This window comes from Phalacrocorax aristotelis, chromosome 4, assembly GCF_949628215.1.
Source record: "Phalacrocorax aristotelis chromosome 4, bGulAri2.1, whole genome shotgun sequence".
NCBI classification, from domain to species: Eukaryota; Metazoa; Chordata; class Aves; order Suliformes; family Phalacrocoracidae; genus Phalacrocorax; species Phalacrocorax aristotelis.
The window spans coordinates 75,962,603-76,106,781 of NC_134279.1; the positions used below are offsets into that span (position 1 = coordinate 75,962,603).

At 42.1% G+C, this 144,179-nt stretch overlaps 1 protein-coding gene across 7 annotated transcripts; it reads left to right on the plus strand.

Moving 5' to 3' along the window:
* The first annotated feature begins 2,359 nt into the window (after positions 1 to 2,359).
* On the plus strand, positions 2,360 to 73,268 carry FAM53A (family with sequence similarity 53 member A). 7 transcript variants are annotated; one of them, XM_075092083.1, is made up of 5 exons: positions 2,360 to 2,565; positions 26,190 to 26,436; positions 32,823 to 32,877; positions 35,113 to 35,915; positions 72,399 to 73,268. In XM_075092083.1, the coding sequence occupies exons 2-5, from the start codon at positions 26,359 to 26,361 to the stop codon at positions 72,720 to 72,722; spliced, it is 1,260 nt and encodes a 419-aa protein (XP_074948184.1). In that variant the 5' UTR covers positions 2,360 to 2,565; positions 26,190 to 26,358; the 3' UTR covers positions 72,723 to 73,268. The 7 variants fall into 7 exon arrangements, with proteins under 7 accessions (XP_074948184.1, XP_074948180.1, XP_074948185.1 ...); XM_075092079.1 differs by lacking the exon at positions 2,360 to 2,565 and adding an exon at positions 3,327 to 3,413; XM_075092084.1 differs by lacking the exon at positions 2,360 to 2,565 and adding an exon at positions 3,334 to 3,413 and having other exon boundaries at positions 35,116 to 35,915.
* Positions 73,269 to 144,179: the final 70,911 nt, after the last annotated feature.

Consider the following 144,179-nt stretch of genomic DNA (forward strand, 5'->3'; position numbering starts at 1 on the left):
AGGGTATCGCAGAGCAATCGTACCATGCATCCATTCCCCTAGGTGAAAACTTTCTCCTGAGGTTCATTCTGATTGCACCTATTTCAGCCTGTGCTTTATTGCAAAGACAGCTTTGTGTCTGTCTCTCTCTAGTGGGTTCTTCCTCTCTCTTTTTTTTTAAATTTAGAAACCTGTCTACATTCATGTCTCACTGTTTTGTTGGAAACAGATGGCCCTTCCCGGAGACACACAGTTGAGTGAACAGACACCGACCCCTTTAACATGTGGTAGCATGTTTGTAATTAGATATTTAAAGTGCTAGACAATTACTATCGAACCTTGTCGTGAGGGAAGTTTAGGTCTGTGTTTACCAAGATCTGAGTTATAAACTGGACTCCTGCCAGAGCTTTACTCTTGGGTATAAAATAAAAGATGACTACGGCTGAGTACTGAGTGACATTGATTAAAGGTACCACCTGCCCTGTCTCAGATATGATTGCTCACTCCTACTTCCCACCCCAGTCCCATAGCTTTTGTTGACCATTGTATGCGATTTGCCCATGCCATGAATTTTGGGATGCAACCAGCAGATCACAGGAGGTACCACCTCTGTAACATCACTAGACTGTGATTCAGCTTCCCACCTGCTTTTGGACTACAGACAGTTGAAGACAGCTCCACCCCAACAGGAGAGAGTATCAGCCACTGTCACAATGGCAAAAAAGCTGACAAGGTTGGAGAAAAGAATGGAAAGTGATAAAAGAAATCAGAAATCACAGGGAGCACTATAGAAGAAGATAAAGAAGATTTAAGAGTTATATAATCCAGAAGATAATTTAATTACTGCAAAGGTTTTACCCTAGTTGGAAATATCCAGCCTGTGGAAGCTGAGAGCGGAAGCACTGACGGCTAGGGGAGTGCGGCTGTAACTCTTTTCACATGCCTCCCCCATCGCTGCAGCCATAGCTGGAAGTAAACAGTTGTAGTCGAGAGGCAGTTCAGTTTCAGAAACACCAAGTTCCCTCTGGCTTTACCTTACTTGCAGCAGAAATAGTACAGGAGGCTGGAGGAAAGTATTGTGGTTTAACTGAGAAAAACATTAATGTTTCACAGCTATGAAATTGTTTGAATTTGTAGGTGAGGGAGAAACAATTTTACATCAAAATCTCACACCTGAGCTGCTAAACTCCAGTGGAATACTTAGATATAATGGTTGTGAAAGATAAAATTACATTATTATTTCATTTAAAAAAAAAACCAACCTGAATTGCGAATTCTAAGTTTGGATAAGGATTTAGCAATGAAATGCTTCAGGGATAACTTGTTTTCAGTGGGGAATTCTGTGTACAAAACTGATTACAGACAGAGCCAAATCCCTGCCAAAGATATGGGCAGGATCATGAAAGCAGATGAACTACAATTTCCCATGCACTAGAATTCACAATAAGGCCGGGAGCAAAATGAGCACAACCAGAAAGCATTTCAAGAGCCAGGACTGAAGTATGGGAGAAAGCTGTGTACTCTTTTGTGTGTAATCACTCACAAGATCTTTCTAAAGAGAAATCTTACGCAGAACTAGTACACTAATTTAAATATTAATTGTATAATTTGGGAAAGGTATCTTGGAAAATTATTTGAAAATATTTCAGCCTAAGGTTTATCAAAACAAAATAAACATGCAAAATCTTCAAGAAACTGAGTACTGCAGGGGCGGTACAGGGTGTAAAAGATGAGGGGACAGTGATGAAGAATAAGCAGCAAAACCTGATAATGGTGTCTGAAGTAAAATTAGTTTTAAGTTACTGGTGTCTTAAGGTTAAAATTTGAAAGCCTGGAAAATAAGCAAGCTGAAGCAAGGATGTCTCAGGAACAGAGTTTTGGGATGGACTCTGCGTTGCAACGTTAACTCAGGCATCTATTGCACCATGGGCTTGTAATTCAGCAAAATCTTATGAGAGAATAAAGTAAAGGGAGCTGAAAAACTTCTGGGTCAAAGGAAAGGCGCAGCAGTGAAATACAACTCCATGGGCGAACACTGAAGAACAGGTTGCAGAAGGTTGAAATAACAGATGCTTGGTAATGGGATGAGAAGAGCTTGCTAATAGTCACCATTAATAAAAAATACCTGTATCTCAGTAATGTTAGGCCTGTAGGCAACAGTAAATCAGGGTTTGGTTTCTCATGATGTGAAGGATTATGCACCCACATAAAGCAGTCTCTGCCCTGACAAGTGTACAACTTAATTGTTGTCCAAACACATCCCACTTCCTCACTATGGTTGACTCATAACTGCTTTTGAAAAACTCCCATAGGAACATTTCTTGCAGAATAAGAAGCAGGCGTTGGTTTGTTGTTTTTTTTTTTTTCTGGCCTCCATTTTGAGAGATGAGAGAAGATGGCACCAGTTCGGGTCCATGCAGGACCCCTGTGGGAAATGAAGCCAAGGTATTTTCAGCAGGTTGGTCTGGAAACTGCCGGCTGAGGGAAGCACGGAGCAGGCAAGCAGAGGGCAGTGTAACCACACCGTTACACGGCGCAGAGCAGCACGTCTGCGGGGGAAACTGGGAAAAACCAGCCACGGGGAAGGTAACTTAAGCAGCGGGAGCGGGTTAGGGCAAGCCATGGCAACGGCTTCTGGGGGAATCCCTGGGTGCCCTTCCTGCTCCCCCCGGGACTGCCGCAGGCCCGGGTGCCCGCACCTCGGCCATTCTGTGGAGAGGCGCTGCCAGGCTGGGCGCAACCGGCAACCCACCGACCAGGCCAGGCCTTGGTGGAGATCGCCCGCAGACTGACAAGGCCCGAACCCAGCAGGGCAGCCTTGAGCGGCCACTCGGGCCCCGCTCCGAGCGAGAGATAACCCCCGCACCCTCCTCACCCAGCCATGCCCCAGGCCCGCCGCCCTGAAGAGCACCGCCGCCGCCATTCCCGCCCGCTTGAGGTATCCCCCTTCTGCGCCAGTGCGCATGCGGGTGGGGGCGCCGCGCGCTTTGCGCATGCGCAGTCTGGCCGGCCGGGCGCCACCGCACCCCGCTCGCTCGCTGCGCCACACGCGCACCCGCGTCCTCCTTGCGGCTCCATCCGGGGACGCGGTGACGTAACCGCCTTCCACACGCTACCTTGGATAGCCAATGAGAGGAGGGCGCGGCGGCGCCGCAATGCCTGCTGGGAGGTGTAGTCCGGCGCCTCCTCCCACCCGGCACCACAGCTGTGCGGCCCTTCCAGTAACGGACCCGCCCCCCGCTTCTTGTGGGCCGGGCCAGCTCCCACGCCGCCCTATGGCAGAGCGGGTCAAAGTTCGACGGGCGGGCGGCCCAGCCAATGGGAGTAGGCGGGTGCCGGGAGGGGGCGGAGTCGGCTGTGTTTTGTTCCCTCGCCGTGGAGGAGCCTGGTCCAGAGGCGGAGGGGAGGCGACCCGGGCGGGAGGGTGTTCGCAGGTACGGCGGCCGCCGCTGCCGTGAGGGGATCGGGGGAGGCCGCGGGCGCAGCGCCTGTGCCTGCTGGCGGAGGGGCGGGCGCAGTCGGCAGGTAACGGCCGTTGGAGGTGGCCGGCGGCGCGGAGTCAGCGCCGGGTGGAGGGGAGGCGGCCGGGCCCGGGCCGCTCCGCAGAGCCCGGGCGGCTGCGGGGACCTCGCAGCTCTGGGCCGGCGCCGCCGCCCTTGGGGGGGGACCCTGCGGGGAGAGGGGTGTCAGCCCCGAGCTGCCCTTCCCCGCGGCGGCAGCCTCCCGCTGCCCTGGCGCTGCAGGCTGCACGTCTCCTTAATTAGATAGACAGGTGTAGGTGTTTTATTTTTCATTATTATTATCGCTGTTTATTATTATTATTTCATTATTATTATTATCGGTATCGAGCCGGGGGCCGCGCTCGTTTATCAGCCCCGGAGGTAACGGCTAGCTCCCTTCGCCATGCCATTAGCTGGAGACTTCGTGTGGAAGCGAACGGCGGCTGCCCGCAGCCCTGGCAGATGGCAAAAGGAGGAAAAAAGCCCCAAGCCCCAACTTATTAGTCTTAACAACAGCCGCTGGGGGTGGCATTAGGCTGGCCGGGTGTCCCGAGGCGCGGCGGGGCAGCTCCCGGTGCGGGCTCCGGCCTGCCGGGCCCGGCGGGAGGGAGGGGGGGTCAGGGGTTCCCGGTCGGTCCCGGGGCTCGGCCGGGACCGGGCGTCGCTTCGTGCCCCCGCCCCGCGGGACAGCACCCCGCGGGTGCCGAGGCGAGTCTCCCCTCCGCTCCCAGGGAGAGGGTTACGTCAGAGCAGGGGCATGTTTTTTTCACAATAGCTGCCTTCCAGAATGGTTCCTGGGTGAAAACGGTGATTATTTCCTTCCTTCCCCTCCCTCAGCAATAAGAAAGTTGATTTCTGATATATGGCTCGTAAGCGTAACACCAATTGGGTCGGAAAGTCCAATATTGATGAGCAAACAGGCTCTTTGTATTATTCCGGTTTTTCTAAGGGCAGTAACGTGGCTTTGTTCTGATCGTTTGGCTTATTAGGTGCCTTCTTGCCCGCACGAGGGTTAGTAGAAATGCGTTCTTGAAATTTTGGGTGCTATTTAAGGAGGTCGCTTTAGGTCTCGTGCGACAGAAAGGCTGGCCGTTGCAGATGAACCTCTGGTTTAGCATTGCGTCAGTTATCTGAACTCTTCTGGTGGAGATCTGAAAGTTAAGGCGTTTTCTCTTCAGGTGGATGATACACCCCTCGTACCCGTGCAGAAAGCGGCCGTTACAGAAATAGCGCTCTGTAGCAGCGCTGCAACTTTTCAGGTTGGAGGTTGAGGCTGGCTTGGTGAGTCAGACCAGATAAAACACTGGCTTTTAACGTGCGTGCCGAGGTCTAGGCCTCGGGACGAGTTGGGCCAGCTGGTGAAATCTGTTTTCTTGTTTGCTGTGCTTACGTTAAAATTAGCTCCTGAGAACAGTTATTACAGCCTTTACTGTTACATTGCCTCCCATTCATATACCTGACTGCTAGGAAATATTTTCATCAGAGCCGTTTTTGGCAAGAAGCAGTAGGTCTGTGTATCTTGTGGTGAATTGAAATGTTTCTGGATGTGTTTTAACGGTGAATAGTCTGTTTGCTTTGAGTTATGCTTATGAAATCTGGAGTACAATGTTTGAATAGCAAAAACTTTCCTAATGAAGCATGTGACTTGATCTGGTTTTATTGGGGATGTGGTGTACATGATCAAGCCCAAAGAGCTTGTATCTTCACTATTATTGTGCTTCTGAAAATGCCTGGAAGAACTGTACTCGGAGGCAGGAGGAGGTCACTATGTGTAGGGAGCTAAAACATACATTCCGAGTAGTTCTGGTCTAACTGCTGGTGGAACTCCTACCTAGAAAATGGGTTTTACTACTCATTTATTTTTAATTTTTGGGAAATAATCTTCATAATTCTGTCTGTTATTTTTAATAATCTGTATTTTTTTGTCAGTACAAGTTTCTGCGCATCATTGTGTGGAAGTACATGCTGCATATGAGATGTAAACTTAAAATTCTGATCTGCAAGATCATCCCCTAATGATATCCTTTCAGGATGTTCCATGCTGTGGTAATCTGGCTGTCCTCTAGTGGCCTTTACCTGCCAGTGTGTAACCTGTAGTTATTGTCTCTAACTTGAGAATTAAAGTTGATTAAATAATTGTAAAGGAGTATTTTAAACTTGGGGTAGTTAAACTTCCCCACTTCCTCTTGAAAAGCTGTTTTTCTGCAGAGTACTATGATTCAGAAGAATGAGGAGACTGAAAGAAGAAATGCTATTTGTATTCACAACCATTGTGCTAAGCTTTGGAAGTTTAGTGTATGGCATGAAACTGTATTTGTGAAAATACGGTGGGCAGATAAACTGAAAGCTTAATGTTACTGAGATAGCAGCAATTTATTGCACAGATTGCTTTATTTTAAAAAGGCATGAAGGATTTATTCTTTCCTATAGGAATTCCTTGAGAGTCTGGTAGCCATTACTGTAGCTCCCTTTTTAGTTCCTTCCCCTTTTCCCTTCCCTGTTCTTTCTCCCTCTTCCTCTGTTGCCTCCCCCCAATCTACATTCCTTTGTGTTAGCAGTGATGATGGCAGTTCTAGTCACCTCCTGTGGTTTGATAGATTATTCCCTTTAGAAACATGGTGTACTTAAAACTTTCCAAACGTGATCCTTTCCTTGCTCATACACTTTTTAATGCTGGTTTTGAGTTTTGCTTTAAGAAATTGTCCTTTCTGTTTCTGCTTTGAGTTAAACAGTAAAAAGAAATCTTGTTAAACCTTTAGTGGAAAAATATTAGTATTTATATTGTGATTTACATGTCTTTTTGTGTATTTTGAAGGCCATAATATAAACAAACTTTTGCTTTTGGCAGAGTGAACTTCCCTCTCCCCTGCAAGCCCACAAGTTTTGTGCTTCTTTTAGCTTGCTTCAAACTTTCGTTTTTATTTCTATAAAATAAACTTGTTGGACTATTTTTAGATTACTACATTCTTGAGATGATATTCATGTAAGAATGATCTTGCAGGTAAATGCTCATAGGACCTTGTCTTTAGTCTTGCACATTCTACATATAAACTTAAATTTCAAAATATATTATGGTAGAACATGTAAGAGATTCCTGTCTGTTACAGAAGTAGCTGTAACTTTTATTTCTGATACAGTAAGTAACAGAAGCTTACTGAGGAGGTGAAGCTACACACAGAAACCTGTGAAGGGCTTTGTGAGCACTCCTGAAGGAAGGGTTAATGAGCAGAAGGTAGCCCTGTTCATTAATTCTAGGGAAGAAATACATGGCTAGGAAAACAGCTACTTGAACTTGCTGTACTGTAGTGGCTGATATTTTCTTAGTGGGTAACTTGTTTTAATCTATTGACTGTGTATACCTGAGAGGTAGCCATTTATGTTGACAACTTGTTTTTTGGTGTGTCATGAAGTTCACTGTCGGCTAAGATCTTGTTAACCACACAAAGTATTGCAATCCAGTGATGAAAGAGTCTGTATAAAAATCTGCACTTAGTTGGTTTCTTGTAACTATAAACACTCTGCTAGGGGGATTGAGGCAGTCGTATTTTCAGAAAATGGTCGTCTTTCAGAATTTTCCCCTTCAAAATGAGGCCTATAAAAAAAAAAAGACATTTTTTAACTCCTTTCTAGGCTGTCTTACAAACTTTTCTGTGATAACCCAACTGGATATTGCAGTATTGAGTATAGAAAAAACTGAAATCAAGGTAACTGTCAACTCTATAATATTGCTATTTCTACATTTTTGTGCTGTTTTGCCTTTTCTGCTCAGCTGGTTTAGAAAATAATGCCATCAACCAGCTGGCAAGAAACCCCTCAGCTAACTTCTAATGTTTTGTAGTGGGCAGAAATGACTTCTGAAGGCCATGTTTCTGCTAATTTTTAGGTTGAGGGGAGGAAGTAGGCAGGGGTGTTACTTAATACATTATCTGGGTTATGACTCTCAGTTTACTGACAGCAGTATTTGTTTAAGCAAGCGGTTGAGTATCATGCTTTAGAAAATATGAGGTGTTTCAGTTGGGAAACTTACTGAGTTAAGGAAACTAATATAACTGGCTTTCCACTCTTTGAACTTGATTATATTTTAGTGAAATGCAGGCCATCGCTTGTGTTTTGTTCGGGTCTTATCAGTAAGATCAAGGGTTCTGATTACCTGATGTTAGCATCATTGCTCTGAATTTAGTATGACAACATTGATTTAAGTTCCTGTGAAAATTAAACTCTAGTATAGTTAAGTAGAGGGAATAATACTGTCAGTGATACCTCAAACTGTAGGCCTGGAGCTTTGGACATACTTGTGGTGCCAGTGATGGCAATTGCTTTTCAGTGTGTTCGAGTCTGTCTGTACAGATAGAGCTAAGAGTGTGAAATCAAACAATAGTTTGCCTAGAGCTGTCATTAGAAGTGTCATTTGCAAAAATGACTCAGTATATCAAGACCTACATGTGACTGTGGGAAAGGCACTTGAGATGGAAGAAAGCTGTTTCTGCATTTGCTGAGCTTTAAAATTGGAACCCAGCTGGTACAGGAAATAGTTGAAGAAATAACTGCAGTAGCACTGTCTATACCTTTACTTTTGTGCTTTAGACTGAGATCTGTGGTGCTGGAAGACAGGAGCTGAATTCTTCTGAAGAGTACTTGTTTGTCCTTAACACCCACCCCCCAACTCCAGCCAGCCTCAGCAGCTGGCTTGTTGTTTATTTGCTAATATACTTAAGTTTTCTGGGTTTATGAAAAATCACGTTTATAATTTGGCAATTTCTACACTGAAGTTAAGGTGGGTTAACTTTAAAAATGAACAAAAGCCTTAACTGTCCTAATAAGACCTGATACAACAAGGCTGTGGCTTCTCTTCTACTGTCGCCTCCCCTTGAGCCATGAATGGGAATAATAGGAACTTCTGTTGGTGTTATATTAACTTCGGGTCTCTAATTTGCATCTCAAATAGCATTGTGAACAGCATTAATGCCTTTGAGGGGTTTGGGAGGTTTTTTAATTTGTAGGGTAAATGTGTTTTTTAACCTAATTGTGCAGTTCAAATTATTATTGCAGCATGTTTAATTTTGCTCTGTGCAGTTTGCGTTGATGTTGATGGCACTAAATCATTCCTTCAGTGCTGTGCACATGTATTAGGTTTCACCTTAATTGTGGCTTTAGATTTTGCTGTAAAGTATTCCTCCATTTCATACAGTGACTACTGGATACTGTGATGTTTGTTCTTTATTCTACCCTCCAAGGCTTGCTGTTAGGGAAGATTTTTGTTTTGAAGGTACTGCTTCCTTTACATCCCCTTGTTTCTGTTGATTTGACTTTTTTGGTTTAGAGGGTTGAAAACTTACCGTATTAAGGGAAGGATGCAAGTGTCGAAACTGTATGTCATTAGGATCTGACAAACCCTGTTGCTTTATCAACTTCCATGGTCAAAAGTAACGTGCAGAACATGAAAACAGTTAAGTTTGGTGCCTCAGGTGTGATGTACGTTATGAATCAACACAGTTCTAGAAATGCGTGTGAGGCTGGACCGGTCTGTATCCGCTGGGTTCTGTCTCTTGCAGCTCAGCATTTCTTAGTCAACATGTATATGGCCGCTGAGGTTGCAGGTGGTTTTTGTATCATGGCACGAACAGCTTTGTTTTCATAACATAGGAAACTTCTGTTCTGTGTACTGTTTGAGGGTGTGATTTTTTTGAAGTGATGGTCTCTATTTAGATACCTTGGATCCATTTGTATGGGTGTATGATGAGCTTAGAATGACAATCCTAGTTTAAAAGAGGAACCTTTATGCTCAATTGTCTTGGTCTAATAGTAGTGGCAAATAATTAACCATTATGTACTGTCTGGAATGGAGTGTAGTGGGGTGTAAGCATGCCTCGAGATTACTGCTGTGCTCCAGAGCATAATCTGACGCAGTATTTAGTGAGGAGGAGAGAGGAGTAATGAAAAGAACATTCAATAACTACTTTAATTGGCTAAAATATACTATATATTTCTTCTGTTGGGAAGGGGAAAGGAGTTGTGTACCTAGGACCTCTTCTTTTAAAGTGATGAAATTGAACACCAGAGTTGAAACTTGGAGAATTTGAGAAGTGTGAGTAACTTGAGGCCAAACTGAAGTGCCTATTGCCTGCTGTAAGGGCTACCAAAGGTTAAGGTACAAGAGCAGAGTTGCTGGTTAGAAGAATATAGTGCTAGCACTGGAACGTATGTGAAGTTTAGCCTGCTCACTTTTCAGTACATGTGGTAGTCCACTTGCACACAGGTAGCCAAGCCCTTGCTTGCCTCAGCTTCTTCCATTAATGCTTCATCCTGACCAGGCCATCTGGTTCAATTTTTGGATAAGGACTTGCTGCTCTTACTTTCATGTTTCTCAAATCAGAAGGATGGCATTTAAATTAAGTGGCAAGTACCTGGATAAATACTTGTAGTACTGAAACTATTGGAAGATGGAAAAAAAAGATAGTTTGTCTCTAACTGTTGTATGCTTTGTAGGTGTCCTATTTGTGTTTCAGTTCTTAGAGTTAGTTCTTTCCCAGTTCAGTGACCTTAGAGTTTTGCAGTTTAAATGTGAACAAGTAACTTATTTTGGGCACAGACTTCCTCTGACTGTAACTAATGCTGTCTGCTTCAACTCCCCACCTGTAAAATCCTGGGTATATTAGGTATTATTTTGGAGCATTTGGTTTGTGTGTAGCATTTTCCATCCTCAGGAAGTCCAAACCACGCCTAAGGCTATAGCTGTAGTAAAATGTGTGTGCATATGTTTGTGTGATGGTGCTTTGACACCACATCAATGAAAGCTATTACATCACTGCTCTAGGCTGTTAGAAGGCTAAGCACGCAGGTGTTTCTGAAGTAATCGGCTTGGGTTTCTGTTGGTCAGAGGAGAAAGGTACAACAGGATACTGCAATATTACTGAAATCTGCATACTGCTATGGGAGATGATTGAAGTTGATTTATTTATTCATGAAGAAAGTATGAGGCAGGTGTGGCTTTTCTTTTGTTGTAAAGTAACCTGAACATGCAAATCCTGAAGCTTTAATTTGAAAAATCAGAAGAGTAACTTCTAGTTCATTCAAACTAAACATACACTGTAAGAAGATAAGCAAAGGTATTACAGTGGCTTGAAATTGAGGTAGTGATTAAAAAAAAATAGGGCTGAAAAAGGTGTAGGCTGGTTGTGAGAGTCCCCTGCCCCACACCAGTATTGCAAATCTAATGTAATTGATAAAAGAAGCTTGAGCAGCTCTACTTTCTCTTCAGTGCAGCTCTTTACTGTCCTCAGCATTAGAACTTGTCCTGAATATGGAACTAGACACTTTCCTTACTACACGTCAAGCTTATTGCCTAATTCCTTGGGCATGAGGGACAGCTGTTCTTTCCCCAGTAGTAAGTAATCTCTTAAATATTTGAACTGTTCTTTGTCATGTTCCTGTTTTCTTGGGTCTTGCCCTCCACCCTGCAGCCTTGTGATGCTTTTGGCCTAAATAAAACTAGTGTATTCTGCTCTTCCCAAGAGGTCATGGCTTTTTAGCTCTAATCGTTCTTCTCCTCTCAAGTTAATTTGCATTGGTCTTTGAGCGTGGTGCTTAAAGCCCGACTTTGTACTTTGGCTGAGGCTTTCCTGTGCTGAGTAGAGTAAAAAGACTATTTCATGTGCCCTGGAGCTGATATTCCTGTTCATGCATCCGGATACATTTGACTTTCTTACAACAGCTTAACATTTGTTTCAAGGTCAGCTTGTTGATCCAACCTAGCCCACAGCTTTCTTCTGCAGACCTTGCCTTCCTGTTTGCTCGGTTAATCCAGCCTGAGAGTACCTTTCAGAAATGGATTGTATCCCATTTCTTTCATAAGTTTTCCAATTTGTCAGTTACACAGAATTTTAATGCTGTCTTGTAGTCCTTCCTCCTTTCTCCTGCTTGTAACAAGCCTCCTCTGCCAGCAGCAGACAATGGGAAACCAAAATTGGTGAACTGAGCTGAGTTCCTGTTTGGTGGGCTCTCAACCACTGGTGGTTGGTTATCCACTAAGTATTGCATTCAGTATACAGCCTTTGCTTGCTTGCCCAACAGCAGAAGTCTTTAAACCTAGGTGTATTCCCTCAGTAGGTTCTCTTGTCCTTAAACCCTGTTACTCTGATATCCTGCTGGGTTCTACTCACCACCTTGTTGACTTTTAGTGCTCACAAAGGGTTCATCCTTCCCCTGGGATTCTACTGGTATGCAGGGAATTGGAGACCAATCACATGAATTTTGACCTTTTTCTGGAAGTAGACATGGAATGAAGGCAGGCCTGGCTCCAGAAACTGATGTCCAAAACTTTTCTTGAAGTGTGGCCTATTCTTGTCTGTACTCCAACGTAGCATATAACAGCCTAAATCTGGTACTTTGCAAATAATTCCAGGTGGTATAGAATGACTGAAGTTTTCTGTAGTTAGGGTTGTCTTAAGCTCTTCATTCTTGATGAAATTTCTCTTGCATCACAAAGAATAAGTCCCACTACTTGGAGCTAACTTTTCTTTAGGGTATTCTTCTTGGGTTTGTATTTGGAAGTATTTGTTGACATCTCTATGGGTGCAACTTCTTCTCTTTGATATCTTAGATCTCATGATATCTCCCCTGCCAAACTTGATTCACATAATGAATCTTGTGCTTCATAGAAATGGGCTTCTCTGAGCCCTGTCTCTGTTGGGATTGTTTGGTGCAGTTCTATAAATACTTTTCACTGTTGCTTCTCCAGCATCTTTCCCTGTAAACTCTAAAACTACTTTGTCTCCACCTTCCAGTGATCTCCGTAGTCTTGCTCTAATCATTACCCTGTTTATAGTCCCTGCATATATAGCAGTTTATTCTCATCACCCAGATATAGTTGAGTGTAGTTACAGCTTTGATGCAGTTGGCTACAAGCTGGAATAATTTGTCTTTAACCATTCCTTCCACTGTATGCTCTAAGGGGACAGGCATCTATCCTTTCAAATTATGCTGCAGTCTTAAATTGAGTAGAGATTTAGAAAGTCTGATAATCCTTCTCTAAGGATGTTGAACATTTGTTAGTTGAGATTACTTCAGTGATCACTTCTAACCCAAAATATGGCAGCATCTCCTGGTCTTGAGAAGTTAATACACATTTTGCCATCCACATTCAGTGTACTGGATGAGTGTATTGGATGTTAATACTTGCTTGTATTTTGATAAACAAGATGAAGTATAGTTGCTTATTCTTAATGTTATGAAAAAGTAAAAGGGCTTTTAAACTTATATTTGCATAATGCCACATCTTAGAATCGCTACACTTCTTCAAACTGTTAAGATCAGTAGCTTCATGCTGCTATCCCAAAACTTCAATTTTTGCTGTGGAATAGTAGGACTGAGAAGTATCCCCCATATTATCCTTGAAGAGGTGGTGGCTGGCATGGACTGGGGTGTGGGTACAGTGAGAATTAATGCTGTGCTTGTTGCATGGAGCATTTGTGTGCTTGCTTGTACAGCAAGGCATATCGCAGTTCCTGCCTTCAGGTTAGATATTCTGGGTGGGATTTACTTGCTTAGCCTCTAACATGTTCAGCTGAATTAACTGTTCCAAGCTCCTTAATACTTAACAGAAACAGGGATTTTGTTAGGATGCTTTTTCAGGCTTGTTTAGTTAGATGTATCCTGCTATTGGTGATGCTGCTAGGCAAGCTTGGCTGTGCAACCTGCAACAGAGGGTGGTACAGGGGAGCTGTGCTCAGAAAGGCTCTTTCAAAGTGGATAATACTTGGTTGTGGGAGTTTTTTTTCTGTGTTGTGATGCTCAAATCTTAGTAATAAATTTGTTGCAGAATACCACGTATCCCTGACACTACACCTTATAGCCCTGTTAAATATATAGTCTTAAACTTTGGAACTGGTTGAGGTGGGGAATGACTTTCCATTCCCCTCCCCCTTTTCTCAGTTGAGCACAAGATTGGACAGGATCAAATAAAACCAAACCTGCTTCTAAATTCTGAACTAGTTATTGAACTAACTGTTAAACTGAGCCAAACTGAAATGAAAATGCTTTTTGCACCTGCAGAAAAAGCTGCAGCTGTCGAAGCCTTGTTTATCACTTCAGTACTTCTTGGGTCCAGGTGCTCAGCCAGTGACTTCCCCCTAACGTGGTGGTTTCAGATCTTCTGCAGAAAAGATGTTACTGCTTTATGCTGACTATGGTATGCTTAACCTTTGCATGAGTGAAGATGCCAGAAACCCAGATGTAATTTCAGAGTCCTATTTTAAAGTGTGTTTAGATAAAACACACTTTTTATCAGTATTGAAAGATCATTTGAAAGATTGAGAGTTTTCAGGTGAAGAGCTGAAAGGACATGCTTGCATCTCTCATACTGTTGACTTTATCAGATAAATCTTTACTGGTTTGCCCTTCAACTTGGTTACCAGAAGCTGATCTTGTCAGAATGCAGCCATCTGTAAAGATAATTGCCCAAGTGGGAGGACGCAGATTTCCCTTCCAAACACTCATGGTCTGTCCCGTCCTCTCTTGCACTGTTGTTGTCTGCAGATGTTATATGCTTGACTTGCTAGCCAAGTGACTTCCCTGCCACCATTTAAAGCTGCTAAATTTGTCCCAATCAGTGAAGATTAAAACTAAAGGCTCTTCTACTTCCTCAATTTTCACTTTTTACCTGGCATTTTGCACTGAAATAAAATTAAGTTATTCTGCCCTATACTAACTAATGTGTGGTCCATACCACTTGCGTACTGATCAGCACCTTATGCCTGTCTGCTTCCCATGCAAAAGCATGGTTTTGTGTTAGGGCTTCATAGCCTGTGCTATGTGAGTAAGCTTCGTGACTTGGAGTCCTAGTGACTCTATGAATCTACTTTGGCTAATGAATCTTTCCAGAGAACTTGCTTGTAGAATTAATGGCTTATTCATTAAACAGCTGATAGTGTTGAGGTACTGCACAGTGAAAGTACTGAGCTTTCTCATCAAGCAGATTGAGCAGAAGGTTGTCTTTCAGTATCTATAAACAAACCTCAACAAACAAAAACTACACTGTAGTTATGGAGTTCACTTTAGACTATTTTTTTCTAACTTGCATTACCACATAAGACAATGTTTTTTGTCTTGTGAGGTTTCTTTTAGTTCATGTGACGACTGCAAAACGCTTTTCCTAAATACCTAGTGCAATTGTGTACCCCTTGGTTTGACCTCTGGCACAGCATTTCCCGAATCCAGCTGCTCAGTGTGCTGTTGAAGGCTGAATGCGTAGACAAAGAAAGTAGTTACCTTGCTTTTGGAACAGTATAGTGAACTAATAAGAGCTGTGTAGCTCAACTGAACTAATTTTTATTGAAGTACCTGAAGTCTGGCAAGAGGGATGTCCCTGGTGACACCTGAAGTGGTATCTGAATTGAATGCTGAAAGCACACACAGTATTGACATGTGCTGCTTTTGTCTTTGTATTTAACTCCATTATATTAATGGACTTTAATTTGCAGTCTCCTTATACTTGGAGCATTTGTGGACTGTTACTGAGGGTTCACATGTAGTAGAGCAGTATATATGTAGTGCAGACCTTTTGAGGAGCAACAGCAGCAAATTCTTCAAACTAGCATTCAGTTTTGGTATTTGTGTAATACCTGACCTCTTTATGTTAAAGAGAATTCTTGCTGCTTGAAAGCTGTGTGCTGTTCAGGCTTTCTTCTGAATTCTAATGGATCATGTAACTGGATGGGTGTTGTAAAAATTGATGTCTTTCAGTGTTCCACCTCTTGGGGTGGTATCTCTTGCCAGATGAATTCAAGTTCCTTGAGTAACAAATTACAGATGGTCAGCTGTGATTGAGAACAAGTTTGGGCTGTGAGAGGGAACTTGGTTGTCTGTTTTGCACCATATCTTGTATCTGTTCAGTGCACTTCTGTGTTCTTTCAAGATAGGTGATAAAGCAGAAAGCTTTAACTACTGTATGCAAGGCTGCATACAACATTATTCTTGCATAGATCTTCCTGTTACTTGCTTTTTCAGATGTTTGGGTTCTATATGAAAATATGTAAATAGTGTATTTATAATTGGCTAAAATAAGGATATGCACATACATGTGCTTATTTGGTACAGTTGCACAGTGATCTTCTGGAGAGTTATAATTTTGAGACAAAGACTGAAACTGCCCTACTAAATTGGGCATAGTACTTCATGTCATGAGGGGGAATTACTACTATTAGTATGAAAAATTAGGACAGTAAGGTTCAGGGAGAAGTGTAATGCATGTTACTGTAAGCACTGAGATGTATGGATATTTACAGAACACTGCTAAGCACTTGTTCTAAATTTAGCAGTATCTGCAGTTCACCGGCTGTACTATTTGCTGCAAAATATTTGGACTACTATAGGCTCCTTGTTTTTAATTTCTGTAGTTGTATGCAAGCTAATGTTAGGGAGATTTCCCTGTCTCCCTATTATATACAGATTATATAGCTCATTAGATCCCTGAAATGCCATGAAGTAGCATCTTAACACAAGTGTTTTTCACCTGGCCTGAGGCCTCCAGCAAGAGCATTTCACACTCGGGATCATAAAAACAAATGTACTTGTTGGGCCTTTTATTTTAAACAAGCCAACCAGATGTCTGAAACTCTTCAGAATGAACCTGAAGGCAAATACGAGGTTTATTAGCTGTGTGTGCTTTGGGAGCAGGATGTATGGGAGAGATTTGTATAATCCCTTAGCTCCAAGCCCATAGGGTTTAGTAATATAACAGTATTTCAGTACTGGTATTATTTCAGTCTATCATGGGGGGTATCATTGTCACTGCCATGCAGGTTAAGGGTCAGTGCTACGTGTTCTTCAGGCCTGAGTGTTTTTAAAGCGTGTCTTTGTGCCTGTTTGACTCTTAAAATTTTTAAGGGCAAACACTAAGAGAAAGTAGGTGGTACTACTGCTTATCTTTATCTGTGCCACGGTCCCCCCTGGCTTTTTTCTGACTGATGGAATGAAGTAAATATCTCAGTAGTAGGGCCAGTTAGTTTTCATTGATGTGTTGGTTTTTTTCCACAAGCCTTACAGTAAAATAAAGTACTCTTGATCTTATATAATCTGGGTCACTTGCTTTAGTGGGAGTGTGGTAGGCTTTAGTTGGTGGTATGGATATTTCTTCAAACACTAATATTCTCTATACAAATTATTTCTAATGAATCTGGATTTTGTGTCTTACTGGAGGCTTTGTATACTAAATAAGTACTTCCCTTGGCTTGAAATAGAATATTTTAGAAACAGTATGTGGAGGTAGAAATAATTCCTGAAGGACCGGAATTCCAAACTTTCAGTCATATCATAGACTGCAAGTTGCAGTAATACTCTTGTGGTGACTGCACACTAGCTTTTTTCTGAGCTACTTGAACAGGCAATAACTCTTAGTTTGAGCTACCGTATTATTGAAATAATGACTGTTAGCACATTTAGTTTGCAATTATGGTAAAAGCAAAGGTCTTGGAGTTCATGGATAAAAGCCTCAGTAAACCAGGCTTCCTGTTCCTCAACACTGTGCAATGTAGTCTTGTGCTTTTGGCAGTAATGCTGAGAAAGGGGAGGAAGGAGTCCAAATTGCACATTGCAGGGAGATGACTGGTCATGGGCCAATGCTGATGGCTAATTCAATTGGAACTCCAAACATAGATGTGAATATCCTTCAGCAAAATTAATGAAATCTTTGCCTGTCATTTAAATAGTGGTAGATTATTTTAGGAAGGAGAACGTAGGTAAAAAAAGCATCTTAGAAAAGCATCTTGGTACAGGATCAGACACAAAGTACAGCTCATCTGTTGTCCTGTCTGCCAAATATACTTTAAAAGATGCAGGATGACTTGTCTGTAATGTGAATGTTACGCTGTCTTCAAGTCTGAAAGACAGGTTTAAACCTGGGAGTCTGAGACTTCTTACTGTTACGAGCTGACAATAATAAATGCTTCAACCTCTGGCTGGGTTGAGTTCTTAGCCCTAGTTTTCTGTGGTGCTATGTTCCCTGCTTTAATTAGGTATGACCTGGAAAAAGGTCTCTTGAGCTTACTTTTCCACTGCTTCTGTTGCTTTGAGAAATACTCTTTATAAACTGTGACAAAGGCTTAACATCCCCCATCTCCACTGTTCCTTTGCCTTTCTAGAAGAAGGTTTTCCTCTTGGCTTAAAAATAAACCCAAACCACCTGATAGTAACTTGAGAAATAGAGGGCAGTATTTATTACAGACAACAGCTCATTATATAAAAGAGTAAAATCTTCTGTTTCTAATTCAAATTTTATTAAACAATTTCAGGTCTTTATTTTGTATGTGTTTCTCAGCCAAGCTGGATGAATTCTGCATCTGAAGACTGAGAAATCTGTGTAGTGAAGTATTACCTTTAACCTCTTTCTAGCACAGCATCTGGCTGTGAATTTTGCAAACTGGAAGCCACCATCTTAAGCCAGGATACTCTCTTTAGCGTACTTCTAGTGTTCGGCTTGCAGGTTTTCTCCATCTCACAAAGGAGGCTTTGAATAAGGTCTGGTTTTTCAGTCAAAATTCAGAGTACTACTTGTTCCTTTTGAGTTAAAGGGATTTGCCAAAATGTGTTGCATTTTAAGTAAAACAGTCCAAAGGCTGTATTTGATGGTTGAGGCTTTGCTTCTTTCTCATAGGAGTTCTTGCATCTGAAGTGTGGGAGATGGAGTAGAAGTGTGTAGGATGCAGCCTTATTTTAGTAACCGTTTATATTTTGTCATAGCTGTCTCAGTGACTAGTTGGTGTTGGAATGATGATACTTTAGGGTCAAAACAGCAAAGGTCTGGGCTCATAGTGATTTTCTGCATTTGAGGCAAGTGGACCTAATATTTATTCTCATCTATCTATGGAGGTGATAACTCAAATCCCAGTTTTTCAACCTTAGAATGGTGAAATAGACTCCTGTCTTGCACACGAAGTGCAGTGTGTTCATCAGTTTTGAGCCCTTGATATTGCTTGTGCTTCCTGAGTCTGGAATATCTGAGAAACTTGACTCCAGTGGCCATCAGTTATGCTAGAAGGCATCTTTTATATTATTTTTCTTGTCTCTTTTTGCAGTTTTATGTTGGAGTTGTGGCAACCTTGATCCAAGCTTGAACACCTCCTAATGTTGAGGCTTCCTTCTAATAACAGCTGGCTTCTGAAACACTGCATGGAGAAATCTAAGATTCTGTAGCTCAAGAAATCTCCTTAGTCTTTAAAAGAAACTCTGAATTGCGAATGTTGGAACTAACTTCTCAGGCCTCTTTTTGAGTTCTAGCATGTGTAGAGAGTGTTTTGAGCCTTACCTTATTTTGTCACATATGAACCTTTCAGGGAAAGGAACTACTACTTAAACAGGATTTGCTAGATGGTTTTGAAACAATTTCTCCAGAATACAAACCAGGGTTATAAACTCTTTGTCTGTTTTGGTCAAAACCTGCTGCTCTAGTAGAAAATTTTTAAACTTATTGTTAGAGAACCTCATTAAACAAAGGGGTGCTAGTTAATTGTGCATTAAGAAAGGATCCCTAAAGTATAACATGCTAGAAATTGAGGTGTCCCTCTCTACCTACCTGCAAAACATTGATGAATAATTTTATAGCTGCAGGAAACTTTCTAATTAAAATTCTATTTTTTTAGACTTGATGTAGAATTTTGGAAGGTTGCAGAATAACCATTCCGCAGATTAGTGCTAAAAAGGATAGAGTCAAAATAATTCTCTTTAAATGCCTGCTATCGAGAGCCTTTCTTGGCTAAAAGTTATTAATAGACTTATGTTACAAGGAATGCTTAGCCTCCCTGTGAACTTCTTAGCACTATGGTAAATAACGTGTAGTTTCAAGAGTAGAATGTTCTCTTTCCATTTGGAAGCTGGAATTTTGCACTGCAAGAAACTAGGCATTATGTAGCTTTCTTCAGATGACAAAGTATTTATTAGTTTAACAGTTTCTAAAAAGCTGGTCTTTCAACTGAGTCTTGCTTCAAGCATAACTAGGATAGGACAGACAATGCTCTGTTAAAACTTGATCAGTTTTTGTGTGATGTTTCAATTTTGAAATGTTTCTTGGATGCTGCAGAAAGTGCCAGGAGGCAAAAAGAATCACATCTTTCATCTAGGGTCTAGTAGCAAAATCATCTAGATCTGGAGTTAGTACTGCTGGGGTGATTAGCTGCTTTGGCTTGCTGAAGCAGAGATAATATTTTAAAGGACCTACTTATCCGAATTGGAATTTTGACTCTAACTAATCCTTTTCTTCTGCTGGGAGCTCGATAAGTATGTCTTTATGGGATTGTTGGTAATAAGGGTTCCATGTAGTGCTCTGAGCAAAGACTAGGAAATAATGTGAAGGAATATAAAAGGGAACGACCCTCTGTGTTCTCACTGAATAATTTTAGTCCCATAGGCAGAAAAAATGGAATTGTGATCATCAAGAAACACCTACATTTGTGTTATGGGGAGACCACCTAAAATCTTGTGATCTTTTCTTCTTTATCCAAGTTGGAACTTCCAGAGACAGAGGAGAAATGGTTAGAAGTGTTTCAAACAAATGTAAATTTTCCCAGTGAGATGAGCTGTTGCTGGAACATTTTGTCCTGCAGAATGTGGAGGAGGAGTGGGTTGGAAATGAGTCTGGCTGCTTTGCTTTCTTAGAGCCAAGAAGAGATTTTTTTGAATTGGCTTTTTGTTCTTCATCAGGACTCTTCATCTCTTTGAAAGTAGGTTGTCAAATTGGATGAGCTGCTGACATCCTTGAGTAGACTGGGGGGCTGGGTAATCCATATTTTTAGTAATCTTCCAAAAAAAGACCCCAGTGACATCACTGAGAAGATACAGAATTCGTGACACGAGCACTTTTCTTCTATCTCCACCCTTAATTTTTGGCAGAGATTTTACAAGTCATTACTATTTGTGGCTAAACTTATTTAAAGAAATAAACCTCTCTTTAGTAGTACTATGGAGGTGGAATAACCTCTACTTTTCTCAGACTTCCAGAATGTGCTATAGAACAGAAGTTCAAACCGGAGATAATGGTGCTACTGATTCCATCACAGCTCATTCTCCAGCTAAGCAATGTTAGCTTTGGCCTATGTTTGGAGATTGATTTTAAAAAAAAAAAAAAAACTCCATTTATTTTATTTTCATTAGTTTGCCTTTCAGCAATAAAAATAGCTACTCTTCCTCCTGCCCCCCACCTCTACTCCCCCAGCTTAAGGAGATCCTAATAGGGTTAAGTCTCTCCCAGGACAGAGACTGACTTACATCTTTTGTTATGCTTGTTTATCTTGCATGGCTCAGTTTTCTCGCTCTTCTACCTACTCAGGCTCCATAAACGATGGTGTGCTAAGGGAAAGATGGCCATAATCTTGTAAGACTTCATCCAACTTGGAGTTTCAAGGCCTATTATTATCTCAAGGCTTGGAGGATCTTAGTGTTTGGACTTGCACGCCTGGCTTAGCTGCTACCTGTAGAGACTTGGTGACAGCAGAGGTGTGTATCTTCAGGGTGTGCTTACAAGTTGTATAGAAAGCAGGGCATGTGTTTACAATGGTAGGCAGAACTTGATTGTGGTAAGATTTATGGTGTCAGGCAGTTGAAGAAATACAAATTCAGCAGGATCCATGTTAGCCCAGCAAGGATGGTCAAATGGTTCCTATTACTGAAAATCCTATTAGTTTGAGGAGGTACCAAGCAGTTTAAGAGGGATTCAGCCTGATAAGCATAAAGGGCATGATAAAGAGACTGAAAGTTAGCTGCCTTTAACCACCTCTGGAAAGACAGCATGGTGGAAAAAGTGTGTAAAATAAACAGCTTACCGTCTCTGTGGGTGCATTAAATATGTACCACAGCAGAATATCTTGAAACAAATAAATGCCCCCCAATGTGAAAATACCATGAGGAGTTCTCTGTAGTGTAAGGAACTTCCTTCTAGGGGGTCTTGAGGGCCAAAAGCTTGTAATGATTGAAAATATATATTGATGAATTTTTAAAATTACAACAGCATAACAAAGCTAGAGTGACTCTTAAGAATCTTCTGCCCCCTAACAGCCACTGCTAACTAGCAAAGATGAGGGAAGCAATTCTTGACTGAGTATAAATAGCTCAACTATAGTGAACCAGGACTTCGGTCACTCTGAGTTAAGCTGTTGAGGCTGCAGGGCTGACTTCAGATCACTTTGGGCTGGAAAGTTTGACTAGTCAAAGGAGTGTGAATTGGAAAAGGAAAATAGGAGCAAAACATGTTCAAACCTTCCTTTGGAAAGGGAGATCTAATTCCTCATTATAGGAGAATCTGCCTGGCTCAGTGTGGGAAATGCTAATGTCAACTGGTGTTCTTGTGGGACTTTTTTCTTCCCTGACGCTGTAGTTGGACAGGCACCTTGATAACAGTGTCGGCATCTCACAGTGCGCCTGCACAACCATTTGTCCAGTTCATGGCAAACCAGACTGGGGAACTGATCCAGCTGGAAAACAACCTTTACCAGGGACAAAAGGAAGTGTTTTGTTTGTATCCAACTATAAAAATTCCTTGATCTAGTTCTCTGTGTAGTAGCAAAAACACTTGTGCTGGCATACTGCTCTGGCCAACAAATAGCCAGGGAAGAAAATGTGTTGGCAGTTGTGATGGCAGCTAAGGTATATCAAACTGGCTTTCATTGGCAGGAATGTGATGTTGGTAACATTCTTCCCATGTAAAATGTTCATTATGTTGTCGTTAGCAAGGCGACTGCCTGGTAGGAACAGGTCTGTAGTGTAAAACAGTACTGGTGTCCGCAGCATATGCCTAGCCTGGTGGCTTGCTTTGGACCAGTGTTAGTCTAGTGCAGCATGCTGAACATCGAATAGTGGCTGCAGTGCACCTTCTGGCTTTGTTTCAGAGTGGATTACTTCTGGGAGAGACTGGTCCATGATGTGGGATAAAGCATGTTAAAGGAGGATGAGGAGGGAATTCACTTCCAAAAGATGCTTGTGACCTCAACTTAAACTTGTACTCCTAGGATTTGTGCTTGGTATTGAAAAATGGAATTCCTGATGGAAGGAAGCAGTAGAAACTAGGAGCTGATATACAAAGGCTGGTCTGGCTAACATTACTTTTTCAGCCCCATCCCATGTAGCCCTTAAACACATACTTAAAAATCTTTCTCTATGCAGTGTCTCATTTAAAGTATTGTTGGTATGAGTTGCTAAAAAGAGAAACTTTTTTTGAATTTCCATTTTGCTTGTGTTTCAGAATTGGTTGGGTTGCATGCTGTCAGAAAGGGCCTGAATGGTTACAAGTCTATTGCTTTCAGTATATGGTAGGGTAACAGTACAATTCAGATAGAAGCATGGCACTTGGAGAATCCATTATTTCATTTGCCTCCCCTTTATCCTCTCATGCAACTGAATGTATTGGTTCATTAACTAAGACTAATATCCTTCTGTGTATTCTTTCCTTACTCTAGCTTGAATATGCTGACTTAATTTCAGTGAAACACTTGAAAATTAGAAGAACCAAGCAAAACAAACTATGTTGTAGTTAACTGATTACAGATCAAAACCTTGTTCCTCCCCTGCCTTTGGTAGTTTTATTGAATTGTTTTTTTCCTTGAGGGGGGAAAAAACATGCATTCTTACATGGCCCTTCCAAACAGAAAATTAATTAAACACCTGCTGAACTCTTCAGCTGGTTCTTAATAGTAGCCTCTTAGTTGTGGAAATCTTAATCCTTAAAATGAATCTGAAGGTCTTTGTGCTAGTTACTAAGCTTCTCAGCTTCAGTATATTTTCAATCTGTATATGGCCAATATCTGACCCCAGTCAGCCTTTCTTTTGGCTCCTGGATTTCTAGATGTAGTTTAAACTTCACCAGGTTTAAAAGGGACATTATAGTATTTGATCATGCTACTCTAAATACTACTCTGTTCACACACTTGCATAGCATTTCATGAACTGCACTTTGCTTTGGCAGATGCTTACATTGAAAATGGTATATGCAACTTCACCAGTGAGTCTATGAACTTGAGTCTTTGACTTAGTGTGATTTCAGAACAAGATGTGGTAAATACTTCAAGTTGTTTGGTGCTTTCCTGAAATATAGGACATATTCAATAAAAACAGACTAGTGGACTCTCCAGATATTTGGGTAACACTATATATAGTTGAGGAGCACTTGTAAGCATTGTATCTTACAGCAAATAAAAGCAGATATAAGAATGAGGTCAAATGATAGGCAGAAATCATGACTGTGGGACAGCCCTGAGGCTAAGGGAGGCCATTATGTAGCAGACTTCTGTGAAGGTGAAAGTGCAAGGTTAGCATATGAAAGTCATACTTGAGGATGTACTCAAAGGCAACAGGCTTAAAAGATAATCTAACACTACCATTAATAGTATTAATATCTTCGTTTTAAATGAGTTTAACTTGGGTCATGGACTCAAGTGGCTTTTTTTCTTGCTACTACTGATTACTTAAACAACTGATAAATAGCAGTGTGGAAAGGAGGCAGTACTTTATGGAATTGTTCATTTATTCATCCCATTCAGCCAAAAGGATGGAATGTCATCCAGAGACACCTGGACAAGCTGGAGAGGTGGGCCTGTGAGAATCTCATGAGGTTCAACAGGGCCAAGTGCAAGGTCCTGCGCCTGGGTCAGGGCAACCCCTGATATCAATACAGGCTGGGGGATGAAGGGATTGAGATCAGCCCTGCGGAAAAGGACTTGGGGGTACTTGTGGACAAAAAGCTGGACATGAACTAGCAATGTGTGCTCACAGCCCAGAAAGCCAACCGTATCCTGGGCTGCATCAAAAGCAGTGTGACCAGCAGGTCAAGGGAGGTGATTCTGCCCCTCTACCCTGCTCTGGTGAGACCCCCCTGCAGCACTGCATCCAGCTCTGGAGCCTGCAGCAAAAGAAGGACATGGACCTGTTGGAGCGGGTCCAGAGGAGGGCACAGAAATGATCTGAGGGCTGGAGCACCTCTCCTATGAGGACAGGCTGAGAGAGTTGGGGTTGTTCAGCCTGGAGAAGAGAAGGCTGTTGGAGACCTTATTGCAGCTGTTCAGTACTTCAATGGGGAGGGGGACTACAGAAAAGATGGGGGCAACCTCATTAGCAAGGCCTCCTGTGACAGGACAAGGGTTAATAGTTTTAAACTAAAGGAGGGTAGATTTAGACTGGATATAAGGAAAATTTTTTACCGTGAGGGTGGTGAAACACTGGCACAGGTTGCCCAGAGGTGGTAGATGCCCCATCCCTGGAAATATTTGTCAGGCTGGACAGGGCTCTGAGCAACCTGATCTAGTTGAAGATGTCCTTGCTCCCTGCAGGGGGGTTGGACTAGGTGACCTCTAAAGGTGCCTTCCATCCCAAACCATCCTGTGATTCTAGGACTTAAAATTATTATTTTCTGCTATTCTTTTTTTACTTCACTTAATAGACTTTAAAACCTACTGAATGGAAATAAACTTCTGGGCCTAGCAGCATCAGTGTTCTTTCCCCAAGGCTCATTGATTCATTTAAATTTTGAAATATTTGTGAGTGGATCTTTTCCCTTTTTTTATTCTATAAGCAGTCACTGAATACACTTGACCAACTTAAATCATAAGAAAGAATGGTTAATGCACATCACTAATGGATTGTCAGCATGAGTTGAGAAACAATGTTTTTGTTATTAAGGCAAAGTTATGGGAAAAGGGGTTCATTGAAGGTAGTGTGAAGAAATTACAATTAATACTGATGTAGACTTGGTTCTGAAAACTGGAGGTGAATGTGAGAACTGTGGTGAGTCTGAAAGACTTGATAGAAGAAAGAAATTAAGAAGCTGAAGTCCTGTGGTTGTGTTCTAGTTTTGAACTGGAAGAATGAGGTGGTGTTGAAGAAAATAGAGGTCTCTTTTTTTTTTTTTTCCTTCCACTTGCTGTGGTAAAAATAGCCAGCTAATACTTTTGGAAGACAGCAAGGAATGATATTGCAGTGGTTAAGGGTTACTGATACTTGGGAGAGAGAGGGGTAGAGAGTATGTAGAGGATGTATAGGCTAGGAAGAGGCAGCCAGTGAACCTAGTGCTTTTGGCTTAGATGGCTGCTTACAGTATAAAGATTCCTAAGCTTTTGTCAGTGATGCTTTTACAGGTATGGTAATCTGTCCTGCTTACAAGTTAAGATCTGGTGTTTGCTGACAGGTAGCAATTATATAACTTAAGAAAAAACACAGGGAATATATTAAAAGCAGCTGAGGGTCTGGATGTAGCATTTGAGCTACCCACTGCTGCACTCTCCTTTTAAGAAGAGTTTAGCCATGTAACAATATAGTACAATGTCTTAAAATGGCTAAACATACAAAATAGTGCAGTAATAGTAAGTATCTGTTTAATATGCTGTTCTAGTACACCTGGCTGAAATTTCAGTAGTAATTTAAATGAGGAAAAGCTTAAGCCTTCTGCCTTGGATAAAAATCCTAGGTAGAATCAGTTTAGTAGTGGAAACAGCCAAATAACATCCTGATCTTTACTATGTGAGTCTCATCTCCCTTCTGAAGCTGTAATAAATGAAATCTCAATAGGAGTATTCTTTAATGAATATAATCTGTAATGTAATTTGAAATGCCAGGCAATAGCGTTGGTTAGAGGGTGTACTTGGACAAATCAATGATCCAAACATGAGTCCTGTTATTACAACACTATGATATACACAAGAATTTTTCTGACTTTTTCCTTTTTCTGCCCCAATTTTACAGAAAATCAGACATGGTACACTGACAGCATTTGGAAATAAACTTTGGCAATAAGATGGAAGCATAAATCTCAAGACTTTAAACCAAAACAGAAATGGCTCATGAGTATTGAAACAAGAGACTGAAGAGCCTCCAACACTTCCGTGTGAGCAGTGGAAAAGGAACAACTACCATGGTAACACTAATAACAGAAAAACTGCAGAACCAGAGCTTGGATGATCTGACGTGTAAAACATACAATATTAATCTGGTAAGGATCTACCAAAATAACATGTAATAAATGTGAAATGCAGATTAAAAGTAACTCAAAACTCCATAACAAATTCAAGAATGTAGATGAGCCAGAATTCAGCTGTGTAAGTTAGGACTGGTTTACAAGGTGGATGAGAGTTGTAAGGGGGCGGGAAAAAGTGAAACTTCAGTGTAGGGTTCTGCTTGAAATGATGCTTTCTTATTTTAATGATCTTTTTAAAACAAAGCTGTTAGGTTAAATAATTAGTATAAAGCCTGTTGTCTTCATAATATAAAGTGTGTTAATGACCGAAAAGAATTATCAAAACTTCTCGGGATTCCTTTTTCCCTAACAAAAAAATGCGAGAACTGATATGTGGTGAAGTCGTCTTTACTTTGTATAGCCAAGTGCTTGATACGACAACAGTATTTTATTACAAAAATCAGTGACCACCATGTAGGTAACTATCAGCACTGGGCAGAGGAATAGGTTATCAAGTTAATACAGCTGAACTGAATGTCAGGTTACTGACTATCAGACTGTTGTTGATGCTAGTAGATCTTTGCTCTATCAGTGTGTCACATGCTTGATGCTCTGAAAAGTTTTGTAATATTTACTGGGTTATTTTTCTGCTGGTTTAATCTGTGGGGCTGTAGTATGGTTCAAACATGCTATTCAGACACTAAGGAATCTCTCTTCACCTCACTTGTGAAATGAGATATTATCTGCCCAGAGTGAGTAATGCAAAATAGACTCCTGCCAATTTTGGGTGCCCCCCGAGACTATATTCTTTATGTAATGTACTATCCTTGTTTCGCTGACTTCAGTTGCAGTGGCACCCTTCTGTAGGTCAAACTTTAGGATACCAGTGGGATATAAAAAAAATTAACTTGGCTAAATGTTGAAGTATTGTTCAACTCTAGTTCTCCTATTTTAAAAAAAATATAATTCTAGAATTGAAACTGAAGCGTATGTAGTTACTTCAACAGTAAGGTTCTGCCTCTGTTGTAACTTGTACTTCAGTAGCTGAACCGCTTCCTTATTTCACAAGCCCAAACCATGTGAAGCATATCCTGAACGTGGTGGAGTTTGTGCACATGCACCTACAATTCTTGTGTGAAATGCTTGAGCCTTTGTCCAATATTTGTCCAATAAGGATGTCTAATAACAGATGTTAACCAAACGGTTTTATTTTTAACACTGACAGCTCCATTTAAAGCTCTTCTGATAAAGTACTTGTTTTTACTATCTTTACCTTAAATATGTTCTATTCCTGAAAGGCAGATATAAGGTCTTGGAATGATGTTGGCTCCCTTAGAAGTGCTTACTCAGCTTGCATTTATTTTGGCTAGCTTGATGAAGCACTTGGGGTATGCAGTTAGTAGGTGAATCTGCTGTATTCTTGAGCTGCTGAGCTCATCACTTGTAAATAAACTCTGGGCCTAGGTGTGAGCCAGTGATGACCTGTAACCAGTGGCAGCACTTGCCTCTAAACTTGTAGTGGTGTCTAGTAATTTCTAGGCTTTGAGGCACTAAAGCTTGCATAAATTTGGAAACCAAGGTGTTCTTTTACTGGTAGTCACTGTACTTTTGGACCAGAGACTTGTAAGAGCAGAGAAGGATGTATTACTGCTTTTACACTGATTTTGAGCAATTCTGAAATGGTCTTGCCTGCACCTTTCACTACTTGTGCTGGCACAAAGTTCTGTGGGACCATGTGGTAAATAATTTTGAGCTGATCGAGGATTAAGACTTTTCTTGCCTGGGTTAATGTTAACCCATATCAGTTTCATGATACCTTTCACAGTGTACCTGCACAAGTGCTTGTCTTGGGACAAGTAGATGAAATAGCTGGGGAAAAGCTAATCTGTAATATAGCTCATAAATGACAGTTATAAAAACAAACATATAGCCCTTTCAAAGCTATTTACCTTTCAGGTAGCTAAGCTGGGTATAAAGTCAACATGTATAGAACATAGTACACTCTTTCACTTGTGTAAGCTGTATGATAACCAAGTACCTTTCTTTACCTATTGCCTGAGTATGTTGTAAAACACTGGCTGTAGCTTCTTTACTGCTCTGTTGAATTACACCAGTTTGGAAGATTAGCATGGTCATTTATTTGGCCAGTACATGCTTGGTTATGTAGTACAGACTTGTGCTGCACCTGCCTTCATTGGGTTTCCTGTTGTAAAAGCAAGACGGTTGTCCTAAGCTCTTTATCTCAAGTGGGCACTGTAGCTCACAAGGTAGAACAGTATTGCTAGTTGGTTGACTCTACCTCACAACTGTGAACATACTATGGCTTTCATGAGTTGATGGCATCATTAAATCAAATAGCTGGTCTCTCTTTCCTTGAACAGAGATCTCTTGAATTTTCATCTTGAGGGTTTTTCTGTATGCTCTGGCTAAGCTTGGTTTTCTTGGTGTTCGTGTAGAAGCCACTATTTGTGAAGTAAGTGTGAGGTGCAAGACTTCAAGGTGTAGTATTAAGAAGTAAATCTGAGCATCTCCAGGCAAGTTTGTGGAAGGAAGAAGGTCTACAATAAGCCCCTTCTGTGCATATGTATTTTCATTATTTTTAATTTTTATTAAGCTGATTTGTGTTGGAAGTACTTAGAGTTGGGCTTACACATTTGGATGGAAATCTACTAGCTGAAAGACTTGAGGGCTGAGTTGAAGATGTGACTTAAATTAATCACTTTCTGAGTAAAGGTCAATGCTTCTTTTCACAACTCCCTATCTAGTCATACTTGGAGGATATTTGGTAGAGAAGTGGAGGTCTGGCATGGCCTATTGAAACAATGAATGTCACGTGTGTGGTGGTGCTTAAATTAGTACTTGAATAATAAATGCTAGCTTTCCTGTGGTTTGGGAAGAATGCTGATAAATTGGAGTAATTCAAATATACTTGGAAACTGGAAAAAATGCCTTGGAGTAAAGAAATCAATTTTAAAATTATGAAGACCAAGAAGTCATTGAGAGTAATGAGGAGGATAGCACAGGCTGAGAAGTTCTTAATGTAGTAGATTGGAGTCTATGTAGAAGAATAGCCAGAACTATTTTTGTTACAGTTGGGTTTTCGCTAGCAAAGACCACTTTTTAAATTAGTGATGTAAATTGCAATTCATTGTCAGTCTCACTTGTGTGCCTTTTCCATTTACTCAGTTCAAGACTAGGTGTCTTTTTAAGTGAATATTTTAATGAAAGAACAGCTGCTAAGACTCAGTAAACCAATTTAAACTTTCAGTGCTCTCCTAAATGTCATACCATACAATTCCTTTCCCTTTGAGCACAGTCTCTCCAAATGCACAGAAGAAGTTCTACTTTTGAACAAGCATTTCAAAACAGACCCCCTTTCTTGCATGAAGCAAACAGTTCCAACCTTAGGTGAAACTTGTAGTTTCATTGTTTTATGTGGCTCCATTTTAAAAATGTGCTTCCCCCTGCCCTGGAAACTTCTCAAGAGGCATCAGATCTTGGTGGGCGTTTTTAACATCTGTTCAAAAAGCAGTAGTTGGAAGATGGACGTGCATGACCTCCTGAGTTTCCTCTTAAGGAAAATGACCTTGTTGAATGATTTGGCCTTATTCTAAGGAAGACTTCCTTAGAATATAGAGGATAGCAGACTTCCTTGACAAGGATCTTAGCAATTGTAGTCTCTTCTCGAGTATAATCGTTAGAAAAGAGCTCTTCATTCAGGAAGCTACAGGTAGATTGTAGCACAAAGGGAGTGAATGGGGGAGGGTAAAGCATAGCCAACCCAGGAGAGCTGATAAACTGGTTCAGTGCTGTGTTACAGTAATATCTAGTGGGACTTATGCCATGTGATGTACAGATAAAAGGATCTTCCCTCCTATAAAAAAATTACAGCCTGATAGTCTACTAAAGTTTGGACTTCCAAACGTCATTAAAATATGCTACCAGAGAGTGATTAAGTATATTTAGTTTCAGTTATAGAAAGCCAAGTATATATCCTAAAGGAGATGCTTTACTTATTCTCCCCTTAGCCACCCTTTATTTCAGTGCCTTGAGCTTTTACTGTCCCTTTCCTGCATATGATGTCATGTGTGATGTTCTTTAGTGAGGGTTTTTGGTCTCAGTCTCCAAAGAATTAGCATTTTTGGTAACTTAGCAGGATTCTGTATAAATGATCGCTTAAGAGAGCAAGCTGTAGTTGTAATGTGTCTACTTTCTCATAGAACTGAGCACAGACTTTCCTAGAAGCTGAAAAGAAATAGCTATGAGGACAGGGTTGCTGTCTGCGTTAGAGAACATTGTGGTCATTCTCTGTAGTACATACAGTCTGTGTGTATGCGATCCCACTTTTTCCATGTCCCCCTTGAAAAATGCTTTCAGTGCTCTGCAGCTGTCAAAGATGTAGTAGTTAGTCGCTACCTGATGGATAAGGCTTTTTAAGGTGCATTAAAGTGTAGGTAACTAACTCAGGTATTTGTGAAGAGTACCTTATTAAAGATGTGTTTGGCTGAATACTGTTTATAAAAACTAAATAACAATCTAACTGCCGTGTGGGATTGTCCTTGAGGTTCTGTTCCTTCTAAGCATCCAAGATCTTAGCCTGTGTGACTAGTCTTTCAGGCATCCCTATTATGTTATGATTAAATCATTCATATTGCACTTTTCCACGTGGTTCAAGATACATTAACTTTAAGACTTCTTGACTTGGAATTTTGTTCCAAAAACATTTTCCTTAGCTATTATCTGACAGTTGAATAGGTCAGTATTGCGTTTCATTTGGGCAAAACTGGAGAGAGAGGAATTTGCTGAAAAAACCTTATCTTTAAGTTTCTTTAATTTGTTTGCTTTTCCTTCAGGAACAGCTGAACTATAACTAGTGTTATCTTAATGTGTTCTTGTGTTCTCTATGATAAACTTAGTAGCTGTTTAAACGATTGATACTAGTTTTTAAAATATGCATACTATAATAACTGGCAACTACAGTTAGGAAAAGCAAACTAGTAAAAGTGACTGCTGCTGTCATGTTGCAAACTTCAGATGGTTTGAATATGGCTAACTGCAAATCTGATGGAGATTCAAACTGGGAGTTCTGCTGTTAACCTCCTTTTAAAGGCTTCTTTAAGTAATAAATGCATCTACAGATGCAAATGTAAAGGAAAAATCAAACGGCTTGTCTCATATATGCAGACATTGATAAAAAATAAGATGAAAAATGATTGCTGTCCTATCCTTTCATCTGTTCCATTATTTCCTGCCTCTAAAACAATAACAGCAAGGGAATATTACCATAGCTTAGTGTTTGTATATTATATGTGGGGCTCAAGGACATAAAGTTGTCACTAGCACTCTATATGTTGCTGTACAGCAAGAAAAAAGGCTTTGTAGCCCAAGGATGTTTGTTTAAAAATTGACTTTGTATCTGGAAAGGAAGTGTATGTACAATGCTGTCTTCTTTGGCTATACACAAAAAACAATGTTCATGTTCACATAGTGTGTTGCTCTCTTTTTAAACCAATCTTCCTCTCCATCCTGAGGTGGTGATGGGGGAATAAATAATGGCCCTAGGGCTCTGATGGAGCCTTCGCTGTTTATTTATAATGCTTTTTAGGAGTCTGGATGGTAAGCTCTATTCCTTGTCTGAGAAATCTAGACCCTTTAAGAATGCCTTTGTAGTAATATTTTCTAGGTAAAATTAGTTAAAAACAGAAAACACTCTGCATACAAGCTTCCAGGCTTAATCATAAACTCTGAAGCCCTTTAAGCATGGTTTCTACATTGAGTAGTGAACCATCACCAATAAACTGATTTCAAGAGCTGTCAGCCTGAAAAAGATGATAGGATGATAGATGATAGATAGGAAATATTTTTGAATGGCTTTTGTAACTTAAGAAATAAGAAAACATTTTGCTACATCTTTTCTTAAGAAACTGTAAAATATGGGTAAATCCTGATTTGGGCAATGTTCATTCTGGGGACCGTTAAGAGTTTGTACATTTAATTTAGACAGGAATCTGTCTTGTAGTTTAAGGTGAAGTGTGTTGCTTTTTACCCTTAAGATTGAAAATGGAAACCCAGTTGTCAGACTAATTTCTTCTCCACTGAAATGAGAATTAGCTCAAAGCTTTTTCATTAAGGGTGAATTATCACTCTTAAGTTTGCAGTTTATTCACATGGGGTATTGTTGCAACTCTTGAAATAGTTTGATACTTAGCAATATATCGGGAAACGTTGCAAGTAGTTAGGTGCCGGAGGTTTTATTTAGAAAGACCAGCTGTTCAGGAATTTTTCTTCAAGATACCCAGCAAAACCCCGTCCTTCTAAAGACATTGTGAAATGCACATATAAGGAAACTGAAAACTGCATGCCGTTTCCTTGAGGTGTATGCTCTTTCACGCAGTTAAAACTTTTTTTCTGATTGATTTCAGTACTCATCTGAGAAGCTGAATAGAAGTGGCAGCTTGTTCCCTTTTGAAATCAACGGTAAGTTCTTCGGAAACCTTAGCTGCGTTTTAGTGAGGTAATTGGTATAGCAAGCAGCCTTTCTTTTGTAAATAAGGTGAGGGGGATGGAGCATACTGTTGTAGAGCCTGCTGGTTTAAGCTGGTCTTTGAACAATACTGGGAATAGCTGGTTGTTAGTTTTGTACTTGTGATCTGCTTTGCATAGTAAAAGCCCTTGTAACACTCTGGTTCAATATCTGCTGTGGTGTACAGAAGCACAGCGATTCTGTTTTTCATGCTAAACATCTCTTCAGGTTCCTCAGCTAGCAGAAAGCTCTCACAGCTTTACACACCTTCTTACATACTTTGCCAGACAGAATATCCAGCATGATGCAAACCGTAAGTTGAAGTCCAGTGCCTTCATGCAAGTGTTACTTGCCTTTTTCCCCCCCTTGGTCCTATTAGAATAAGAGTAAGTTGTACCTAGCAAAAATAAAAATGCCACTTACTGATATGTAAACTTTTTACCGCTTTAAGGGATGAGCTCAAAATTTTGCATGTTCTGTTGTGTCTTTAAACAAGGAGGATTTTTATTTGCTCAGTGGGAGTTGCCATAAAATGTGAATCTTGGTTTGTGTGAGGTTTCAAAGGGCAATGGTATTTTATCTTAAATACCACTATCACGTAAACAATTAAAACATGTGCAACTCTTGACTTTGGTGTTTTACAGTAAACTTTAAACCGATCTCCCAGCCTGGGAGAAAGCTTCTGAAGGATTTTTAAAAATCAGGCCAGTCGTAGCTAGCAAATTGTCCTACAGTAGATGCTAGGAGTTTCAAACACTATCTGGTTCCCATTGTGTTGGCTATTTTACTTCCATTGAATTATGGATGGTCCCTGCCTTGAAGAGCTTACATGCTTAAGGCAAAGCACAGTATGTGGTTGTACCCATCTGAAAGAATGGAGGAGGAAGGACAGAGGAATTCTAATAAAACATGTTGTTTGAATAGGCCAGCTGTCTGCACAGTTAAATGATTTTGAGACAATAGGGTGTTCTTTAAATAAGATCCAAATAAACAGGATAATCCATGACATACTTTGGGCAGGGAACATGAACAACTATTTGGGTTTGCAACTTCTAAAGTTACTCAGCAAATCTTTTATCTGTTGATTACTCTAAAATTTAGTTTAGACAGCCAACTATAAGAATCTACAAGTATTTAATGTTTAGGCTATATCTAGGTCCTTAAAATAAGTGTGGGGGGGAAAACTTGGTATTTTAAATATCCTTTTTTAAAGCTGGGAGAAGTGAAACTTACTTGGCTAATTGGTTTAAATTCGCAAATTTCCTAACCAAGCATGAAGCACTGTTAACTGGCCAACAGTTTTGCTGCTTTTCAATTTGCAAATCCAAAGTCTGCTGTAGTTCTTCTTACACTTCATTGTATAATGTGGAGGAACAGCTGTAAAATGTGCAGAATGTTCTCAAAGAAACGCTTCACAAAAGAGTGAGAGGCTTCAGTGGCAGACTGCTTTTAACCCAGTATTGCCACTTCAGATGAGAAGTTGTGCACTCTGGGTTATGTCTGTATTCACAGTAATACTTGCAGGAGGTTCTTAAGGGATGCTCTATTTTATGCATTGAATTAAGATTTTTTCCTACACTTTGTTTTCTTTTTTTTTTTTGCTCAATCTTTAGTCTGATTTAACTTTTTACTGTTTCTAATTTAAACTAAAGCTTTTCACACCGCAGAATGTGAGCCCTCATCTATTTGAAACTTTTCTTTAGTAAGGTATTTCTAATAGAAAAGTATAAAAGCCAAATGGACAGCAGTCTATGAAGAGATTATGCTGCTCTTCTAAATAAAAAAATCCCTGGTGGGTTCTCACATTACTTGTTAATCCAATTTGGTTGTACTTTAGGTTGTTCACTGCTACAGGTTTTAACTGTGATATATGCTGTGCACTAGGAAGCAGGTAAGGAATGTGTCCCTATTGCTTTCTATGAAACAGTGCTGTAATCTTTCAAGATACAGGAAGAAGCATTAACAAGGTACATGTATACTGGAATGCCTGGATTGGCTCCTGAAATAATTTGATCTTTCTGTTTTTGTAATTTTCTACCTTTTAAAATGGCTATGTAACTATAGTGTGAAATCTTGATTAAGAGCTGGTATCTGTGGCTCATCCTTCTAAGCTTGAGTTTGATTCATGGTTTAAAACAAATTGTCGACTTCCTTTGCATCTTTCACCTGTATCTTTCTTTTGTTTTCAGAAGAGAGTCCTTGGAAAGCTTTAAATGGGGGTTGCCCAATCCAGACTGACACAACAAGGAATTCAGCTTACCCTTTTGCAGTGTGCCCATTCAGCACCGGCACTACCAGTAATGGTAGTCTGCAGTGGCAGCAGGAATCTTCGAGTACATCTATGGTGTCAGGATGGATAAGCGAATTAAACCTTAATGAAAACTCGGGTCAACCCTTAGCACCACCAACGAAACGCCATTGTAGGTCCCTCTCTGAGCCAGATGAGCTGGCTCGCTGTCGGTCACCGTGGAAGCCTGGCAATTCAAAGGTTTGGACTCCTGTGTCAAAGAGACGGTGTAATAGTGGTGGTAGTGCTACCTTGCAACGCTGCAACAGTCATGGAAGTGCAACCTTACAGAGAAGCACAAGTATCAGTCTGCCACAAAACATACTGTCACTAAATAATGTCTTCACTATCACCAGCTTCAACACATCACCTGTACCCAGACCTTCCTCTGCCAGCAGCGGGTTTGTGGACAGTAGCGAGGGCAGCACAAGCTCGAGTACCCGCTGGAATTCTGGAGGCCCTTGTGACTTTAACCCAAGGCGCCGCCTCTCCCTCTCCCAGGAGCACATCACCGAGACAGGAAATCTCTTGCCTTCAGCCAACAGCACTCCCACCTCCACACCTGAGCTCAGCCGGCGTCAGGGCTTGTTGAGATGCCGCTCTCAGCCTTGTGTTCTGAATGAAAAGAAAAGCCGGCTAAAGCGCAGACGGGAGGAGGATGTACGATGGAACAGACCATCGTTAGACTTTTTTAAAATGACACGGGTGAGATTTTCCTTTCCTCAGTGTGTGAAGGGAACTCTTGCAGAAAGGCTATTTCTAGATAAACTGAACTAATTTGTAGTTACAGATTTGCTTGTGTTCTTGTACTGATAAGTATAACCTTCAGCAGTATAGCAGGCTTCTTACACTTACCAGTGCTATACCCTCTAGCAACTAACTTACTTTTTGCTACCAAAGCCCAGTTCTTGAAGTCCAATCTGTGTGATAGAGTACAAAGAGCTATAAAAAGATGCTTGAAGCAGAGGCCAAAGGAAAATGGCTTCATTTTAAAATGCAAGGAAGCCGTGGGGAAGGGTAGCAAAAAGTTATGCCTCTGTGTTCCCAGAGAACAGCATGTAATGATTTAAGTCATCTCGGTGCAGATCTGTTTGGTTAAGCCTCCCTTTAGAGTTTGAGTAATTCCATAAAGCTAAGTAAGAGCAAGCAAACCCCTATATAAATGAATTAACTGAAGAAACTGCTAATAAGCAGTCAGAAACAGAAATAGTGTTCTAATATGGCAACTGCAGGTGCTTGGAGAGATGTTTTACTCCAGTTACTCCAAATTCTACTTCCTTCATGTGAGAGTAAAGGTGCTGATTTAAAAACTGGTAAACTTCAGTTCATGCCTATACTCTGCATGTAACACAAATGCACGTGTACAGCTTGCTTTTTCAAAGCTTCTGTGACCACAGAGGCAACTGCTGCAATCTAAACCTGAAGATGATAACTTAGCTTCTGTAGATGTAAAATTGAGTCTTACATTATGGTTGGAGAACACTTTATGCTTGTGAGAATATAACACTACTGTCTTCAGTAGATACCAGACTTGGGAGGTTTGTGTGAGTAGATCTGAGTAGCGGGGAGGAGGCAGTTTGCAGAAGTAGCAGTAAAACTGTAAGGAAAGGAAATAGTTCTGCACCAGTGTCCCTGCATTTGATGCACTGTGTAAAAGAAAAGCTGAACAGAATGGGATGCTGGCTAAAGTGTCCGGTCTGTGGTACCTTAGTATTAGTAGGCTTTAGAAATGCATGGGAAAAATACTAGTAAGATATTGGAACTGAACTGTCTACTATGGGACGTCCACTGAGTTAACTAGTTTATGTCCACTTTGCTTAGCAAAAAGTCTGTATGATGGCATCTGTCCTTCTCTAATAACTTTGACACAACTTAGTTTAAAAGATTTTCTTTAAAAATATGAATTTTTTTATGAAGCTGTGGGGTAGGTAATTGGTTGGCAAGCCATACAGAATCATGTGTTTTGCTTATCAACAAGGTTGGTAACCAGTTCTGTTCTAGATGTGACTAGACACGGTTCTGAGTTTTGGTTAAGATGCATATTTACTAGTTAGAAAAATAGGTAAGATCTGATTAGCTGTGTTAATCACTGAGATTAGCTTCCTAATCTACTCCAGAAATATTAGTGGATTTACCTTTTAATGGCCCGTGTGGTCTAACACAGGTTTTTCCTATTGAAACTGAATGTAAAATGGAAAACCTTCTTTTTTGACTAGAGTTGCTGTTTGCATTCTTCAGGCTCTAGAGGTGAGATGCAATATTTCAGATTGGCAGAATAGTTTCAGTTGTTCAGATGTTATACCTTCTAAGTATAATCCATATAATAGTGTGTATGGAGGAGACCTAATATAGCCCATGTCTGTAGAAAGTTTCTTGGCTATGTAGATCTGCTGCTGAATTGAAGAGTGCATGAGACTAATATTCAGCCGGTCTTGATCACTTTTTTCCTGCAAGACCTATTTTAAAATTATGTTTTCGTAAGCTGAGTAGTTCATGCAACAAAGTTCATTCTACAGCGTCAAGGCCTGATGGGTTTTTTCCAGCTGTTTCAGTAGAATCTTCCTATAAAGATACTACTGTGTATTTAATCAAAGGTACAAAGTATAGTTTGTAAACACATCAGATTCCAAACATGCTAAACTTCAATGAAAACATCTGTTTAAAAACTAAGCAAGTACTGAAAACATTTGAAGTAAAAAAACCAAGTTTTCAAGACATAGTAGGTTTTTTCAGAATGGCAGCTTGCTTACCCATTACATCGTTAGAAGTCATATTTCTTCATAGCCTACCTTATCCCCATTCCCCAAATCCTGGCAGATGTATATGCTTTAAAACTTACAGCGTGGTCTTAAACTTGTCTCTCTAAACTTAAACAAAATTACTGCTTTGCAAGAATATTATAAGCTAATACTACAGAAGACTTGTTTTGAAGTGTCATACAAGGAGATGTGGATGTGTCCTATATCTGCATATAGCTCAGTGAAGATCAGGACTACGATGAGGGGAAGTTCAGTAAGACCTCTCTTTCATGTATCTTGATGGCTCCTTATTGTTTCCAGAAATACTTTTTCTGTGATTTCAAATTCACTTCTAAGTCAGTTTATGAAAGACCTGTATTGAAAACAAGAGCTTTTAAGGATTTTTGTTCATAGCTCTACTGCAAATATTTTGACGTCCTCAAATCTTAAAGCTTTACTTATCAAATAGTTGCTCAAAACCAGGCCAGTAATTAGATAATTAGTATTGCTTGTGGAGAACTTAACTCATGGATGACCGTGTTATGATAGATCTGAAGGTCCTGGGAAGGGAGAGTTCCTGCTCTGTATTGTGGGTGTATATTGGAGCAACAGCTGCATGAAGATAGGAGTTCTGGGTCTGCAGCCATTTCTGCCAAGGCTCTGGAGTCCTGAGAGGTGGTGTTGAAACACCTGCCAAAGTTGCTCAAGGTCTCTCAGCTAGGAATTCTCTCAAATTAATATTGAAAAATAAATCATTTAGTTTGATAAATCTGAAGCAAGTGCTATTGTATCTCAGTGAAGGTCTTGAATAGCTGTGTTTGGGTGAACTTTAAAGGGAGAAGGGGGCGAACAGTGTTCTTTTGTGGGGTTTGGTTTTTGCATTAGTGACTGTGTTTTGCTAGCTGAGTTCTAGAAAACATGCTTGGTTGCTGCTTCAGTCCCTACTAATTTGCTAAATATAAATGCTAGAAGATCAAAAGTCTGATTCTGAAAGCAGAGTTCCTATTGTCATTGCTTTTTAAGCTTAGTGTAGGGTGAGTAAATTCAGATTATTAATCTGTCTTTATAATCTATCCTTAGTTTCTGTACTTGTTCATGGCTTGTTCCTTCCACCGTTGCCTCTTAATAGTCTAATATGTGTCCTGATTTAAAAAGAAATTGGGCAGCTCTTAACACCATAAGCTGTTTCTTCCAATATGCTTTGATTTTATTTTCTTCCACAGATCTTCATACTGTGCTTCACTGTACTCCCCCTCTTCTATATTTTATGCCCTGTTGGAAAAGAATATGCCATATCTTCAATTCTCATGGAAAACACTACATTAATATTCAGTAAAATTAGTAATTAATGTATGTAGAAATAGAAACAATCAGGCAGACTGCTGTACACCACTGTTTAGCTGTCGTGTAGTGCTAAATTCTGGAAGGATCTTTTTCTGGACTTGAAGCTGAAAGTACAGACTTGTGAAACTTCAGACCTTCTAGAACATGAGGACAGCTGTAAAAACATGTGGAAAAGACTGTAGAAAAACAAAATATGATAGCTGTTTTCAGGCCCTGAGGACTCAAAATTACTTTCTCTTCAGTTATGTATGCAAGAATAACTGTATGAGTTGTAGAAGAGCAGAACACAGTATCTATGACTACTTGGTATTTGTTCACAATCACCCAAATAAGAAGCTGGCTCCAATGAGGAGTGTTGGCCTTCCTTCACTGCAGCAGGAATCTGATCACCCTGGTACTTCAAGATGACTCTGTATGGCAAAGAGCCTCTTCTGCAGCTAATAAGCTCTATCACAGAGGCTGCCACAGAGTAACAGTGGCGTTCAGACTGGTAACTGCAGTAGGAGGTTAGAACTGTTACATTACTAAAGACTTCTTCCACCCCAGAAAAGCGCTGAGCTCTTTCAAATGTTCTGCTTCAGTCCTGAGGTGTGACAAGTAAAGAACAGCCAAGAGGTTGCACATGTTTTTCAGTGTGTAAGCAAGTTTTATTGTGACCGTAATATTTAATTCTGTTTCAGATCAAACAGCACACTGCAGTTTGAAGTCCTTCTGGTGTTTAACATTCTTGTGCTATTCTTCACTCATTGGTGTGGCATGGCAGTGCCCCCCAAAAAATATCTTGGTGTCATGCTTTAAAAAAAAAACAAACAAAACCCCCCAAAAATAACCCAGCAAACTCCTCTAACATGTTATCTGAAGTGGTCTTCGGTCTGTTTAAATAGCTAATACAAAACAGCTGCCTTAATCCAAGTAAGGAGTAGTTGCAACTATTCGGTGCTACGGTATCTCATGTGTTAACTTTGGACTAGATAAGACAACACAAATTCTAAGGGTCTCTAAACATTGAATAACTTAGGGTCTGAAATAGATTTCCTAGTGCAGGGTGCTTCTGCCTTCTTAGAAATGCTTTAAAGTCATCTGGATTTCATATTAGTGGATTTTCTTCATACTGAGAAGGATCCCAAGTGCCACACCAGGTCAGGCCAAACTCTGCGTAGCCTGGCACCCTGCCTGACAGAACGGCTGCTTTGAGGCATGCGGGAACAATGAATGTGCAATGTGATACTTCCTCCAGCATGACGGCCTGGCTTCTGCCAGTGTGCATTTTGGGGCCTTCAAAGTGTGCATCAGTGGTTCAAACTCTGGTAACCACAAATAGATTATCAACAGAAAATAGGTCTGTTTTTTAACCTGTTGTCTTGGACCTCCACAATATTCCACAACAGTTCAATTTTTGTAAACTGTTCATCATCACCTTATCCAAACACCTGAATGCTTGACTGACTTTCTTTCTTGGAGTTAAGGTCTTCAATTAGCAAAACACTTCGGTAGCTTTGATCCTAAAAGTAAATTGAGCTTAAACTGTCTCTGCTTTATGATTATTGACTTTATGCTTCAGGTCACAGTGATGTAGTGGCTTGTAGATCTACGTAGCAAGGAGGACATCTCTCAGGAGATAGCATCTGAGTCAGACTTGTTAACTCTGGCCAAACAGCAAGGCTAATGTCACGTAGGTATGAGGGTAAGCAGAGGGACTAGTTGATAGTGATTTCCACAACAGTTTAAAATGCACTCAAAATAGGGATGAATAGTGGGGGTGGATAAATTTCCCTGAAGGGTGTGATGAGGAGGTGGTATCTTGTGAAGGGCAGAACACGAGTGCTGCAACTGAGCTTCGATCAGATGACTGCTACTTTTCCTGGAGAGACTTTCTTGGTAACTCCTGATTTCACTTGTGGAATCTCTGCATCCACATGAATTTTGCTTTGTGAGGGCCGGTTTGCAGAAGCCAATGTGGATAGATACAAGGGTGAGATATCATAGATAATTAAATAATGACAAAACCAGGGTAACAAACTTGTGATTGCTCTCTGAGAACTATTAAGCGTTCATTTTATTTTGTTGCTCTCTGAAGTCGCTGTAGTGGTCAGTATGTGGACAGGTAGGTGACTTACCCATGCTGTGGCCTCACTAAGTTGAAACAAAATAAGCTCTGAAGCATTCTCCTTGGTTATTTGAATTCTTGCTATCTAGAAAATTCCCAGGTATGCCCTGTTAGGTATAGTTACAGAAGATTTGTTCGCTTTGATTATGCTACAACAAAGTGGATTAGTGTTCCCATGCTGTACACAGTGTCACTGCTATAAGTAGAATTCAAGCATGGACATGGAAAAGACAGTGTTACACATGAGTAGTGTGGTGAAATAGCTGCCTCTGCCTTGTGTTAGGCTTTCTCACAGGCTGCTGTTTCAGCCTGTGTAAGGTAAAAAAGATGATATCGTCCCTTACAATGCTAGCAGGGTAACCTGTGAGCCAAGCCTGGGCTGGCTGAAGTATGTTAAATACTGGCTCATGAAGTTCGTTCAGATTGTGTTCTCTAAATAGTAAGCATGTTGCTTTCAATAGCCTGATGCTTATGTAAAGCTTGTCTCTTACAGCCCTCTGTCAAAATGGGAACAAACAGATTATTTGGGGTAGATGTATTTTTTGCTTGTGGATACTGTTAAGTCAGCAAAGGCTGTTCTCTGCCTAGCACGCTGCACTTCTGTGGTGTGATTCGGGGAGAAATATTTAACACAATTTCAGGTCTTAATCACTTAAGCTCATGTGCTACTCTTGCAGGAAGATGTAGTACAGCATCTCTTGGTAAGAATATAGGTCTGATTTTTTTTTCTACCTGTGGATGACACTTTGCAATTCAGTGATGCATTGATGTGCACTGCTGCTTCTCAGATAAGGTAGATGGCAGATGTATGTATGGGGCTATCTTCTGCTTCAGGGTGCCCTTGATGCCCTTGGATTTTGGAACATGGTTTGTGGAAAGTACAGTAAAGATGAGCTATATGAAGTGAAGGGTTGGGCTGGGGTTGACTGGAATCAATAAAATGGTAGCAAATGTAAATGTGCAACATAATTTATTAGTAGTTTTGCTTTGTATAACATTAAGAAGCAAGAACAGCTGTGAATGAAGCAACTGAGCCAGGGACAGAATTTTGGTTCTTGTTTGAAAATTTAATACCTGTTCCTAGGGGAGCCTTTACTTCACACTTGAAAAATAGAGCTAATCCTGGCCTACCTTTGCTTTGAAAAAACAGTTCTGGGGCCTTTTTTCTTCCCATGGTAGTAATTTCTATAAGTGATCATAAAATAAGAAAGTAAAAGATAAGATTACTTGTATTTCAAAAGACATGAAGTAATTTAAGCTCAGTGGTCAATGGTCTTGTTCAAAGGAATGGAGCTGGGTATCAAAATTGTCCAGCTAAGTAAATCAGTGTTAGATCCACTTTGTGTAATTCTAGGTACAAACTTAACTTGTAGCCAAAGAGAAATAGTCAGCAATGGACCTCAAGGAGAATGTTTCTACTGCTTGCCTATACAATGTACCCCTGTGTTGAAGAGGCCAAAGACTTCAGCACTTCAAGATTCTAAGTGTGTTTTCTTTAAGGCCAAACTTATGACTTGGAGGACAAATGTCTGAAAATGGAAATGGATACAGTAAGATACTTGCAGGTTTTTCTAAACTTCAGAAGAGTAAAAATAGGCTACTGCCTGTAGGATTTTGGAGAATGGAATGCAAGTTGACTTTGATCTGCTAGAGGTTAGTCAAGCTATTTACTCATTGCAAATGAGTTTAGAAGCTGAAAAATTGCTGAGATCAGGAAGAACCTCCCTTGAAAGAGGAATAGGATGTGGAAGGTTGGAACAGTTTCCCCAGATGCCTGCTCTTCTGTGGCATTTATGAAAGGGAGAGACTTTCTGAGTAAACGTCAGTGATGACCGGTGACAGTCCCAGCACCACTGTCATGGGTGAGACAACACAGATATCCTTTAACTCTTTGCACCTGTCTCTGGATAACAGATGTCTGGTAAACTTCCAAGTATTTTTGACTTGGATTGTAGGTTAAATTGGCCTCAAAGTTGAGCAATATGCATCTACTAGTGATTATGCCTCCTATATCCTCAAATTAAATGAAAAATGATGTACAGTAGTTTGAGTTGAAATTTGTGTGGGTGATTATTTGTTTGGCTTACTATCAATCTGTAAAAACCAATTGTGGAAATTATGGGTGAGGAAAGATGTTTTAAATCATCCTGTCTAAATCTCTGCGTGATTACTTCCCACAATATATATATTTCTAGTATTTGGTCCGCTGTAGCCTTTTAAATGCCTTCAGGGATGTGGTTTTCTTAGTAGATAAAGAACCGTTTTGTGGGAAGCAAAGGCTTAAGCTATAAAACACATTTGAACTCACTTAAGATAGTGGCGCATATCTTTGGGTCTCTTTCCTACTGTTGTAACAGATAATACTTTATGGAAATAAAAGTAGTTTTACTACTTAAATGAAGCTTCCTGATCCCTGGGTTAATGAAAACATATGAGCTTTCTTAGACTCCAAATAGTATTTGAAAGCAACCTCTGCAGAAGTGGGAGGAGGGATAGCAGATATTAAGTATGGTGTCTAGAGACTAGGAGTTTGTCCAGTTTTTTCTGGTTTGTGAAAATGATAGGAATTATTGTGCTTTTTGTCTGGCATTTTTCAGGAGAATTAGAGGAATTACACATGAGCAGTTGTTCTTACTGTAAGAAATAAGTCAAGGGCTTATGGCTTCTTGCAGAGCTCTCTGAGAACTCAAGTAGGACCAGCTAAAGTGTTGAGCTAGATCACCTTTTCCAGTCAAACATTTAGACTATTCATTTAACTAATAGCTATGTCTCTTAATAATTTAAAGCTCTTCAGAGTACTCCAGTAAAATAGGTTAATCAAAATGAATATCTTGTAGAAAGTGATGAAGCTTTTCAGTCATCTTAAGTTTTATTTACTCTTCTTTGTGAAGTTACACAGATGCTGCTTCCTACGTTGAAGTTCTTATGTTTAAAAAAAAAAAAAGCAACTGCTGTTTTCAAAACTTAAAAAGGCAAAAAAAAATTATTCCTTAACCTGTATTGCATCAGAACAAAAAGCCTGGCTTCCTGTGGTCTGCAGTGAAGATGTACATAACTAACAAGTGGACTTAAATTCCAAACATATCTTAAAAATCCCAACCAAACCAACTCAACTTTATTCTGTTATATATCCATAGTGGGGAGCCTTATACAGGGGAGTGTTTAGTTCAAATGGTGTTTTCCTTCTCAAACAAGCTGCTTGGGGAATCTTGACATAGAAAAGCAGTGCTGACTTCTGACTTGAGGAAAGCAAGCCATTCCCTCTGCTAGTGCTGTGCCTCCACTCAGGGTGTGATATGTTGGGTCTGTTCAGCTAGGAATTTGTTCCCATATTTGAATTCATGTAGCTTAAATATACCTGTACTTTTGTTAGCGTCTTTCTAAACTTAATCATGTGTAGCATGTAGTGCTTGTCTTTTGCTGTGTCCATTGCTGGAGCAGGACCTGCTTAAATAGCAGTAGTATTTTCAGGGGGTGTTAAACTATTTTTATGGAGTATGCATTTGTGGTGTAAGTAGTGTCTTAAGTCTAAAGACAGCTTTTTAGCCTTGTTAGAAATCTGTATTTTACACTGACAATCAGTTATGAATTTGGTTTTTTGTCATTTCAGACATCATCGTTCTGAACCTAAATAGATGAACTGCACATCTGTTGTGTGAAAATAATGTAGGAAGTCTCTAAATTTTTCTATTTCAGGAGTGACTTTGTTAACATCAGTTAAAAGGCTGATCTATAATTACGTAGTTATTATTAACACTGCAGTGTTTGAAAACTGATGTTTGTTTTCTATAAGCAGGGTTACCGTTATCCCTTCCCAGATGGCTTTTAATATGAACTGTTTGAAAACCTTAATTTACTTTTTTAAATCTGGGTATCATGCTGAACTAACAAAGCAATGCAACAACACTTAAGTTTTAACTTTTAATAAGTTTAGGCACTGTACCAGGTGAAATCAGAATTACTTTTGTACAAAGAGCGGAGTCCTTCACTAAAATGTGTGTGGCAGCATTGCCTAAAGACAACCTTTTTGCCATGATTAAAGGGCAGGTTGGGGAGCAAGTGCTGGGAGCTTTTACTGTTGATGGGGAGGTGCTTAGGCTGAAGCATGGGGTTTAGTTCTTTAATGTGCTGTGATGAATTCTTGTGGAAGTGAGAAAAGAGTCTAGGTTCCTAAAATGAAGTAAGATATTAGATTAGATTATACCATTCTTCTAGGGGGATATAAACGTTATGTAAATCTTTCCAAAACTTAGCTACAAGAAAGGCAGGTCAGGTTACAACTTAACCTGACAATGAATTTCATAAGGCTTAGGATACCAGATGGTGCTCTGGTGCGTAGCTACTGAACTGACTTGTCTGAGCTTTTCGTGTAAAACTTGTGGGCTTTATCCAAGTCCATATAAGTAACATGTAACTCAGTTCAGAATTGGGGGGGGGAAGTGCTGTGGATTTAATTTTAGAGACACTGTCCTGTGGAATTAACTTTCTTTTTGAATGGTCAGTTTGAACTTCTGTGCTTGCAATACGCGCAGTTGATTGTGTAAGCTGTAAGGGTTTCCTGGCAGAACAATGCTAACTTAAGAGCGCAGTTATTACAAAAGCAAGATGTGGGAGACTTTATTTAGCAGCAGACTGGATTGATGATCCTCTTTGCTTGGTATGATACATGTTGAGTCCAACAAATTAAACTGGGAAGGATGCCGGGTTTTTGTTTTCAGCATTTCTGTTTTTTCCTTAAACCAATCTTATGAAGTAAAAACATATCTGATAGCATTTGATGTGTTATGTCAATTTCTTGAACTTTACAGTTCAGTTAGCTATACAGTTCAATACTGCTGAAAAAGTACATGCTTAAATACGAAATAAGATGTTGAAACTGTACTTGTCAACTTCTTCCAAATTATTTTTGAACCTGGCATATAATTGAGAATTAGACTTCGCCCTCCCCCATTCAACAAGTGCTTATTGGGAACTTCAATTAATTTTTTCCAAAAAGTTATCTAGAGAAAAACTGTTAAACCAGTTTTTCCTTCTTCTGAATTACAGGTCCTACTTCATCACTTGCTTTAGTTTTCCTTCTGTTTGTCTTGTTATGTAGATGTGCTAACTTAATCATTTTCACATCCACTCTTGTGTAGCTTTAAGTTTGGGTTCTCCAGACACTTGCATTCTTATGTTTGTTTTAATTATGTTATTAGGCAAATGCCAGTATGCAAGGCATTGGTGATAATGTATTATCTTCTCAAAAGCTATGCTTTCCTGTGATCAACCTGTAGTATGCTAGTGTTGTACAGTCATTTTAACCTACTTTGAAATTATGGGGGGTTTGGTTATAGAAACCACTTCAGTATTTGTTTTTCCCCTTCCTCACTCCCCTTGCCACCCCTGTGGTTTGAGTTTTGTGTGAGGAGAACTCAGAGGAAGGGAAGCTGAATTCCATTTCCTTGTTTTCCTCTTTTGAATACAATGGTGATTACAATGTCTGTATGAAACAGGCAATATTTTAGAAATAATGTTTTGTCTCAAAGCAAGTGAGTCATCTTCTGACTGCCAAGCTTCAGAATAGGACTGTCCTTAAGAACTTTCCATATGAGGAAGTAATGAGACTTGTGGGACAGCTAATGATAACTAGTGTCCTGCTCCTGCTAAGCTTCAGCATCTGACAGGTATTTTGTCTCTTTGTGGGATAATGTGGAGAAACACTTTCTACCCAGTTTATAACTTGATCTAATATATGAAGCCTTAAATGCCAACGCTTTATTTTGTGGTACAAAAGCAATGGGAATTGTTCTCAGGGTTACCTGTTGGGATTCTTTTGTTCACTTAGTTCTTGTGGGTTTATTCTAGGGCACCAGAGATCAGCTCAATCTATTAAAAAAAAAAAATCATTGCTAGAGTTTGGGAGACAAGTGATGTATTTTGCCTGTATTGTTGTGCATGTAATACTAGCTTCATTTTATTTAGGTGAGCAGAAGTATCCTTGATATATTAAAGATTATTTTAAACTTAAAATTAGAATTAGGCTCACCTAATTATTTTTGAGATTATTCACTTTATGTAGCTTTAGCTTAGTTTAAGAGTATTACAAATAATTACTTCAGCAAGTTAGAAGTTTCCAGTTGGCAGTGTTAGGCTTTTGAGTAGCCTGGGGGGTGCTTAACCATCAGAGCTCACACTTTCTATTAAACAGGAGAGTCCAGTAGCACTTCATAGCTCTACTGATCATGAGTGGTCTTCTGAATCCATGCTACGTCAGTGCATCTGCTGCTGTTCACGTATAGCTCTGTGGCTGGTATAAAACTAGTGTAATTCCTTGATAGTCTTATGTTACTGATGAAGATGTTTTGACACCGAAGCTGTTAATTTTCCAAGGAGCAGCCATTTTGAGAAGGAAGGCCTTTCAGAATAGGTGTCTGGGTGTCTTAGAGTAGGAAAGTTTTTCCTAAGGCAGCTCAAGGGCACATGTGAGGCTTGTTGTGTAGGCTCAGACTTAGGGGAGCAGATGTTTCAGGCAGGACCAGCAGATGCTGTTCAGCCTCTACCAGGCTTGAATTTGAACTTGCTCTTATTTTTCCTAATCCTGTTTATTAAAACAGGCCCAGTAAACTGAGACTTGTTTTACTGTGGTGTCAGTACAAATACCTGAGGATGAACCTACAGTTTGACAAGTTGTTGGAGATAATGCTAGTCTTAAATTTGGTGCTTTCACCTCTTCCTGCCACAAGCAAAATTAATTACTTAGATTGAAAAAAAAAAGAGGGGGGGATTGCTGCCTATCTAGGGCTCCATTTCAGATGCGTCAGAGCTTGGATAATCCGGATTGTGTAATTCCCCCCTTCATTATGAGAAAAAGTTCCTTTACCTATAGCTCTAATTGCTAATTAATGAAGTCCTTAATTTAGTTACAAATAGCTTTTTAGGTTGAGCAATATTAGAGGGCAACATTTTTTCCAATCTTACGCCTTAAATGATCTTGCTGACAAGAACAGGCTTTTTCCATACTGAAACATAACTGCTGACTATGTTCCAAAGCAGAGTTGTACAGGTCACAACAAACTTTGAAAAAGTGGCCTTGTGGTTTTTAACTGCTATTTTTCAAAGACAGATTACTGGCTTTCTTAACTTGAATATTTTTTTACAGAATCACAGAATCTGTGATCTGTGCCTGAAGGGGTTTGACATGTGGTTTCAAAAGACTCTAGTCTTTCCCTCTTACTGTTGAATCTGGATGCTATTCTGCCCAACTGTGTTCTGAAAAAAACCAAAACCAACTAATAAGGTAGGTACTTGAACAGCTCCTTCAGGAACAGGCCTTGAGAAAGCAGATGTAAGCCTTTTTCTTCTAGGATGAATCTTACACGGTACAAACCTAAAATATGAAACTGTGCTACCGGGAATCAACAGTTTTGTCAAATGGCAGTTAAGCATCCTTACAAAATACATGTCTGTTTGTATTGGAAACTGGCAAGCCAGCATGATGTCTCCTGACTCATTCCTCATGGTCTAAAGACTTTTTTCTTCCTAAGTGTTGCTGGCTTTTCCCATTATGGATCTGTGTGTGTCTGCATGTGCTTATGTTTTATAAAAAAGTTATGAACTATCATTTGCTGCTGCAAGTTCTCTTTCCTTTGGAGGGGGGATAACAGAAGTGAATGTTGGAAGCAGGAATAATTCTTATTACTGTGTGAGATCAGGGCATGTGCTGAATTAAGTAGTTTACACAGCTTGCCATTCTTCGGGTTCTGCTTCTTGTATATTACTGTTCTGCAAGTCCCTTTTGGCTTTGCTGAGTTATCTTTGTCGCTCTGCCTTGCTTTGCTCCTTTCTGTTTAGGGATTTTTCAAGTTCTTTGGTCTGGTGTCAAAATCCTGTTTAGATTCCCTTATAGAGAATAAACTGTCCAGAAAACCAGCTGTGCCTCCTGGTGCTGAGCATGGCTAAATCCTGCTCCGTTTTCACTGTGGCAGTAAGAAAGATCTTATATCTTCCACCAGAAAGATCCAGTAGAATTGAGTTCTCTTCAGTCATGCCACCACACAGAACAGCAGCAGGCGGTAGTATCCGCAGTTCTTACATTAACACACAGAGCTGACCTTGGGCTACTGTAGAAGCAGCCTTATGCAAGTTACTGAAATGTTCCCAGGCTAGCTAGGCTTGGGATTTAGTGACCCTGACATTTGCCAAGTGACTCAAGTGTAGCCATAACATGTTAGAGGGCTGGGCCTGAGAGTATCAAGCAGCTGTGAAGCCATGTGAACTCCCTCAAGATTCCCACCCGCAATTCCCTCCTGGACACTACTGTTGTAACAAGAGGGTCATCCTTCCAGTGTCCAAACTGCCTTGAATGTGATTGACTTTATTGAAATGTGATCATTATTCACTGAAACAGTACTCATTATGGTTTATACCTGTACTTTTAGAAAACCAATTTCCACAGTGATTGTGGTTCTGAATCTTTAACATTACCATATTAAACTGTAATCCACTAAGCATGGTTCTGGCTTTTTCTGTCTTAGTGCGTATTCTGAAAAACATTAAGATCTCTGGGGAGCCACGGCACAAGTATCACAATTAGGATGTGTGGCACAGCCAGCCACCAGATAATGGTGGCAAAAGAGCTTCCCAAAAGTTCTGTTCCCAAACAGAATTTGGGAATATCTTTTGGTTTTGTTTTTCTTTACCACTGTCAGCAGTTTGACAATCCAGAAGTTAGTGCCTTAAAGCTATGGGTTAAAAAAAGCATAATTCTTTTGCTTCAGGAGGGGTTGCTGGCATTTGAGGGGGGAAGGAAGGAGTCTGCCCTCCACAACCTTTTCAGTTTATGCTCTAAGTCTATAAATAGCTCTCAATGCCTGTCTCTTCCAATTATTATTTCCCCAAGCAGTGCTATTTGTAAAACTGATGTTCTTGATGCCCTTTGGCTTCTAACATCTTAAGCATAAATAGTATTTCTTCAGGTACAAGTCACTGATAAATGCTGGATCTTCTACCTTGAATGTTCCTCGCACACCTGTAAATAACTTTGGTTCAGACTCCTGTTCTCCAGAGTAGTGAAAGAACCAGTTGCCACTCATACAAAGCAAAAATCAACAAACTGCCACGTTCACTCCAACTAATAGTGGCAATTTGAGGTGTTTCTCTGTCCCATGTCAGAGCAGCACAGTAACTTGGGGAAGTAGCAGGAACTGTGACCTAAATAGGAGAGAGATTCAAACTAGCACTACAATATATTGTCTGCAGAGCGTAATGAGTGACAGGTTTGGAACACTTTGAATTGCTCCTCTGTTTATTTAGAAAAAGGACTTTTTTGCTTTGATATCTTATGGGAAATATTGCAAACAGTACTACTTGGTTGCTTTAGCTGCTGTCATATGTTGTATTTTTTCCTCTGTTGTGGTAAAGTCTTTCCCTTCTTATGAAACAGACTTTATATTGTTCCTTCCATGGGGGAACATTTGGTTTATATCCATTCAGAGTGGGGGTCAAGTCCAGTTTTGTGATATGCATTACAGACTATATCAGTAGTTTTACCTTTAAGTTACAGCTGAAGTAACTTGATCCTTGAAGTTCATGCTTGGTAACTGTTAAAACCCAAGATTATAGAGAAGGAAATGACGAGGAATGGCAGGATGTTGAAATGCATTTTTAGTGAACATTCATATTTGTAATAACCTCTAACCTGTAAGAACAAACCTCAATGGAACTGTTAGCACACTGAATGCTGCTGCTAACTCCCTCTGCATTAAAGCTCCTTCCCCTTCTACACATCAATTCCAGATTAGTCATATTTAAATTCTTTCATGTAATTCATACCTGTTTTGATTTTTTCTCCATCTGAAAAGGCTTTGTGTACATAAAGTAAGATATAGGGTGATATTCCTTTCCCTAACAAGTAAGAGGGCTTGAGTATCACTAATTTGTTTTAAAGTGGTGGTTTTCTTTTTTAAAAAAATATCCTGTAGGGTCTGGGTTTTTACTTCTCCAACTTAAAATATAGGTGACAAAAACCTGAAAACCAGTAAGCAAGATATTCTGGACTGTTTCTCAAAGTTAAATATGCATAAATGACTATTAGTGATGCCTTTCTCCACTTATATTTTCTGGTTTTAATATGCATTTTGTTTCCTTTTGGAAGCTTGTTGATCAACTAAAATGCACTGGTTCCTACTTATTTAATTTATTAGTTGTCTCCTCTTGCTGTACTCCATACAGTTAAAGAGAACTTTAGACAGGTTCTTTTGTAAATATTTCTATTTATACTTCTCAAATCTTGCCTGGGAGTTCCTATTCTGTTGCAAAGGCTGTTTAAATGTTGGTTCCTTGTTATTTTACTGTATTTAAGGTATAGCACTCGGAATATTTTATTTTGTACTAGGCTGCTTTCACCCTTCGCTGACCAACTTGCGTTCAAAATATTTTTCGTGATCTACTTAAATATATTCTGAGATTTATAAGCTTGTTCTTGTGTAACTCTCCCCACCCCACTAGTTTCTTTTCCACAGCCTTCTTGGTTGGGCTTAAATACTGTAGAAACATCAAAATCTCCAAAAAGTGGTAGCTGATAGATGTATAGCCAAACTTAAGAAATCTGTTGTTGAACACGGGTTTCTAGGCTTCAATTTACTGCAGAAGGCAAGTGAATGAAGCAGAAGTTGATGTGGTTCTAGTTTTTTCTTTGATTAGCATGTGAACACCAGCTAACATGGGTTTTAACTGAAACTGGATTTTATTGTTGATTCCCAACATGGTTGGCTTCTAATAGAAAACTGGTGAGAAGAATAAGCTTGTAAGAGCGTTCTCAAGAATTTATTCATGGCTGGTATATATCACTTGTCTTTATGTGAGTGTGTCTTCTAGAGCTGGTTCTCTAGCTCTTCCTTTCCAATTGATGCCTCTACTGTATGCACACTTAGAGAACAGTTATTGCTGATTGTCCTTTTTCCCATGCTAAGTAAAATGGGCTCTTCTGAAATAGTTATTCTGTGAACCTTTCTCCTACCTTAGACTCTTTTCCTGAAACACTAATTTTTTCTGCTTTGGGTCTGCTTTGGCTTTGTTCTGACTCCTTTTATGGCTGCATTGTGTTGGTGACTGCAGCCACTTGTTTTTCTTGTCCTGCTCTGACCCTTCCAACTGATGAATTCTTCATGATGCAGTTTGATAGTGTGACCTTGTGCTTTTCTATAAATGTGCCCATGATATCATTTCAATCCAGTTCTCAAATATTCCAACCTTCCCTTATGTGGCTGATGCTGCTCAACTAGTGAACTGTTAGTGTAATGTACTCCTTTGGGCATTCTTCCCCCTCCTCCCCATCTAACCACTCCTCAGATGCATTGTCTATAGATGGCCATCTCCATTCCTCTGCAGTTGTTTTGTATGTTGGTTAGGTCTCACCTCTGTATGAGGTTCTTGATTTTACTGCAATATGTCTGGCAGAACTACTGTATGAGGTTTTAGCTGGCCATTGAAGTAGACTGCGTAAGAGTTGAGGGCAGGTTTGTGTGATGCACTTGAGGTAAACGTGCCAGTGCTGTTAAGTACATAAAACGAGAAGAGCTGTAGTTCTTATAAAATTATCTGATCATGATGACCACTGGATGGATGTTGAGGAGAATATTTAAGAAACAATTATTTTCCTCTGGACTTGCTTTTGTGCATGCTTTAGTAGCTTAAGCTATTGAGGCTCACTGGTTTGTTTTTTGTAGGCAGCTCAAGTTTCTTTCAGGGCTTTTAATACAGACTATATCTTGACTCCTTAAGCCAAGTGCTATGTCATAGTATCGTCTTGAAGAACTAACCCTTCTCCTTTTGGGATAAGGTGTAACTTCCAAGACTAGTTGTGTCATGGAGTTGTTATGGGTCCCCTTAGACTGAAGTCTGGTTGTTCAGTTGCATTGCTTCTTTTGCTATGGAAAAGTGTTCTAATCTGCTTTGATTATGTCAGCAAGGATAAGTAGAATATGTTGAGTTGCAATTAATTGTGCTGAGCGGGGTGTGTGATCTCTTCAGCTCTAATGGGCTAAAGATGTGCCAGGGCTGAGGTTTTTCTCTGGAATCATATTCTGGTTTAGGTCTGTTTCTTCGGACGGCAGAAATGGGCATGTGTGAGAACTGAACTAGTGTTAGTAATGCAGTTAGAGTTCAGAGGCGTTTTAAAACTTTTTCATGTCTCCACCCAAGAAACTTCCTGTGAGACTGGTACACACAGAAAGAAAAGGAGGTCCTAGAATTGCAGTGGATTAGTGCAGAAAATGAATCTTTTGTGGGGTTTTTGGTGTTCAGAAAGACTTTCTGAATTTGGTGTGGTATATAGTGCTAGCGTGCAGTCCATTGGTTAGGACTCTGACTGTTTGTGGAATCCGTGTGGGGATTTCCCAGTGATCAAGTAGTCAGATCAATCAGGTTCTTACTGTGCATTCTGAAGCAAAGGATTAAATGATTTGAGTTAAAAGTTCTTTATGGCAGAAGTCAATGTGGTCATTTCTAGGCAAGCCTATATAAAAGAAAATTAAGAGGACTAAATGAGACTAAAGTTCTTTCAAATATTGCTAGTTGCTTCTTATCTACATGTTGGGAGTTGTCTACCTTTCTGTGCAAGCAGAGACCAAAAAATGAGTTATTTTAACATGCTTTTCTTTAGGTCCTGAAGTCTTTGGTTTTCTTAGTTCTTGAATAATTCTCTTGATTCCTTTTTATGTATGTGCAGCAGAAGGAGCTGTTTTCAGATTTGCCTTTCAGATATCAAGATTAAAGGTATCAGCTTGAGGTGAAAAATACTGCTTGTATTTGGGCAAGACCGGATGAAGTTAGGACTCGTGGTGTTTTGGTACCAGGAGCTGTTGCAGCTTTTTTCTAGGTGACTAGCTGTTGTCACAGTTAAAGTTTCTCATCACTGTTCCTAGTATGGGAGATCACACCATAGATTGAGGTTGCTTTGCCACATGAACACATCTGCTCTGTTGTATATTTGACTTTCAGGAAAATACTTTGATCAGGCATCACCTGTCTAGTTTAAATAACCAATTAAACAGTTCAAGTAAATATTTGCATTAACTGGCAAATAAGATGATACTTTCGAGATTAGGTCTGTTGTAATAATGAAGTGATGGAGAACAAAATGCAGCTCCTGAACCAGGAGTTCTTAACTCTGAAATGTAGTAGAAGGTAGTGAGGTGAAATATAATTTCTAGTGCAAGTCATCAACAGGGTAAGTAGTAGATAAGTCTTTCTGTGTTAAGCTTGATTTTGCTAGGTCAAAAATATATCTTGCTGACAGTATATTTCTGTTAAATCTGTGATGACTAAACTAGTACTTTTGACTTTTAACAGCAAAACTGTAAAGACATGAAGAGCTTATCTTACCAAGCTTTTTGGAGTCTCAACTGCAGCACCCTGTATGAAACATAAGCCTAAGTAGCTTTTCATTAGTTTTTTTAAGTTGCAATACTGGTGTATGACACACTTAATGCACCTAACAGCCTTTTTTAAATAGTCTTGAACTTGTAGTAATTAAAAAATAATAATAAATTAGCTCGTTCAGTGCCTTTTGAAATGGCTGTTCCATTAATCTGGATGTTTGTTTTAGTACTTCAGTTTTAACTGCCTTCACGTAGCTTCTAGAAAACAGAAGAGACATCTTCGGTTCCTAAGATGGAACTGTCTCTGCTTGTTCGAACTGCTCACTAAGCAGCCAACACTGGGGTTCTGGGTGCTGATAACTTCATTATTGATGTGGGAAGTTGTAAACTTAAGGAAATGTCTAAGTACTAAAGTGCTCAAATTAAGTATACAAACTGATAAACTGATTAAACTAAAATATCATTTCAATTAATAGCTTGTCAAGTGTAACTAAACCGTTTTAGAGCTAATCTTCTTGCCAGATCACTTTTTTCATCCAAAATTCTTTCTTCTGGGCATTTTGATGAATGATGATGGGGGAAGCAAATATGCAAAATACTTCAGAAACTGGGAAAGGAGGGAAGATCAATTTATTTAACTTCTTGCAACTTCTTGGACAAATTTTTCTTCCTGTGACCTGGTACCATTGCTTCCAGCTGCATGAAAGCCAGTGAACTCATCTGAACTAAACTTGTGTTTAATTGCATTGTGCTTAATTATTGCGAGGTGTACAGGGCAACTTGACAAAGGATATCTTTAGACTGTCAAACACCTTTCTCTTGTAGTGGGGAAACACTCTTTGGTTTTAATTGGAAAACAGTACTAACATTCTTTCGCACAAATAATTTTGCAGTATCACCAAAGGAAATGTGGTCTTTTAAAATATTTCTTCCCCTAATCATACCATCAGTTTGACAACCCATTATTTTAAGTGGACAAGTTGTAGCAAGACCCCACATTATACACAAATGAGTTGACTTGCCTGTTACCTCACTGTTGCCGAGTGAGGAAGGATGTGAGTTTTTTAAGGACAATGACTGTTACAGAAAAGCTGAATGCAGACACGCTTCTGAGTGCCTCTTTCTAGTTCCATCCTTTTGATCAAGTTCTTCCTCTGTTACGTGCAAATCCTTAGTAGTGTCCATTTGCCTCAAAATGGAGAAGGAGCATGTCATAGTATCTTGGGGGGGTTCAAAAAACCGGCCTTTTTCTCACATTGATAAAAAGTCTGAAATTGAAGTATCTGTAGCACAAAGGTGGGTTGGTATGTTCATGATGCAATGGGATAAAATGTTGGGTTACATTTTGGAGGACTGTTAACTACTTTCACTGTTTGCAGTGCCCCAGTGCTTCAGGTATCATTACATAGTTTGCCTTGATGAGAAATATCAAAGTGTGAAATTTTACATGCAGAATTTTTTGTGTAACTTTTTTATGTAACTGGCTATATCAGTAGAAAGGATTAGCGATTATTTCTTTCCCAAAAGGACACATTTCTTGCACAGGATTCAGTGCAGCAGGAAAAGAACATGCTGTGCATGTCAGTGTAAGGGGAAAGGAATGGTAGATATCACACTTCAATAATACTCAGGTCTGCATCAGTACTGGGGCCTGGCTCAGTGCACCCCCTCTTCTGTATGTTCTAGCACTTGACTGAAGTCACTGGTATCCACTGTGGGTTGTGGGTGTGAGTGTCTTCTCTTCTCCTTCCACCTTGTCCTTACCCAGGAAAGACGCATATAGCACGAGGCTCCAATACCACACTCATTAATGCTTGTTTCTAGCTTCTGACCTGCTAAAAAAAGTGCCTTGCCTCAGCCTAGCCTGAAGAGTAAAGCTAGAAGGCATGTACCCTATGCGGTCCCTCTTATGCAAGAGGTAGATTGGAGATTGAGTTGAGACAAACTAGATGTGATTGGGCCACCAAACACACACATATAACCAAAACAGAATTTAATAAAGAGCCTTTAAGACCAAGGGTCAAACAAGTGAAGTCCTGCAAAGGTACTGTCCTTCTGGGAAAGGATTTTACATATTCCAGGTATTATTTAGGCTAGGCTGTTGATACTGTATGAAGCTGCTTTTTTTTCCTCTGTTCAGTTATATTTTAACTATCAGCTTTCAGTTCTGTTTTAAGTTGACCAGTATGCACCTTGGCTGTCTCCTAGACTAATGCACATTAACAGTAAGAAGCAGAACTTTGCAATGTTTGCAGTATTTGAATAAGAATACTGTGGCATAAATTGTTTAGCAGGAGTAAAATTTTTCTGAACTTCAGCTAATGCTGGGCAACTCCAGCTAGTGTGTTAAAACCTGTCCTTTTAAAAAATGCATGTTATAAGGGTATTTAGATTGAAATAGTAGGTTAAAAAGTTAGTGTTGTGATGTACAAGTAGTATGAAAGATCTTTAAATAAGATCTTATAATGCATATGACAGGTGCCTTGTGGCTTAACTGTCGTGTCCTATTTTGCAGAGTTTCAAGGTTACTCGTAACTGCTTTAGTGTGTGCTTAGAGTGGCAGAAGTTGGAAGTGCTTGAAGCATAGTCAACATAGAGCCTCACTGGAAATTATTCATTAGTGTACAATAATAAAATTGATCCAGAGGCTCAGATTCCTCATGTGCTCTAAATCTTCAAAATGTAAACTTAGTGTGTTGTGTTTTTTTTCCCTCCTGCCTTTCAGCTTTTAATTGGAGTTTACTTTTGCATAATAGCTTGCCTAAGCAGGGTTTGGGGTTTTTTAGAGAATTTTATTCACTGTACTTGTGTTAAGGAATACTGAATCAAAACATGGACTTCATGATTTCAAAAAGATTGTATACTGCTGTAAGTGCTCAATGCATAGTATTCCTTGTGTTAAGCATTTAAAAATATTATCTGGAGAGGGTAGGATTGTACCTTGTGCATGTGTTACTGTAGAACCAGAAAAAGTTAAGTTGAATTTTCAAAGCTTGTTAAAATTGCATGTCCCAGAGGAAGAAAAGTTGCTTTTTTAATCTTGTAAAACTCATGTAGTTAGAACAGGAAGATGTGTTTTCAGGGCTTGCAAGGGTGCAGTTGGGTTGGTGAATGGCTCTTTAGCTTGTTTAAATTTAGAGTGCTTTGTGTACTAAGTCAGGTGAGTAGGAATGGATTAATGGGATTTAATGATACAGAAATACTTAACTTTGCAGTAGAGCATGTTTTAGCTTCTAGACTCACCTCAAATTTGTAACTAAACTTTATAATAGGCTTGCTATATAAGAATATTGGCTTAGGAAGGTTTTCAGTGATGGACTTGTAAAGGGGAGTTCAGGAAATAAATGGAGTTTGTACAGACCCTTTTGACTTGCCACAGTTGCCTTCACTGGCATCCGGCCATCTCTCAAATGGGTATGGACTTGAGAGTAAATCAGTCCTTTGCGATGATTTTTAAGGACAGATAACTGTCATCTTTCCTTTGCCATCTGGTGTGTAAGGGAAGGGTGGATGGGCAGATCCTGACAAGCGTTATCCTGGCTCTTCTTGCCATCATCTTTTCCAGTTGCTTTCGGAAACTCTAACTCATGTCCCTGTAGTCCTGTCTTAAAGCATGATCATACTAAATATGCATTTATGCTAGCTAATAAGGTGTAAACTTCGTAAAAGGAGTAAGGTAGGTTGCATATTCCAAATCTGTAAAAGTGCATAGTTATACATAACTAATACGAAGTGTGAACAAGTGAGCATCCTTGCCTATGTGAAGGTTGGGTGCTTTGGTGCAATGCTTGCAACAAGCTGCATTTTGAAGACTTCCAGATCCTCTGATTACATTCCTGGTTAATCACCAGTATTAATTTGTTCTTATGTTGTAATGTATTTGCAGGTTATGCAATAGCCTTAGGGAATTGAACTACAAGTTGCAAGCCTGGCTTTTACTCTTATACATACTTGGCAATAGCTGTTAAATTTACTGCGACAGTTACTGTATATGTTGGCTTTTGTCTGTGTGCTTTATGGCCACTAAAGTACTGCAGACTTTGATACTCTCCTTTGAACGGTTTTTATTGAACTCCTTTCAGTTGAGGCAGACTGTCCGTTGAAATGTCTCCTGTCAAAGTAGCACAGATTTGGAGCTTTTCCCCTTGAGAAGGGCAGACCATTCGGCACATCAGTTGGTAGCAGCCACTGAGCTTTGTCTGGCAGATGGGGCGCAGCGGTTGCCGCTAGGGCGTATGGAGATGCTTCTCACTAGGAGCAGACTTCAGCATCCTGGCTCTGGTCCTGGGAATGGCCCGACTGTGTCACATAGCCAAGTAGCCCTTCCATCTACCTGGCAGTTTGTACCTGCTGTTAGAAGTGCTGTGCCCTGTTTTCTCAACTGAAAGAAGTGGTAGAGTGGAAGGAAGCATCCCAAGCGTTGCTAGTTCCTTCACACTCTTAAGATTAATGTCACAAGGCCAGTGCCAAATGAGTGTTATATTAACCAATAATACTGATTGATTGGAAGTCTGAGTCCTCGACATTCCTTGTTGGAACCCATTATAATGGCTGTAGTATGTTTCTGTTGTGCATTTGTAGAATTTAATTGACCCACGTGCTACATGCTGGGTTTTATTCTCGTGTTTTGCTGAATGTCTTCTACTTGGCAGGAATGCTTGACTTCTGCTGCAAGCCCTGGTAAACCAGCTTGCAATCCTTATTGCTGCTACCCTTTGCAAAGTGTAAGAACTCTATGAGCTCATATTTTAGATGAGTTTTCTGCCTTGCTCTAAAATTTCTTAATCTGACACAATTAACAGTAGAGCTTTCAAATATTTGTGCTGCTATTTTGGTTAAAAAGGAAGCTCTTGAGAGTTAGGAGACAAAGAAGAATATACTGCTGCTATCAAGTGTGTTTCTGAGAACTTAATCAGTATGCAAGTACCCAAAGCCTTGCACCTCTCAGAATTCAAGGAACTGGCAACCCCTTCGCTCTGTCCCTCTTGTCATGCTGCAGAGGCCACCAGTGTTGTTCTGTACTAAAAGCAGAATGTAAATGTAAGCTTGAAGAGGTAATTTGATGTTTGGGGGAGCTTTTGACTGGGTGGCAGCTGCAGCTTGGAACACCTCATCTTGCAGAGGCAAGGTGCCTGCAGCAGCTGCTCGTGATTTGTGTCTCCCTGTCTAACAGCAGTGTGGCCTGGCAGAACGTACTTGTGACAAAATATCTTTGGGTTGAATGAGGGTGAAACATGGCAACTATTGCCCAGAAAAGCGCTGCCAGGAGTGTGAACACTTCTCAGATGCCTTAATGCAGTTAATGATCAGTTGTTTCTTTGCAGACAGTAACTTTCTTTGTGTGAAACACATTGCCCCTTGCATTAAAAATAATCTGTTCAGTTTTGTAACTGAATATAACAGACACTATATATCAGCCCAAGACTGTCATTAGCCAGCAATTTTGGTTTCCAAAACATGATTAGGAGGAGTTGCTGTACAACAAATATTCAGTGTGATCCTTACTTGTGTGGTTTAGGCTCTGTGGATTCTTTTAAATGGACAAGGAAGAAGGAACTGGGTAAAAAGTATGTTCTTGCCTAAGCAAGGGAATGAACTAGAAAAACAGATGGTGCTAAAAATAGTTTATTACCAAGGTCTAAATATGGCTCTGATTTTTTCCTTATAAATAATGCAGCTATAAATCTGGTAGATATCAATAAGTATTGAATTAACTCCAAACTGCTGAGTGTTAGAGAACCATTTGGCAGCTTTCCAAGCTTGGTGTTGCCCTTCATTCATAGGATCAACATTTAATTCCTTAACAGGGGAAACCTGAAGAATTCATCCTCTTTGAATGGAAACATAGATGCAGGGAGCTTGAATGAGTAGCTACAGGCTAAGGCATCCCATTGCAATGGAAGGGGAGCTGTGCTTGATGAGTTCCTGCTAGGTCACAGCCAGGATGAATCTCCTCCTTTCTTTTCTGAAACGCATGAACAATCAAAGGCTCCTTTTTTATCTATTGTTGCCATGGAGGGCGTCCATTTAAAGTTCAAATTCCGGCAGGCTTGGGAAGAAGGAAAGGAGATAGGAGTAGGCTGGGCTGGGAGATGATAGGCAAGCATCAAAAGTAAGCTGAAGACAAGCCAGCACTTTGTCCTGTAACAGGACAGACTAGGCTGGGGGTACTTAGTTTTGAATGGATGCCTGGAAGTTTTTTGGAGTAGTGAATGAAATGCTACTGAGGTAGCAGGCGCAGACAGCATCTGGCGTATTGCTTTCTTTGCATCAGCAGAGTAGGTCACAATGTGAAATTAGGCCCGAAATGGCATTTAATGAAGTGAGCCCTTGTGGTGGAGGTTCCCTGTGCTCTGACAGCGAGGGAGTATAAACCTTGACAATAGTGAAGGAAGGGAAATCTCATTAAGGATAGAGGTTTTCCACCTTCTTTTGTAAATGGCATTCTGTAACAAATGTCTGGAGCTTCTCAGGGCTGTTCAGCACTGTGTTGCTTTGTCAGACCTGAAATTAGCTTTTTATGTTTATGGTACTTTTCTGTAAGCAGTGTGCTGATAGGAGGAGGAGGAGGCTTAATACCTGCTGCAGATTTGCTTTTCCTTTCTGGCAAGTTCCTGTATGTACAAGTAAGTATTCATTGTTGAAAGAGCTAATGAGTACCAGACCAGCTGCATTTGACATTATGAGAAGAGGGGCCATCTATTAACTCAAAAGCCAGGTTTCAGCCAGCTGTGGATATTTTCTTTTTTAATTATTACTTAGCCTGTCATAAAATTGGATTATGCTAAAATTATTGGTGATGTTGTCTGGAATACAATACTGAGTTAAGAGCTGTGGTTCAGCATTACATATAGGGTACTTATAGTTAATGTACTGAAGCAGCACCAGAGGGTTTAAAGAGAGGTGAGAGTGCTTTTCCCAGGTTTTACTGTCTGGGTGTTGGCAGGTGGCAGGGGAGTAGGTTTTTTTCCTTACTCTAAATTGCAAGAGATGGTGACTAGCAGAAGAGTTAAGTAGTGTTTAATCATTCATATGGGAACTTTATTCCAGATCTCTTGGCAAAAAAAAAAAATCCTGATTTAATTTTTTAAAACTTAATAGCAAATGAGTCACAATTCTGAGTTTAACTGAGGTAATTTTGGGAAAGCAGGTTCTCTTAATATTCAGTATTCTTTTAGTAACACGGTAATCGAATTAATAGATTAGTGCGTCTTTATAGTACCAGACTGGAAGAACACTTAATTCTGAAGCAAGGCCTTGGTCTTCCATTCTCTGAATATCATCTGTTGTGAAAATTCTGTTGCTTTTTGACAGTCACTTTCTGACTAATGCACCACCTTCTGAAAGACCTAAACCGAACTGATTCACCTGAGACTTTTCTCTACAGAGAGGTTTATTAATCACTTTGGGAAGTCTTAAGTTTAACTGTCACTTTGTCTTTTGTTAGTCTTGCATTGCAGAGATCAGTTCCTGCTGCATGTATGTACTGCTACACAGGTGAGATAAAAGCAAAACAGATCTCAAGCATGTCAAAAAGAACTGATTTGAATTTATCTAAATCAGACATGTCAATTTGTTCTTCCATTAGGATGGGGACTATTGATTTGTTTGCACACTCTTTCATGTGTATACAAACTGAAAAGATGCTTATGGGGGGTTTAAAGTTGCAATTAAAAGCAGCTTTTAATGGAGTGCAGCTATAAGCAGATGTTTTCTGTGTAAGTGATCTGGGAGGTGATGGTTTGGTGTTAAGGTTAGCTGCAGATAATCAAATAGCTGATCTGTTCATATACTTTAAAATACTCAGTCCTTTATATGCTGCTGATGATGCTTGCTTCTGCAATAAAACTTCAGTATTACCAGAAATTGAATTTGAAATGAGACTTCTGATGAGTTTCCTGATTTCAGTTTTCATTATAGTAGTAACCATGTGACTAAAACTTAAAAGGCTTTTATGGTATGCTAGGAAGTTTGCAAATTGTGGTAGTATAAACAAATTTGGCTTTTTAAAAGGAAGCGTAATACTTGAATGTATACCTTCTTCATTCAGACTCTGATTTTTATTACAAAATAGAGGAAAACTGAGGTTGGCCATACAGTGAGAAGTGGAGCTCAGTTTTAGTGTTACCATGGTGCTTTAGGATTTTGACTGACTGTCTTAGAGACGCTGCTTATACTTCGTTTCTCCTCTGACTTGGTGTGATGTGTATTAAACAACATATTGTTTTTCAGTGCAGCTGAAGGATAAAGGAATACATATGTGGTTTCCTGACTAACTTCTTTAAAAAAACATACTGAGCATCAACAGGTGAAGTATTGTCAGCTTTGGTATTTGAACCAATAAAACTTATGTGAATTGTATCTGCTAGGCAGAGGTTTTAGCACAAGTTGACTCAGTATTAAAAAAAGAAATCTGTAGCAGGCTTGTCACTTGATGTTGAGAGCGCTTCTTGAGCCACCCAGCTTCAGAAATGTTCAGAATGGTCCAAAATCAGATACTAAACTAGAAAAATGCAGTACGTGTCTTGAAGATTGAGGGTGAAAAGTGCTAATTCTGTTCTTTCTAAACAAATGTGTTGTGTTCAACTTGTCTCTGGAAATAATTAGTGGCGAGAGTCCACCTACAGTTTGAATTAATGCTCCTCCAAGAATTTATGGTTAAATTATGGGGGTTTTTGTATTGTGTTGAGCAAAAGGTTCCTAACAGCACTTGTCTCCATGTGTATATACCCATGTGTGCCTGCCTGCACTTGTATAACAAGATCTTAAGGCTTTGTTTTGGACGAGTATTTCTGTAGTAGAAAATTGGTCTGAAGAAGGGGGAACTGAGGTTCCCCAAGCTGAAGTTGTTTTCCCCTTTCTCTCCCATCCCCCTTCCCTGGCAGAAATGAACTTTATGGCCCAATTATAGAATCCCTTAAAATGCTAGTTATGATGGAGTGCCAGCATAACCCAATAATATAGGTGAGGCTGACATCTGTCAGTAACTAATGAGGGTCGCCTTAGAATCAGGATTTGGAGTTCACTTCTCCAATTCCTTATAAATTTGACCCATTGTATCAACTTAAATATTTGACTTGAGGATTAAAAAAAAAACATCCTGGAATTTTAAGAGAACTTGGTACTTGGGTGTACTCTGCAAAAATCAGTGCATATGTGATACAGTTGTGGAAGTGATTGTTCGCAGCTCACAACAAAGTCATGAAGGAATAAGACCTTGGCTAAACAGCTCAGGAATGGAAGTTCTCTATAAAAATAGATGACACATAAATGGCAGGAAATGAAGCCAGTATGGTCATGTTTTGAAGCCACAAGGGTCAAATCCCGTCCTGTGTTACACTGGTGCATAATCAGTCAGCTTAAACCCTGTTACTTGAGAAGAGAGTTTGGCATGGTAAAGTGAACTTCAAAATGTGACTGGTTATTAGGAGTTTCGTGGAAGTATAACTACAGCTTTTTCTCTTCATGTGTGAGTGCATTTAGTTAGAAATCTAGAAACCTAGTAAAATTCCTGGGTTTGGAGGCAGCTTTTCTGTTCTCGTTGCTTCAGAGCTGATTGTAGTATGCAGGTCTCTTGGCTCTTCTGCCAGAGGGATTATTTATTAGGCTTTGGCTACCCAGGATGGTCTCTTTGGTTTTGGATCCTGAATACTGAGATGATACTACAAGCAATCATATTCTTAACAGCTTTCTTGTACTGTTCAGGGTTATCAATGTTTTAAGCAACTGTGAAGTAGTTGGGGTATATATATGGCTATGTGAGGGGATGTGGGTGTAGTTCATGTTAATAATGTGAGTGTGCTACTTATTGCCCAGTTTGAAATGCAGAAAACCAGATGCATCTTCCAAAAATCTGTATGAATTGGACATTATTTAAACTAAATCTCAAGAAAATGTTTTCATATTACTAATGAAGCTGGTAATATGTGCTCTAAGCTGTTTCTTGTTTCCAGAGCCTGTGTTCCTTTTCTGAAAGGAGAGGTAAAAGTTCTTGAATCGGAAAAGATGGAACAACCCTGGCAAAACATGAATCACTTCTGCTGGGAGAGAACATGTGCTTACATTGTTTCCCACTGTGCCCTTCTACTACAAAACCAGATGTGTCCATCATCCCTGTATGAACACAAACGGTGCAGCTGTTTGTTCATCACACCATTGCTCGTTAATGCAGTTGGCTGATGTGAATTTGCCAGACTGAAGCCTCTCAAGCCTGTGCATCTCAAGCACAGTAGAGGCCCAATTCCACAATGTCCAGCTCTTCAGTTATACATTAGGTGGATAAATCCACCTTATAATCCATGTTAGAGATGTGCTTTGTGTCAAGCAGGGAGTAAGAAAATAACTAGATGGTGTGCAAACATAGTTGTTTCCCTTAAGGCAGAGCATTTGCTTTGGTCCTGCAAGAGACCCCAGACTGCAGCTGCTGCCTAAGCAGTAACAGAGCTAGAACCCATCTTCCAGGCCCCTCCTCCTGCTATTTCAGTGCCCTTCTGAGTCTTTTCTCTGTGGTGCCTCTTTCCCTTTGAGGAAACCTCTGTTCTACTATATCAGTCCATTTCAGATGAACACTGCTGCTCTATCTAGTAGTTTTGTTTAGCTTAATCTTCCTCCCTGGCCAAAGTCTTGTACTGTATTATTCAGCTCAACAAAGCAAATGTTATGTTCCACTTTGACACTGTATTGATTATCGGCCTGTTTAGAACAGTTAAATCTACTGTGAGCCTCTTCGGTTTTAGTTAATGGAATAATTCATAGCATCTGTAGCTATTTATGCTTGCTGGACTGGTACTAAGAATAGTTGAAACTCTTACTTAATTACATGCAGGTGAAATGGGTAGGCCTGGTGTTTGTAGAATGTAAATCCATGGTCTCATAATAAAAGATTATATGATTTATACTTAAGGTAAAAGGTTTCAGTTCACAGATCCACCAAACTAGAAAATGTAAGATGCCAACATCTTATTTAAAATTCCATGTTCTAAACTTTTAAAAATGCAGTTTAAGTTTGGCCTGGGTTTTATATAAGGAGAAAAATTGTCATATACATGTTCACCCTCTTCATGTTAGTATTGGTGTTGAATCATATTCTTGACTGTATTACATTAAGTACTGCATGAACTCATTAAACTTCCAATTTGTCTTTAAAAACAAGTTAACCTTTGTAATGAATGGTCCTGGACTTGTGGAAACTGCTAAACCCCAGCACCTGAGTTTCCTGTAAGTGTATGTTAGCTCTGTACTAAACTGCTGCTATCTGACCAAAATTTAATTTAGAAAGGAATTAATAAAAAACAGTAGTAGTGTTTTGGCTGCTTGAATTCAGTTTAGAGAAACACCTTTAGAGTGAACTTTTCTTTAATCTACTGAAATTCATTAGTTTCTTATGTTAATGTTGGAACTTAATTGAGCACATATGTGCACTAAACACATGGGGGGGTGAGCTAATAGCTCTGAGGGGGCCTGTGGGTTTTCTTCTCAGTTGTTTAGATGATCTTTGCAAACCACTACAAGGAAATTACGTGGAAAGGATACTTAGTTTGAATGTGAAATTTTATTTTATATGTGGACTGCCTATCATGAGTAACTTTTATGTCTGACTTTGGGGCAAGAGGGAAGTAGGTGTTCGGGATGAACTTGTGGTGGTTGTAATCCCTGCGGTATTTGGGGTCTGCCATGCCTGTGTCTTCATACGTGGCTATCTGGAGGTTGGTGTGATAGCAGTGATTTTAACTGGGTCTTAGAAAGTTTCCTAGCTCAATGAATAGGCTGCTATACAGGTCTTAAGACTGCAGTGCCTGAGTCAGTTCCCAAAGTCTGCCCACCAGTGCAGGTGATCAATGCGTGTGGATTGCAGTGGCGCTCAGGCAGAGAACTGGACCCCCAACCCCCCCCAGTCTTTGTGCATTTTGGTTTTCTCATTTGTAGACTTCAACCATTCCAGTATTTTCTGTCAGTTATCTTATGTGATGACAGCCTTGTGTTCTTGCATGTGTGAGTATAATTAGACAAATTCAGCATTTCACTTAAATATTTCTATTTCATTAAGCCATAGTATTTTTCAACTAGTAACACTAAATAAAAAGCCAAATTAAATCACAAGTTCTTACAGCTCATAAAACTTAAGCATACTGTTGCACAATTTAGAATAGAAGCATAAAAATCTAGGCCAATAAATAGATCAACTTTTGTGGTAGGCTACACCAGAAAACTGCATGCCTAAATCTAGAACAGTCTGGCTAGTGGAAGATAAAAGCCTGTTACTTCATGATGCTGTTTAGCATCTGATGTGAAATGAGTTGATGTCAGTTTACTTCTCCTCCTGGGCACCTACATCTAAAAATTTAAAATAACCTTTGAAGATACAGTAGAGACAAAGTAGTGAACAACTTTGATTTCAAGTCATAGCCATATTGTGTGTCAGCTTGTAGTGATTTTTTAACTAGGTCTTTGGCTTTGCAAATAGGACGTACCTTGTTTGACTACAAGAACTGCGGCAGTATTTTATCCCTGATGTAAGGAATGGTTATTTGTCTAATTACATGGCAAAATGGTAGAGGTTGTTTGCTCTCTCATATCCAGTATTCCATGCTTTTTCCACTTCCTAGTTACAGAAGATAAAATAAACACTATTTTTTAATATAAAAATACACATCAAATTTCCAGGAAAATGAAGGATAACTGCAGAACTACAAAAAGTGAACGGCATCTTTGGTTCCCAAAGATCAGAGATTAGACTTTTCCCATGAAGGTGTCAGGAATTTTCTAGGGATTTGATTCTGTTTCCATAAAATACATACTCTTTCTTAACTACTTGGTTTGTAGCTCAATGCAAGAAAAAAGACTTCTTTTGGTTTATTTTAAATGTATAGTTTAAAACTCTGTAGTGGTTTTTGACCTGAATTATTTTTTAGACACTTGAATTTAAAAACTTAATGTATTTCTACACCTTTTCTCATATGAACAGGGAGGAACTTTCCCAGTTGTTTGTTAACTTTTAGACTGTGTTAGCAAGCCCCAAGCGTATAATATGAGGAATACTACATTGTTTTCTTCCTGTCAGCACTATATACTGATGAAGCAGTATTTCCTCTCAGCTGCAAGCTTCTTAAAGCTAAGGTTATCTGTGTATGCTGAAGTGTTCACAAAATACTCAGTGCTGCTCAAGACAGAAAAGACGGAGACACAGTCAAGAGCTTTACTCCACAGAAAGGTTCATAGTTTGTTACATAAACACAGCATCTTCCTTACTATTTTTCACTATGCATAGTAGAAGACAGAGATTAGGGCTGTGATAGGATATTTTTCAATCTATATAAACAGTTGAGATTTCCAATGACTTATAATGTACGCTGTACATGTCTCCAAATTGAATTGTCACAGGTCATGATATTAATGCAAATAATTAGATGCATGAGGTGAAAGTTCAGTTTGCAGGGAGGGACACTGTTCACATCTGTTTGTGGTAGGATGTGATGTCAGTCAGGCGATGGTACGGTCAGAAGGCAGTTTTCAGCATGATTCAATGAGCTGCTTAGGACCGGTCTTTTGTGACAGTTTGTTCTTAAAGTCCTTCCTTAAGTCTGTCCTGGCTTCGTTAAATGATGTCTTTTCAATATAATGAATTTGTAGCATGGCTGGACTTCATTACTGAGGCTGAACTGTAACTTCTTTGGGGATGGGTTAAGTGTCTGAGATATGAACATGTCATGCTTGCTATATGAGGTGCTTCTGAAATATAATGTAACTATGGTATGAGTTACCAACAGCAAAGGCATCTCGTTTTGAGCCAGTCTAATCTATAGGAAACGTAAGTCTAGGAAGTGAAACAGGCTTTGAGGGCTTCACAGGTCCTTATCTAACTTGTTCCTTCCCCATCTCCATCAACTGGCTAGGTAGAGAGAAGCAACAGAAAAAGCTATGTCAGGCTACGTGTTTAGTGTTTTATGCTTGGATTCGTTGCCAGTATTCCAGGAAATTCCAGGATCTCCTCATGAGGACCACTGCATCACCCACATCTTCCATGTTCCTGGTAGAGACCTTAACAGTCAAGAAACGCTGTGTGCTGGTATCTCTTAATGTGGCATCTTGTGTTGTGTGGTCATAGGCAAAAGTCTCAGGATGCACAGAAAGCAAGGCAGATAACTAATCTAATCAGTCTGAATTCCCTCTCTTCCTAAGCCTATGGCTTCAGGGAGCAGCCCATCCTGTTGTGATGACTAGTGATGAGAAGCAGTAGGGGAGGGACTTAGGGCTTTTGGGTGGTTTCAGGCTTCTTCTGCTTCTTGCTTTGTGCCAGCTGCCTGCAGCTGCACCTCTTCAGAGCAGCTGTATCTCCCACCCCCATTCAACACCGAGGGGGAAAATGGGTGGACTTGGTGTGTATGATGGGGGCATGGGGAAGAAGCATGAGAACTGCGGCTCCCATTATACACTAGGTTTTCCTGCACATAAATTACTTATTTTTTTTTTTTTCCCTTGACTACTGTAGCAAATGCTCTAGTTTTGTTAGTAAAACAAAAACAACCTTTTTATTGCTCTTTATATCTGGAAAGTGATGTATTATGGGTTTCTGAGCTGGAGGTTTAGTAAAGAGTACAGACATTAGCTTCCTTTCAAGCTACTCTGGGCCTTTCTTGTTTGCTTTGTATGGCAAGGGTCTAGAGAGATTTCTTTTATTTCCTTCCCCTCCATTGTTTTCAGTACAAGGTTTTTTCTTAATATTCAGACATTTTATCGCCTCACTTCTTTTAAAACTGAGTTTCTTTTTTCTTTTTTCATCACACAAAAGAATACTTCTAGCTGATTGAGTTCTATCCATTGCCAACTGTGGACTCCTTTGTCTTGGTAGTCCAGCATCCTTTATAAAAGGAGGACCATTGAGCAAGTACTCGCAGGCTCCCCACTGAGCACAATTGTGCTTGAAAGGTGTGGTACTGTACCAGTGTAACATGTAAAGCTGCAGTTTAGAGGTCTTGAATGCATTGCAATTTCTACCTTTTTGCTTTGTGAAAGAAGTGGGATTGTGCTGTGAGATAATAAATCCACCTATTTTTAGTTTGGTGTGGTTGTGACAAGCGGGTGAACAAAGAACCGGTTGAATGCACTTGCTGTTGTGTTGAAACCAGCTAAAAGTTCCCATTCAAGTGGTTTCAGCACAGTACAGCTAACAGGCAATTTTCCATTTATGTACACAAACCTTCTAGAAAGACAGCTGTGTGGTTGGATTAATTTCTAGCAGTAAATTGAATAAAAGATATTTTGAAGGGGGACTCGGGAATTCCTTTCTAAAACATTGAAAGCAGAACTTTCAAAGCTTTCCTCTATTTGATCCCTTTCCTTCCCAGTCCCTACTATAAGATTTAAAGAACTGAAAATATTGTCCCCTATATGGAGATACACAACAGGAAATGTGTTCTTTTTCAAAGCAGTGAGGTAGAATTAGGATTAAAATATCCTTTAACACTTTCTAATTCAAAAATATACTGGTTTGCTTTTAAGTAAATGAAATTCACACCTCCTAGTCAATAAAAAGCAGCTCAAATGTTTGTATTTGAATAAGCTGTAAATGAGCTATATAGAATTGTTTTGAAAACAGGAATGTATTTTATACCAAAACTGTGTTCATAGGGGAATGAAATCTGGAAATAGAAAATGTTTTGATCGTGCAATGTTATAATTTTTATTGATGCTAGTCACATGCAAAATCGCATGTGGGTTTTAACTATGACTAACAACAAGTTTGGTGAATTCCTTCTGACAGAACTGTGGTCGACAGTCATGTTTTCATAAAGTTGATGTTTATATGCAGGTCTTGGAGTTGCATAAATCAACTCTTAAATGAGGTCTTGTTTGTGTCTGTCCAAGCAAACTAGATTATCTGTTATAGATCCTTCTGGCCTAAAACATGACTTGTTAACTAATCTTCTAATGTATATTAAGATACAAAAGCTGTTTGAGCAAGAGAAGAGCTGTGTACAATACAGGCGTAACAAACCTCGGATCAGTAGTGAAGTGTGTTGCACGGAAGTGTTTTCATATGGTGCAGGCTTGGGGAATGCTGCTGCAGCGTGTTACCTGTGGGGAGATACCAGTGATGGTGAACCTCCATCCCATACCAGTACTGCTGTTCGCTCCTCAGCCTGGTTGTGCTGTGATTGAACCCCAAAACTCAAGTGTTCTGCTTTTTACCTCTGTGTGAGCTTTCCCTCAAACTTTCTGTGTAGATTTGATGTAGGGATGTCTAAGGAACTGCATGAGCTTGCAGAGTAGCAGTGGGCTTGTCTGCAAGGTGTTCCATATGTAACATTGACCCGAAGGGGTCAGGCAAATAACTTGATGTCAGTGAGGCCTCCTCGCTTTCCTCTCTGTCATCCAGCTGTATACAGACAAGGTTGAGTAATTCAAATTTCTTGATATTTGTAAAGTTTTGTTTAAAAACCACCCAGTGATATTGGTGAGTTGCTCGCGTGGCTGCTGATGTGCAGTGGTGAAGTAGAAAGATTATCCAGTGCTCTGGAAGAACATCTGGAATATAGCATACTGGGAATGTTGCAAGTTTCCTATTTCATCTGAATATTTCAACAAATCTAAAATACTTAAGAAATTACAAATTGGGGGAGGAAGCTGAAAATGGGTGTGGAAGTTGGTCTTGTTCCCTGTGGATCTTGTAATAAAACAATTGCCATGCATATGTGAAACTGGAGTCACTTAACCAGTAAGATATTCAAAGCCACCACAACTTTATTCTCCTGGATCTTACACCTCTGAGAGGAGTCCTGACAATTTCACCTTCCTCTCACTGCATGCTTGGGTTAGGCAGAATTTAGAAGTTTCTCACATATTAAAATCTAATTTCTGCTGTCTATATAGCCCTATTTTTCCTTAAGTGCTGCTTTTGGATTCTAGTCAAGGATCCCTTACAGTTATATGAGGAGCTTAGGCATTCTGTTCTTTTATCTGAGGGACAGAGGCAGCACGCTTATTGAGGTTTTCTTTTCCTTTTTTCCTCTGTCTAAATAAAGGTCTGTTTTTAATATACTCTTCATAAACAGTTCTGAAAATCCTGAACTCTTGTACAAATGGCACCCAAATGTAAGACAAACTAAGCTGACTCCAGACTAAGACACTTCCAGTAGAATCTTGGGTTTCTCTTGTTTTGAGGTTACCCAAATGTGCCATTTGCCTTGCAGACTCTTGCTGTCTCTGAGATGAGGCCTGAGGGCTCATTGTCTGCACGCTTGGAACTTTGAGAAATGAATTGTTGATTAGGCTGCAGTGCAGCTGTCTGACCTAAATGCTGATGTTACCAAATGCTATGCTCTGGATTTGCCAGAAAGCTAATTCTTCAAACTGGGTGTCTCTTGTTCCTCATTTAGCTGACTAAAGCTAGGTTTTTTACTTTCTGCATAAAAAAGTGGACTGGTAGTTTCTATCACTGATGGGAAGCTACATAGGCAAATTGTCTGTGCAAAACCAGATTGGGCAGTAAGTGAATACTGTTTTTTTTTCTTTTCCACACGTCTAGCACTCTGATTTTTGAGTACGTGTTCTCAATCCATTCAAGAATTTAAGGAATTTATTCTGCTCTTCCTGTACAGTCATGGTTAATATATTCATGTATTTTTTTTTTTAATTGCAGACTTTAAAAAATTCCAAAAGTCTTTGCTCCCTTGACTATGAAGATGATGATGATGACACACAAATGAAGACAATTGTGTCATCCCCCTGTGACTCAAATGATCTTATGAACATCATCACCCCTGGTTCCAGTCCGATGAAAGAACAGCTGGATGAAGTAAGGCATCATGGGTCATGCCAAGGTAGCTTCAAAACAAGGGATTATAAGAAAGCAGCTGCAGTATGTGAAAGTGATGAGGACACAAGTGATTGTGAGAGCACCGAAGAAGGCATCTTCCCTCTAGACTGTGGGGACTTGGACCTAGAGCAGATTGAAAACAACTGAGACTGAAAGTTGTGTGCTAGGATCAGAGTTGTTCTAAATTAAAATGATAGAGGATTACCTTTGCCATGCATAATCCATGTCCCTGAATCTCTGTATTGCCTATCTTGGGCCTGTGTTAGAAGAAATGTTTCAGGTGGGGGAAAAACGTGAACCATTGTTACCTGTTTAGTCTGTTGATCAATATGTGGATGACAACAAAAGTAGGAGGTTAAATGTTATTTTGAACATTAAGGAATAATTTTGATTAAAGATTTCCTAACAGATATTTTGCATTTTTATGGCTTTTACAGTTCTGGAGAAAAAGCATCTCTATTTTGAAATGAATTTTCAGAAGGGCATTCTATAAAACTAAATCTCTCTACAGTGATTCTGGTGCGGGTATATGTTGCTTTTGTTAAAGAGCTTAATGTGAACAGTGAATTGCATAACAAAATTGGTAATAAACCTTTGGATAGAACTCTTACATCTGGTTGACAACTGGTCCAAAAATACTTAACTGCCATCTTCAACAGTGTCTGGTTAAAAAAAAACAAAACAAAAAACAAACTTCATAACATGTACAAATATTCTTTTCATACATTCAGAACTTTTTGATCAAAATATGGTAGTGACCTTAAAGGTTAACATTTTCCATGATTTTACTACTTGAATTGTTTTCTAGCCTGAAGCAATGCTAATTTAGGTGGGATAAAACTGCAAGTAGCGCCCACCTACTTGGTCATTATGTTTTCTGTGGTTCAAAAGAATGTACAACAAGAGCACTTGAACTTTTAGACAGGGACTTTGTAATGATCAATTCCCCAGGAGGTGATCCCTTCAGCAATACTAGAAGGAAAATAGTCCTTGAATTAAATAAAATGACATTTTGCTTTGCACTTGTGTCTGCTTATGAATTTTACTAGTGGAAAATGTGTAGGCTGTGGCAGGTTCTGTAACATGGTACTTAGGTGCAGAATTGGGTGGAGGGGGAGGGCAGAAAAAGAAAGTGAAGTCAAGTTAGTCTGGGGAGCTGGGGAATAACTTGTGCTGGATCCCAGAAGTGTGTCTAAGTGATTACGTACACTGTAATAATCTCAAATGTAATACTGTATTCATTGCAGGCTGTTGCAACACATACTTATTTTGTTAGTTCAGCTACAATAAGGATTTTCCTGAACAAGAGGGAAATTAATCTTAAAATGGTTTTAAATTGGATAGAAATGGGGAAGCTTAAATTATGGCACTTCAGTGCATCATGTTAGTCTGCTTAAATGACTCCTACTGTAATTTGTGCCGTAAAACCAACATACAGCAACATATTTTAAGTCTGCTAATGGAATGTGATTATAATAAGAAATATCTTGAGGCATATGACAAAGGCTGTGGCAAGGTGTGACAGGCTCCAGCCTTGTGATTAGGGTCAGCCTTTGATCATAAAGAGACTTGTCCTTTAATTACCGAATCAGCTTACATAAATCAGTATCTACACAAAATTTTAAAAGTTAGGGTAGCCACTAAGAAGCTCTAAACTTTTTTCTTGCTTTAACGACTCCTCCTGGCATACAGGTGTAAGTGGCAGTGATGTCTGATACTGGTATAAGGGCATAGTAAGGTGCAAGAACACAGAAAAGACTTGATGGGTTCTTGATATGTTAATACATATTCTGTGGGAGGAAGTGAAGCTGCTTGCTGTTGATGAAAAGCATTCTACTTTTTCTAGAAGAGTAAATAAAGGAGTTGCTGTTGGAGCAAAGACCTCAGCTCTTTCCGAAGCTCTTGTTAATCGTGTGTATCTCACCCCACTGATACTTGCTCTGGTGTAGTACAGAGCATACAGATGGTGGCATACGCTTGCACAAAGCTATTTGAAATAATCTTATGCAACTGAGGATCACTAGTCTTGCTACTTCCTCCAGAAATAGCTACTTCCAGAAGTAGCAAGTGGGGTGCAGCCAGTTCCCCTTGCGGGTAGATGGGAAATACGCTGTAGTGCAGTGATCAGTCGTGGGTAATGGAACAACCCAGCTCCCTCCTGTTTTTAATTCAATTACTAGTTGCAGAACTACACTTCTCTTTGTGCAGTTCCTCTTAATTGAGCAATAGAGATAAGTAAATGGAATCAGCTTTGCTACAATCCTGCATTAACGGCCAATAGTTCAACTGGGATCACTTAAAAGCTAATTTACCGATTTGAAAGCACTCTAGTTAAAAGTGTAATGGCATGCAATGAGAAGAGCTAATGTGGCGATCCATTTGGCTCTTCCTCCCCCAAGGAAGACAAACTCCTGGAAGAAGCAGGAGGAGGAAATACCCCAGGGCATGAATACAAGTAGGTAAGATGTGCTTTGTCAAGGGGGAAAAAAAAATAAGAACTGAAGCTACTAATAAGGCAGTGTTTTAAAAAAAAAAGCAAGAGTAGAAGATCAGATAATATTTCTTCTAATGCTGAAACGTGGTCTGGCTGTGATCTCAATGAATTGACTCCTCTAGCCTCAAAGGCAAGGTTCCCCAGTTCCCTTCTGTAGGTGCGCAGCTTCCAGTTAACACAGGCCACGTTCCTACCCAGGCGCTTCGGATAGGAAGGGGTTTCCTAGCTGAAGGTACAGATACGTTCTGCTTACTTGGTCTCCTGGTGAGCCAGCTGTTAAAACTCTAAATAGCCCTTTCATAGACACAAACAGAAAGGAGTGGTTTTGGATACTGAAGAACAAGTTTCATGAAAGTAGGAAGTAGTAATTATCTAGTTTAGGCTCTTATTAGTGGGTGGCAGGAAAATAAGCAGTTGAACAGCTGTGCAGTAACACTGGCAAATGAAGAAATCTTCCTTTCAGAATCTGCACTTTGTCTACAGATGCTAACGTAATCCCCCCTGAGAACCAAGAGTGAAAGGAAGTGTGGGTTACAACTTACTTCAGATGGGGTGGGCTTTGGCGTTGCATCCCCTGCAAGCTCTGAAGTCCTACTCCAAAAGAAATTCACAGATGATGAAATTGGTACCTTTGTTGCACTCAATCATAGAATAAAATCTGTCGTGGCTGTTGGGCAAATACAGAAGGCGGTTTGCAAAAAGGGAAAGCATGGTTTCAGAGATTGAATTGTATTTGGTAGTAGGGCTGAGCGAAGCTGGAAGCAGCTCTCGTCGGGGGAGTGGTTTCCTTCCGTCTCGCACCCGGTGTCAGAACAGAACACGGCATTGCATGGGGTTGGGGGAGTTGCTGTAGGTCACTTATCTTTCTTTTTTATTAGCAGCCTGGATAACAAAGTAGTGTGCACGTTAAATTTGCAGTCAACAGGAAGCTGGACAGATGTGAAAGATAAGATAGCATTAGAATTCAAAATAGTCTTGGCAAGTTGTAGAAATGGTTCTGACAGGGAGGAGGTGGTGGGGAAGGACAAGATCCTTTTCAGCAAGGCACTAAATTTAGATAGGGTTAAACAACTGCACAAGTTCAGAGTCTGGCCAACTAGTTAGCATTATTTCAGGGGTCTGGCAGTTTGTCCTGCTGGTGGTAGAAAAGCAAGCTTCGGGGCTAAGGTTTGCAAGTGGGAATACATTTGGTGAGACTCAAGATAATCCTGCGCTTCACAGGAGCACCTGTAAGTATGCAACTTGAGATGCTGCACTCAAGTGGAGAGTCCAGTGGAGAGTGGCATGACTGGGGAAATGCACTTGTGAGGATGGACTGAAAGAACTGAGCTTGCAATCATATGGCAGACTGGGATTAAATTGCAGCTAGGGTGAGTGATAGTTTCTTCTAAGGCCAAATAGAAATAAAAAATACGTACAGGGAATCACTGAACAGATGCGTGGGGAGATGGTAGTAGCTCTTCCACAAATGGAGATCTGTTAAGAGCAAGCATCTGTCAGGAGCAATAGCTGCATTTCAGCTTGCTTTGGGGCAGGGGAAAAGGCTGGCTGACTTCCCACCGTCCTTTCCCGTCCCATTTTCCTTTGGATCTGTGCAACTTGCATCTCCAAGGAAGCCTAAAAGTTATAAGGTAAGTAACTGCTGGAGGCAGAGGAGCTGAGAAAAATGTGGCAAGGAAAGCACTCTGGAGCAGAGGCAGGAGCTCCCAGTGCATAGTTCAAGTGTAATCTATAGATCCTAGTCAGAGTTGACATTTGCTACAATATAGGCCCCTATGTTGTAAGCTTGGGCTAAATCATCCTTCCGAAAAACATAAACACGTAATTGTCTGAATCCAAGTCCATTCTGGTGGGGTGGTGCATGGTGAATTTACATTTACTTTCAAATTGCAGGTAAAGATGCTGCTTATTTGTTGGTGCAAAGCTACCCTCTGCAGAACCTCTGAAAACACACGGGTTTGTTGGGTAGTCCTCGGTGGTGGTCGGCACATGCCAGAATAATTTTTCTCAACCCGTTCCCTGTGTTTATTTTGCAAACTATACGGTGTTCTTTTTTAAAAGTACCAGAGTATAGATCTGTGTGCTTGCACAGTGGGCTTTCACAGCAGGGCTCATCCTCTCATTAGGAATCATCCAGTGCTGCTCAGCAGATCACCTGGGATGTTTCTTTCAAGATTTTGTCCTTAAAAGAGGTGAGCGGGCTGGGTCGGTGGCACATGTTGTGTGTGCTCACCCTGCAAAGGAGCTGTGGGCTGCCGCTTCCATCTTTTCCTCAGCATTATAAAGGGATATGAGCATCCAATAGTGGGGATCTGGGACCCTGCTGCTATGGCTGCTTATCCTCGCACCCCTTTGTGGAGACTGTTAGTTTTTTAATGTACACAAAATACAGTTTTAGAGGAGCATTGCTGCCACGTGCTTAGCAGCCCATTCTGCTGTGTTTTCAAAGTGGGTTTTGACATCAGTTGTTTTGGAGTTTGTGTGTAATTAACATCATCCAAGTTACTGCTCCCACCACCATCTGCTCCGTGCAATAGTCATCGGCACGCCAAAAGCTGGTGTTTACTAGGGGAAAATGAGGGTGCTTTCACTATCTGCAGCTTCTTGGACCCATCCAGCAGTACTGCTTTTATAGTTTTTTTGCTATTGTAAAGTGACTGAGAGATCTATGCTGCGAGTAATTTGAGCCAGGCAAGTATTGCGTGAACTCTATGTAGGCACAAGTTTAAAACTTCCTTAGAGCAGCATTTCACTTCTTAAACTCTTTAAAACCCAAACCACAAGATCAAAAGTTTTTTGATGTCTCAGTTTGGACAAAGAACTGTGGTGTCCTGATTCAGGTAAGCTCATCTGATGCGAGTGATGATGTGAATTTAAAGTGAGGGCTGTTCTGATGGGTACTCAAAACTTGTGTCCCACTTTCCAAAACACACTTGGCTGAGGTCCTCCCTGAGCAGCGTGGAGTGAGATCGTGTTCCCAGAGCACTCAGCTATGGACTGGGGTGATGTTCAGCTGCCTTCTCTCTTTTCCTTTGCTCTTCTTTGCTTCTTCTTAGAGCTATTCTACATCATGTGGGGGGTTAGAGAGACACTGTCTGAAGGGGTTTCTGGAAGCGTCGGGGTGTTGCTCATGGCTAGGTAGCTACAGCAAGGGAAAGGTCAGCCCTCGTGCCATGTGCTGTAGCAAAGGGATTGGTCATCAAAATACAGGGCTGCTCACATCTCAGGGAAGCAGATATCCCTCAAAATCCATTCTCATATAATTCTCAGGTGGAAGAAGAGGGAGATCTTGGAAAAGAGAGACAGGGGATGGCCCTGTACTGTCTGCAGCTTTTGCTTTTTTGCAGCTAATAAGGCTTCAGTCCAGCACATAATAACCTGATTTTGCTTCATGACCCTGCTTTGTCCTCCCAGTGGGTTTTCCATGCACTGAATGAGATGTATTCTTGTGGAGGATGAAGCACATCGTTACATGAATGGAGAACCTTGCATAATGCAGAAAGGTGTGTGACAGCGAATTACGAGTCTGTAGGCAGCCTTGCATTTGCTGTTTGCTAATTCTGAGGGGCTTGGCAATTTTCACCTCCCTTTAACGCATAGTTTTAAAAACGCTACGTGATACAACTCCTCCACTGAAAAAAGGTATGAAAACATACTCATTCTCCAGATTTGGTCATCAGCATTGTCATGATCTTAAGACCCACAACAAAGTCATTCACTATGTGAGCTAACAGCCTGCTACTTTGTTTATTGTTTGATAACATGGATTAACCAGAGGGGAAATAAGATGCATGTTTTGCAGATGTCTCCATAGCTTTTTACTTACCAAGAAAGCAATGTCCCTGCCTAGGGAGCATGGATTTTACTCTGGGTTTTGTAAGGTCTGGCTATTATAAGACGGTCTATTTCTAATTTTTCCCCTCATTAGCATCCCTAATGTCTCCCCATCCACATCAAGCCATTCTGTCCCCCATGCTGCTCAGTAACATCTACCATCCTCTCTCAGTTTGGAAAATCATGTCCAGAGCTGGTTTGTCGGAAGGGTTTGGGTGGTGCGCGTGTGCAGCAGCGGGGAGCTGGGACAGCAGACGTGTGCCCAGCACATGTGAAATATTTAGAGAGTTGAGCTGCTAAAGTCTCAAATCTCAAAGAATAATTTACAAACTGGTGTGTTTTTCCAGCCCTTAAAGCAAGGTCAAAACTAGATGAAATTTTAGAGGAATCACAGATGCTGATTTGTGACACTGGCTTTGTGACGATCGCAGTAACCCTGCCAAAGTCCCTATAGATGCTAAGGCTTCTTAGCTAGATGGTTGATGGTTTGTTTTGGTTTTTTAATTGAGCAAAGCATAGTATATTTTTTCCTTATCTTTGTATGAAGAATGCTGAACCAATGTAGCTTTTTTTTTTTTTTTTAACAAATGGAAGGAATCAACCCAGAGCAAATACCTGACGTTGAAGAACTTCAGTCTGAATACCTTTAAGCCGTTGGAAACAAATCTAAATTCAGGATCTTGTACTGGAAAATGTTGGGTGACCTGATCATGGAGCTCTTCTCCACCATGTAGGGCAGCGTGAGTGTGTCTGACTTGTCTAATGTGAATGTTCTGCTTTCAGATGTCATTATATTGCAATCTGACTAGGACAAGTGAGAAAATGGGGACAGAAACGAAGAGGGAAAAAACACAGAAATCAGCAGATAGAAAGACATTTGAATAGAAAAAAATATAATACAGGAGATCATTATTTAAAGGCATTTCTATCAGTCCACCTTAGTCAGGGCTAGTGGGAATGGCTGGGCTAGTCTTTAGGCACCAGCCTGTTTGAGTTCTCACCAAGAAAAGTTTCCGAAAACCATTGCCTTTCAGAATAATGTGATTTTAGCCCATAAGCAGGAAAGGAAGTAAGGAAGGCTGTAAGTCTTGTTTGTGCATACACAAAGCTATCTAGACCTTGAACTCCTGAAGGTGTGTATCTTGCTTGCATAGTAAGAGCTGTTGAGAATTGTAGCAGTGACCCTAGAAGCTCTCAGACAGGAAAAGAGCGACTCCTAAATGTAAATGTTTTTGGCTAGCTAATTTGTCTAATGCTGCATTTTCACACCCTCCAGTATTCAGTTACACCTGTTCTTAAATCCACTTGCAAATGGTAACACCCAGCCTCATTTCCATACGTTCCTTTAAACTTCCCTCGCACCGAGGGCTCTGCCCTCATGATCTGTTTCCATTCTTTTCTCGGGTCCTTGTCTACCCAAGCAAACCGAACTGGTGGAGAGGGGCTGAGCCGGGAGCACCTCGAGTGCCACTGTGGCTCCCCAGCACAGGAGATGTCGGACTAGGGGGAAAAGCTTGAATATGCAAGCGGAGCGAGCCAGACGGGGACAAAAGGGTGATATAATCCATGTTGCGAATGGCCAGCTGTTCAGCTGCGAGGCTGCCCCACTCCCTCAATGGATAGTTATGCAAATGGAGGGGGGGGCACAGGAAGGCAGCTGGGCTACCGGCCGAAGCGGTAAGCTGGGCTTTGTAACATAGGCTTGCTCATTAGCCGGGCCGTTGCATGTACCCGTGATGCTTTGGGATGGGGTTTGTCAGTTGCCAGCTGAAACTTTACCTTTGGCCCCACAATGGGGCATGCACAAAAGCTGCAAGTTATTTAAGGGAGGGGGGGAAGTGCTGGATCCCCAAGGTCAGTGCAAGTGGCCTTTGTAAGGGAGCCGAGTCACTCCCCCTGTCCACAGCCCTGCTCCTCCTTCCTTCCTGCCCTCACCTCTAGTGTAATGAGGAACGTTTGTCTGAAACCAGGCATGGAGGTATAAAACATTGTGGTTTTATAGTACCAAGTTATTGCCCCCCATTTTAAGCCCCCTAATGAGGCGCTGGGGTTCATAGGGTGGCGTAGCCCCCGTCCTTATTGCCCCGGTGTCAGATTTGTTCTGCAACAGGGTGGAAAGCTCCAGGTCCACACCTGATCTGGGAGAGAACTGGGTTGGTCATGATGCAGCCGACATCAGCTGGCTTCAGCCCAGCTCCCACAGCGGGTATAGGGGTTTCCAGCATGGGGCAGGTGCATCCCACTGCTGGTCTACGGACTGGCGTCTCAGGTTTGGAGATGCACACTGGGGAACAAGAGCTGGGTGCCCACAGCCAGGGAGTGAGGCATCCCTGGGCATCGGGCACCTCTGTGGGGATGGGATGGGACATCAGCCTGCATGTCTGTCCTGGCTCAGCGGTGCCTATGGTGGGGAGAGCTGTGGCAGAACTGCAGATTGGCATCTTACAGAATCTCTGGGGCAGGGGCGAGTGGCCCTGGGCTGGGCTGAAACAGGGTCAGGATGCCCTATAGACCTTTTATGAAATGCGTCTCTCCTTTCCTTCCTCCCTACCTGTTTCCAGAGCTTTCTTAGCCATGCAGGTGCTAGGCAGGAGGGCAGCAGGAGTGACCCCTACAAAACGAGGGTGCACGGGGGAGCAGAGGGTGCTGCGGTAGGAGACCACACGAGAGTGATACACTGCTGCGTGCTGGCACAGGCACCTGCAAGAGCAACGCCTGTAACACAGCGATCATGTTGATCTTGCCTTAACCCCATCCGCTGGGCTCTGGCCCTGCTGTTTGCTTGCTGGCTCCCAGCCAGTTGTTGCAGAGATGTTGGTTGGGTTTCTAATCCTTTGCCAAACACGCATCGGTGCCTGGGAGTGCTCCCCTTTGAAGCCAATGGCAAAAGTTCCCCAGAGCTGCACACTGTGGGTGGATGTGCTGCACTGGCACCTCTCACCTGCATAGTTGCGAAACACATGGTTCCTGTAAAAGCCGTTCCTGGAAAGCACGCCATATGTCTCCGCGGCCATCAAAACCCCAATGCGCGGTGCTATGGGTGGCCCAAGAGCGGGAGGCAGGGATGCTCTGCCCTCGGTGCAGCTGGGGCTACAGTCACATGGATTCCCTGCATCCTTCTTTTGGGCAGAGGTGGGAGCAGGGCTGGAAAAACATGAACGGCTATTCATCTGACTGAAGGCTGAGCACCGTTTCAGTCTGGGACTTTAGGCAGTGTTGAAATCCACCCCTGCAAACTTTGAACTGCAATTAGTCATGTAAATTGTCGGGCGTTTGAATGTTTAACTGCATTGTTCGGAGTGGGGTGGGGGGGTGGGGGAGTCAGGGGGGAGCGACAGGCAGTGGGGGTTCATGGGGCGCTGGGGAAAAGCTGCTCGTCACAGCGAGAGGTTTTTTGGGGAGGAAGGTTGTCTGGGATGGGCGGGTTGGTAGATGGGTTTCCAAAGCCGAAGGAAACAGCAGATCATGGATAAAATGAATGGAAGAGAGCTACCATTTAAGACACTGAAGCAGGTTTGCACTTGGCAGCAGTATTGGCTGTCTGCAGCAGCACTTCTAAGTGTGTGGCGGATGTTATTCTGCAATATTCTTCCCAACCTAAATTCTTTAACTTGATGCATATATCAGGTCCTCTCAGCCTTCTCCTGCCTATGCCCTGGAGCTGCTGCTGGGAGAAACCCCGTCGCCATCTGCAGGGAGGAGGTCTTTTCCCCAGAAACACCCTTTTTGGCTTGTCAGGTGTTTGAAACCTGACTCATTCTCCATTTCTCACTCTCTCACCAGAAAATCTGTGCTTCTCTTGATGTTAATCCTTGCAAATAGCATTTACTGTCTAATTTCAATGCCTTTTTCAAGTAGTCCATCTAAAAATGTAGCTGATTCCTATGGAGATAGTCCAGGCTATCAGGAAAATAATGTGCCTTCCCAGGATGTCTTTACTGTCTGGTAGAAGTTTAATGTTTTTAGTAAAATGTATTTAGAATCACAGTTAGTTCTCTTTTTTTTTTTTTTTCTCTCCTTTGTAAGTGAAATGGAAGGTCTGATTAGAGGAGAAATCCAGCATTTCCCTAATAAGGATAAGTGATTAGATGAAGGAAATTCGTTACCATAATATGTCCTGGCCTAGACACTCCGTGCAGCAGTCTGCACTTTCTAGGCTAGGAGCAATTTAGCTTCCTGGCCATCACTTTTTGCAGCAGGGATAAGAATATCCTTATTTTACTGGCAATGGGACTGCTAGGATGATTTGGGGCTGTGGATGGCAAGACAAGCCTTCCTCCAAGAAGCTGTGCTTTCCTGATTACATCTGCTCAGACACTACCGTACCAATAGACGAAATTTCCACTACTTTCTTGTATGCTCTGGGGTCTGTGCTCAAGTCTTGTGCTTGATCTAATCGTTGGGACTATACTTCAGGTCTGATGAGAGAGCCTGTGGTGGAGCTGGGGATGGGCACAAGGATGCTCAGGTCTCCCTCCCGCGTTGCCTCTCTGCTGCGCGGTCCTGGAGAGCTGGTCCTTGGGACTTTTAACATCAGACGTGTTCTCTCACCTGGTTTTCTCAGCAGGACCCGTGTGCTAAAACACCCTTTGCATCTTGGTTGCAGCTACTTTCTATAGCCGAAACACAATGCACCCCAAATAGACTTTCTGCACTGTTTTGTAGCTTGGTTAATTTTTTTTTTTTCATTTTCCTGCTCTGGCTGGAGACTGACAAGGTCTGTCTCCTTTATGCCTGCTCAGCCTCAGCTGGGCACGGACTTCGGTTGAAGCGGTTTAACGAACGTCAACGCTGGCCTCATTGTGCTGCATTGTTTTTGTGGGTGTCTGCACCTTTCAAGAGAGCTCCAATTAGAAGGCGGGGGGAGAAGAGAGGGAAAGAAAGGAAGTAAATAGAGGCAAAATGATTCAGCTTTCAGCAAATCTGCAGCCTGTTTATCAGACAGATGGAGCCACGTAGTGGATGGCTTTGCTGCAGCCTGGCCCCTGAGCAGGTGGGTATTTTGGAAATGATGAGCAGTTTGCCCCTCTAATTCGCGGCCGCGCAGCTTACACCAGACATATGTTGATTACAACTTGACTCAGCTCCTGCTGTTGCAGGACTCAGAACGTGTTCATCCTTCCCCACCGACTTTAAAAAGAAATTGCTGGAATAAAACAAAGGGAAAAAGTTACAGACACTTGTTGCGTTGGAGTGGGAAGGACAAATGAGCGTTCAGAACCACCCAGGCACGATTTCACTTAAGTACTAATTGCTGAGTGCCTTTCATTAAGAGGCCATCGTGGTTGTCCCAGCAGCATTTTGAACGTATATGCAGATGGGCAGATGGCCCTTTGCTGTAGTACAGGCAGACGCATCTAGTGTTACAGATGTATTATTATGTTGATCCATTGCTAAAAGGAAAACTTATCCACAATAGGGCGTTCGTTTGAGCACGGTTCCTTCTTGAGCTTATGTTTCAGTATTGCCAGCTTTCACTCCACGAAACAAAGTTTTCAGTCAGCAAGGCTAGTGTTTCCCCTTCTGTGCTGCAAAAAGAGAAAGGAAAAAAGTTAAAGAGCCTGTCTAAGAACAAAATGGTCCTTTTAGGAACCTAGAAGATGCTTTATAACTTCAGCTGCTGCTGGGCAGGGAGAGCACCTTTGGTAAGTGGTCTTTACTCTTCGTCTTTCTCATCCGTGCTGAGCTGTGATTGTTCCTAGGTTAAGCCCTTCAACATCACTGGGTTAGGAGGAAGATCTGGGACAGACACATCATGTTGTCCTCATGGAGGAGGAATCAGTTTGAAGCTCAAGGTAACTTGCCTAGAAGATATTTTACCCTCAAGCACTGGCATAGCTATTGGATTGGTAGATAGGTGTCAAAATGCATGCTCCACCCTTATGGTGGGATGAACACGGTACTTCCACAATGAATACTGAGAAGATGTGTTTGTAAAGACTGCATGGTATCTTGTCTAGTTATTTAAAAGGATACCTTGAGTGATGTGGGGGCAGAGGCAATGTGAGGTCTGCCCTATCCCAGGCCCAAGACGAACAAGACAAGGAAGCAGGTGGACGGTTGGATTGCGGCAGATCACAGCTTGCCTTGGGCTGGTGCCAAAACCAGCTTCTGGCTACTCCCATGGTGATCTTCCTGGGCTGCACGTTTTGTCACAGTCTTGTCAAACGGAGTTTGTTTCCTCGGATCATCCTCCATGGGGCATTGGAGCAGTGGGGGGAAGACAGTCAAGTAACAACATTTAGTATCACTTGTCACCAGCTACGTTGCAGTTGGGACAAGAATAGCACTCTTGTTTCACCCTGTTTCCAAAAAAACAAAATAGGGAAAAGAAATCCCATTTTCTGCTTGACCCCAATATCTTGATGCTGAATTTGCATCCATTAGCGAAACTCATCTCCTGCTCCTTATCTACTCAGCCTTTGTAACTTGGTGGTGTCACCCCAAGCAGAGCTCACCACAGGTTTGGCTAACAAGAGCAAAGTAAACAGAAGATGAACTCAGAGCTATGAAATCTGGAGCTACATCTGCTGCAAACAAGGTTATTCTAAATCTGGCCGGCTTTGCGTACTTTAATAAAGAAGCAGCAGCAGAAGGTCCCAACAATAAGGAGCAGAAATTGCCCCACAGCTGAGATATGTGCCACTGCGGTTGTGTCGCTCCCCAGCAACAGCCTGTCCTGAGATCACACCTTTTCTCTCCCTCTTTACGAGGTGTGGTTTAACACACCCACTGCCCAAGGGAGGTCTGGGGAGTTAAAAACCCTCTAATCAATGGTGTTTCTCCAAATAATGGGGGCAGTTGTGTGCCAAACGCTGAAAATGAACCTCAAGTGATGGCTTAGGTTTGCTAGTGGTTACCTGGGCAGACGTGTTTTCCACCCAGGCTTGATGCAGGATTTCTGGGTTTCAGATGTGTCTGCACAGTCATCAAACATCTCAGTGTCTGGTTCACAGCTTGCCACAGTGATATCTGGTGGAGGTTTGGGTCCTAACAGCCCCCTCCAGTACCTGCGCATGGGGCTTGGTGGTGCTCTGTAGGGATGGGAGCTGCTGGGGACTCCAGCATATGATGAAAGCCTGCAGATAAGGGAGATCTCCAATAAATAAGCAGAACACTTATCTGTGGTTGCAGAACAGACAACCATGGAAGCCAGCAGAATTTAAGACAGACACACTATAAAATATTGGGAAAAAATAGTTGCGTAACATTAAGTAATGTTACACAATGCAGGGCATGTGATATAGTCCTTAAACCAGAAAAAGACCTTTTGGTTTTGGTTTCAGAATGACATCGACTGGCGTTATGCAACAGTTGATCTGCCTGTAAAGCAGGGGAGTTGATATTTACCTACGTCCCCAGGATGTGAATCATCAATTAATATTTGCAAGGCAGTTGGAGGACTTTGGATGAGTGGGTTTGCAGGTACAAAGATGCACGTTACAGTCTCCTCATTGTCAGACGATGCAGCAGCCAGTGGCTCCACGTGTCTGTGCACAACCACACGTGCCCACAAACAGCTTTCCTAGAGCAGTGTGGTTTCAAATGGGCAAGAAACACAATTCCTTTTTAATTACTTAACCTTATCCTAAAATGCCTTATGCCTAGGAGACTTTGTGGTCATGCTACGGATGCACTTGTCATATTCAAAGAAGGAAATGGTTTCTGTACTGGCCACACGAGGCCATGCTAGATGACTGCTGTGCATCTTCTTGTCCTCGGCTTCAGTGATTCTGTGCATCCTATCACGGTATGAAAATGTATTTGCTTAAATATGCCAGCTATATCTAACAACACTAACTTCAGTGGTCCCCACCTCCTCCAGCTGTCTGATGCTACCAGTGTGACGTTACTTCCCAGGATCTGTGGGAGGCTGTAAACAAGAGACTCTGTCGGCACAGGAGGCTGTTTGGGGCAGGGTTTGGTAGAAGGTCTCTGCCTTCAGCAGCTCCTGCTGTGACTATTATGACCTGATTTTTCAAAGAGCCTCTAAGTTCTGGGGAAAACCCAGGCTATTTATTTGCCGTGTCTAGATGGGTTTGAACTAACCTTTGAAAATCTGGCCCAAATATTTCTTCTATAATTAAAAAAGGAAAAAAAATCTAGTTCTTAGAGTTATAATTGTCAAGGAAATGCTAGTGTCTCTGTTATCTGAAGCATAACCCTTGAGAATTCTCACATCTATATTTTGCTGAGAGGCAGTATCTTCCCATATGGCTCAGGAAAACAAGGCAGTCAAAGCAGACTCAGGGAATCATAGGATAGCAGCGATGACATCTTCTGCAGAGTTCATAGTGATCTCATTGCTTTGCACGGTGATTTAGTTGACTATTTTTTGAAAAAGATAGAGTGAATAAACCAGGATTTGAGGGGGCAACCAAGGAGCCCATCAGTTTGAAGAAAGAGGCAAGAAAACCAGCTCTTGCTAGGAGCTTGTTCAGTGCTTTCTCTGTAGGAAGGAGACCCTCCGCTCTCTGCAAAGAATGGGCTTGAGCTGGCAATAAACTGGGATGTCTCTATGAAAGTGGGAGAGAACATGAGCATTGGGGTTGCACTGCCTTTGAAACCACCTTTGTGTGAGCAAGAAGTGGAGTTTTCCTGCAAAAAAGGTAGGTCGGTGTTTTACAGAGAGGGCTTATGAGAGCAAGTGGTTTGCAGCTAAACTAGGAGGTGAGTAGGTGTCTAAGTTGCCTTATATGTATCCAGGTCAGGATACGAAAAGGGGAGATGCTTTCTTCTCTGCTGCCTGTAAGATCCAGAAGCAGCAGTTATGCTCATGTTTGGTAGGGTCCCATCTACCCTGGTTGAAGTGTCTTTTTCTCTAGGTGATTCACATCATCTGTAGCCTCCATCCTCCCTTCCTCCTTGCAGAATACCAGTTTCCAAGCTGTCGACCCCACTGCATAAAGGAAGACGCTGGCTCAGCGTGTTAAGACCATGGCAAACATTTATATTTTAGAATAAAAAAAGTAAAGGTGAAATGTGCAGCCCAGGGCTCCCGGTTCTTTCTTGTGTGCTCCTGGGAATGGAATTTTTGTCCATTGGACTCGAGCTGCTCTAAAAAGCACAGAACAAAAGCTGATCTTAAAAGTGATCCGCAAAGGAATAAATGGCAGGCTCACTCTTTGTAATTCATGTATGGTGCTCAAAGAGCACTTGAAATCGTTGGGATTTTCTGCTGAACAATTTCTTTTTTTAATTCTGCTTGGTTTTGGGGGGGTTTGGGTATTTGTTTTAGCAGTGGCCCAGGCATATGTCCCTCCTGAAAAACATTATGGCTGGCTGGGAAACCCATACATTGATGACGTCAGGGGACACATGTGAGTGAAATGCGTGTAAATGGGAAAAGCTGGGTCATTGGGGGGAGGCTGTGATATTCTCCAAGAGGCAGCCTGGCCTTTGTCTCTTACTTAATTTTATTCCTGCCTGCCCTGTGCTCTGTGCCACACGATTTATGCACTGAATCATGCTCAGCAGCCGTATTCACAAGCTGGCATAAATTTATTTTAGTCTGCTGGCCAATTACGCCAACTGCCTCAACTGTTGTTTATTTTCTTCTGTTGCATCCTCTTGAGTTACTGTTAACAGTGTCCCTTTTGAGTAGAGATGGGCTTTTTGGCACGGGGGCCTGTCGGCCTGCCAAACTAATGGACCATATCTGTTATCTAACTAGTTGTAAAGGCTCCAGTTTCAGGACAGCTTGCAGTTGCTGTGGCCACCTGTAGTGCATTGGCATGGGTGGAGGCCACTGCCTGTGTGCGACGTGTCACCCCAGCTCAAGAGTGTCCTTTGGCACCGACCTGCCCTCAGAGGGGCACTTACGGGTTTTGCCTTGGAGAACAACTGCCCTCTGTGGCCGAGAGCCTCACCTCCCTGGGGCAGGGCGGCGTGAGTCCGGCTGTGCCAGGGGAGCCTTGTTGCCCACGCAGGGGACCAGGAGGTCCCCTGTACGCAGCTGCTCTGAGGCTGCTCCTCCAGCCAGAAAGGGACCTGATCATGGGGAGGCTGTGGAAGGGAAGAACCCTGCAAGGTGACAGCCCCTGGGCTCCAGGGCTGGGGAAGAGGTTAAATTAAATGAGGAATTAAACAACCTGAAAACCAGAGTCGGGAAAGGATATCTTTGATGCAGTGCAACTGTAACTCTGTCCGGTTTTGAGTAGCACCTTCATGTACCAGTGGTGCCAGCAAGGGGCAAGGGTGGGGTCCTGCCTTTGAAGGATGCTTTGGGTGCACGGCGCTTGGACCCTGTAGGATCTCCTCTGATTCCTTCTCTTACCTTTGTAGGACATGCTGGGTTTTGGCCAACAAAGGCTATTTCTGCCTTGCCTACATAAAAATCTGGGGCCAGCTCCACTTAAATCACCCCTGGCTTGCAAAACACTCCAGCCGTCTGAAAATGGCTCTGTCGCTTTACCGTCTCTCTGGTCCCATTTGCTCTGTTTGCTGTGGGTTGTTTACTGCCTGCCTTGGAGACTCATCTGGGAAATGGAAAGATGAGACGTCTCCTTTCTTTCCCAACAGCCAGGGTGTCCCCATGCCAGCAGACATAGCAGGGTGCTAGAGGACTATGGTGTCCCTGAGCTACAGCTACAGCAAAGGGGCACTGCACTGAGACCACTTGCTGATGCTGGACCTGGGAGGGGGCTTCAGACCACAGCCTGCATTTGCAGGGCTGGCATGTGGGAGGAAAACATCGTCTTTCTGGTCAACAGCACACCTTCGAACTGTGCTTGCTCACCCATGCACGCCTCATTGTACTCAGGGGTGGTTTGTGTGCTCACCTTATACACTAGGGGCCTCAGAAGGGCTTTCCCTGGGCATGGCAATGAGCATGTTTTAGCTGGTCATTCTGAACAGCAGGGTTCTTGGCAAGGTAAAGGTCCCTCAGCTTTGCCTGGGGAAAGGCCTTTGCTTCTCTTACTGGTGATGGTTGTTGCTGAAGCTGTGGCAGCAAGGCAAGGGCTAGTCCTTAGGCTCTCAACCCTTCAGGTTTATGCAGCAGCAGCTTTGCTAGTAAGCTGGGAGATGGGGTCTGTGCTATGGCCTATTTCCTCTGGGCAAAATCTTTCTTTTACCATCTTCTCCCACTGAGCTATTTGACATTTTGTTCATCACCCTGAGGTCCCTTTCAAGATCACTGGTGCACAGGTGTGAGTTGTCTGTGCATCGCCCTTTGCAGCATTATTGGCAGATCAAATCCTGGCCTGTCCCTGTAGAGAAGGAGCAGCTTTGCACTTTCTCCCAGATTTCCTCCCATACCCTGAGAGAGAGGGAGGAAAGACACAAGGTTTGGTTTCCAGGTCCTCTGCTCTCCAGAGGCTCTGGGCTTTTCCCTCCCAGGTGGGCAGCCCAGATAGGTCCTACCTAGGGCACTGATGACAATCCTGGCTCTTTCCCCACCAGCCCTGCCCAGTGTCTGGGGTTACAGCGATAGGAGGCAGCACAACTGTCTGTACTGCAGGAACAAGGGCTCTGCAAGTGCTGCAGCAAATGCTACCTCCTTGCAAATGCAATTTGGACAGGGGAAAGTCTGCCCATAACTATTTGGCAGCATGCCTGAGGTTTGTAGGCCAGAAACATTCACATGTGAGCACAGCAAGCAAACTCAGCAGCCTTGAGGTGTGAGATCTTCCTTTCCTTTGAGCCACTTCCACAAGAAACCCTGTGTGATCCCATGGGAAAACAGCCTCATTTCTAGGTGTGCTGTTGTCTCCACAACATCTGTGACTCTGGTGGCCTGGTGGGTTCCCCGCATCCTTTTAAGCGTCACAGTTTCAGTGTGCATTTGCCTTCACTTTGAGGGCTGTGACAAAAAGCAGCGCTCCGCATGCCTTCTCTGAGAGGTTTTGCTTTCTGCTCTCCAGTGAGTGGCAGGACATGCAGGCAAAGAAGGGCCTTGTGTTGCCAAGTTTGGAGTAATTTCCTCCTCCCAAGTGCTCGAGGCTGTCTGGAGCAGAGGTTGTACTTGAGGCTCATCTGTAGCCCTCAGCAAACTTGTCATAAACAGGAAAGAGCCCTGGGGAGGACGACAAGACAGAAATCAGTCTTGCTCTGATCTTTTGTTCTTCCCCTCCCCTTTTGCCTTAAAACTAACAATGCATTGCTTGATTTGTTGCACTGAGAGCTGCCAGATGGAAGTAAAACTCCTTCCTCCGAGAGCGCGTGGCAGACCTCAGCAAGGCCTGCGGCCTGCGGCGTGCGGCTCGCTGCGCGGCCATGGCCAGACCCCGTCTGCAGCTGAGGAAATGCCACCTACCGGACCCGCTCCCTGACTGCAGCTCACAGGCTTGCAAAATTACTGTGTGCGAGAGAGGAAAGTAGCTACAACCACCGCTGCTGCCTGGAAGAAGTCTTCAGGGTACAGGGGTGGTACCACAATGCTCAAGACCTGACGACAGCAAGTTTAGCAGAAATTAATTAGGGGTGGAGGGTCCTAAAGATGCTAGCAAGGGACAAGGACCATGGGCTCCGCGGCTGGGGCGTGTTCTCTGTCCCAGACTTTCCAGGCTGGAAGGGCAGCGGGAACCCTATCAGAGCGTTAGGAAGCGTGCAGGGCATTATCTCAGCCCTATGTCACTTTTTATTTTGTTTCCTTCCGTAATGTTACTGCTGTGAAGGGGAGGGAAACCTTTTGTTTATTAAATGTTCTCTCCAGCTTTTCACTGCAGCCCCCCCGTGCTTGCTGGCAGCCTCCTCGAGTGCCAGAAGGTGGTCGGTAAATCCTCCCTTGTGCTAACAAGGCTTGTCCTGCTCTGAGGAGGCAATGGGCCAGGGGCTCCACGGCAGAAACCAGCTCGCTCGAAGTAGATCCCTTCAAAATGGAATAAAAGGTCTGGTCCTCTTCTGCGTGATCTGCTCCTGGCCCTTCAAGGTCGCTGAAAACATGGACAGATGAGGAAATGAGTGGTGTGATGCAGTTTGTCCTGGAGACAGAGGCATGGTCAGAAAATAAGGATGCCCAGCTGGAGCAAGAAGTAAGAGCCAGGCCGCTGCTGAATGCCTAAATTACCAAGTCTCATTTCTCTCCACCTGGCATCTTTCTAGCCCCATGAATCTTTCCTGTGTGGCTACTTCTTGGGCCAACTTCAACAGGACATGGCTTGATCCAGTAGTGCCAGTAGCCCTGTGTTCAACACGCCTTCCTGCAACAAGGGGATTTGCATCTTTACCAGATGGAGAAGAAACTCTGGTTTCTCACATCCCAGGCAAGCTCCTGCCAGTGGACGGTACTGCACTATACAACTTCTCGTAGCTGTTTTCGGGTACGGTAACGCCTCAGCTGACTTTCTGTAACTCACCTTCATCACTTGGGGCTGCACCCACAGAGGATCCTGCCTCCTCTTTGGCAGCTAGAGTACCATTGAAACCATCATGGGAGTTTCCTTCCAAGACTCCTTCCTTCCACTCCTCACCAAGACCCCAAAGGGGTGTGTAGGGACTTGTACACAAAGGACTTGGCTTTAGAAAGCCACATCATGAGGTTGTTATACTTTGTGTGCGCCTCAGAGGGGGTGAGGTGGTTAATAACTAACTTGTAAAACTGCTTGGTGCATGGGTGAACTGAGTAGGTGTTTTCAGAAACAGCTGTGCCAGTTTCCTCTGTCAGGACGGCTTGGGTGCTGGCCAACTTTCCTGACACTCTCTCCATTTGCAAAGCTCTGTGGGGTTGAGTTTTGGTTTCTGAAACTCATCAGGCACAACTGAAACTCAAAAGTGGCATTGCTTGGTTTTGCAGGACTCTATACTGGTGCTTTGTTATTCTGTGAGATGCTGAAGTCATACTACTACTGCCAGGAAGCTCCAATCTGTGACTTACACATTGATCATACCAGGAGGAGAAGCCCGAATCCATTTGGATGAAGCTTACCCTACCAAGAGCTCAAGGGTCTGTACATAGTGTCTGGAAAGCTGGTCCTGAGTATGGGTGCTACTAACTTGATTGTTTTGGTATCTGAGCTTTTAATGTCCTACATCATAAATCTTCCAGTGTATTTAGCACTTTCTGTGAAAGTCTTTTTAGAAGGACTGTCCACCAAATACGAATTTGTTCAGCTCTCACAAAAACATCTGTCAGTTCAGGTCCCTGTCTCTTACAGCAATGTGTGGCTGAGACCTGGAGAAAGCTCTTTTTGATCCATGGGGCAGACTGCTTTTCTCTCACTGGAGTCATTACCTGGGAACAGTAACAAGTGAGACAGATTTTGTGCACCGGCCCCAATTCGGCACACGATACGATATAGTGTCCTGTCCACTGCTCTTGGTGCCCAGACCCTGTCCTCCAGGCTGTTGAACCTGTCGTGTCCCCAGTGCCGATATTTCTGGAGAGAGTGGAGACTTCTAGAATTATTTGTTCCCTTACAGAACTGGAAATAGGAGTTTCCACCCACTGATACTATTTATAAGTAAATAGTAATGGCATTAAACGAATCCCTGCCATTCCTGATGCCACTCAAAGACTGACATGGTTGTTACAGTCCCATCATGGGGCCTGCGGGTGTGAAAGACGCAGCCTGTTTTGAACCGTTTCTCATTTATTCTTATCGCACCCGAGCACCTGTGAGTCAGAGGTCTGTCTCTTGCTTTCTTTCCTTTCTCTCAGCCTCCCTCTGTGGACTAAAATGGCAGGGTTCTGGTAGACCTTGCCACATACATGTAATTTGGCCATCTCAAAATGAAATACTTACATGGCCTTAGGCACATGTTATAGGTGGCATCTGGGTGCACTGATATGAGTTGTGAATAGTCATGCTTTTTGCAAGGGCCAGGTGAAATTAAACCTACAGATGGAGGAGCCTATTTCTGGTGTCATTGCATCTAGGGACCCATCCCTACATTATCTCTTTTCATGCTGAAAAGCTGATGCAGTCACTTGGCATACAGATGTTGCTCCATGCCTCTGATCAGCGTTGCCCTCCACGTTACCTTTTGTAGTTGCCATTGAGAAATATTGACCAGGGCTGTCTAAAATTTCCAAAATTTGAGGGTATGCAGTGGACTTTTTATTTCATTCTCTGCCCTTTTCTGATAATTCCTATCACACTCTTTTTCAAAGCCACTGAGCTGGAATTTTCAGACAATTATTCACAATTACTTCAGTCCTTTTCCTATGTATAGCTAGGATGTTTTCTCCCACATACATTAATCTGTGCTTATTGACACCGACTCTTAACTGTGGTTTAATTGCCTGTGGTTACTCAGTTTCATGAGATCCTCCCACAATTACTCACATTCAGGCTTAGATCTGAACATCCTGGATAACTTTTTGTACTTCATCATTGGTCATTTCATTGCTCATCCCTTTTCCAAATCACTATGATTGCACTGAACAGCTGAAATTCCAGCACAGGTTACAAGGTGTTGGGGGACTTTCCAGAAACTCTTCTGCTATTACATATGCCAGAACGTGCATATATACAAAAATATACACACATATGTACATGCGCATGTGTATGTGTGCATATGTATAATTATTTATGGCTACTTTTAACTTCTTATGTTTTAGTCTGATATGAGTTAGTGATAATCCATGACAATAACTTCTTCAGAGCCTTTACTAGCTGTGAATGCTTTTTGAAACCCAAGTGCAGTGAATCAACCAAACTGCTCTGGCCCTAATGTCTGGCAATCCTTCAAAAATATCTAATAGGTTTTTGAGGTATGACTTACCTTTACAAAAGCTAACTTGACTTCCATTGACTGATTGATCCATTGATTTATTTACAGAATCATAGACGCGCTGGTTGAAAGGGACCTCTGGAGGCCTCTGGTCCAACCTCCCATTCAAAGCAGGACTGTTGCCAACTGTAAGTCAGGCCAGCTCAGCCTTTGTCTGTCCAAGTCTTGAAAACCTCCAAGGGTGGAGTTTCTACCCCCTCTCCAGTCACAGATCTCAAAGCTGCCAGTCTGAGGCTTCTGAGCTGCAACTTGGGAACCTCTTCCTTTATTACTTTCCCTTGCTCTACCCTCTACTGCTGTCAAGTAGAGTTTGTTTCCAATATTTATTGCTCTTCTTCTAGTAGTTTGGATCTGGGGACTCTCCCTCCTTGAAGATACTCAAAACTGGAGCAGTCAGCTCTATGGGTGACCCTGTTTCAAGCAGGGGTTGGAGTAGGGGTCTCCAGAGGTCCCTTCCAACCTAAATTATTCCATGATTTTGCAGTTAGGCTGGACTCTAATAGTAGGTTTCTCCTCAAGGGACAGCAGTTCAAGGTGACATATTAGGAGTGTCATCTCTAAAGCACAACTCTGGAATTCCAGGTATTGTTCAGAAATTTTCCAGGCAGATACACTTGAGAATCCTTGGCATGTTGGAGCAATGTGAACAAAACAGCACAGGAAGTGTTTTTCAAGCATTTCCTCCATGTGTTCAGTTGGTGTTTCTGGGATGTGCCTGTCTTGAGAAAGAGGCTGTAAACTGATATTCTGCCACTGTCTTATCTTGGGTTGTCAGTCCATTTTTTGATCCAGTGCTTGTTATAATAAAATGGTGACTGGAAAACAAAGCTCATGTCAGCCCTTACCAACAGAGCATTCTCTTGAAGATAAAGAGCTGGAAGGCTGCACGGTAGGAGCAGTGAATCCTATCAGAGCCAGCAGCAAAACACTTAAATGCTGAAATAATTCAGCATCTGCTCAGAGCAAGAACTATCCATATGAAAGACACTAATCTGTCATAGACTTCAACACTGGGAGGGATTATGATGATCTTTCAGTCTGACCTCCTACATGATTCAGACCATAAGATATCATTTTGCATCAAGCTCATAGCTTCCAAATGAGCTTGAAAAAGGCATCCAGTCTTGACTGAAGGACTGAAGGACCCCATTTTTGGGACATCACAGTAGTGTTATCCTCACAGCTAGTTAAAATACCATCTATTCCAGTGTTTTATTTCAGCTTTCACCCACTAGGATTTGTGATGGTGGGTTTTTTTCTGGATTAAGTGTTCTTCTACTGTCAGGGGAAGTTTAGCTTCCAATAACAATTTTGAACAAATTTCTTACCTTTTTCAATACCTCAGAAGGACTGTTTCTGGGTGGGTTGTAGACATTTCAGATAACCTTGACCTTAGCTTGTTTCTGCTAACAGTGATCCTCTGTAAAACAGAGAAAATACTACTTCCCTCCCTCTCACAGGTGTTGGCTGGAAAAAAAAAAAAGTCCATTAACATTTCTCAAATGCTATAGTGGGAGGCAAATATTAAGTTAGTCAGAGATCAGAGGCTGGATATGGCATTCCAAAATGTGGTTCAGTGCAGAAATCTTATCTACTGGAAACCAAGTCCTCTGATATTGCTAGAAGATATGGGCTACGTTTTCATTTATGGATATTTGTATTCTGAATCAAAAGACATAATCTGAAAACGTTTGTGTACAGCAATAATTGGATACACATGAAAGAGAGGAGGTAATTGGAGACAGCAGGGATTAATTGTGTCCCTTGTAAGGGGCCTTGGGATAAGACAATGTAGAACTTGTTAAGAGTATTTCTTATAGGAAAGAACTTATAAAGATGTAAAAACAGAAGCTGGTCTATTTGAGACAGTTCATCTGTTTACTCTAGATGGGGCTTTTACTTGTAATGGAGCCAGTGGTCTCAGCTATCAGCCACACCATTTACAGTCAAAGGCTAGACCAAAATAGCTCCCAGGTCCTTCTGATTTTCTATTTTTGTCAATGAACTACTTAAATGCTGACTACATCCCATTTAGGACACTCCGATCAATCTAATTGGCTAAGCATCAGTTAGCTGCACAGTGGTGGAGCAGTGGATCACCTCTCTATATTTAAAATGAATGTATACATGATGTCCTTGTGGTGGGTGGCTACAGGCAGACCTGGCACGGCCAACTGCAGAGTCATGGCTGAGGACTGAGGAAAATGCTCCACCTCAGTATGAGGCTGGCATCTCCCCACACAGTTGCTTTGTGGTGCTCAAGATGCAAAGTCAAGAAAGTGGATGCTCTCCCTCTGTTTCCTTGTATGCTGGGGTCAGCTTGTCTGCTGAGAGGTCACCAGGGCTGGATTCAGCTTTCCTGGTGATGGGGAATGACTCAGTGGTGTGGGTGTGCTCTCGGTTATGTGTCACGGAACAGGTCTCTGCTCTTAGCTCAGCTATGACCCTCTCCTGAAGGTCCAAGGAAGTTCTCCCTGTTGTCCACCATTTTCTGTTATTCATTAGTGATGTAGGTGGCTTTATTTAGTGCCCCAAACACATGTGGTGCTGAGCTGGTATTTGGGCTTGAGCAACAGCCCAGAAATGCATCCATATTTTCATAGACAGGGACTGAAAGGCTAACGCAGTTGTATCTCTCTGCTACCCTGTTAACAAGTTATCATAAGCAGAGTTGTCTCTAAGTCTGTATGACAGGGCTCATTTCTTTCTCACGGAAAAAACAGATATTGAACAGAAATCTGAGCCTTCTTCCAGATTATTCTGCAGTGAAGGCTTCGGTCACGTGCCTTGTGTAGCTGCTCTAGATCACTTGCAGGTTCACAAAGAGTGATCCAGCATTAACCTGCTAAGCAGAAATGCGGAAGAGATTGGGTCCAGCTATCAGAGCAATTACTCTGCACACTTGCCTGTGTAATGTCAGAGAGTCTTGCCTTCTGATTTTCAAATCCTGGATACCACGCAACATCAGATTTTTGAAAATGCCCCCCCCCTTGTTGTTTCTGAGGTTACCTAGACTCTAAAGAAAACAAACGAAAAAGGGAATTTCCTGTCTTCTCTATCTACTTTTAAATGTAAGCAGCTGGAGTCATCAGTGGGGAAAAGATTGGTCCAGACATGTGTTTGGGAGCTGTTGGGCACATCAGGGGGATTGGGCTCAGTGGCATTGGGTGCTCACAGCCTTGGCTTTGTTTAGAGAGCACGGACAGTCCTTATAGGATTACTGAAAAAAAAGCCTAAACCAAAACCCAGCATCCCAGGACCAGACACAAGAAAGCCCTGGTAGTTTGGCCACAGCTTCCAGGTCAGGCCAAAACTGACCATGGCAAAACCAACAAATTCTTTAATGTTGTTATGTATTACTTTAATTAATTAAACACTGGGAAACCCAAGTCATAGCCCAGGTCTCTCCTGGGGTAGTAACTTAAAAAACTGCTTTGGCAGGGTCATGTGTAGCCGGAATTGGCTGTTGGTGGGGGTTTTTTCTTTCTTTTTTTTTTTTCCCCCCTCTTTTTCCTTTTCTTTTTCCCTTTCTAATAATATTTTTTCCTGGTAGAAAAGTTTTGTACATTATTATTTCCTTTCATAAATCTTTGAAGAAAAAATAAAAATGCCCTGGCATTTTCCCACCCACCCACATATCTTGGATTTCATTCAGAAATGCATGATCATGACAATAGTTTGGCTTTCACAAATGGGAAACTTTTGGATGCCAGTGTGGAATACAGGTGTGTTTTGTCTCTTCCTTCTGCTGAGGACATGTCCGATGTCTTTTTGCTAATGGTGTTGTTCCTGTTTAGGGTTTTTCTGGTATCCTATTAGCAATATAACACAGAATGTTTTAACTAACAGTGTTAGTTACAGGCAGCATGCAAACATGTTTTTTCTCAGGCTCCTAAAAGCTCTGCTTCTAATACGTGACAAAAGAAATATATTAAATGGGTAATAACCCCCATCCCTGCAGTGTGCAAACTAAACCCCAGGTGCTTTCTTTACAGCAGTAACTCTCCTGGTGTTAGCCTACACGTCATTCCAACGACTTTAGTGCAGTTGAAAAGGAATGGAAATTTCAGTTTTGTTTGATTATACGATACAGGGAAAACTCGTGTGGCATCGCTTGTTTGAATTTAATAGCATGGGCTTGGTTGATAGGGTGTTTCATTGCTCTTTACTGACCTGTCGTGCAGCTGAGGACACAGGAGCTGTGAGCAGGCATTTCCTCCATCTCTCCTCTCTCAGAGAAAGGAAAAGCATTTGCCAAGGTGATCTGCTCTCAGAAATAAAATTGTGTTCATGAAGTTAACCTCTCTTTGGGAATAACTTTAGTTCAAATGCAACCTTTATTTTGAGTGGGGAAGGTACATTGCCCCATGTTACATGACCGCTGGACAATCTGCAGATCCTTATGCTTCCTGAGGACCCTGGGTGCACTGTATCAGCAACTATACTGCATATTTCCGTCCTTTCCCATGCAGTGGTGGCTGGGTGCCGCTGGCACCCCGGCTGCGCCTGAGATCCTGGGATGTTCTGGAGGGATGGGTGGTCACCAGGTGAACAGGCCACAAATAAATAAAAAAATAAATCCCTGCAGGGGGTATCAGGTTCATGTTGCCTGTGTGACAGGGATGAGCACAGCATGCAGAATGGACGGGAACAGATTTTGTTTAAATTTAGCAGCAGTGTTGTGTTTGGAACAGGCTGATGAGAACTTGGCACCTAACGCCTCACCTTGTACTGCTCTGCCCTGTGGAGCTGTCAGCCTCCAAACAGAGCATTGCTAGTGCACAGACCAGGCAAGCACCCTTTAAATAACTTATTCCCTTCTGTGGACTGTTTTGCTGAGCCATTCTGGTTTCTTAGCACCCACAACAGCCTTTATGTGCCAGCGGTCCAGCGTGTGGAGGGGTGTCAGTCCCACACCAGGAGCAGGCGGACCATGAACTGGTGTGAACCTCCCCATAGGGCCACCTTCACCTGCATTTTTGGGTATGTGCCGTGACCCTTCTCCCATCCAATATTTCAGGCAGGAGATGCACCTGGTCAGGTTGATCTGCCATTTCTTGAAGCCAATACATCCAGGTACCACAAGGCCACTCTGCAATGCACAGGAGTTGGTCCCACCTTCCTCTTCTCCCTCTCTCCCAGCCCTGTCCCTGCATGGAGCGGGTGACATCTGGGCTTGTTGTCGCCAGCTGTTCATCATCTCAGCGCCACTTCTAGGTTCATTCCTCCTATGCCAAGGCTTTCCGTTTGTCTCCTGAGATGTGATGCCTCCAAGCGGCCCCAGTGCAACCCTAGGTCAGGGGATGCTGGTACAAGGTTTTGGCATCTGACAACCCCAGGCCCCCCACGACTACCTCCTTAAATGGATCCTGCGCGTGTCTCTGAACTTTCTCAACTCAGAGCAAGTAAGGGACCCCATGGGAAACCGTGCTGCCATCAGCTTCCTGTCTGTAGGGAAATCGTGGATCCCCCCAAACCGGTGTTTTGCCAGAAAGTTATAGAGGAAATGGTATTTTCTTCCCCAAGACTAGGAGAGTGCCATGCTCATTTACAGGCCCTGCTAGGCAGCTGGGAAGGCAGCAAAGAGAAAAACTTTATGCCCTATCCATCCTTCCCACCTCAAAGGAGATAGCCCTGTGCATTTTTTTATGCTGGCACATCATAAACAGCAATACTGACACATTTTCTAGTTGTATCTTAAGCCTCTGACTTCTCTCCATGAAGATGCCAGCGCTGTCCCTGACACCACCTTCTGATGCTGTGAGCCTGCTGAACATGGCTGGTGTCCCCATCGCTGGGACAGGGACAAGGCTATCCACTTCGTGTAGCCCTGCAGAAAACACATGCCTGCTCCAGTGGAAAAGAGCAATGGATTTCACTGGGGCGGAGTGCTGCCGACTCTGTCAGCTCATCACAGCTCTTTTCAGTGCTGCTATGTTTGCTTTATTTTGGGCAGCAGGGTTAAAGACTGCTTAAATGAGTATTTAGAGCTACCTTTTTTCCAGCTTAATTGAAAGAAAAAAAAATTTTCAAAACTTGAATGCCCCTGGTTTGTGAAGCAACAACCTGGCTTTTTCACTTGCCCTTCCTTATTACATCGACCAGGCTCAACCTTTGATTTCTACCCTCAGGATTCAGTTGCAGAGTGCGTTAAGCACCCTGAAGAAAGAACCCACACTCAGTGTCCACACTGCTTAGCTCAGGTCAGCAGCGTTTGTAATACAGGTGCACCTTGAATGCCCTTAGTGCTGCAGATATCTTTGGACACTCTTCCAGGGATGGAAGCAGAAAGCTGGGTCTCTCCCTTCTGTGCTAAGATGAAATCAAGACAGTGCACTGAAAAATTCAGAGGAGCTTCTGGACAGAAGTTTTCAGAAGCCTGATGCCGAAAATATGAAGGTTTAGGCCAGTGTTTTTCTGTTTTTCTGGACACTGCAATGGCCGGGAACTGTGGCTGTAGGACTGAACACAAATAAACTGTGTACTACAGGGGTTGCTGCTATGCTCACATTTTAAGGCCCTTTTCCCTGTTCTCCCTGTACAAAACACTAGCACAGGCTGCCTGGGGAGAAGACCTCTGTCAAAGCACACTCACTGACAAATGAAAGCCCCCTGCACTGAGATTAGGAGGAACTTTCTGGTCGTGGGAACATTTAGACAAGGATATATGAGCCTCCCCCTCCTGCCCTGGCAGTGACCCCAACTGCAATCCCAGTCCTGCAGTGTGCAGCCATGATGGGGGCAGCTCGTGACTCCTCTTGGCCATGGAGCTCGAATCCCATAAAAGCAAAATGGGAGGATGGAGCTCCAAGGCAACCTCACCTTGCATGGTGGCCCTGACAAACAGCAGGTGGACGAAGCTGCTGGGGCACCCTCATGCCACGCGTCTCTCGAGGAGCAGCATCACAGTGCAGTGCCTTGGCACAGTGGGGAATGGCGTTGAAGGCTGTTAACCACCAGGAAGGGGGCAAAGAAAAGGTGACCATCGTTCTGAAATGGAGCGTGTTGCAACTGCCTGCGGAGCTGCCTTGCAAAGTGATGGGGTATGTGTGCATGGGAGAAAACACTATCGAAAATAATAGCATAATTGGCTGGCTGGCAGGCTAAAACTTCAGCAGAGGCTGTGATTATACTTGTCACTGTCTGTTAACCTTCAAAACAGGTGGTGTGTGTTTGAAGTGCCAAAACGGTGCTCAGGCTGCAACCTGTGCGTGTGCAGACGGCAGTGATAGGAGCCCGGGCTGGGGGAAGGGCTGGGGGGCTTGCCAAATGGGCACAGGCACAGAAAAGGGACAGTCCCGGGCAGGCGGCACATGTGATGCCAATGGACTTGGCTGGCTTTGAAAGGGGGAGTACCTCCCGGCGGTGCTGGGACCAAGCAGGACATGTCCTCGGCTGGTGGCAGAGAGTGCTCCAGTGAGGACCCCAGGGAAGGGGGTCCATTTTGTGGGCTGATTTAACTGTTGGAGAGTTTGGGCCAAGCTTATTAAAGTTCTCAGGTTACTGAAATTCAGCTGGAGGAACCTTAACTCCTGCCAAGATCCTGAATTTTTATTTGGTTTTAGGAATTAGGACTAGAACGCTTTTTTGCACTCTCAGTCCAGCTCAGTGTATCTCTTTAATATATTTGAGTTTTGTCTTCTTTTTCTAAAAGCCATAAATACTGTTAAAATTTTGGTTTTAATAACTTTTTTTAAAAAAAAAATTTAGGATGCAATATTTCAGTGAAAGAAACAAAAAATTACTTTCTTTTTCTTCCAGGGAGTATTTACATTATCAGACGCTGTGACAGCAAGTGCCTTGGGATCTTGCAAGGCTGTATTGTTAAGTAAGTCAAGAAGCAATGTAACGCTTGGCATGTGCGGAAGGTGAGTGATGACGTTCAAATGGGAAGATTAGGTAGGGCTCTGAAGAATACCTAAAGAATCTGAAATGAAAGGCTTTGAAGAAAAATGTCAGGGGTGAAGATCAGAAGATAGTAAGGTGCTAATAACTGGCAATTCACATGGCTTGCAAAGCAAAAAGACTGTCAACGCACTTAAAAATCTCCTCATCTTGTCTGACTAAATGTAATTAGCTTTAAAATACAAACCCAGACTGGGACAAAAATGTGCTTATACCATACATATGAACAAGATAATCGTATGTCTGTGTTCCACCATGAAATTCCTTTTAATGCAATCCATAAGTCAGGTTATCTGATTGCTTTTTAAAATTAGTGTATACCTGTATTGTGCCTGTGTCCCAGATGAGAACAGCTGAGAAACACGTCTCATTTGGATGTGGGTGACAGTCATCAAGCAAAAATAGCTGATTGTTGACACATTAACAAGTTTTCTCTAATTGTTGACGAAACACTGGGGTTTTTTTCTCCCCTCACTGTTTATTAAACAGACATTGCTTTGGGTGTGAAGTTGGCAGCTGTGGAAAATATATTTCTATCACCAGAGGAGATGCTGCAGGGTATTGTCTCAGTTTGAGGTCTTTTTTTTACATATATTCTGGAATATTGCAAATCATGATGCAATAACCAAGTACCTATAAGCAGTTGTTCGGCAGCATATCTTGATTATCAGAGACATGAGGCAAATGTGTCCTTACATCTTAGGCATTCTTATACTGTGCACCTCCCACCCTGTTCCTGCAAGCAGGGGAGTTTGCATTGAAAGTTATGGCTTAGGGTGACCTGAGGAAAATTGCTGGTCATTTCTTAGCTCTCTGCTGCATGACAGAGATGGCTCTAGTTTGTCTGACTGGGGAGGACAGTCTTGGTACAAGGGATTTGCGTCCCCTGCAAGCCTGGCTCAGATGCAGTGTTATTTCCCAGCTGGAGCTGGAAGGACACACACAGCATTTGGGAGAACGCGGACATTTTCCTTCCTTCAAAAGAGTCAACAGACACATCCAGAAGTGAGGAAGAATACACTCTCAAAGAGAACAAAAAGCAGAGAGAAATCACTGCAAAGCTTTGGTCTGTACTTATTCTTGAAAACAGGCAGGGTGTTTGCAAAAGTCTGGGGGTAGCTGCACCCTTCAGAGGTCATGCGTTAAGAGACAGAGCCGTGAAGCAGACAAGTTTCCATGAAGTTGAGGAACAATGGGGTCTTTGAAAGAACATTTGCTTGAAAGCAGAAAGCAGTGCCTTCTGTACAGTCCTAAGGAGAAATTTTATTAGAGAGAGAAACATATATCAAAAAACTTCCTTGGAAAAGACAGCTCTGTTTTCCTGCTGCAAAGCATTGGATCATTTTCTCTGAAAAATTAGATGTTAAAAGGATTTGTGTGGGATTTAGCCTGCTGATCAAAGTGGGTGTCTTCTTCAGGCAATAGCCCTCCAGTTTTCACTGACTGCATTGACCGTTTCCACTGACCTCGTTAGGCTCCCATGTCCTAATCTGGGGTTTCAATCCCATCCCTCAAGTAACGGACAGTTTTAAAGCAGGTGTGATGGTTTGGAGATTGAAAGTGAGTTTAGTCTCCATATGGTAAAAAGGCTGTTGAAAAATGCAGAAATAACTGCACAAAGCAACTGTCAGCGTGAACCCCAGTCATTCCCTGAACTCAGTAACCTGCCGTTGCACGCTCCATCTGGGAGCAGTGAGCATGTTCTGGGATTATTTCTGAAAGTTTAGGACAGAAAGGGAATTTGTCTCACCTCAAGGGATTTGATGTGCCTTATTTCAGCAAAGAAATGACAGATTTGAAGAAAAGTGTTTCAGTTATTTACAGACACCATGCTTCATGCCTGTTTCTGACTTGGGTAGAAATTAGATGAGGTTGGCTGTTTCTCTTCTACTTCTTTCACAAATACTTTTTTTTCTTTATACTGGAGGTTAATTACTGAAGCGTGTGTAAAAATAGAGGGGAGAAGAGTATCTCATATCAGCTCTGGGTTTCTGCAGCTGTTCTGGATTGCACTGCCTCAAAGCTTTATACCATTGCTAAAATATGATACTAACAAAAAACTATTACTGCATCACCACAACTAAGCAAAAATTTACAGATTACAGCTGATAATTTAAAATGAAAAATTATGTCAAATTGTACCAGCCCTAATTAGGACCTCCTCCATCCTTCTAAATCTGATAACAAATGTTTTTCAAGGAACATAAGTCTGAATTTTGAGTCACGTTTTCCTAACCCCCAACTATTTCTTACCTGTGGGATAAGGTGAATATATTGCATCTTTTCTGGAGATGAGGACACATGAGAGCAATGGGACCTATCTGTCTCTGTCTTTTGCAGTGGTTATATGAGCAACTTTTAGAAGCTCTGTTTCCTATAAATTCTTGCAAAATGTTATTATTTAGAGTACCTGCTTGAATTCTTTAGCAGTTAAAGCTTGCATCAAATTTTCTGTTATTACTACCCTCAGTAAGTGTCAGGCTGACAGACTTATGCTTATTTGATCATTTCCTTTACTGTGTCCAAACACTGCCATAACATTTGCTTTCTCTCAAGTTTCTGCCATTTCTGGACCTGAGTTACTAAAATCAGCATCTGGAGGAGCTTCCTAACCTGCTGTTTTGGTAATTCTGGTGCAAGGTAGCCAATTGTATTGACATTAAAAAGTTACTTTAGTAGTGGCTGTTTTACATCGGTGTTGCTTATGGCTAGCATGGAAAATATTCATCCTCTCCTTATGATATGAACACAACATCTGGTTCTCTCCTGAGCAAGGAATAGATGTATTTGTTAAACATTCGGACTCTTTGCATTATTACTGGCTATTCTGATGCTCCTACTTCTCATGGGCTTGTAGTATTGGTAGGGTTACTCTTGGTCCTACTGGACTCAAACACCTGCTTCTCACTGCCTTTTTCTTTGGCCATATGTATTTCCTTGTGTCCCTTTACTTCCTTATTAATTTTATATAGCTCCAGCATGTATTTTCAGTGTTTACAACTACTATCTTCTGAACATCCATCCATTCATCTTTATTATTGTTCATTTTACACCCATTTCTATCCTAGATTGTTTTTTTGAACCATGCTTTCTTAATTACAGTTTTAGTTCATTTTTGCTGTTATTATTTGGTTCTTTTTACATCTAGCTAAATAGTTTTAAATTATTCATTACCAGCATCACATTTAGTCTTCAGTCCTTCCTGCTTACAGCTGACTTTACTTGATTCAGCTTTGTGAAACTGGCTGTCTTGAAATAGCATGTGTTTTTAACTGGCTTGGAGAGGAATCAAACATAATCACTTCCACCTTGGTTACTGTTAACTTTTACTTCTTGGTAAGAAAATTGTCATCCATGATTTGTAGAAATTCCAGAGAAGGTAGTACTGCTAGCAGGAGATTTTGATATATATCATCCAGAGTGAAGTTTCCCATGACATTCCTGCACCCATGGTAGATAAACAGCTTTGGAGCTGCCTCACCTAATTTTGAGGGTGGTTTGGCATTTTGGGGTAGGCAGCTATTATAACCTCAATTTTGTACTTTACCCATCTGGACATGGTCGATAAGCAATCAAAGTAATTTTTCTTCTGATCCATCACTGCTAGAGAAGAAATTAATGCCAGCTTTGGTCTCCTTTGCACACCTGATGCTCCTCTGGAAGGTTACGGTCACTGCCTGCGCCCCACTCAAGAAAGTAGATGTTTTCTCTGGGTTTCATTAGCACAAATCAATCAAAAATAGCAATTTGACAATGTGAACTTTGAGAAATATTTCGCAAACGTAGATGAGCATTTCAAATTGTTCTTCAAAAGTTATAGTTTTGAACATAAAGCCTGAGTTTCCCTGTCCCCAAAATAACATTTTGTTCTCTCACTAGCTTTAGTTATAACACCTATAAAATACCTTATCTTTTAATTTAAGTTTTCTGTTAAAAGTTGTGAATGAGGGAAATAAAATTCCCTTGCTTTCAGAAGGCTACTTTCTGAACTGTGCTCTTGCAGGCCTCAGAGAAAACACATAGTAAAGAGGGATGCAATGACAAGAACTTGAGAGGCTAAATCGTAGTTGAGGTGATTTCTGTGCTCATCAGCAAAGGCAAGAAAGACCTCTCTTTGTAATCAGAAAAATTGTATTAAATTCAGATGATGCAGAACAGGATACATCCTTTTGCATTCTGCTTTAGTTATTCACAAACCCAGACTCTCACTATCTTTCTGGTTCAGCAGACCTCACATGGAAGAATTCTCAGCACTTCAGTGTCAGTTTTCAACATTCAAAACTGTTGGTCCAGAAGGGGATACACGGGAAAGCAGAGACATCCTTGCGGGTAGGAGACCCCACGGAGACATTGCTGTTCTCAGGGTGGTATGTCCCGAGCAGCATGGCCAGCACAGGGGCTAAATGTGCCTGAAAGACAAATATTGTCCTCTGAGAGAGTTTGAAAAATTCATGTGAGTGTTTCCAAGAGTTTATGAAATAGCCAGATATGGAGATAAGTCATAGGATATGTATTTCATCAGCTAAGAAACTGTTGGCTGAAGCCTAGCGTGAGCCAAGTACCTACCTGTGCAGTGTTTCAAAGAATTAATCATGTCTTCAGATGTGGAGCCTGCTAGTTAGTTTAATTACTGTCCTTTTTATTTTTTTTAATTCAGTAGCAAAATGGATCCAGTGACAATGAATCTTATTTCATTTTTCAGTAGGTGGAAGAGAAGCAGGCTTCAAAACAGATAATGAATTTCTTCTAACTCGTCTGGAGACTGAAGAGCCATAATTCTGATTGATCAGATATGGTCTGCTTCAGAGAGGCACCAGATGTGATCCAGATTTTAAATAGATGCTGCTACTGTCAAAATGCATCGCTCCCTCCTGGTATAACAAAGTGAAGTCCATCTGTCTGGAGTTGTGCACTTTTTTTTAGTGGTAATAACAGTTAACATCAACAATAAGCTTTGTCTCATTAGTATCACATAATCCCTACTACCAAGTGCCCAGTTTCTGGTCCCCATATTATCTGCCATCAAAAAAATAAAGACCACAGCAGGAGCTAAGAAGGTCAGTGCATTCTCAGGGTAATCAGCTGTAGTAAATTCAATTCTGACAAGACAAGGCTTGCAAATGTCTGGGGAATTAAGGGATCATCTATAATTTCATATGTTGAGTGGGAAAGTGTCCTTCCAAACATTTATTAATTACAGATGAGGATGCGTATGGTGGTCAGCCTTGGAGAGATTTCTTCTGAAGCCAAGCAAGAGAAATAGATTTAACTGTTTGCTGCTTCTTCCAGTGAAAAACTACTGATCTTAGCAATTGGTCTTGCAATAGTGTCAGTCAGTATTCTTTCACTCCCAGTTTTTATTGCTCTGTCTTAGCAGCTGATGCCTGTCACCCTCTATGAAACTTTTTGCATGAAAGTTTCCCACTGTAATCAATGGGGAAGCCTTTCCTTGGCTTTAGTCTGGCTCAGTGCCATCTCTCCAGGCTTTGCAGTCCTTAAGAAGTAACAAGTAAAGAACAACAGACAAAAGAGCTTCGCATTTAGAATTGAACCTTTCACTTGAAGATCTTGGAGCACTTTAGAAACCTTAATTACTCCCCTTTGAGGTCTGTATTGTCCTTTCTGTTTTACAGATGGAGAAATTAAAGCACAGGGATGTTAGAAGCTGACGTTTTCCAACTTGGGCAACTGAAGGTAAGTGCTTACATCCACACTTTTTTTTTCTCCAGAGGAAGTCCTTAACACTTTTGAACTCATTTTTGCGCCCGTTTTTTGAAAGTGTGGGCTGTAAGCTTACCCAAGAGCTCACCAAAAGTCACTAGAATTGCTGACAAGGCCATTAAAATGTCTTAAAAAGAAGAGATGCAAAGTGTGTGGCTTATTAATTTCCCTTAGTGAAACCAAGGCTGAGGAGGAGAAATGAACACTAAATCTATCAGGGGCTAAACATCCAGGGAGGAAAGGAGCTTTTTAAGTAAAAGAATAAACCTGCCATGAGAACAGCTTGATCTCAATGAATCACAAATAAGCATGGATTGGAAATTAGGAGGAGGTTTGTAACCATCAGAGGAGTGAGATCTGGGGACAAATGGGGAGCCTGAGGGCAAATAATCTCACTCAGGTTGAGATGGAGTTGGATCAGAGTCCAGGAGGATGAGGGGAAGCTGTATTGGCACCTCCAAGGGACTGAATTTGGTGGTCCAGCAAGTGCTTCCCTATGTTGTGTTCACAGGATTGCAAACCCATTTCCTAACCCCTGGACACACATAAATGCCGAGGCAGACTGGTCTTCCTCCCTGCAGGGGCCTCTGGGTATTTCTTATTTAGGGTTTAGGTCATTTGGGTAGGAAAATGCTGTTGCTGCTGCAGGAAGAAGATGAATACCTGGTGATATCAAATACTGCTCTCCTTTTTAGACCTGCGGTGCCTCATATGCCAGATTGCAGCTATTGTATGAAGAATTTTCAGTTCCTTTTTGTGCCTGGCGGCTGATTGAAAGTTCATATTATTTATGGCAGAAAACAGCAGTGTACTTTTGAGCCTGAGGAAGCTGGGAAAGTGCAGTGGGTGTCAATCAATTAAGCTATTCAACTTACTTATGAAACAAGACAAAACAATGCCTAGGATATGAATTCCCATCTCAATAGGATCCTCCCTGATATAAAATGTCAGAGCTGAAAAAGGGTCAGCTCGTGACCCTTGAATATTCTTTAAACTATTTGCAAATCAATACCTCTTCTCTGGGTTTGTTCAGGGACCATCGTTCCCCTTTATTGTAAGTCACGGGGCATAGACTGCTTATCAGCGAGTATGGAGACAGATCACTGCACTAAAGGAGCAGCTGGCTTTGGAGACTGGGCTTGGCTCTCATTTATGGGGGAGCCGCAGTTCACACTACCCTGGCAGTGCAAAGGTGTTTAAAGTTAGTATAATTATGTTTTCTGGTGACTCCTGGGCTGCTTTATATCTGCTGAAAGGGTAAAGAATTTTTTCATGGTGCATGCAGTTGTGTTTGTCTCCGTGTTACTAGTGCTTTTATCAGCCTTTATCAGCCATAAACATCTTCTCTTCCATGTGCTTAGTGTCAGGAGGTCCTTCTGCCTCCCTGTGTAGCTGGGTTTTGGGTTTGCAGTCCCAATTTTTCTCCCTCTCTCTTTTAATAGTTCTGCTAGTAATAACCTGTTTGGTACAGGTAGATCTTGAGTGGACAGATGGCCTGATTCTCAGCTGAGCATCTGGCCTATTAAGCTGTCTAAAAAGGCATCATCTTTACAAATCCCAGTCTTAATCTCATTGCCCACTGTGTAACCCTTGGGGGTTTCAGATCAGTGCCTGAAGAGGAGGGAGGGCACTAAAGAGGAGGAGGAGGGCAGCTGGAGGATCCACTGAGTTAGGGGGAGGGAGGTGCCTGAAAGGCAAGTCAGCTGGTCCAAGTATGGGGAATGTGCCCATTTCTCATGATGAGGAGATGGAGAAGAACAGTTCTGGCTGGGCGAGACAGTCTATCCTAAGCCCTCCTGCAAGGAATCATAGAATCGTAGAATGCTTTGGGTTGGAAGGGACCTTTAGAAGGTCATTTAATCCAATCCTCCTGCAGTGAGCAGGGACATCTTCAACTAGACCAGGTTGCTCAGAACCCCATCCAACAGGACCTTGAATGTTTCCAGGGATGTGGCCTCCACTACCTCTCTGGGCAACCCGTTCCAGTGCTTCACCACCCTCATTTTAAAAAATTTTTTCCTTATATCCCTACCCTCCTTTAGTTTAAAACCATCACCCCTTGTCCTGTCACAACAGGCCTTGCTAAAGAGGTTGCCCCCATCTTTTCTGTAGTCCCCCTTCAAGTACTGAAAGGCTGCAATAAGGTCTTCCCCCAGCCTTCTCTTCTTCAGGCTGAACAACCTCAACTCTCTCAGCCTTTCTTCATAGGAGAGGTGCTCCAGAGAGTCTATGAGGTTATTTCAGAAATGAGTCCCATTGTCTGACTCAAATCCCTCTGGGGTACCATGTCACCACAAAACTTGCCCTTCAGGGTATAAGATGGTGTTTTGGGCAGTGGCATGGCTTACAAGACATGCCTCCAGCCACCCAGTAGTTGCCTCCACCATGGTGAGCATGTAGCGCCTGCCTTGGCGTGTTCGAGGCAGTCCTGCCCTGTCTGGTAGTGATGAATTAGAACCACAGCAGGAGGATGTACAAAAAATAAATCCTTGAAACAGTTGATGCAGGCATTTGGATAGATTTGTCTAAGGGACCTCCCAATGGATTTCCTTGTGGAATCTTCTTTCCCCAAGCAAAAATGTAGCTTCATCCTAATACCTTTCAGCAGCACTTGGGCAAGCTCAAGTACTGGCAGGTGAACTGAGGATAAAATAATTGAAGAAATGCCCAGTCATATGGGCATTTTATCAGTAAGAAGAGAGCTTTTTGCAGAAGAGAGACAAAGACGACAATGGTTTGCAAGGGAGTGAGTTGTTCATGTCAGTGATCTGATCTACTAACAGCATGCCATTCCTCATAGGAGATCCATATACACATTTTTTAGCTAGAAGAACAGCAATGTAGTATATCCATAAGACCCCTGTGGAAAGGGGACTCATCCTCTCATTTTCCCTGTTATAGAATGAACCTTGCGGCAGATATTTGGCAGTTGTAATAACCCGAGAAAAAGTGAAGAAATTCCAAAATTTGAACTTGCATCATGCTGAGTGACCTGGAAATTGTATTGAGTTCGGCTCTGAGCCTTCCAGCTATGGACTGGTTTTGAGGTAGATCTGAACTTTACAGATTTTGTAATGGACTAACCCAAAGCCTCACATCTAAACATAAAATAATTTGGAGCAGATTTGGATCAGATTCTTTTAGAATTAAAGATATTAAATTGACTATTTTAATTCCCTGAGATTTTTCCTTGCAAAATTCAGAGGAATTCTTTTGAAAGGAATAAGAACAGCTACATTTATTTCGTTATGGTAACTAAGTATAGAGATGGTCCCCTTCTGCTTTTCAAATCTAAAATTTTTTAAAATATATTTTTAAAAGGTCAAGATAGTACCCTTTTTTTCTTTAACCCACTTCAATACCTGAAAAAGTGAGTAGTTCTTATATGTAGAGTTTGTGCTGCTGGGAAAAAAAAGAATCAGTGAAAGTCCCCTCCACACCTGTGAAAGAAAACTTGGGTGCTGCTTCATGTGCAAGTTTGTTTGCACTCAGTAATTCTGGTGCAGGCCTGTACTGATGTCTGCTCAGGTGGGAAACAGGAAACAGAAGCCCCCAAAGAGTCTCTCAGTGTTTGGGGTTTTTTACAGGATTTTCCCTTAATTAAGGAATCTTGGAGAAATTGCTGTTCATTTGGATCTAAGAAGCGCGATGAACTCCTACATCAACCCAAACGGGTCAAAAGGAAATTGAACTCCCAGCCACAAGCTGGACTGTAACACAAGCTTTATTTATTGTAGAAAGCCAATCTTTCCAAGTTTTTGGTTCATGCTTCTATCTAGCAAAGCCATTTAGAGACATTCTTAACTTTAAGTGCACATAGAGTTCTGTAAAATGCCATTCGAAAGGACTATTCACAGATACAGCTTAACTCTGGTATGCGTAGGGAGGTGCTACAAGGATATTTGCCCCAAAATAATAAATCAAAAATGTTTAGGATCAAAATAAAAACCAAGCAGATCATTAGCTATCGATTTGCAATTAAGGTAAAGAAAGGAAGTCCAAAAATAAGGAAGAAACATCTACGTTCTGATTATAGGCACGAAAGCAATAATTTTAATATGGCATTCACTGGAAAACTTTCTAGGCAGCTCTGTCATTGAAAAGTGAAAAAAAATTGGGTGAAAACATCTCAAAGAATGGAATATGAATGTGGAAAAAAGAAATTTCCAGTCAGCCCAGGGTTTGTTATTAATAGACATTTGCCACACAATACTTCTTAGAAATAGATTTGGAGTTGAAAGTTCACCATGATGTAGCTATAAAAAAAAAAAAGAAAAAGCTGATGAATCGCAGTTGCTTCCCTCTAAATAAAGAGCAACTAACCAAGGAACCATCTGTCGGTGTATGATTACCAACTTTCTTTTTGTCTTTCAAAACAGCCTGAGAAATCAAGGGCACTGGGAGTAAAGTGAAGAGCAGACACATGCTGTAGGCTCGCCAGCAGCCAGCCCCAGAGGATCAGATCTGATCCTTGCCTTTTTCTCTTGGTGCACTGATTTCAAACTGCTGTTTTTTATCTGGCGTGCCTGTATATTTCAAATATATGCTAAACACTCATAGGGTTATTCTGTAGTAAATGTGGCTAATTTTGGTATAGTTGAGACGTGCAAAGTAAAACTTTTGAGAGGAAAATCCTTAAGGCTTCTCTCTCAGTTTCTGAAACGAACAGAATAATATTAATTCATTTTTTTCCCCTGCTATTGAAGAGTAGAAAGCCTGGGATAGCCTGAGAAAACATATTCTTAATTGTTTTCTTAAGGTTGAATGCCCTACTAGCAGTAAGAAAGACAAAGCAGTAAGATCTAAGGCCTCTTAGTCTCTAGAAAACTGCATAGGTTTTTATGCTGGAAAAATGAGGGATTTATTCCTTTTTTCGGTTAGATGAGTTCAGGGTCAATGTACAATTTCTCATTTTGTTTCTATTCCAATGACCATCTATTTTGGGGTGTTTTATTCCCCCAAACTCCATCTGACTCTGATCAAACTCACCGCATCTGGCTCTTTGTTGCCGAACGCTCTTTGCAGTGTCTGTAGCCGCATACCCGCAGCTCACATGAAACCCAGCTCCCCACAAACCCCTTTGTGAAGGAAGAGCATTGGACTCTAACAGATTTGCCAGTGAAAACCTGGCAAAATTATGTTACACCCTAGCCAAAAATATATTTTCCATGTTATGTTTTTACAAATCCCCCACGCCTGCCCATGACTCCATCCCTTGCCCTTCCACATCTCCTCCAGCTGTCCTCATGCCCTGGCGCCCTTGCCCCAGGCTCCCCTCTCAGCTTTTTTCCCCACTGCATTTCCCCTTGTCCCCAGCCCTTACTCCATGCTCCCCACCTCTGGCCCAGCGGCTGGGAGCAGGTGGAAAGGCAGGTGGCGGTAGTATAAATATTTATGTCAGCAAGACTGCGTCTGGAAGTGTTTCCTAGTGGAGTTGTCACCCTAAAAAAAAATAATTAAAAAATCTAATCCCAAAATGCATGTACGAGTACACAAAGAGGCATCTTTCCTTTGCGTGGCCACCAAAAGGAAGCCTCTCTCTGCATAATCAAGAGTAAACCCTAGCTGCATAGACTTAAACAGACCTGAAGTTGCCAGGATCAGGTACTTGATGTATTTCTGAAGGAAGCTTACCGTGCGAAGCCAGACAGCGATAGCTATCCTACAACTACATGAGTAAAGCAACTGTTTACGTGTACATCTTGTCAGTTTGATATGTTGGTTTCTGATTCTTGTCAAGTGTAAATGGGAATACTCCCTCTGAAGTTTCTATTTTTTTACATAATATACCGATTTACATGTTAGTGTCACACCAGGCAGTGCAACTTCTAGGTGCTGGTGAATATCCTGTGGGCACAGAATTAAGCAAATAAAACAACGTGCAAGCAGTTCTAATACGCACAATCCCACTGCATGCCTGGAAATTCTTTAAGATTCATTAAGCAGTCAGCAAATAAGACACATTCGTCTCCCATTAAAGAGTAAATTGGAAATACTGAAAGGAAACCTATGCACGGCTGTGATTTGTCAGAGCGCGTATTAGCAGGAACAGCCACAGTATGTTTAGCATTTGGGTATGAGTTAAAGCAGGAACCAAAGTGAGAGGAACTATTTTAAATCAGCTCTATTAATACTCTGAGAGTACATTTAAAAGCATCAGCGGTTACAGCCATCTTTGACTCTTCCAGGAGGAAGTTACCATTTGTTGCAGAGCTCCTGTTGCTTTAATTTGACACTCAATATGTGTTTTCCCCACAGTATTAGATATCTTGGGCTCTATCCAGGACACATTTGGAAATGAACTGATCCCTGTAGTTCCTATGCAACGATGAGATTTACTACTTAGGTCGACGCGTATCTTCGGTGAGTCAAATAAACATAAGAAGCATTAATTAGGGCTGCTTGCTGGATTTAGATTGCATTCACACAACCTGATATGGGAGCTGGTGGGGTCAGGCTGGTTCACCCGAGGTCACACGGGGTGAGATAGGCAGTGACGAGGGCCTGGATCAGCTGTGGGCTGAAAAATAAACCAGCCCTGCTGATCTCCTATCCAGGCTCTAGGCTGACTTTGGGAAACTCCTTGGAGTTTGCCTGAATTTAAAGAATTAAGGCATTAAAAACCACAACCAAACAACCTTTTCTTGATAAGAAGAGGTTTGAGATTGTTTAGAGATGTGCCAGCAGGAGAGGGCATCTGTGATATTGTAACTGATGCTTTGGCACACCACAGTAGTCAGATATATATGTGAGTAAGCGAGTGTTATAGAAGTTAAAAATGCATCTTTAAAATATTTTAAAATCAGCTTTTAATCTAGGAAGCTTGTAAGAGGGGCCTGTGCAGGTTGCTGATTTCTGTTCTCAGCCCTTCATTAACTGTGGTCTCTGACAAAGGCGGTGACGCTCTCTGGAGCGGTTTGCCTCCGGGTGCAGTGAAATAAAACACCCTGGGCTGCTGATTCAGAAATCACAACAGCTTTCCCCTTCCTCAGCTTCTGAGTGCCAAGTCCTTGAAATCTCAGAGAGGAAGGGTTTTGAGGAGGTATGTGCTGGGATTAAGGTGCTTCCTAAAAAACATGCTTGGCCAGTGGAGCCAGCATGTATCAAGGCAATTGCAAGTGTTCTGCAAATTATTTGACATCTTCTGCTAAGGATGAAAACCACCTGGTGAGATCTAGCCAAAACTTAACAGAATCACTCTTGTTTTTGCCAAGCCCAATCTGGACAGATGAAGTCTTTGGTGTCCTGCCTGGACGGTTGCGATCACCTCTCTTCGGTCTCTTATCTGGACTGGGGCTGTGATCAGCTCTTTGGCTGCATTGTTTTTTTTTGTTCATTGCTCCCTTACCAGTGGCTTCTAGGGCCACCTCTGGTAAGGTTACATGAAACGGGGTTGGAGTCTCTGTCATGCAGGAGGCACTTCAGCCTGCTGCTGGGTATGGCAGAGCACTGCAGGAACTTCAGTGCAGGAGCTGTGCTGCTAGGCATCGTGGAGGAGCCTGTTCCGGTAAGGTTGCAACTCCCTCATGTCTTTGGGAAGTCAAACACGGCTGAACCTCTCTTGTTCAGACATCCCCCTTCTGCAAAATGCACAGGGACACATCTAGAGCTCCCAATACCTCCAATTGAGTTGTCCTTACTGTGCGGCAATGACTGCTTTTGGTTTTTGTGTCAGAAGTTTTTGCCAAAGGAGATACATGTTTTAAAGGTACAAACATTTTTAACAGCTTTACTTTTGTCAGCATCATGTTAGTTCACTGCTGACTTTCCAGAGGTGGTTTTGGGAAGTGTCGGTTCCTGTATGCAGCAGGGAGGAGGAGCAGAGCAAGGCAGACCTGCATCTTTTTAACCTTGCCCCAGTAGGTCTGCACAGTCAAATGCTCGTCCCTGCTGCAGAAGAAGATCAAATAAACCTCAAGCTGAAGCTAAGGTCTCCAGCACACTTGAAAACCGGGGACAGATTGCCGTGGCTTTCCCTCACTAATGGGGGACAAAGAGGTTTCTGTAGTGCCTTGCTCCCCTCTGGATGCTCCCTTGCCCTTTGCTGGTGGAAATGGGGCATGGGATCAAGGCCCACTATTTCCCACCCATTGCTGTCACAGCGTGTCAGTGACATGGGGTGCAGATAGGGGGATGTCACCCTGCATATTCCTGATATGGCCCAGATATGGGTCATACCCTCTGTCTGTGGTGGCTGGAAAGATTGGGAGTAATTTAAGTGCTATGTTGTTGATAAAGACTTGCCTTTTGAGTGAGGTCCCACGGCTTGGCAGGGTTGCTCAGCACGGCCAGAGGTGAGGAGCTGCAGCTCCCCTCACGGGCAGTAACCACTTGAGCTGGGCTACATCACTCACTGTAGAAGATCCATCTCTACCCACTGCAGATAGCCAGAGGGTAGGATAAGGATAGGAGAGTCCCAGAAGAATAATTTTAAAAAGGAGAATGGGGTCAGATTACTGAGGATGAGATCAAGGAATAAAATAAGCATGTAGGGCAGAAAGGTTGCTGTGCTAAATGAATTACAACCACTGAGGAGTGTTAGGAAACAAGGAGAAAGGTGCTATAAATACAGTAAAGTAAGAAAAAGACAGCAGCAGGCAGAAGCTCATTACCTAATGAGGAACAGGAGAGGTACAGATGACCTACAGAAGGCCGACATATTTAATGTCTTTTTGCTTCAGTTTTCTCCAACAAAAAATATGCTTCACTGTGATATAAAGATGGCAAGACACAAGACAGAAAAGAAAAAGAACAGACAAGGGAGAACATAGTTAAACTGAATATATTCACCAGAGGGTACAAAGGAAAGCAGGCAGCTTTGGGGTGCAGATATAATCTCAGTCCTCAAAGAAGAGAGAAAAGTGGACCTGAGGTTATAGAAAGCAGTCAGCCCCAACACTTACCAGGAAAGGCATTGGAATAAAAAAATATCAAATTATGCATACCTAGAGATCAATGCAGTGATAAGAAACAGCCAGCTGGATTTGCTGAGAAGCAAATATTGTCCAACCAGTCTTGCATTTATCTGTAAGAGGGTGGGTGACTCAGAGAGCCAGGCAATGCAGCTGCACACCTCGATGTGTACAAGTCTGGGTATAGTAAGGCTTTTGGTGCAATGCCATCCCTGAGAATTGTTTGCCTGGGCAGGAACCAAGGGCACCTGAGCTTACCCAGTGGCTCTGTCACAGCTTCTCACATGGCTTTGGGTAAATGCAACAACCTTATTGCTCTTTTTAGAAAAAGTGGGATAATTAGCATCCCATGTTACATCAGGGAACAATCAGATTTTGTCTCCTTTGACTGTAAAATGTTTGGGTCTGTTATGTGTCTTCAAACAGGACCATCACTGGATTTTAAGATACCCCCAAGTGCAATTAATAGGGACAGCTGTCCCCATGTGCAAGGTGCTGGCTGGACTCACATAGAGGACCGTCTTGTGGGTTGCTTCTAGTCTGCTACTATGAGCTGTATGAGGGAGTAGAGGAGGAGAGTTCCATTAGCTATATCTTGCTTTTATGCATGGTAGGTGTTTCAAAACACTGAAAAAGCAAAAGAAGGCTCAGTCATGGATGACTTCGTGGGAGGGATTTTGCTGGTCAGTTTGGGTGAGAAGAAACAAGGGGGAGGGAGTCCTGTCAGGGCCTTTGAAGAAAAAGGAAATGGAGATGGTTTTTAGGATTCCCACTTCCTAATACTTCTTCCATCAGTACCTACTAATCCTACCACCAGCATTCTATTTGCAGGTTAAAAAAAGTTCAAAACATTCTCAGATTTTCATTCCAAGGGCAGAGTGCTGTTCGGGGATTATGCAACAGGAGATACACACCACAGAAAGACAAGAATCTGCACATTCAATCTTGCGGAGGATTAACGTGTAGGTGACACCCTGTGCACATGACAGCATATATGAGTTTCATGTGTTGCAAAAGCTTTGGTGTACTGATCAGAACCTGATGTATTCCACTTACGGGCTGGTGTTACTCTTCTATTTATGTGGTCTAAGAACAGCAAAAGAGAGATGCAAGCCTCTGGGGGCAGTGACCCTTTCTTTATTCAAACCTGAACAGAAGGAGGGTCTTTACTTCCAAGAACTCATTTTTTTTCTTTCTTCTTGCCATACAATGAGGGCTCTGAAAGAATAGTTCCTTGGAGCTAACAAGGTTGATCATCAAGGAAACCTCTGTGCCTTCTGAATCCTAGGGCTGTGGAAAAGATTTAGTGCTTTACTGAACCAACCTTTGGAAATAGAAGTTATGAAAGCCCAATTTAAAGGCTGATTTTAAAACTGACTCTGTACAGACATTTTCTGCTCTTCCCCGAAACAACACAGCATGGACCTCTGTATGCCTTCGTCTCCTGAAGAGCCAAATAATGCCCAGTATTTCCCATATGATTGCAGCAGATGCCTTCAGCAGTCAATAGTGGGCCCAAGGTTAATGTTTAACATTGGGCAGTGTGGGTGCGTGCGTGTGTGTGTTGTGCTCTGGTAGAAATACAATGGCACTAAATTATGGTCATTATAATGGTAAGTTAAAAGCAGTGTTGCTGCAGAGAGGTCCTGCTGGGAATTCTCCTCTCGGGGGGTGTTAAGTAGAACAGCCTGCCAGAAAGGACAGCATGAAGAAACATAAATAACTGCACACAAGAGGACAGGATGTGCTTCAGAGGAAAGAGGTAGGGCTGGGCTTTGAATAATGTTAATGCGATGGTTTTATGCCCACTTGTTTTTTACACATGTAGCATGGTGGCAAGAGCAAGGAAAAAGGCTGTTGGGAGATCTGCTGGTCCCTGCTCTCAAATCTCTGGGTGAAAGTAGCTATGCTGTGGCACTGACTTATTTTGTCCTGTCTTGAAAAAATAGACAAAGGTGCTAAAAACAGATTAAAAATACTCATGTGACACTATGTTCTAGTCATCAGCTTCAGCTCATCCTATGTTTCTTTACACAGTGGCTGCCTTCACGATGCTCTTGAACATGTTTACCAAAAGGGTAGGTCCAGGATGGCAGAGTTATCTGCTTGGACACTGGTGGAGATGCTACCAAGAGCTAAAATAAACTAGCTTAGGAAGAATGTAGTCAAGAATGGCTTCAAACAAGTTTTCTTGATTCCTATGTGTTGTGGTTTAGCTGGCAACTCAGCCCCACACAGTCGCTCGCTCACTCCCCCACCGGCAGATGGGGAGAGAATCAGAAGGGTAACGCTCGTGGTTTGGGATAAGAACAGTTTAATAATTAAAATAAAGAAAACAACAACAAAGAAGCAATGGAAAGGAAAACAACGAGAGGCGTGAAACCCGGGGAGGGGAGGGGGATGAACCACCGAAACAAACTGCCCGCGACGCAGCCGCTCACCGCCCGCCGACCCGACGCCACGCCGCCTCGAGCCCCAACCTGCCCCCATTAATATACTGGCCATGGTGTCACACGGTATGGAATGAACCTGCCATTGGCCAGTCGGGGTCAGCCGCCCCCACCATGGCCCTGCCCCTCCCAGCCCCCCCGCTACGCGGCAGGGTGCGGGAAGCTGGAAAGGTCCCTGACCACGACAGGCACCACAGTGAAGAGAATTAACCCCTTCTCAGCCAAAACCAGCACACTATGTTTCCGTTCCCAGTCTAATTTCTTGCTATCCAGGTGTACCACTGCTGTTTGAACTGCATAGCTGGACACTTTGTGTATCTGAAAACAGCAACCTGATCATCTACTGCCTTGTGCTCATCTATCGGAGTGCAAATCATGATGGAAGCAGGCTCACGGCCTCTGTCTGGAGCAAAAGTGCTGTCAAATGCGAGAGACAGTGAATACAAAATGCTTGATGTAGTTGCTGATGTTGTTGCAAACCCAGGAAATAGTCACTGACATCCCTGGAGAATCAACAGCATAAAATTGGTATGAGAAGAGAGCAAGTTCTGTCAGGCTTGCTGGTGGTATTTATCTACCAGTTTTAATTTTTGAAGTTTGCCCGCTGCTAAGATCCTGACTCCTGTTGGTCCCACAGGAAGAAACGAGGTGAAATTGGTTGACATCAGGCTATTGCAGTGTCCATCCCCACTAGCAGTGGGCAATACACCATCACCACCACTGGAATGCCAAGCTGTGCCAGAATGATGTAGCACTGGCATTAGCACATCAGGGAGGTACCCAGGACAATATGCACTCTCTGGTGTGAGCCATGTTTCGAGGTGACCCACAGTCCCAGGGTTGGTGTACCCCAGACACTCTCTTCTTGTTCTGCTGGGCCATAATTCACTAGTCTCATCTTCCCCTTTCCATGCAGTGTCTCTAATCCTGTCCCATGGAGAGAAAGGATGGAACTGACCTCAGGTAGGAGCCATCTCCCCACTGATACCCAGTGACCACTGACTGCAAAAGCCAAGGGCAGGAGCTGAGTTTCACATACTTTTGGGCCTTCTTAACAGCACAGCTCCTCCCACTGCTGCTCACATAGAGACAAAGCAAAGCAGGTCTGTAAGGGTGGTCGGTGCTGTATGTAGATAGATACTAATGTAATTAGATGGACTCTGAGTAGCAGATTTGGAGGAGGTTGCAATAACACACACACCTCCTCAGAAAGGTCAGTGGTACATGGGTCTTGACCCCACATTCCTTGTTCATCCCTGACCCCCACTGAAGTCAATCAGACCTATTCTGTGGCACCATTAATGTAGAAGATTTATGTGCTTCAGGCAGTGGGAAGAGAACTTGATTTCATTTCTAGCATAGTTTTTTGCTTTCCTACCCACATTCATGTTAATGATAACAGACGTGAATTCAGCTCAAGTAGTCAGGGAAACAGCTCAAGCTTGACTCTGTTCCCAAGCAGATGTGAACCGCTGGCTTATTATTTAACTAAGTTGTTGACAACTAATGGTCTAATTAGGGAGGCAATTGATTTTGGATGACATTTTAGAACTGCAAACTCAGCTCAACGATCTATAACCCCAGTGGTGGTTTATTGCTTTGACAGAGTTAAGTGGATTGATTGGTCATAAACTTCCATTGCTTTCTCGGTACCATGAACCATATTTAATGCTTTGTTATTGATCTTAATCTATCATTTTCTGAAAGTATGAGTTTTCTTTAAAAAAGAAAGCCCCTGCAGCACTGGATGTTATAAAGAAAAGTGTCCTGTAGCATGCACATGTAGTTTAGCTTCAGGAAATGTTGGTTCTCACCACACCTGGACTATTTTTGATAATGGTAAGTTGTTATGCAGTGTATTGAGCTTCATCCTTCCTGCAGCAGGACAGGAGCTGTTTAGCACTGGATGAGCATGAGCCTGCACTTTTAATCGAGGAATTGTTTTGAGAGATTTGAATCTGCCTGAAAGACATGAAACAAGGGTGTGAGCATGAAAACTGACTGTCATGTGAGAGGCATCCCAGGGGCATCCCAGGGCAGCCTCCAGTCTAAATCTCCCTTTCTTAAACCCAGACTGCTCCAAAGGGAGGCCTTCTTTCAGATTATCTCCAATAAAGCCCTTTATTTTAGAAAAGGTGGCACTACTAAAGGGAGCTAAAGGAGAAATCCTCAGTGTGGTGAAGGACAAGTCACAGAACCACAGAATCACAGAATGTTAGGGGTTGGAAGGGACCTCTGGAGATGATCTTGTCCAACCCCCCTGCTTGAGCAGGCACACCCAGAGCAGGGGGCACAGGAACGCCTCCAGGTGGGGTTTGAATGAGGGAAGGGACTCCACAACCTCTCTGGGCAGCCTGTGCCCCTGCTCTGGCACCCGCACAGGAAAGAAGTTTTTCTCATATTGAGGTGGAACTTGCTGTGTTGCACCTTGTGCCCATTGCCCCTTGTGCTGTTGTTGGGCACCACTGAAAGGAGTCTAGCCCCATCCTCCTGACCCTCACCCTTTAGATATTTATAGGTATTGATGAAATCCCCCCTCAGTCTTCTCTTCTCCAGGCTGAACAAACCCAAGTCTCTCAGCCTTTCGTCATAAGGGACATGCTCCAGTCCCCTGATCATCTTTGTGGGTCTCCGCTGGACTTGCTCAAGCAGTTCCACACCTTTCTTAAACTGGGGGGCCCAACACTGGACACAGTACTCCAAATGTGGTCTCACTAGGGCAGAGTAGAGGGGGAAGATAACATCCCTTTGACCTGCTGGCCACACTCCTTTTAATGCAGCCCAGGATATTGTTGGCCTTCTTGGCCACAGGGGCCCATTGCTGGCTCAGGGTCAGCTTGCTGCCCACCAGCACTCCCAGGTCCTTCTCAACAGAGCCGCTTTCCAGTAGTTCAGCCCCCAAACTGTACTGGTGCATGGGGTTGCTCCTCCCCAGGGGCAGGACCTTGCACTTGCTCTTGTTGAATTTCATGAGGTTCTCCTCGACCCAGCTCTCCAGCCTGTCCAGGCCTCGCTGGATGGCAGCACAGCCTTCTGGTGTATCAGCCACTCCTCCCAGCTTGGTATCGTCAGCAAACTTGCTGAGGGTGCCCTCTGTCCCATCGTCCAGGTCATTGATGAATATATTGAACAGGACTGGACCCAGTACAGACCCCTGGGGAACACCACCAGTTACAGGCCTCCAACCAGACTCTACTCCACGGGTCATGACTTTCTGAGTTCTGTTGTTGAGCCAGTTCTCTGTCCACCTCACTGTCCACTCATCCAGCCCACACTTCCTTAGCTTGCCTGTGAGGATGCTATGGGAGACAGTGTCAAAAGCCTTACTGAAGCTGAGATAAGCAACATCCACTGCTCTCCGTTCATTAACCCAGCCTGTCACGGCATCACAGAAGGCTATCAGGTTGGTCACGCGTGATCTTCCCTTGGTGAATCCATGCTGACTGTTTCTGATAACCTTCTTGTCCTCTCCATGCCTGGAGATGACCTCCAGGATGAACTGCTCCATCACCTTTCCAGGGACAGAGGTGAGGCTGACTGGCCTATAGTTTCCCAGGCCCCCCTTCTTGCCCTTTTTGAAGGCTGGAGTGACATTTGCTTCCCTCCAGTCCTCGGGCACCTCTCCTGTCCTCCACGACCTTTCAAAGATGATGGACAATCGCCAGCTCCCTCAGCGCTCGTGGGTGCATCCCATCGGGGCTCATTGATTTGCAAGGATCCAGTGTGCATAGGTGATCTCTGACCCAGTTCTCCCCAACCAAGGGGAAGTCTTCCTTTCTCCAAATCTTCTCTCTGATCTCTGGGGGCCGAGATGCCTGAGGGCCAGCCTTAGCAGTAAAGACTGAGGCAAAGGAGGCATTCAGTAACTCTGCCTTCTCTGCATCCTGTGTCGCCAGGGCCCCTTCCTTGTTCAGCGGTGGGCCCACTGTATCCCCAGTCCTTTTACTGCTGATGTATTTAAAGAAGCCCTTCTTGTTATCTTTGACATGCATTGCCAGATTTAATTCCAAGTGGCCTTGATCTTCCTCATCACATCTCTGCATACCCTGACAACATTCCTATATTCCTCCCAAGTGGCCAGTCCCTTTTTCCACATACTGTGAACCTCCTTCTTCCAGTTGATTTTCTCTAGAAGCTCTTTGCTCATCCATGCGGGTCTCCTGGCTCCTCTGCCTGACTTCTTCCTCACAGGGATGCACTGATCTTGAGCTCAGAGGAAGTGGTCCTTGAATACTGACCAGCTCTCTTGCACCCCCCTGCCTTCCAGAGCCCTAGACCATGCGATTCCTCCAAGCAGGTCTTTGCAGAAGCCAAATTTGGCCCTCTTGAAGTCCAAGATTGTAACCCAACTCATAGCCCTGCTTCTACCTTGCAGTATCCTAAACTCCACCATCTCATGGTCACTGCAACTGAGACTACCCCCAACTCTCACATCCTCAACCAGTCCTTCTTTGTTTGTTAGGATAAGGTTGAGCAGCACATCTCGCCTCGTTGGCTCCTCCACCACCTGCATCAAAAACTTGTCCTCAATGCTCTGCAGGAACCTTTTGGATCATGCATGGCTTGCCGTGTTGATTTTCCAGCAAATATCAGGGTGGGTGAAGTCCCCCATGAGGACCAGGGCCTGCTATTGCGAGTCTACTTCCACCTGTCTGTAGAAGGGTTTATCAACTTCGTCTTCTTGATCAGGTGGCCTGTAGCAAATGCCCACAACATTTTGCTGCCTGAGGTCTTTCCTTCTGCAAAATAAGGACAATAAAACCCAGCTGCTTCAACATGTTGTGAGGATTAATAGATTAAACAGGTCTGATCCTGCAGGAATTGAAGGTTGCCAGTTGCCAGGTGAGTTGGACATGGCGACTGTACATGTTAGTAACTACCCAGTCATTAATTCTTACAATTCTGAATAATTAGGTTCTTCTAAGTATCCCCCAGGATTCACCCCACAGTCCCTGGAACTGGACATGTAAAAGGAACCAGAACAAACATAGTCTATCCTTTCTGCCATTTAAAAGAGTTGGCACTTCAAACCTTTGGCTGTGTGAATCATCTTTACCACTCTACACCAGCTATAAGGTCTCTGGCAAAGGACACTGTTGTGTTCTGGAGGTGGCCGGGTCCTTCCTCAGTGCCTCCTAACACAATTGCAAAATAGTCATCTACCCAGATCAAGCTGCATAACTTCCAGCAGGATGCTGGCAGGGAGGAAGGGTGGGTGGATCTGCACGAGGCAGCAAGGTTCTGAGTTGCTCATGCTCATACAGTGCAGGAGAAATGAGGTGGTCTATGAATGAATTAACTCAAAGCCAGCGTGATCTTCAGTTATAGTGAGTGGAGGGCGTGGTGTTATGAAATCTGTGCCTCTGTGCAGTGTCTTTCCTGGCCAATCCTACTCCAGAAAACTGATTTCCTGGGAGCTTTAGCTCATGTTGCAGTTGGCTCTGGTGCCTGATACAGAGCCCAAGAGGAAAGCATGCACACCTACCAGAGCAAGGAATTATCCAGAGACACAGCAAATATTCACTGCAACACTAAATCGTATAAGGCGGAAAATGGCAGGCCAACTATTTTTGGGGTGACTTCTCTAACTTTCCAAGTTTTGTTGTATTTTAATTTTAAAGTGCTTGGCATGATTGAAGCAGGATGTTTTGGATTAACAATTATACAACTCAAGTGAAAAAGCAGAAGGGCCTGCTAAAGTAAGTGACGGCTTTGCTTTGAAGTTTATTGGAAAAAGAGTCAAGTCTATAGGACCTAAGGATATAGTCCTGCAAAACTGGTTTAGTGTGGTGAGCACGTGAGAAGAAACAATAAAATCAATGAAGCTTTACAGAGATCTTGGCAAGTCTTGTATTATCTTGTTTTAAAATGTACTTTTCTGGGGAAAAGAAAGAACATATACACAATGCTGCATCCTTTTCTATTTTGGATATGAAGTATAATCCTAGTCATACTTATGTTCAGAAAAATGTAGGACAACTGACACAAAGAAAGGCAAAAAGGACAGAGAACAGAGCAACTTTCATGCATAGGCTGTGATCCTTCAGCTTAGAAGTGAGGTGGCTGAAGGCAGTGCAGTGAAGACACATAAAATCCTGAGCAGTGTGGAGAAGGTGAATACAACCCAAAAAGTCAAAGGCACCCAGTCAAACTATCAGCTTTAAAAATAAGTTATAACAAAGGACTACTTCTTCACCCAATGGAATTGTGGAAATCATTGCTAGAGATGATGTGGAGGTTGGGAAGATGTGGAGACCAATATTATAAATGAGTTTAAAAAGGCATTTTCAAGGAGGAAAAGTCCATGAACAGTTATTAAATACAATGTTCTTCCAGCTTGGTAAATCCCTGGATGACTGCACTTTGGGAGGGTACATCGTGGAAATACTTGACCTATATGTGCCATGTTTCCTTTCCCTAAGGCACTGATACTGGCGAGGATAGCACTAGGTGGGGCATTACCATGACTTGGGGTGGTCTCTATTGTCTTATCCATATTTTTGCCCAAAAATATATGTGTAAAATGAGAAATGAATGATAGTCTACATTTTAATCTAAACATATAATGTCCTGATACTAAGTTTGAACTAGCTTAGACCAGATTCTGCTGTACCCAGACATTCAGGATTGTTTTTACCTTTTTTGCAGAAGCAGGGCTCCCATATCTCATCAGCAGTGCCCTTCTTTGCCTCCTAAAAAGGCATGCAAAATTAAGAACCCTTTTCCACTATACCCTCTAGAAGTATGAGCGGTTTCTTCTTTGAAAGAACTAAATGTGGTTGTCAGTGCATCTCTGAGCTATGACTTAGAGTTATCTGGGGAATTTGCAGATGTGCTGCTCCATTCTGTTACAATCTCCTTGGGTTTTTAGGTCAGGGAGCCCAACTCTGAGCACATGCCTACCTCTTTTCTTGGTGATCTGAAACCTTTAATGAGTAGGCCAGATCTTCATCTTGTGCAACTGACAGAGATTCACTGCCTGCAGGAAAGCTACAGTACTTCATAAAGTATTTCCAAGTACGTACATTCACGACCCTTTGCATCCCCCTCAACTATTTCCTGGAGTTCCTATGTGTAAATGTAGCCAACATCTGTTGCAAAAGTGATATTAAACAGCTTTGGGTTAGCGTATTTACCAGGGAAGACCTGGTTTTGCATGGTGGAAGCAGGTATCCTTCAAAATTGTTTTCTTCTTCTGCCAGTTATCTTAAATCTCTGGGGTGAGAGATGGCTTTTCTTCAGCTGTTTCAGACATTTGCTCTCTGACCTTCTGAAGTTATACTTCTTCTTTATCTTTCCCAGTGTTATATTCTCCTGGAGCTGGTTCTGATATCTAAGGCACTTGCAAAAATTTTTTTCTCCTTACCTTTACTGACAAAGTCTTGATAGACTGTTGAAACCAAGCCTCTTTGAAGCTAAGAACTTAGCAAAGTTCAAGTAGGAATTGGACATTTTATATTGACAGCAAATGCAGAGAGAACTATAACTCTAAAGCTAACAAAACTGGAGACTTGGAAATGTTATCAGACCTCATTCTTCAGGGTTTAAGTGTTTAAGTATAAAGATTTAGGATGAAATTGTCCTGGCAGGCAGATTATCCCACAGCTGCATGAATTTCCTCTAAAGTATCTGATGCTGGATTACACGTTAAAAAATGTCTTGCATGGATGTACATTAGGTCTGATCCAGGGTGTCCCTGTTGACTACTGCCCAATTCACTGTTTTAAGCTGCTTTGTAGGAGCTTGTAGAAAATCACAGCAAGTCTATCTTATAACCTGAGACAGATCTCTCTTTTTAAGGAATTGCTTCAAGATTTTGTCGTTGGGATTTTATCTTTTTTTCATCTTTTAAGGTTACTAAAACTCTGCTAGAACAGACACCAGGCGATTTATTATGGCGTGATCGCAGTAAAAACCCTTTCCTACATGGAGCCATAACAGAGATTGCTCATCTCTTGTAAAAGCCAGTACAAACTGATCTGAGATAGTTAAAACTGTGATCCAAACACCAGGTACTGCTGGTCTGAAATGTATAGAATAAGTGACAATGTGAAAGGGAGATCAAACAATATTTTTTCAAAATAGGAAACCTTCTTTGTATCCAGTGCTGCCTTAAAGTCACTCACCCTTGTTTTCTCACATTTCAGAAGAAATGAAGATTAACAAAGTGTATTGCAGAGTCTCCATCACTGTATATTTTGCAGAACAGCTCAGACAGACAGAGAGCTGTCAAGAATTGTCTAGGCTGATGGATTATCTGTTTTCTACCCATAGGAGTTTCAGTCCTTGAAAAAACTAGGGCCATTGCTTCCATGGAAAAGCAATGTTCAATAGCGGTACGTTCCTTAAAGATATTTATTTATATATATTATAAAAATGTTAATAAAGAAAAAGGTGTCATGGTGAACGCGATGGGTGTGGATGACTTGTACGTCTGATATTTTAATAAACTGGGTCTGTAATCCTCAGGGAGATAAGTCTAAATCTCTGTGCTGTACCTCCCCAGCCATCGTGTGAGTGACTCCATTGAAGTTTCAGTCTTCCTGGCTCTGTATGGAGATATTTGTTGTGTAAAGGACTCACTGACAAGACATCTAGCACATGCTAAAAGGCTTGTTTGGGACTTTTATCTTACTAATAGATTCTCTGCTTCTCTGCTAAAGCACTGAAATTGCTAAAGTAATTCAGACACCATCCCAGTATGGGGAGAATTTACTGGGCAGGGAAGGAAAGGGAGGAAGTTAGGAACAAATACACATCTAAAAGCTCATAAAATGAGTTATCTTTACAGGGTTTCTCTTTAAAATCCCATTCCACTGTACTGTACCTACTTTCCTTCTGTAGGAGCATGAAGTGTTTGTTTCCCATTTGCAAAAATCTTCCCTATGGTTTAATTTCACAACACGCTTTGCTCAGTTTTTTTCTTATACTTTTCCTACACTGGTAATAGAAGCTGCTGTAAGTTTTATTTTATTGTAGTTGAATGTTTAGGGGCAGATCCTACATTGGCAGAACCTTGGTTTGCCATCAGGCAGCTCTGGCAATGCCTATGGTTGTCCTCTGAGCACTGTTGTGGCTCTATCCCATGCTGGGACTGCTGGAAGGGCAGCAGCTCTGCCTTGTACAGATACAGTGGTGATCTTTCAATGTTGACATGAAATGGCAATGAAAAAGTAAACCTAAAACAAGGGGTTTCAGTAGGTCACGGATATCCCAGGGTAAATCGTGTTTCTGCCACCATGGAGCAGCCCACAAGCTCCATCCTGAATGCAGACATGACTTTTCTGATGCTCTTCTGCTTCCACGGATGAATTCCTTTTCCAGGAATAAGTATTTTCTAATGGAAAGGATTTCACTGAGAAATTTATAGAGGAGGAGCATTGGTCCTCCTACTTTCTTTAAAAACTTGGGGATATATATATATTTTTTTTTTTAAATCTAGGTAAGAATGAATATTTATATTGCTATCATCACCAGGTCATTTGCATTATGGGCTATGTAAAGGCCTCATTCATCTTTGACCTGAAAAGTTCCTCTGCTTTCATTAACTGAATTTTGCCCAGGCAGAGATTTTTGGTCCTGCAAGACTTGGCTTAAAATTCTCCAGATTTGTGCCTATTTTCTACCATCTCATGCACTACTCCTCACTTGTCTTTACCTTTATAACAATTAAACATACTTTTGCTGCAGGGTCTTTGCACTGAATTCTTGCCAGCCCTCTCTCCTCAGCATTAACAGCTTCCTTCTGCAGGCTGCTAAAACATTTCCTGCTCAGGGCTGACGTAAGGTAAAGCCACTACAGGCTTGTGCCCAGGGCCACTGCTCTGGCACTTATGTGACTGCATCATCTTTCAGCTCTCATTTATTAGGAAAAACAAGTGTCTAAGTCTTATGTTTGTAAAGAAAGGCTGAAAATTTACACTGAATGAATTTATTATTATTAAATCTTGACCTGTTTTTTAGGGATAGTCTCAGTCCCAGAGTCGTGGAGCTTAGCATCACTTCTAGAACATGGCAGAGTATGAGGACCAAGGCCGCCCCATGCCTCGTCAAGTCTGACGGCTGCATCCCCTCTCCTGTGCCACTCTCTCCCCTTCAGGCATAACCCCTTCTTCCTTCAGCTTTATTTTAAAATCTCCACCCACTTGCTTTTATCTGAAACATGGACCTGTAAGAGGTTTCTCAGGACAATTTCCATGGGAAATATTTGTCTCACAACGGAGTCCTTTCCCATAGTTTTGGGAGCAGAGGGGCAATTTTTTTTTCTCATAAACTGGACTGTGCACCATTGTGCGTACTGTAAACCTCTGTCAGAGGCCTGAAGAAGGACCGGTTGCCTCCAGTTAACAATACCACTGGGCTAATTGGTAGAAATAATTATCCCAAACGCTGGAAAAACTCAATTAGAAGAAAAACACATTAAAATATTGTTCCCAGATACTCTATCTTCATTATAAGAGACCACCCATGTGAGGTCAGTCCTCCCACTGTTATACAGAGGTGTTATTATTTTTAAAAAGTAGCAAATTTCAGGCAGGGTAGGAAAGAAGGCTAGGGGTCTTTGGGAGAGACACAAATCACTCTGTCATTCTGCACTGAAGAGACAGTGTTAGAGGAGTAACAAGCCATTAGTGAAAGCCAAGTGCCTAGACTCCTTTTTTTTTAATAATGTGTGGTCCAAAGCCATTGTATTAAATGTAAATGGAGAGGGAAATTATATTCCATATACTCCACACTGTATTGTAGTTGCACAGACAGCTGGTTGCAGCACACACAGTCTGAACCACCTCTCCGGCGGTACATGCCATCCTCACTGAGGTCAGTATTATTTCTTGTCCTGACAAGGATTCTCTGCTCAAAAGACTTTAATTTTTTTTGTCTGCTTCAAACAACAGCAGGGGGTATGAGCAGGGCATTTTTCTCAAGTGATGAAGTCTGTTCCCACGGCTGTGGGAAGGAAGGTGGAGGGAGAGGGAGCGGGAGGCAGGAGCAGGCAGAGGAGTGGGATATGTGGAGAGATCCAAACTTTGGCAGGAAGATTTGGACAAAGGCACTGAAAGTAGGCTTAAACCAGATACGTTGTTTGAGAGCCAGGAGGCAGCTTCATCTGCAATAGGTATGCAGTCAGCAGACAGTTTTCTCTGGCCTGTGCCTGAGATGCAGCTGAGGAAGTATTTCTCCGATATTCCTAAATTTGCACGCCCGTATGGAAGCAAGGAGACACAATGAAAACCTGCCTCATCCTCCTTTTGTTGGGTCAGTAGCATCTGCAACTCTGGCTGTTCTGTAAATATCACTAGGAGAGATATTTAGGAGCCCTGATGTGCACGGTGTGAGCTAGACAAGAGGCAGGGCTGCTGCCTGCCCTAACCGCTCACCACTGCTAATCATTCATATTATTGTTGTGCCTGGAGGCCCTGACTGGGATCAGGGCTCCCACTGTGCACTCCTATCTGCAAAGCTGCAGCCAGATGAAATCCCTGTCGAAATGGTTAACCAGCCTGGACAGTCCAGGCGTGGGAGAAAGGAAATGTTGTTCCCTCCTTACAGAGGGGGCATTTGTGGCACAGAGGTTTTCCTGATGTCAGGAGGGACGTTGTGGCACAGCTGGGAGGAACATCCAGGCCACTGCATGATCATGTTTGGGAGTAGGACACCCTGACTTTGTACGCTGGGCTGGTCTCAATGAGATGGCTGCATCTCTTCGTCCCACATAGTTATACTTGGCTGCAGAATCACCTGGAGATTATACTCATTCTCACATTGCAGGGGCTGTGAGGATGCTCTGCTCTCAGGAGCTCGCTTGCTGCTAAAATCCAGACTCCTCCTGGAGAAGAAGCATCCATGTGTGGCAGGGTGGTTGTGTTCTCTGCTCTTACCGCTCTGAGCCAGGAATGGGCAAAAGGGTGTTTGTCATAATGCCTCTTCCCCTGATCTCAGACTCCAGGTTAACTTCCAACATTGCCATCTTACAGTGCAGCTTCCCCTTCCTCTCTTGTACCTCCCTCATCAGATAGGTCTGACAACCAAAGCCGCAAATAGTTCAGTCCTTAGGTAGCGGATAACATCTGACCACTCCTCCTTGTTCTCAAGTGTCTGCAAAGCTTCTTGTTAGTGAAATGCTCCTCTTTTCCTTCTCTTCATGCAACTTGCAACTTCAAAGTGCATCTTGCCTATGGGAGCACCAGTAAAACCCCTGGTCTAAAGCCCCGCAGGATAAGGTTGTGGCCATATTCAGGAATTTGTGCATAGCTGGAAGTGAAAGAGGTAGCAAAAAGGGGCTTCTTTGGACATACAAGTGGGAATTAAAGAAGGAACCATTCATTCCTCCTGCTTAAATTTGAGCTGGATCCACATTTTGGGTCACCATGTTTGCAGATAGAGTGGTTGTAGACGTGTAATTGCCTCACTCTGTGACCAGTAATGATATATTGCTGTTGCAGTAAAGAACAGAGGTGTTGAAAGACGTTTTACAGCTTAGAAATGGGAAAATTCTTCCCCTCTTCCTCCACACATATATTCCATAATGTGAGCAAATATGGCAAAGTGCAACTACGTGGCACATGTTGAAACTGAAATCTGTCTGGTCTTCTCCCCTGGGACTGAATTTGACAAGGTCTTACTATTTCAGGAGTGCTAAAATGAAACAGTAATAGACTACTGAGTTTCATCCAAGCCCAGTTTTATTATATTAATTACTTTCATCTACTGCCTATGCCTTTTCCCATCCAAATATGGACAGAATAAACAAAGCAAATCCACAAACTTCACTGCTCTGCTCAGAGCACACAACAGCTATCCGGTACCTTCATGAAAAAATTAGGATATCTTACCTCTGCATATGAATTTTATCTATAGTTCTCAGCCTGCTTTCTAAAGGAGAGAAGAGCTCTGCCTCTGGTTTACTGATGAGGAAGTAGGATGAATAAGAAATAAACCCAAAGTCTTTGGAAATTTAAAATTTGATTCCAGGATAGGAAGATGTAAGTGTCTGTAGGGAGAATATAAAGATATATATTCAAATATGTCCAGTGCTGGGAATCTTTAATAGACAGGCCCAGCCTCTCACTGTGTGGAGATGCTGACAATTCACCTTTCCCAGCTCTGGGAAGAAAAGTGCCTGTTTACCCAGAAACCGGAATTTTTTTTTATAGTCAGGCTGATAGGAATGATGGCAGGGCTCAACAATGTCCCCAGCCCTGCTGAATTCAGTGGGTCCTTCTACCCAGATCAGGCCTTAGTGGTAAAACAACTCCTAGTTTACTTTGAAGAGAATCATCAAAAACTCCCAGTTTAAGGATTTCTAGATGTCCTTCTTTCATGACCCTTCTGTAGGATTGCTTTCCTGAAACCCAGGTGGAGAGCAGCCAGCTGAGCTGGTGGCTTTACAGCAAAAGGACAAATATGTTCACAAACGAGTTCTAATAGAGGCTGATGAGTAGTATAAATAAATAGGATGCAAATAACAGCAATATTATGCAGACATGCGCTGCAGACATTTTAGCTGGATGAGCTCATTCACTACCATGAGACAAAGTTTTATAATTGCCTGGGGGACATAGTGGGTGCCTTTAAGGGGCAAATAATATTAATGGTGTTATTCAAAAAGATTAATGCCATCATATCACAGAGTCTCCCCTGACTCCAAAGAACACATCTATTAATGAACTTACTTATGATTAAAACATGCTGAGCAAAACAATAGTTAATTGAGCAATGGAAAAAAACACAAGGGAAGATTTTATCTTTTATGAAAGCAGATTTATACAATTTATCCTGTGACTAAAATTGTCTTTGAGGTGCGTAGGATCATTTTTGCAATCAGAGAATGTCATTGCCTGTTGGACAGGACACAGGAACTGGCCACTGCGAGCTTCTTGCCATCCCAAATTAACCACTGCACATCTGGTGTGGAAGAGCTTTACCACTTTCCTGCATTTTACTGTTGCAATATCTACACCATCCTGTCTGCTTGGACAGGCCCACCGAGGGCTACTGAAGCAAAAGGTCTGAGACAAAGTGTATGAATATCAAATGTCTGCGGTTTAGGATAACGCCCACAGTGAGAAATCCAGGGAGTGGTTAATTGAGGCAAGTCAGGGTGTTGCAGGGCATTTGCTGATCATGATAACTGCGTGCGTGCCTGCTCCTGCTCCGTGAGGGGAGGCAGGGAGCATTGGCCATGCCACAGAGGGTATCTGCAGACCCCAGCTGCAGGGCCCAGAAGGAGCTTGGGGATGTGACCCTTGGTCTTGCAGAGGGACCTTCTGTGGGGTTGCCATGAAGTATCTGAGGCGAGGAAAGGATCTTGCGGGCAAGGCCCTTGCCAGTGTCCCCTTGACAGCAGGCAGAGGAGGAGCCTGCCTGTGGAGGCCCATCATAAGGGACATGCATTTCCACCTGAATTTGTATTCCTGGATCAAAGGGCTTGGAGAGTCCTTGGATCTATTTGAGTCTGGGTCCATTATGCATTTTTCTTGCACACATATGGTGTTATGAGTGTAAAAGGGTACAGCTCGGAGTTAGTCGTGGATGCCCTCCCACCTTCCCATCGGGCAGTTGAAGTTGTGAGGATGTTGGATGACCTGAGTTTCTGCAACCTGCTTATTCTAGGCAAGACCTTTTTCTGGGATCTTTCAACTCTTTATGAGTAACAGCCTGGCAAGATCTCCACTTCAACAAGCTGCCTCAAGAAGCAGTTGAAGATTTTACTGAAAACTTCTGAAATCTTCAGACCTGTCCTAACCTGCAGCTTCTCAAGTGGTTTCTATTATTTCAAGAGCCATGTGGCTGTACTCAAAGTTTTCTTTCACTTCCTCAGGCTTAATTCCCAAAAGTCATCAGAGGCACCTTGATCAAAGCACGGCTCTGGCCCTCTGGTCTCTGGGAACCTGCTGCCAGAGTATGCTGCCCTCTGCCTGGCCCAGCCCTAGGGCCAGAGGTGGGGTGCCCACATCTCGGGGTGTCTGTCCCTGCAAGGGGAATGGTGTTTCTTGGGAGTGGAGCAGGGATGCTGGTGTCTGAGCCTCTTGCTGAATCTGTCCCTGGACATCTGCTGTGCTCTCAGCTGGCGGTCACCCCTTCTCCATGCCCTCAGCTGGGTGAAACCTCTGCCTACATCTCAACTGCTTTAGTGCAAACTGCTCCATTTTCACTTGAGCACTCAGGGCTTGCAGGCCAGAAAAATACACCCTGTTCTTTATAAGCAAACAGCTGCAGTTCGTTTTTTATCTTGTGTACTCTTTTCCATTACGGGCCACACTGTACATGGCTTTTCCTTTAAAAAAGCCCCCCTCGCATGCACGTATCCCTCTCTCCATCCTCTGTATGTGCCAAACTCCGCATGCGCTTGGTGTGCTTGCCAAGCCCTGCCTTGGCACCATGGTGGGGCTCTTCGTTCTGGGGCAGCCGGTGTGATCTCACCCTGGACACAGACATTTTCCTCCTGCTGGAAAAAGAACATTTGGGCTATTAGCAGAGAGGAAGCTCACAGTGTCATGCAAGTTTATATCAAACAATTGTTGTACCAAAGGAGCTGGAAAAACAATTTTTTTAAGCACCACTGTATCATTTCCCCTTTTTTTAAACAAAAGCTCAAATATTTTGGCTATAAAAAAGTGGACAGTGGATTAACTCTGTATGTTGCTTGCATACAAACAAAAAAAATAACTGGAGGTTTAAGCCCAGAACCCTGTATCTCTAATCCTTCACGCAGGATCCTTATCTTAAAGTTGTGATTCAAAATAAGCTCTAATAAAAATTATGCACCAGCCAAGGCAGGAAATACAATACTTGCCCTACCCTTTCTATCTTGTTCCCCTTGATTACAGACCTATTGAGTGTGCTATAAGGAAACACACAATAGAATGAGATAAAATAATAAATGGAAGCAATACATCAGCCATATACTCCTTTAGCCCAAAACAACTTTCACCTCCAATTTTGGTCCATAAGGCCATGAACAGAACAGCACGTATTACCCTTTATGGGTAGTAGGCGTATTACGGATAAAGGGAAAATGTCAGCTGATCTTCCCTGTGATCACATAAGTTTGCCAAAAGAAACCTAAAGCTGAAAAAATGTGTGGATTCAAGTTATGTATCACAATGTTGACTTTTATGTATTAATTTATTTAAAAAGATAGGTGTTTCATTGATCTCTGTGATTATTTTTTTTTTTAACTGGGGATGTGAAAAGCCATGTTACCCTGAACCAACTGTATTTTCTTGTCTCTGGGGACACTTAAGTCTCTACCAAGTATTTACCCAGAATTCTCTCAGAATTGGAGAGAAGGAAAGCATCTTCCCATGTTTTTCTCCTGACTAAGTGCTGATGAACTCAGTTTGCAGAAGTCTGTGCTCTACACTGGTCCCCACACTACAGGAATTGCTCTACCTTGCTACACAAAGTTTGGGTTAACCCAAAATTATAAGGTGAAAGACCAGGCATTTTAACACTGGTTTACTTGCTGTAATATAGTGACATGGTATCTGTTGTTCATAAAACTTAACAAGGAAATTAATTACATGGTGTAAACAAAATTACCCTCTATGCTCATGCTAAACATGTTTAGTCTTAACAATGAATTTTTTTAATCATAAATGACTCAAAAAAGTTACAGAAGGCTGTCTTTATGAATTTATCTATTTGTAAAGCTGCACTATTGTAATGCAACTTTAGCATTCACAACACAGTTTTGCTACTAGTTTCTTCTTAGATTTTGCAACCTAAACGTTGATATTATAGATAGGGTGGAACATCATTTTGTCTGTACAAGGCTTAGCAGAGGCTAAATATCCTTAAATTAAACTCATGGCAATATAAATGTTTTGAGTTCTTTTGCAATCACAGTTTTGTTAAGCAGCAGAATTACTTTTGTTGAACTTGTAAACTTTCCAATACAAACTTGCTTTTGTTGACAGTATGGTTTTTGTAGCATTTTCAAGATAAAAAGCTATTTTGATGATCAGAAGAACCTGGTACTTACTTATAAGGAAAATAGGAACAAATGTTGACTTAAACATTATTTTTTTTGTTCTATTGTGGTAGGCATTTGCAGAGGATAAAATCTATTAATGCATGGGAGCTGATGAGACATAATAAGAATGATGTAAATGCATAAGTAGATAATTGTCTCGACAGTTGCATGGAGTTAAGAGTTTTAAACAATTATCTGTGTTTATTGACTGGTCCATAAGCATCTGGGTCTGCTACATGATGAGCATTATCAGCTAGGAGGGATGAAAAACTGATGAGGAACTGCGATGCAGGGGCCTGCTGAAAGCTGTGAACATGGGACTCAGACTGGGCTGACAAAGGGGTGTTTCAGTGAGCTCTGACTTTAAATTAGGGCTGGGGTAACCCTGCTGGGTTGCAAAGGGAGGAACTGGTTGACTTGATTTCCAGTCATGCCCTTACTCTGAAACTTCATGAGCCAAAATGATGGCTATCACCCTCCTTTAGCAAAAGCCATCTCAGTGTGGCTTCTTGTTTGCAAAAGGGATGTGGATGCAGCTGCTGGGGCATGTAACAGTTGGTAGCCCTTTGCTGTGTATGTTGGAGAGGATGAACTGATGCTCACAGCCTGTGTGCAGGAGGAGAAAACGACACCAATGCATGTGGAAAAACAAAAGGAGGCAAGCAGGAAATAAATGAAAAAAATCCATGAGAAAATGGATTTTGTGGTGTATTTAACCATGGCTGGGAGGGGGTGCCTATGAAATGAGAGAGTTTGCTTGCTTGCCTGTAGGGTTTATTTGTTTTTTAAAGTTTCCTTTAAAAAGAGCAGGAAAAATCAAGCAAAAAGTCAAGTTTCTCATCAGCTGGTGACTCAGACAGCTCAAGCTGTGAGCAGCTCTGCAATTTCTCACTAAGCAGCATGTGGTTCTCTCAACCTTGGTGCAGAGACCCCCTTGAAAGACCCATTTGGAAGAGCTACAATTTATGCTGGTGTCTGCTAGGCAAGCATATGGATTTTTATTGGAAGAAGAATGCCCTGAGTGAAAGCAGGATTAGCTTTGTGGAAAATCACCTGTGCTAAATACTAGTTTGGGCCAGTGACTGATTTAGTGGTAGCGGATGGAAGAAGCCAAACATCTGTTTCCCTCGATCCTTTTTAAAATGTTTCCTTCATCCTTTCATAGCGTCAAGCCTACAAGTATTTCAAGATCAAAGCGTTCAGCTTCCTAAGCGCTTCCTATATTTAGCAAATACCTGAATGAAGCAATGACCTTTCTCAATAAGAGATGAATTGGCAACTGAATTGAGTCCTACACATGTGCACAGCTTTCTTCCCCATACCCAGCCTGGTCACGAATGCCAAGGTCACATGTCCCTGTAGTGTCAAGCTCGTCTGGCATAAGGTCTTACACCTGTCAGTCAGCACAAGGATCTCCTTTACCAAAGATGTCATTGATCTGGGATGTGTAAGATTGCAGAAGGGCAAGACTTGGGTTTCCATCGCATGTAAATAGTCAAAATGTTGACATTTTTTTACTTGAATCCCTCCTTTAGCATTTAATGCAGACCACCTGAAATCTTTTACTTTGGTCATTTCTAAGCATTTTATTTATGAGTCAAGCTACTATTAATTTTCTATATATTTTGTAGATACATATTGTAGAATACATATGCATGTATCAATACGCACTGATTTTTTTCTTTCTTTGAAAAGGTTAAAATGGGGCACTCTGACAGTCCTGAATCTGCAATACTTTCCAAAACAGATTTTTTCCAGTTTCTCTTGAGAATTTCCCACCAGTTCTATAATGAAGCCATTCAAAATAGACTAAACAGGCAAAATATTTAAATGATGACATTCCAAATGGCAGACACTTCAGAGAGAGGCACTGGTACATGCTATGTGTTTTTCGACACATCTCAGTTCTTCAGTACAGTATGTATTAAAAATTTTTTCTCTTTTTTCCACAATACTCTCTGAGGAGGGTGTGCTCCTTGGAAAAAACTTGCTATCCAAATGCACTCAGGATGATGCTATTACAGTTGAGCAAGCTGTATAATTGGCCTTTTGTTAATTAATGGCAGTATACTATGTATTTGTTAATAGTTATGTTATGCTATGGGTTGTGGATTTTTGCCTAACTATTGCTAAGGCTTTGATTATTTTTTTAAAGTACAAGAAAGTTGAAGCTATCTGTACCCATGTGCAGTTTCTAGAAGACCTTAAGTAGATTGAAAAAACATTTCCAAGAGCTGACTGAATTGGACAATTTTTGTTTTCAAGATTTCTTCTCTCTTTTCCCAGTCTCATCCACACTGGCACGACTGTCATTTCAATTACATAATATTGCACTTGTTCAAATCGCATTTCCCTGTTGCTGATGGAATAGCATTTCTTCCATCAAGATGCATGAACATGTATGCAGTTATGGGTGGGGGAAGGAATTTAATATATTCTTATGTAGAACTCATCTATACTCCAAAAAATGATCCAGTTTCCATGTGGAAACAGATTTTGCCTCCTTTAAAAACTGGCTGGCTGACTTCCCTGGAAAATGTATCCATTTCGGCCAACAACTCTCTAAACTAACAGAACTTTCTTTGCAAACATTTTGAACTCAAAAGGAAAACTTTTCAGGATGAGCTTTGTTGCTGGTTTATACTTCTTCAGTTTTCACCCAGCTATGAAATTGGCTTGGTCTCATGGTGAGTAGCTTCAGTCTTTCCAGAAGTGCAAAACAGCAACTACGGCCACAAGCTATTGCAAACCTGAGTTCATCCTCTCATATGGAGCGTGGTATCGGCCACAACATAGAGGCCCTGGTGCCATGCTGGGATATTTATTCTGCATGCATAGAGGGGGACGGCCAGCCCCAGCCAATCCTGAAAACCGGCCTAGACCCAATCCTGCCTCAGGGTCTGAAACATCATGATAAACCATCCAGGCACACTGCAAACAGGGAAAAGTGTGTCCTTTTGCCATTGTTGTGGATCTGTATGAGTAAATTCCTGGGTGCCATGCTAAGGCTTTACTGTAGATTTTGGCTTGTGCCAAGGATGGATTTTGATACATGGCTATAGACTTGCTGTGTGCCTTGCCTTTGCCCCTAGAAATGCCCAGACTGCTGAGGGATGAATACAGCTTTGCACAGTGTCCTCAGGGCTCATACAAATGACTCAGGTAGGAGCAGCAGTAAGAAAAGGTAATTTCTTCCTTTCGAGAAAAGCTATTCTGTTAGTGGAGGGTAGAGGAATAAGCAGCCTAATAGCCTGATGTTTGTCTTAATTTTTAAATCATGAATTGTCTTTCCTTCTTGCCTCTATATCATCCCAGTCCTGTCAAATCTCTCTGAGTAATTGTCTTTTGGTGGCTGGCATATGTTTTGCACGTGCTGACTGACACAAACTGGACTGTGCTGTTGGAGCATGGTGGGGTCTGTACAAGGTGCCGAGCTGGAGGATGCTGTCATAGATGCCCCACACTCTAACTCCAGTGCCCCATCCCTGTCAGCTGGCCCACTGTAGCTCTCCCTTGCTGTGACCCACCGCACCAGGTGTGTCATATGCCACCAAAGAGGATACAATGAGGTCCCCTGAGTCTCAAACCAAGCTAAGGTCTGCAGCTTTTTTCCCTCTTGAGCTTCTCTTGGACTGATGATGAGAGCAATGAGGTTACAGTGGTTTGCTGTAGGTCACATAGCAAGTGAATGGGAGAACCTGTTTTACAACAGGTTCCTCTCAGCTTTAAAGCACACAGTTCAAAACCCATTCACTAGCTGCTTAAAGAGGTAAAGAAAACACTCTTTGAGGATTTCTGCCTTCATGGTGGGTTTTAACATGTGATCATATCTTTCTCTTCTGAAAACATATATTAAAAACTCCAACAATTTATTTTCTTGCCAATGTTAGTGTAATAGGAGGAAGAATATTGTCATTTGGGTTGCTAATGTGCTATTCTGGGTTGTGATAGCAATAACATAATTATTCTGTTCAACTTTTATTTAGGAATTACCTTTAAGCTTCAGATTTAAATTGAATTAACAAATTTTCTCAAGCGATCTGTGTCATACTTTGGACAGGAAGACACTTAAATGGAAAAGAATGGCCAGTTCAGGTATTCTTTCATCTTTCTGATAATTTTAAGTCTCTTCTTGACTGTACTGTCCTTAATAGAGACATCCTGAAGCCAGTTCAGCTAATCAATATATTTATGCAACAGTCAGGAGCTGCCATATGGTGACATTCTCCTCTGAGCCTGTTCCCGACTCCTGGCTGGTTCTATTCCTGGATTTACTGAGAATCCTCTGAGAATAACAGCTGGGTGTAAAATGATAGCCCGAGGGTGCTGTCCAACACACTCTTCAGATTTTGGATTATTTATATATTTAGGCAGATAGTGATAAAGTGGAGCTCGCTCTCCTTATGGTTTCTGATTATAGAAAGCAGGTTTCTGCACAGGCCCACCAAATGCTCTGTGACTGAGGGAGTGCGACAGCTTCCTGGAGGAACATTGTCTTGGTATAGGCACATCTACCAAATGAACCCACTGAAACACGTAATTGCGGGCTTAAGGCGATGGTGCTGGTTGCTATTGTAAATGCTGAGACTGCTGGAAAGCCCTGAAGTCTCTGATGGTGGATTACACTTTTTGATTTATCCAAGGGGAATCTCTGGAGGAGATAGTGGAGTTGATGTCCCTGACCTCAGTTACACCTGCTTGAACTTCTTGGGTTTATTGATGGGTACTTCTGGTCTATTGTATTGGCTCTGTGGCCATTTCTACATGTACACAGAGAAGTACAAACTAATTCACTCTATTTTTGGCTGCACCTGGAAACCACTTATTTCAAGACCTTCTTAGATTTGCTTGTGTTACTTCTCTTCAGCACATGCTGTTCAGGACTATGGCCAAAGGCAGTTGAAGTCCTCCCCAGCACATATTTTCCCCTCTCAGTCTGTGTTATGTCTATGTGTCATGGGAAATGAACTGGTCTGCGGTTCACTCTAGATGCAACTGAGCCTGTGGGGTTTGTTCCCACCCTATGTGCATTTCCACAGCATGTCCAGTTTCTGGGCAGGAGGTCCACAGCACATATGAACCAAGAGTCCCAAATGTTTGTCTTTAGTCTGGGAAAGGGTTGTCTGAGTGGGAGGAGTTGCCTGCAACTTACTCTGCAAAAGGTTTCATATAATCCCAAATTGCTCACCTTTGGAAAAATTTCAAAGGACTCTATATTTTAGGCCAATCTTTTTTAGATGGATGGGCAGTATGGGGTGTGAGGGCATGAAGTAATGAGGAAGAGGAGGAATCAGGTTTTACAAATAGCAATAGTAGTAGTAGTTTAGTCTAGTAGAGTATTTTAGTCTATATATATAGTAAAAGTAACAGTAGAGTAGTTTAGTCTAGATGATAGGTGACAACAAATTGACTGTTGCTTCATGATTGAACAGCCCACACCTTTTCTGTGAAGATCCAAACTGCTATGGGGCACTTGGGGTGAAGAAGGTGGTGCTGATGAGGCTGGATATCTGTCCCCGATGAACATGTTCCTTGCACAGTGACCATCACCTGAAGTGCCTTCTTTTAGTTATACACTACCCCCATTTCAGCCCAGGACCTTCTCAGTTGTTTTCGATTGTTTTCAAGATGTAGGCACCACCCATAAATTATTCACATTTCTAGTGGCAATTGTTCTCGTAAAAGAATGAGTTATATTTTGTGCATAGGAGTGAATGACCCTATGGAAAGTAGAATATTTTCCCAGCCAGCTTATTTCTGTGCCTGAAAACACTGCCCTAAGATTAAATCATCCAAGGATTTCCAGATACAAATTCTAATTGACTTTAAAAGTAAGATGGATTTTCCAGACTGGCAGAGGCTGAAGGACATTTTACCTGACCAGACATTGGTAACAGAGAGATGTGAATGAACTGGTTAAAAAGTAACCTTTGGTATGTCACAATACGACCTCATAGTTTAGTTGTGTGCTCTACCATTAGTGGAAATAAATGCCTGAAGTTCAATAATATCTACTGCCATTTTCCTTTCTTACTGTAGAAATCAAAAAGAGAGAAGAGATAGTTTAAAACAGTTCCACACAGACCTTTAAAGATTTATGCTGGAAAGTGTTTTGACATTTATAAAGCACATTTAATCACCACAGGTGGTGTAGGGTAGATAGATACTTTACTGCTGACACTGAGAAATTGCAGGAAATATTTCAATGTGGTCATGGTATAATGGGAGGTGTTGGTATCTCATGAGGCTACGCAATGCCTCAAGTAGTTCATGGATGTATTCCTGGTATTATTCATAGAAGAGAGACATGGGGTTTGAGCTGGGTATTTTATTTTAGCCCTCTGTGCCCATCGCCTCCTGGAATTCAACTCCTGCCTTGACTTGGAGGTTGTCTGTTGTCCCTGCAAATAACACCACTGTAAGGGAGTGCAGGTCGGGGCCAGACTGAGCACCTGGATAATACGATCGTCATCGTTCCCAGAGAATGTTACACTCTGTACCTGATTCACCTATATGACAGAGAAATGATGCTACCTACACATGTAAATGAGAACACAGAATAAAAACCAGCAGCATGTGGTTGGTTGAGACCCCATGAAAGGAATCAGTCATAAGGTCAACCCCTTCCTAACTTTCAGGAAAAGATTGATCCCAGCCCCTGTCTGTCTTCCCTCAAGTCACTGAATTATGCCTCTTCAAAGCAGTTTCTGAATAGAGATCCCTTGCTGCTCTGTCCTTCAGTGATGCAGTGGCCAGAGAACAAAAACAATTCAAAATGTAATTTAAAATTTTTGTTTCATATTTTAGGTAGCCTCATATAAACCCAGAAAACACTAAACATCTTGAATGACCAATGCCTGCTGATACCTGGAATGAAATAGGCACCTTCTCCAAGGTCCACCCAAGGATCCGGTCAGGAGCCAAAGGAGAAGGGGCTGGAGACAGGACTACCTATGGCATAACTGAGGCTGGTACTGATGGCCCTGGGCTGAGCTGAAATGAGGTCCTGGGCCATGGACAAGGGTATGTGTGTGGGTCTCAGTGGAAGCTGGGCAGGGACATTAACACCTACTGATGCCCTCCGGGCCTGGATGCTGCCTGCTATTTCCTTTACATTTCTTAAAGTATCTTCACAGGACCAAAGGATAGGGAGCAGCAGCTTAGCAAGGTAAGCAGGAATGAGCATTCAGAGGTGTCAGCTTGTTAAAGACTTCTCTGAGCTTAGCAGCCCTTGGAGGGGGTGAACCAAAGAAGAAAAATTGTTGAACTGAGCCAGTGTCTGAGGAGCTCTCTGCTGTGCATGGCAGTTTATGGGCCTCAAGTACCCTCAGAGAAAGTAACTTCTAAGTTCTGTAATTGATTTCAGCAAGAGTAAGATTAAGGCTGTGTGTTCAGAGACTTTTGTTAGGAAAAAGATTTTGCAATTCCCTTTGAAAACAGCAGCTTGGTGTGATGAGGACTTTCATCGTTGCTGGATGTTTATTCAGGACAAGAACAACAGTTACATACTATATGAGTATGGCTGACCACATAAGAGGGTCTGTCCCTAGCTGTTTCATGGCTAAAATCCAAATATAGCTTCATCCCATATATATGCCCATATAAACACAGGCACCTTGCTAACATGTGTGAGTT

Bases quoted from the DNA above. Each gene is read 5' to 3' on its own strand.
- FAM53A (XM_075092083.1), top strand. From the start codon at position 26,359: ATGGTAACACTAATAACAGAAAAACTGCAGAACCAGAGCTTGGATGAT. The intron at 26,437-32,822 runs GTAAGGATCTAC...GATTGATTTCAG, and splicing joins AAACATACAATATTAATCTG to TACTCATCTGAGAAGCTGAA. The intron at 35,916-72,398 runs GTGAGATTTTCC...TTTTAATTGCAG, and splicing joins ACTTTTTTAAAATGACACGG to ACTTTAAAAAATTCCAAAAG.